Here is a 144,179-nt window from a genome sequence, read left to right on the forward strand (position 1 = left end):
ACGTGGAATTTTGCAAGTTCCCTACAAACCAACTAGTGTAGAACGGTGTAGTGGCTAACAGGAAACAGCCAGTCCAAACCATGTCTAAGAGAAGTCAATAATTATTAGGGGTGGAGAACCAGATAAGAACGGGCTCACCCCGCACCTGTTCCCGGCGAGAAAGTCATGTTATGGAGAAACATTTTGTGCACATATACCAATTCATACAGGTGGTGGTCTGGTAGTGTCTATCTTGTCTCTTCTGTGGCTTTGGATACAATTGTGCAAGTCAGTCGGATTTTGAAAGGTGAACATATGACCATTGAGAGTGACCTATAGCGATGCTGGATGGATAATCCCATATCTGGCATTGAGTTGCCTCAGCGCTGGTCGGTCTAAACGCCAATAGCTCTTTTCTTCTTTCTGCAGTGGCATTGGAGACATCCTAAGATATAAAGATGTGGTGCCTTCCCACGTAAGTAGCTTTTTCTGTTTTGCCTAGTTCATAATGAATAAGACGTGAGTGTAGTAGAGTAAGGCAAAGATTAAGGTTCTTGGAGCATTCTGAGATGGTATTTTAGGTCCAACGCGATGGGCTCTTTGAATGTTAAGTTGCAAGGGCGTAGGGAGGTCCAGAAGTAGAGGAAGCATGTAATATAAGAATTGAGTAGGGTTGTCTTTTTCAATAGTCTCTGGAAGACCAACGATTCGTATATATTGATCCTCCTATTTCTATTTTCCACATGTTCTGCTTGCTTCTGCAAGGATATAACTGTATTTTCAAGAGTCATCACACTTCCTGCAACATCTTCAGCATCACTAACCCTTCTTTCCACTTCATTTAATCTTGATTCAAATGAGAGAACCATTTGTCATCTAGCAATTGCAGTTTAGCTGTTGTAGCTTCCATAAAGGGTTTAAGAGATTTAATTTATCCAGAATAGCCTGCATAACCAGGTCTTGTGTATCATCCTTGGGTATGGGAGAGTCACTTTTTGTCTTTTCGTAGCATTGCTGGTTGTCGTTGATGGCATACCCTTGGAAAGCCTTTTCTTTGAGGCCATACTGAGTCAGGGTGTGAAATACTGGGCATTTACAAAGCTTCTGCTTCAAGGTTAGTTGGTGATGAAAGAGTCACTTAAAAGACGCCTCTTATACTAACGTGAAGGGTGTCACTTGTTAAAAGAAACTCTCTTTAAATAGTTTTGCCAAGGGCACATTAATATTCTAAATTACAGAAAGATGGCCTTTCCCTGAAAAGTTCCACGAGCCTGTGAGCCAAAAGAGTCTTAATTTTGAATAACCATATTTAGGAGTTCATTAGTGCCTTTAAAATAAGAAGGCTGCATCACTCAGTAACATTTCAGGCTGCCATATATGAAGATTAACAGATTCCTTTGTAATAGTATTAAACAAGCTGCATTTAGTTCACCTTAATGTATAGATTTTTAAGTAGCATGTGGCAAATTCCAAGCAATGTGTGCCAGAAGAGCTTTATTTTTCTTCAGTAGCTCTCAAAAACTATTACTAGCTCTAATTGCCTAAAAAATGTTTTCAATTTTTTTTTTTTAATGGGGGGTTCCCCGAAACCCCTGTTTTTTTATTTACAATGTATTTTTACTAGCTAAACCAAAAAACCACAAACTTTTTTTTCAGCATTATTTTATTTGACATTTTTGCATTCAAAAATATGTTTTCAACATTTTAACTGGATACCGGTCTGATCATGCTCTCTTGTCCTCTTATTTGGACCTCCTTGGTTCCCAGGATAAGCCCCCACCCGCACTCCTTCTCTGTCATTCGACCTATGAAGTGAGTGTCATTTGCCGTTTTTGCCGCCACCTTCACTCCCCCTCCTGCCACTGACTCTCACTCTGACACAGTGCTTACTAACCTTCAACTCTCCATCTCCAACACTGTGAACATCCTTGCCCCTGTCATGAGGATCCGCATGAAACCTGCCTCCAAGTGCAAGCCCTGGTATGACTCCGACCTGGCCGCTCTGAAATGCAAATGCAGTTGAGCGGAAGTGGGAGGCTTCAAGTACATCCTCTGACAAACCGGCCTGCCGCCTGCTCCAAAAGCAATACAGACTCTCCATCTGCTCGAAGAAGAGGGCTTATATCCAAGCCAACATCTCTGCGGCCACTAACAACACACTGAACTTCAGGACATTTGTGTTCACTCTACTCCGCATCCTTTTCCCTCACCCACTCTCAGGCCTCCCTTGGCCACCCTCCTACTCTCCTCCTTTTCTCCCATTAGACCTGATGAGGTTTCTAGACAGGTCTCATCAAACAGGTGCTCCCTTGCTCCTCCAGAACTATCAAGGACAATATTGTCTCCCTTTCTCCAGCCTTGGCTGATTTCTGCAATCACTCCTTTGCCACTGAATCCTTCCCCTCACTCCTCAAGCCCTGCCTTGTGCACCCTCTCCTCAAAAAGCCTTCTGCCGACCATTCCTGTCCAGCAAACTACCTCCCCATCTCCTTTACCCCCTTCCTCTTCAAACTTTTGGAGAAACTGGCCATCTCCCAGTTTACCCACCACACTGAATCTGTTGGTTGTCCCCACGACCACCAATCTGGCTTCAGAGCTGCCAGAGGCATGGAAACTGCTCCCCTGAAAACTTGCTTTCTAATCTCGACTCCAGCTCTCCTTCCGTTCTCATCCTTCTTGACCTTTCCTCTGCCTTTGATACGGTCAATCTTGCCACCCTGATAAACCTGGCTCTGGACAGACTGGTTGACCTCCTTCCTCTCTAACTGACCTTCCAGGTTCAACTGGGCCCTTTTCTCTCCACCATCTCACTCTTGACCTGCAGTGTCCCTCAGGGTTCTATCCTCTCACCTTGGCATTTCAACATCTAGCTGGCTCTTCTAGCACATTTGATCTCCACCTGCTCTCTTAACTTCGTGTTATGCGGATGACACACTGCTCTCCTTCAAACTTCCCTCCTCTGCCTCCCCCTCATCCTCTCTCATTCCTAAATGCCTGTCTGCTATTCAGGCATTTTGCACTGCTAACAATCTCTGCCTTAATGCCAGTAGGACAGAGATCCTTCTCATTGGGACCCCTGCTGCCTCTTTCCCTCCCACACTCTGTCCGCCCTCGCTCCCTCCCCTCACCCTCCTGTGAGGCAAATAACCTTGGAGTCATCTTTGACTTCTCCCTCTGCTCACATCACAGATCTTGCCAAGAAGGCCCACTTACAGCTGCACCTCCTCATAGGCCTTCTACCTTTCCTCATCTTCCCTTAGAAACTCAATGTCTCCAGAGCTCTGGTCCTCTCCAGGCTGGATTATTGAATAACCTCTTCCTCAATCTGCCTAACTCCTCCCTCCAGAACAGGACTGCAAGACTTATCATTGGGCTCAAGCCCAGGCATCGCATCTCTCCAGCCCTAAATTCTCTCCACTGGCTCACGGTTGCTGCGAGGATCAAGTACAAGCATCTGCATCATCCACAATGCTTTCTGGGGCCTGAGTCCCCGCTACATCCAACTCTCTCTGCCTAAATACCGCCCTGCTATAACCCTTCGGCAGTGGTCGAAGTGTACGAAAAGAGGTAGTGGAACTATGTTCCCTGCTGGCCTACACCACCCACTCCCCAAACCCCATCATCACGTCCCCTCCCAAACACAATACACATCACCAAACACTTGCACCTGCTGTTTAAGGAAACGTTCAGTGCAGTGCACTGAAAGGGCAAGTTGGAACTTCTTCCTACACTTTTATTTTAAAATGAAACCGTTCCGGAACGGTTTCTTTTTAAATTTAAAGTATAGGAGCTGTAAAGGGTCATTAAAAAAAGTAGAGGAGCACCGCTCCTGACCGCTCCCGCTCACTTCGGCCACTGCCCTTCGGTCCTCTAGCTCTAACTCTCTGCAGATCAGACACTTTTCCAAGCAGAGAGTGGGGGGTAGATCTCTCTCCTCCGCAGGTGCCTCCCTCTGGAATCGTCTACCTGCCCCTCTCAGACTTGAGCCAGATCTCCTTAAGTTCCGGAAGCTTCTCACAATCCTTTTCTCTTCTTCTTCTCTTTCCCCCTCCCCAGCTAATGTCCCCATCTGCCTCTTGACTGGCTGCCAGGTTCCTTCAGAGGCTTACAAGGCACCAGGCCCCCATAACCCAGTCTACCTCTGCACTTGGTCTCTCCTAAACGACCACTGTGCCCCCCCACCTGCACTTGCTCTTCTGGGCCCCTCCCCCTGCACTAGCCTGGCTGGACCTGCACCCTTGTAGCCCTTCCAGCCCCTCACACTTAGTTCATGGCCCTTCCTTCCCCTGCACTCTGCGCTTTACCCTGGCTCTCTCCACCTGGCCACCACCAGGCACTTGTTCTTTCTCACAAGCCCTGACCATCTCTCACCCCACCTCCCCTGCACTTCTCTTTACTGCACCTGCACAATCCGAATGTCACAGTAGGATCGTTTTTGTTTTGTCCTCCGTTCCCCCACCCTATTGTCTTATTGCGCCTCAAAACATATTGTGTATAGGTTCATTATTATAAATACCCAATAAATACAAAATAAAATAAAATCCATTGAAGCTTTAATGTTTTGCGATGACTGAAAAACCTAGCTTCTTTCAACTATGTCTAAAAAAAGATTAAATCCTGTATTCAATATACATAAAATATCATGGATCTGGAAGAAATCTGAAAAATAGAAAAGAATTTGTCATGAATACTGACAAGTGTCATAAAATGTGACTTTTTTAAAACAAATTTGCAGGATTATCATGCCTATGGAATTATTGCCCCTTTTTACTTTGTGGCTATGGCTCTAAAGAGGGATGGTGAAAGAGAGGGAAAGAGCAGTGCTGTTCAGGAAGGGAGATGGGGGTGATCAGTTTTATCCTATTTTTCATACTGTATGAATTTCATATATTTGTATTGCCTACTTAAGTTTCTTCATACCTTTGTAAATTACTCGGTTTGTGGTATATAGTATATATGTTTGAAAACAAAATATATTGGGAATTTCTTTTTGTGGTTTATTACTTATGGACATCCATAACCCGATCAGCCGACTCGACACTCTTAAATGAATAGTGCGCCCAAAAATATGATTGTCCCGAGTGTTTGGGCATGTGGTTTTAAGCAAACTGTGATTGATCGTAAAAACATTTCCTAAGCACCTTACCTTAGTTTTCCGCACTTTAACACAGGCGAAATCAGGCAGCGGGGCGTGGTCATCTTGTGCTAATCTTATCCGTTGCCGCATCGCCATATGTTGAACTGCCCTTGCAGCACTAAATCATATCCTTTGCCCCTGAAGCTGATTTCTCTATTCCTAGCGATATTCTCCACCTATTTCCATGATGTTAGTTTGCAGCGTATCAAACGCGCCCAGTCATCACCTACGTCTTAACGTTAGTTGACGCAGAACCCGGAATATCAACACACACATCCTCTCACAGCGTGTCCCAAATCGGAATAGAAAACACTAAATTTAAAGGAAACGCCAATACTCTGCAATTTATAATGTGCTTTTATTTCACAATAAATGCTCCGAGAACATTCCACAATTTCCTATTCAACCAAATATTTTATTTTGTTGTGTTCGAACATCCAATCTTTATCATGAGGCACACAGTGTTCCTTTCGGTAGAAGAAGCGTATTGGACGCACCTTGACTCGCAAGGCTTCAGCATCATCTTCTTGCTAGACCACCGTAAACTATGTCAGGTTGCTCCTTGTCGGTGGTACCGCAAAACCGCATATCGGTCTGGGGCAATCGTCCCACATCAGCATAATTGTAAGCCAGCCATTTAGGTGCATCTGCCATTGCCTGCTGAAGAACCTGTCACTGGGTATCTGGAAGAGACGACATTCGCAGAAAGGATGGATGTAGCTGTGTAGAAAACATAACAGAAATATATCTCAGTAGCTGTTCTTTATTCTAATTTATCCATTTACTCTTTAATTCTTCACTGGGTGAAACCTAATAATGAACACAAACCAGAAACAATGGAAACACAGAGAAAACATTGTGGAAAGTTGGAGACTACGATGTGCTTGAGAGGTTAGTGCTGTGGAGTATGTTTAGCTTGCAATGAGATGCGGAAGTTGACGGAAGAATTCGAACAACACATAGACTGCATTGTAATGGAATATTAGCAACAAACTTGGCATTGGTGGAACCTGGGGGAACCCAGACGTGGACTCCATGCATTTCGGTGCTGGACTGCCCATGTGCCCGGGACAAAGACAAATACATACAGGTTGTGTTTGTGTGTCGTCACAATATGCTCCAACCAACAACCCATTACAATGTCAGTCAGCAATACCTGTCAGAAAATGAAACCTTGACTCATTCGTCTAAAAAACGTGTGTACAGTAAAACTTACATTATATTTGGTATTTCCATTCTCTTGGCGTAACGCAGAGTGTCTGCTCGGATCAACGGTTTTCATAAAATGAAATTACATGTTCCTTTGTCCAGTTTTGAAATGGTGAACCTTATCATTTTTGCGGGTATTACACACCTCCCGTCATTCAATCCATAGTGAATTCTCCTTTTCTTCCAAGGACGAACTACAATTGAACCTTCTTAGGAGCGCGTATGCTAAGTTTCCTTTTGGTGAAGGAAAGCCACAAATTAAAAATATACTGTACAGGATGCACTGGTGTAAACAGCCGACAAGCAACATCAAACGCAGTGACCTTTACTGCCATGGGAGCGATTAGCCCGGCCGACCTACGTGGCATTTGAAATATGTTCGAAAAACAAACAAATTGTTTGCTGGCATCCACCAACGCCACGCTAGCGTGAATACTTTTTTACTCTTCTATATTGATAGTGATTTAGTTATTTTATGACAACAGCTCATGTTAGTGTCCTCCCCATAGTCACATCTACGTGCGCCCTGTTTTCACGGAGGAATGTGCTTTGCGGATAACGTGAGACACTGACAAGTCATAAATCCAAGTGCCCTTCCATCTCCACTGAACTTCCCGTGCACTAACAAATGTTGGAGGAGAGGTGGTATATCCCGCCCCCTGCACCATTCTCATACCGGGCAAATGACGTATAAGCGGAGGTGGGAGACATCTCCACCCCTCCTGTACCGATTTGCATCACCCATGTTTTATATAAGTGTATTAACGCTGTGTTCATGTGTATACTTTGAACTCTATTTTGTGTCCTTCCAAAAGCCATCTGTTTCGAGGCCCTCTGCCCCTCTGGCGAAATGTTCACTCTCCCTCTCCTAGCGCCGCGCATAGCCAGCCCCCACCACGTCTGTCAGCTCTCACGGAAATGCAGCTATTCATTTTTGCAAGTAGCGAGTATCGAGCCCTGAAAAAATGTGATCATCCAAGAATGTGAGACCAAGGCCTGCTCCAACCTTAGTGCCCCATCCATCCCTGCTGACTGACTCATGCCATCTCCAACCCCTCTCTGCCAGGCCGCGGTCCCCTGAACCCATGATCCCTATTCCCTTTGAACGCATCTGGTCACCAGACCCTACCCCCGCACCACCTCCAATTCACCTAACCTATACCTAATCTAGAGTGGTCATATATTTTGGTAACACTAACACCTATCCCCACTGTGTTTGAAATTGTAAGACTCCAAAGCCTGCATATCAAAGATCAGCCCTTCTCATAAGGCATCCGAAAGCAACCACCCCTAACGCATGCTCCCATAAAAAATATTTGTCAGAATGCCCCTGTTTCACACCAACAGCCCCCTTTCATGCAGTGTTTTGCTTACAGTCATTAGTTCTTGCATGCCAAGTTTGCTATTTAGCTTAGGTCTCATTCCTAACTGGGATTCAGATTTATTCTGTCCATTTGGACATGTGAATGCTACGGCAACTGCAGACCCCGCAGTTGCTTTCATGCTGATATCCATCCGACCCTCTCGTGCCCTGATCAGTGAAGGACCCACAAGAGCTGGCAGAAAGCGGGAAGGGGGAAAACACAGAGTTACACTGTATGGCATCCTCAAACAGGCACTTCTTGCAAAATAAATGCCCAAAGAGGATACATTGCAAAAGACAATCTGGACGCTTAATACTTCTTAATACTTTTAATAGCTTTGAAATTCAAGTTAAATACATTTCCATTTGTCATGTACAAACATTGTGGAACATACACACTGCTGCTAATCATTTATACTGGGAAGTCAACTGTTCAATGAGGTTCTCTTTTGGTGGACAGGGCTGCTATTTTTTGTGGCTATGTATGTGCCCTAGGAACAAAATCAGGATCGATTCCATGAGTATGCATGGCCAAAAGAGTAAAAATTTGATCTTTCACAAAATCGAATTCCAGTTCCAGGTATATCGGCTTGGCAAAACATTTTTTTCTTTGTTTTGCAAAGGCCATTGTGTAATGAAGCATTCCAAAGTTTCCTGCAGTTCTCGATTGTTCTCTGCCTAGATTCTCGTTATGCACAAATACGACTAGTAATATTCGACATTGCATACCGTCTATGCCGAAATGCAACCTCTTGGGCCTGTACTTTAGGCACATATTGTGGAACACCTCCAAATCTCCGGCGTGACAGAATTCTGTGAGCCCCTTCAGGTCTCTTGAAAGAATTTTATCAAACACAATCTTCTCAAGAGCTTTATGTGGAGGTGAAGATGGAACCAACCACTTCTGCTTGCGTTCCTGTTCCTCCGATAAAGGTCCATGTGCACATTGGTGAAAATGTTGGTTTTCTGTCCATGAGTGAACGTTGGAACAGTGGTGCATCAATGAGCGCCATTTTTCAAGTAGAATTTCCACAGACCCATCACAAGTTTTGGAGCTCCATCAAAGATGGTTGCGGAAAGACTGTGACCATTGTAAAATATTTTCAGAACCCTTTTTTTTTTTACCTGCAGCTGTGATTTCTTTTATTGATTGATTTGGCAACATCCATACATCAAATTGATGGTGAATGTTTGGAAACTGCACTCGCATGGCCTTGGCTATTGAAACATGTCTGTCAGTGGCTATGAGGTCTATTTGCATTGCCCTCGATTGAAGATGTTCGAGGGATTTTATGAAACCATGTTTCTCCATGGCCACTGAGGATTTACATTCAGACACCTGCACCACCTCCAAACTCTCAATGCTTTCAGTTTCCATGTCCTGAAAGTGGTATGTGCAGTACTTTGCTGAAAATCAGGGCTGTCACACTGTCCATCGCCATCACCAGCTAGCCTGAACCGTTTGCCAGAGAATGCCCTTTCAATTGACATTTGTTAATTTTTCCAGGCTTGACTAATAGCGGGGAGATACAAATTCTCTTTGATATTTGTAGTACTGCATTTTAGCAAGGACTGAAGTCCCAAAAATTGACAAACTGGCCAACTTACTAAAAGTAGAGCCACTGAAAAGTAGAGCTGCTGAACACAGTAGATTTCCAGCTGGCACTTTGAGCAGCATTGGTTGATCGGACCATGAAAATGTATCATGGAGGTGGGCACAGGTGGCTTGGATTTTCAGGTTAGTGCCTTGTAATACACGAGTCACAATCACCAACAGCTCCCCGCATATTTTCCCTCTCACTGGATGCACACATTTCAGCATCAGTATAATCTCTACCAGGCAGCTGTCGAATACAATGTATTTCTGCTCCTTTATTAGCCAATCGTCCTGCATGATTGTGGGTTGTGACTCAACTGTGGTGGACAAATCGGCCAAACTAGACAAACTGTAGTCGAGATCTTTGGCAAGGTCCTCAGTCAATTGCGAAGAAGCTTCAGTCTGTGTTAGTTCAGCTTGTGTTATTTGCACACGAATTGGAGAAATCATAAACTTGGATTGTTTATTGGGTGAATCTTTTTTTGCGGGTGTAGATTGTGTCAAGTGGTCAGAGAGGAATTCAAAAGCATCTTCATTATATTCAGTTCCATCTTCATCTTGTCGAGTTCTCACATTGTAGCAATGGTCCAACAACACTTTGTTGTCTTCGCCGGTCACATTCAATTCATTTTCTGGCCATTACACATAAGCTTGTAATCTACTCTGCTTATTGACTTGACCACGCTGCGCCTCAAAGAGTAGTTGCTCCATGGTGAAATTTGTTTGGCAAGCAGCATCTTTGGTTTCATTTGTTTAATGTCTTTATACTTCTTTTCCTTCTGGGCCTCTAGGAGATGGGTTGTAAAAAACACGGTCAATGTAAATCACACATACAGTAGATAGCACTTTAAATAAAAAAAACATGTTATGAAGAAAACACCAGCCCAAAACACTTCCAGAAAACAAAACAAAATGTTTTATTTACCCTTGTTTTCTTGATTTTCGGTAAAACCGTGGTCTTATCTGTAACAACCGCACCAGCAAGCTGGTCCACCACCTCTGATCCATGTGCCTCCTCTTCTAATTCCCGACTTTGTATACATTCCTTGAATAGAATATAGATTAAAAAAAGAAGTCAAGCGTTTTTTAAATTAAAATCTTTCATCGCACACATTGCTTACATACATACCCTCGTAAACAGTGTACGTCATTTAGCGAAAATATACATTTAGAATTTCACCTGATTTATGGCAAGTGTATTCTATCAGAGATCACTGTGCAAAACATACTGATTGTAATGTTGCCCTCCAACATTTTGCAATGTATTCTGTATTAGGGAGAAATTGTAACGTTAGAACTGAAATTATAAAAGTTTGAAACACTGCACGCATATAAGAATGTCGGTGTCTAATAGTATCCTATGTAGGATTTACTTTCTTTCATTCAAGGGAACTGTTAGTACTTATACCTCATACTCTGGACCAGCTCTAAAGGATGATGTAATTGTAGTCGAAGTACCAGCATCCCCCTGTAACACACTACTTCTTTTAGTATGGATGAAAACAGCTAAATGGAATGGGATGCAGACAATGGTACATATAAAGAGAAACCCTTAAATGGCACATAGTGTAAACAACCAACAGGATACATAAACAATTTCATATTATTGGAAATTCCAAGCATAATACATTCTCATAATTGAAAAGGGAAATAAAATTACCTGATAGGCGCTAGAAGTTGTTGACGACTCCAGAAAAGAAATGGATGCAGAATCTTGCTCCTTCATTTCCAGTGCATTGTCATGAAGTGGTAAAAGGGAAAATTAGATTTGCATTAGATATGTGGGAAGATCCAAGTCTTGATAATATGAACTTCTGCAAGTCTGTAGGGCTCACCATTGGTATACTGGACGTGTCGGTGGTGTCTGCACTTGCAAGGGTCTGTGCTCCAGTCAGTATTCTCTCCTAAAAAAATTGACATGTCAAGCACGCGATTATGAAAAGATTATGCTTCTTTTGAATGGCCCTATGGCATTGTTTTCTATGGTCATAATTACTTTCTATGATGCTCCATAAACCAGGGACAGATGTGTAGTAAAATGTGGTAAATATGCATTTCATCATCCGGGACTCACCTGAGGTAGCGTGCGCATGAACAGAGTTGGAATAGCATTTGGAAGCAATTTACAAGACGGTCTGAATCAATGCTTTTTTTGTGTACTGCGATTGGTCGTACATATCTGGGGTAAAGTGCAGGCTGCAGATGCGGAATCGATTGGCCCTCGAGTTTCCCAAGACAGCCTGGACTCTACTTTCAACCAGAAATCGACAATGTCGAACCTCTTCTCATATTAAATCAATATTCATCAAGAATTTATGCATGATAGTGCCCATACTTTTGACATGGCTCCTAGAATGGCAACTGAAAACCATACAAGCAGGCATTCTTGAAAAATCTGTATAAAAAAATACACATAATTACAAAAATATTCTACTGAATACATGAGATTGATGGGATTATATCAAAGTTTTCTGTGCAATGTTTGTTTTGGTCAAAGAAGCAAAACCTCTGTAGCGTAGTCAAATATACACCGGGATACCTTTCATACAGAATTGATTGGTGCGACGTAAATCATAACTTGTTACTCATCCGTTCAATGTACTTTCATGCATCAAAAGGAAACATGCTTATAGACATGGTTCGAGAAAGATGCAATTATATCACAATTGACACTGATGAAATTTGCTATATATCGAGATCAGAACACTTTAAACAGTAGACAATGGTAAAGTCATTGAGATGAATGAACATTACACTATTAGGTACATTCCTTTGAAATAGATAGACATGTTGAGATCAGAAAGAGATGATTAGGTGGCCTACCCTTACCTTGACTAACAAACAATTGGATTCAGCAAGCAGGGTAGTTAGTAGCAGGAGAACAGGTAGCACGATCACAAGTTGACTTCCAGTGCTCACAGATGTTCTCAGGATAACTACCAAAGGGTTTATAAAGTATTAGAAAAGTGGGTGTGTATGTGATGCAGAGAAGGGCCGGAAAAAACACTGCTGAATGGAGACACAGTTATGTGGATTTCAGGGACGCGGCCTGCTTCAGGGAAGCCTGCCTGGAGACACTGCGTCTGACTAGGCCATGTGAGCAATGGCCCCTGCGCGGAAGGTACCTTTGAAGTGTACATGATACATGGCACCTTGGCCGTAACCACCCTGCCAGCCCCGTTGGGAGGGTACGGCCACAGGTGCAAACTGCCATTGATAGTGGAGGGGGAGATGGAGGGGCATGAGGCATGCAGAAAAGGGTCGGAACACTTCTGAATGGAGACACACGTATGTGGATTGCAGGTGCGCTGCCTGCTTCAGGGCCGCCTGCCTGGAGTCAGTGGGTCTGGCTAGGCCATGTGAGCAAACCCTCCCCCCTTTCACTTCCACCGGCTCCCTCATTTGGCTTTCACGGGGCTAGGCGCCCATCGTCCGCGCCCTTGCGCTATCCCCTTCTCCAGTTTAACAACGGGTTGGGTGGTCACCAGCAACCCCAACAGTCCTACCACGCCCAGCCACCTTGACGCTATCACCACCTGCCCCCTTCTTGCACACTCGGCCAGAAGGCACTGCTATCACAGACCACTGGGCACGGCACCACCTATGTGCAAGACACCGCCCCCTATCATCTAATAGGCACCATCAGCATGCTCTTGTGCAAGATACCGGCCCCTCCCATCATCGAACTAGGCACGAACCGCATGGCTGCAACTCACCGAGTGCAATCACTTGCTGACTCACGCATGACAGAATTCACTCAGCCTCCGGCCCACCCTGTGTCAATCAACTAGCGGCCAACCGGCAAGCACACTCCGTGTCTCTATAGCACCAGCACCCAGGGGTCTCCAACCGCAACACAAGCAGCCAGCCCCTTAAACAAATGATCCCTTGAGGAGATGAATCCGCATTTTGATTAAACACTGCGCACCAGAAGCTTCTAATTCAGTTCCCCAGCCGGGATCCACGGGCACACCATTTTACTGTGTCTTGTCTACCCACCATCAGGGGGCTAGTAACTGGGCATAAGCCAGTACCTTTACATAATCTATCTCGTATTCCTCCACAGACCAGGCTATTCAGCCAATACCCTGACATCCTAACGCAGGTGGAAAATCAACAGCTCCAACCCGAGCCCTCGGATATAATACCCTTGGTAAGATCCTCCATTTTAACCTCTCCAATAGCCTTCTGAACTGATTAACCAGCCAATATAATTCACACAGGCTCTAACATATCTCTCAACATTTCTTCTCGCCCTCTTCCTTCCTTGGTACTGTATCTCTCCAACTTTGTTTCTAAACTAAAAACGTGCAATGCTGACCTTTTTTTACATGCTGCACTACTAAATGACTAAACGGAATGTACTGTATTCACCACAACTCACGGTGCACCACGCAAACCGAAATCAATTGGTTATTTGTGCTCCCTTCTGTTTTATGACTCAAATTGTTCTCATGAATAAATGTTCCAATTATGATGCAAAAATGTTCAAATATCTATACAATACTATGCCATTTCTCACTTGAGGTCACTGTACTGTATTCCAAACACTCACTGTACCACGTCACTCACTTCACCAAACACAGCTTTGAGAAAGACTTAGGTTGAAACGCGCGTCGGCTGTTCTGTTTCACTTTGGTGACTCACAATGCCAAACCGACTGGTTTTTGGTAATGTACACCAATAAAACACCATGTCCACAAACCTAAAGACTGGACTATTATTAGATGAAAAATAGGTAGCTCAACTACCAACATTGGACACACAGATCCAACCAGCGCCCACACTCAATCAAGGTTTGTCGACCCACCAAGCATCAATTACTCAGGAACCTTGGAGTTGGTTCCCTGACAAACCATGTACTAGGCAGCAGGCAAAAATCTGAGTACAAATACAAGGTGTGCAGAGGACCACCAATCCCGAACCCACAACTCCACGATTTTTGAAACTTCACTTTAAACAGTAGACAATGGTAAAGCATTGAGATGAATGAACATTACACTATTAGGTACATTCGTTCGAAATAGATAGACATGTTGAGATCAGAAAGAGATGATTAGGTGACCTGCCCTTACCTTGACTAACAAACAATTGGATTCAGCAAGCAGGGTAGTTAGTAGCAGGAGAACAGGTAGCACGATCACAAGTTGACTACCAGTGCTCACAGATGTTCTCAGAATAACTACCAAGGGGTTTATAAAGAATTAGAAAAGTGGGTGTGTATGTGATGCAGAGAAGGGCCGGAACACTACTGAATGGAGACACACATGTGGATTTCAGGGACGTGGCGTGCTTTAGGGGAGCCTGCCTGGAGACACTGCGTCTGACTAGGCCATGTGAGCAATGGCCCCTGCGCGGAAGATACCTTCGAAGTGTACATGGTACATGGCACCTTGGCCGTTCCCACCCTGCCAGCCCCCCTGGGAGGGCACGGCCACAGGTGCAAACTGCCATTGATACTGGCGGGGGGATGGAGGGGCATGAGGCATGCAGAAAAGGGCCGGAACACTTCTGATTGGAGACACACTTATGTGGATTGCAGGTGCGCTGCCTGCTTCAGGGCCGCCTGCCTGGAGACACTGGGTCTGGCTAGGGCATGTGAGCAATGGCCCCTGCGCGGAAGATACCTTTGAAGTGTACATGGTGTTTGGCACCTTGGCCGTTCCCACCCTGCCAGCCCCCTTGGGAGGGCACGGCCACAGGAGCAAACTGCCAATGATACTGGAGGGGGGGATGGAGGGGCATGAGGCATGCAGAAAATGGCAGACACTGCTGAATGGAGACACACGTATATGGATTGCAGGTGCGCTGCCTGCTTCAGGGCCGCCTGCCTGGAGACACTGGGTTTGGCTAGGCCATGTGAGCAATGGCCCCTGCGCAGAAGATACCTTTGAAGTGTACATGGTGTTTGGCACCTTGGCCGTTCCCACCCTGCCAGGACAAGTGAGCGTGTCCTTGATTCAATTAAAAATTGAAACAACTAGTCATAAAAGATTATTTTTATTTTATTTGATTTTGTAGCTGATGTTGATGGCACAAATGTACTACAAATTGTATACTTCGGGTTGCAGCACAATGTGGGAAAATCCCCTGTACTGACCATTGTCACTGGGGAATTTGGCTCGAATGGCACCAACGACACAGGCGGGTATTACTCGTCGAACGCAGAATCCAAGCCTCCCATGAAGCCACCATGTAAACGAACGATAGGCCACCAGCCTGTACCACCTGTGGACGGAGAAACATACAAACTGTATTTAAATGAACATGATAAGTGTACAAACCTTAGTTGAAAATGCAATCTTGTATCCTATGGCATAGTTGCCAGTACAAATGTTGCTTCATGGATCAATCAACTTGGGCTTTAAAGTGTAGACACATTAGAACAGTGAACACCCATGCAATCCATACCGTTTGGGGGACAGAGAAAAATTGTTTCTTGGTTGTACATGAAAGACACATAAGATGACCACTATGATTTCCCCAAATCGCGAGAGATGTATTGAATTGCCAGACTATATTCATTTGGCAGTGATAGATCAACATTACTACAATATAGGAGACAAACATGAAATGTTAGTGGCCTAAGTGACATCACATCTAGAGTACACTTACTCGTTACTTGGATTGTGAGGGCGAACTGTTGCGTGAAGTTCGTGCATAAGCCCCATCATATCCTCAACACGGACCCTGCGAGGCAGGCTGCCCTGAAGTCATGCAGCTCGGTAACGCATTGCGCCCATTTCTCGTCTTCCGATATGTAGGCCAAGCATCCAGAGTTTTCTTTGCAGCAGCAGTTCTCCTCCTCAGTTGGCATGACCTTGCACCGATTGCAGGTACACCAGGTGGAGACGTCTTCATTGCGACTAGGCTCTGGCTCAGGATCCAGTGATTAGTCCTCCCAACTTTCCTCCGATGCCCCATCGTTTCTGCATCTTTCTCTTTCAACTAATTCCACCTCGGAATACTCTGGCTCGTACTGGTAGGGCTGTATTGTTGCCATTATCGATAGTAATGCTAGTACTAGTATCTGTTCGCACAGGCTATGAGCAACGAAGATAGCTGAACAGAGCAGAAACGAATCACAGGATATACAAAGAAAGACAGTGAAACGATTGAAAAAGAAACTGATGTTGTCTGATGAGAAGTGGTCCGTTTATACTTTATGCTTATTGAGGAGAGGTTTATACTTTATACTTATTGAGGAAAGAGGCGTCCTGCCATTTCCATGGAGACACGTCATTAGCTGGCGCACAGAGAACGTTGACGCGAGACGTGCATTTGCATTGTGAAATGGGCCGTACGCATCTAGTGATGCCAGCTTCAGTGGCGGGGGATATGATTTAGTGCCGCAGGGGCAGTTCAATTTAGGGCGATGCGGCAACGGATAAGATTAGCACAAGATGGCCGCGCCCCGATGCTTGATTTTGCATGTGTAAAGTGAGGAAAACTATGGTAAGGTGCATAGGAAATGTTTTATCGATCGATCACAGATTGCTTTAAACCGCTTGCCCGAACACTTGGGACAATAAAACTTTTGAGCGCACTATTCCTTTAATGCGCCTGTGACTGTTGTGCAACAGCTTCAATTGGTGTATGCATGCGTATGGTGTGCAGATTTGTCGGTCTTTGTCGCCTCTCATTCACCCAGTCTTATCGTAAGCATTTCAAGTGAACTTTCACCAATAGTGCCCTGTTGCTGCTCTGTGGCCCCAGCAGGGGCATGCCAATGGAACAGACATCACACTTTCGACCAACTATGCCACCTTCCTGCTTATGGACACTAGCAAAGTGGCTTTCTCCACCATTGTATTGTCAGTGATGTAAGGCTCCCAAGTTGTTTTTGTAGACAGCCTAAGTATCTCTCTATTCCATCCAATGTTACAGGAATCCATCAGTGAGGAAACATATCTCTAAATTGAATTTCCTCATTTGGAGGAACCTTATTCAAATACTGATTTTCTCTTTTTTATATATAAAACAAGTAATTCGCATTGTGACCCGCAAAAACATGAATTAAGTCCAACAATTGTCCATTGAGCAATATCCAAACCTCCTCACTACAACTACATTAAAAGTTGTAAAGGTATTAAGAGAACGTTGGGCCTCATTACGAGTTTGCCAGTCCGGAAACTACGGTACCGGTAAGCTTGCCGGTACCGTTGTTTCGGGACCAGCAAACTACAAGTTCTGCAAGCGGGTGCCCTTCAGCCCGCCAGGTCTGACCTGGTGGGCGGAACAGCACCCGTTCGCAGACCTTGACGGATACACCAGCACTGTTGCACACAGTGCTCGTGAATCCGTCCTCCCCGTTCCCATTGAGTCCAATGGGACTTGATGGGAATGGGGAATTTACCGGCACAGCTACCGCCAGACTCATAATGACCCTGGTTGTTTCCTTAAAAACCGAGTTGTATGATCTCAAAAGTTTGAAAAGTTTGTTCCAGCAGTGCACACTTTATTTCTTACACCACTTTCATCTTTAAATATTGTGCAATACATAAGTATGACTGTTTCTACAACTGCCAATATTTTGTTTTAGTTTTTTCAAGAAATCAAACGGCACATCTTTATAAGGCTTAAGGATTGGCACTCCAGTTTGGAGTGGGCTGGGTTTGGTCTTTAGAAAAGTCCACAAATTGTCCACTCGCCCCCCCCCCCTCCCCCCCGACTCCCACACCCCCAGATTTTGTGTGTCTCCTATGCCCCTGGCCTTACCTTCAGTCTACATTACACCTCTTCTGTTTGGGAGAGGAGCAGCAGCAGTAGCCGCACTAGCTGCAGGAGGAGCACCATTAGTAGGTACCAGCTTGAGATGGTGACACAGAAGGCGATTCCCCCACCATATGCAGTCAGCAGCAGCACACCACCAGAGGAGTAGGACCCGATGTTCCCTGAAAGCAGAGCCACACCAGCAGATAAAGGACTTTGTTTCCTTCGGCCCAATGTCAGCTTCAGTGAGAGCATGGCCAGCAGCGCTGCCTGCATTCCACCCACCACCACTGAATCAGACTCCAAGGAGAACACCATCATTGGACAGCAAGAGGAAGAGGATGCACACCACCACTCTCAACCTCCTACTTCGCAGCGCTCAAACATCTGCTGTGAGTCAACGGGTCTGAGGAGTGCTTACAACCACCACCACCAGTACAGAATTCGAAGAGACAAGCAACCACCTCAAAGAACTGACCAGCAGCCACCACAGCCAGTCCAGCAGCCGCCACCACCGACAGAAGCGCAGCTGAGGCCACCACCAGATCCGACTCCGAAGAAGCCACCATCATTGGCCAGGAGGATGAAGCGGAAGATTAAACGTACTTCACAGGGCTTAACCTTCCTTCACCAGTCAAGGGATCTGTCAGCAGAGTCTGCATCACTGACAGTGAGCAGGAAGAGGAGTACTGGTCAGTACCACCACGAGCACAGAAGGCAGCAAACACCACTGGTCGAGCAGCCACCACCAGCACCACCAGACCAACATTTGCCATACCAGTAGTCGCCGCCAGCACCACTGTGCCACACAGCACAAATAAGTCTGGTTTGGTGCTGCTCAACCACCAAGAACTGCAAAGAAGGTAATATTGATTTCTAACTGCCCCCTTGGTCTGTTTTAGTGCCCCGGAGACTGGTTAGGTCACTTTGAACCCTTTTTGCTCACAACTGCATATCCTTTTTCAAGAACATTGTCGCTTTTGCTTGCCTTTCACCCGATTCATTACCCAGAGTGCTGCATCTACCATCTTTGCCTTTTCTGTGTTCTTTCCTCAGGGGTGGATTTGGTGTTTTTCATATTATTTTACAAGGTGTATTTAACTAAAGGGCATATATTTTTTATAGAACCTTGATTGGACATTCTTTTATTTTGGACAGTTATACTTTGCTGTTTGCGTTGCTACTGAACCACATTCACACTCCTTGAGAGTATAGACTTCCCTCTGCCCATGTTACCACAACCTGCGAAGGAGGTATATCTCTTGACTGTGCCTGTTTTACCTTTATGATTGTGCTGGTTCTTGGTTTATAGTAGTTTGAGGGCTGAGTGGGCATTTTAGCCTCTACTGCAGGGCAGGAGCCAATTCATCACACACAGGAATAAAGAGGAGCATCATCTTCTGTGTTTATTATATCTGCCAAAGCAAGTGCAGTGAAAATACAGCGTGTGGAGGTAGCCATTTTATTTTATTTGCTCATCTAATGTGAAAAAGCAACATACAAAGACTATTAGCAGCCGAGCCACCCCAAAACCCCACACACGTCCCTATGAAAGTGGAGCATGTGGAAGCATGATGAGACAACACAACTAAAGAACAAGTTGCTGTTAATTAATAATGCTTACCAATGCAACAATGTGCAATAGCAGTACAAGCGCAGCGTGGTTGTCATTGTGGACCCAGCCACGAAGATGTCAGAGACAGAGGAAGCAAACTGTTACTGAACACACAAGATCAAGCACACATATTTATACTAGCCTGGCTGAGGCAGCCTTGATACCGGTTACCTTTGTGCCCTCAAATGATTGGCACAAAGGTAACGGGTAAAATAAAATCCACCTACTATTGGTTGCTTTTAGGATCCAATAGATGCCTGTGGACAGCATTGAACGGTGCAAAGTTTCTCACCACACGAAACAGCACATCATTGGCTATTCCTCTATGCCCATCTAAAGATTCACGTTTCGGCAGGCACGAAACAGGTCTGGACACGAAATTAGCATGTGAACGGTTAATAATTATTGCATGCGAAAATCGGTCGTTGCCACACAGAATTTTCAAAACATCTGCGTGAAAACCCCATCCAGTGGGTGAAATGCATGAAGAGGTGGAAAAAGATTAAGGGCCTCATTTCGAGTTTGGTGGTATCTCGCCAGCAATAACACAGAGGTACCATCAAACAGTATTACTGTTACCACCTCTTGGTTTGGTGGCATTAACACCAGCAGTATTACTGACAGATTACAAGTGGCAGTTTTGGTGGGGTTAGCCCTCATTGATGGAGTTCATAGGACTGCATGGGGATTTCGACCGTATTACCACTGCAGTAATGCTGCCGAAATGGGCACATTTGGCAGTAAGGTGGAGGAATTACCTGCAGAATTTTGCTGGAGATTTTTCCTCCACCTCAACGCCAAACCTCTAATTTGGCAGTGCGGTAATGCAGCGGTAACAGAGTAACCACAGCATTACTGACGATTCTTCCCGTACCAACAAACTCGTTATGAGGCTCTAAGATACCACAGACAGAAGCTGAACTAGGTGCAAAATCGCTTCTCATGGAAATTTCGCCCAGCGCCAGTAAGTAGCAGAAAGAGAGGAGGCAGTGGATATTGGCTTGGGAGGTGTGAGCAAAAAATGGAGGGTAGATGAGTTTACAGGGGTGAATGCGAAGAAAGGAGATGAGGTTTGTGAAGGAGTAGGATTTGGCAGAGTCCAGTCGCGCGGTTAGAGCAGCAAGGTAATTTTTGTAGTCTAGGTGTTGGTTATTTGCGCCAGCATCGTGGGCCACAATCCAAGGCTGGGGACGGCAAGGTGTGAATGTGCGAGCAGTATAGTGTTGGTCAAATCGAGTCATAAGTGCATAGTGAAAGTGCATAGTGAAAGTCAGAGAAAACATGTTCAATGGAAGAGGCATGAATAGGGGAAAGAGGTAGGAGCGAGGTCCTCACATCATCACGGTAAGGGGAAAGAAGCCAGATCAGTGGGAGGAGTGGGAGGGAGGAGTTATTGGCATATTCAAAAGAGAAAGAGTTGATATTAGACGGTGTAGAGGGGCAGTGTTTGAGGGCCTTACTGATAAGGAACCCCACACTGCCGCCCTTCCCAACAGGTCAGGGAGAGTGGGAGAAGGTAAAAGACTCAGTTTGTAGAGCTGCTGGTGTAGCAGTCATGAAGGGAAATATAGATTTCTGCGATAGTAAGAAGTGGAAGTTGAGGGTGATGAGGGTCAAAGAAGCCGGTTATGTAGGCAGACTTGTTGCAGAGGGATTGTACATTCCAGAAGCCAAGTGAACGAGTGATAGGAGGAGGAACAGAGGAGCAGGTGTTGTGTGGTAGGTGGGTGGATCCTCGGAACACAGGAGTGTCCTATTTGAGGGATGTGGGTGCAGGGGGAGAGGAAGAAGATGGGGAGGCCGGAGAGTGGTGCAGTTACACCAAGTTGAGGCCAAAGGTTATACTGTCAGGAAGAATGGAGCAAAGTCAAGGTGCATGATGAAGGATAGAAGAAATAGGCAAGTAAAGACAATGAAGAAAGTGTGCAACCAGGGAGAGAGGGTGGTTAGGTGGGTAAGTGGAAGGGGAGATGTGCTAGTTTGGGGCTATCAGTAACCAAAAAACAGTAATCAGGCCCAAAACAGCAATGCTCCTTGGTCCTGGTAGGTAACAGAAGATCTGGTGTGAATAATTGTCAATGGGTGGACTGGTCCTGATACGTGGAAGCAGAAGTCACGTAAAGGGTGAGCTCAGTGAAGTCCTGCCTTCAGCAGGGTTCAAGCACTAGGCCTTTTCTGGCCCCAAAAAGCCCAAACGGGAAGCAGCCCTTTGCTGCATTTGGCCCTTAGTTGCAGATGCTCAGGGGAGGCAGTATATCACATTTTCCTCTGGGAGCCAATCACAGTGCTCCAGCTGGCATCCACACTTGCAGGCAGGATCCTTGGTGTTGTAGGCCCAGGGAGCTTTGTTTTGTAGGCATGGTGCGCAGGGTCCTCTGGCAAAGCATAATGTGGCCAAGAAAGAAACAATAATTAAAACAAACCTCCAGTTGCATGTCCCTGTGGGAGCCAGGCAGAGATCTACACATGGTTTTCACACTTGTAGGCAGTGCATGCCCAGGGAGATTCGTTTTGTAGGCAGGACCCTCAGAGGGTGCACATGATCCTCTGGCAAAACAAAATGTGGCCAAAAACGTGTATTCTTCTAAGGCCTATCTCTATATTGGATAGTCCATCATGGAAGTTGTGCACTATATTAATACATCAGAGAAAGTAACTATCGCTGTTGCTTTTTTCTTGGCATCAAACACCTGCATTCCTGCTTCCTTCTCATGTTCAGAGCTCTCAGAAGCAGCGGTAAACTAGCATGTTAGCACTATATAAGTCAACTTCCTGCAAACCACCCAACAGCTTTTGATGGATCACTTCCCCATGGATTAAAGATGGTGGCCATATCAACCGATTAACTGTCCTTCGTAAACAGTGACATGAACAACTTCTTACATTCTCCAACACAATGGGTAAGAACCGTAGTGAAAAGTGAAATCGTCTTGGAGCCCATTGAATATCTTGCTAGCATGGAGTCCACCAGGCATTCTCTGTGCTGTTAAACTCTCAGACATGGGTTTTCATGAGCACCTTTGATATTGTGACCTTGTTTTCCAGTCTACGCCTATTCCTAGAGCACTCTGACTAACATGAATCTGTGCCTTTAGGCACCACAGGACTAAGAAATCAAACTAATTCCCCCTCCCCCCCCGAAAATATTAGAAGAGTAAATTCCATTAGCTACTATAGAAGTGGACCCAAAAAGTATGGAATATTGGCATTTTCTCAGATTCATGTCATGTTTGCGAAATTACATGGTGAAAAACATTGCTGAATTTACATAGTGGAAACCTCACGATTGTTGTGCTTTAACTGTATTTGATAATTATACAACTGAACAGAACACTGTGGGTAATACTACATTAATTTACTTTTTACCCATTAATATCTTATAACAAGGGCCCAGTGGGTGATATTGAAATCCCATTTTAAACTTTACATTGAAAATAATACTACACTGAAAATGCAGTTTAACTTACCACAAAGATACATGATTTAATATTTATTTCTTGCAACATCCTTTCAGAGTTATAATTTCACATATATTTCCTTCACAAAATCATGACTGTGTACTATTTACAGTAATAGAGGGATGTGCTACCTAGCAGCGTTCATCTCCTCTGTACCATTTCTCTAGATCAATTGAAAGGCCATGGATCATTACGAAAAATATTCCTTCTTTACACCAACTGTACAGATCTCCAGAATCGCAACGAAATACATGCTTGACTGTTCTGCTTTGTACTCTATATGTCGAACCAATAGACAAACTTGGTACACTGTGGGATTTTACTTATTTTCAAAAATCTACTTCTATGCAAATTACATTCAGACTAAAATCTAGGAATTTGTGTTGTTATAAATGTTTAGTTTGTTCTTACCACACCAAGAACAAGTTTGTGATATGTATTTACGTTTTAATCACGTATAATATTCAACTATGTAGGAGCAACACTTGTGGGGCCAACTCACACAATGGGCTTCATAATAGGTTTGGCGGTAGCCTTGCCGGTAAAACCGGCAGGCTGCCGTCAAACGTGCGAAAAATTTTGGCACCCGCGAATATTACCGGGTCATTACGGCCGGAGCAGAACTCGTAGTTTGCCGGTCAAGGAACTACGGTACCGGCAAGCTTACCGGTACCGTAGTTTCCGGACCAGCAAACTTGTAACGACCCCCAATGAGTTGTAGAATCAATGAACCAAACAACATAATTTATTTTCAGGAAACAATTTTATAAAATCAAAGAGGAAACATTACAGTGATTAAGAAGCGGAATCATCATATGAACTAACAACATACTAACAATGTAGTTCTACATGTAAAATAAAGAACTACACCGCCAATCATGCTTTATTATAACACACTAGCGTTTCTTAGATCCAGCAGTACTTTTCCTTTTTAGTTTTTTTCCATTTTTAAATATATAATTTTTCATGGTGCACACATTCCGAAAACCCGCTCCAATGTAACATTAAACAATCTAAATCTAATATGTGCCTTTGGAAGTAGCTACAAATACATTAAGTGAGACCAGAATGTACTGCATCTTGATTGCAGTAAAGATCAGAAGAAAAAAGAGTAACATTATGAACTATGCAGCAATCTGGGTGAAATAAGAACATTAGATCCTCTAGCAATGGCAGAGGTGAAGCTGGCTCATTTTGTTGAGACCAGAAAAAAAGTAACATGGTAAATAATCTGTTTGCAAGACATATGTTCACAAAAAGAAAAACATTTACCAGAACTTTCTTCCGAGCCTAAGCAATTCCAATCCATCATCATTAGAATGTTTTCTAGGAATTAGCTTTTCATTACCTTTTATTTGTCAACACAGAATGTTAAAACCACAGGGAAAAGGTTGCAAGTCGATCACAAATGGTCATTAGAATTTGCTAGACTTTTCACAATACAGATAATTTTTCCTTACAATCCTAAGGTATCCACTGTTTAACTGCCATTTCCATCTTGCTATATAATGCATAGAACATGCACCTTGCAATAAATGCATAGTATTTAATATATCATTAACAATATACTGATACACAACTGATGTGAGGTGAAATGGCATTATACAATCCCTGAATTATTTTTCTGTTTCAGTCACCAAAAAGCAACGCATGGATAGCTCTAGATTATCCATAACTACAGGCATTGCTCGAAGCAGCTTCCATTACATTGTTTTAAAGCTAATTGTCCCATTACACAAGTATACCACACTTAAGTAAATCTCTTTGTCCAGCCACCAATAGGAGACCACCATGAACTATATGCCAACCCCTAGCCACAGGTGTGTTCTTGAGGCCTATTAGGGTGGTGCAGGTAGATTCCCTAAGCAAAGCTAGCAAGGGACCAACTTCTTGGCGCACCTGTCCAATTTGTGGAAATTGTCATTAGGAACCAAAAAGTGATAGATGAATTAATCCTAATGAATGCTGCTATTCTTAGCAGCTTTCATCCTATTGTTTGCTAGGTGAGTTACATGCGTCTTCAGTTCTTTCATTAGGAATACTCTTCTATATTCATTACTGTGCAAAGAACAGTATAACAGGATGGAAAGTTACCAACATTACAATTGTGTTTTTTAATTTATTAATGGGACATTTTTAAGCTATACTCGCATCAATAGAACAGACCTTTAATCATTTTGTCAACTCCTCAATTTGAGACTGAGCTAGTTTGTATAGTCATAAAAAAGCAGTGTTACATTTTTACCAAAAACTCAAAAGCTTATATATACTGTTAAATTCCAATAATTTCAAAAGATCTTAGATGCAGCCAACAATCAAGATCTGGACATTTATGAATGATCAATTTACTTTAACAAAAAGTAAGTACTGATTTTCTTGGCTTCTAAAGACAAACTTTGGAAATAGAAACACTATTCAGAGATCCACCTTTTTGTCTCAAAGTAGTTTCTCTGGTGCACATTATAAAGGCTAAAGATCACATAGGAAACCCCATCAGTTAAATATGGTGATTCTGAACATACTATTAGGCAATAGGCCCCTCGCCAGCAGGCCATTACCGCGTCAGGTAATGCCCCTGGGGCCCAAAGTTACAGGCCCGAGCGACATTAGTAACCCGGTCCGTTAGACCAGGGTTCTAATGTTGTTTTTTTCGGTTGCGAGACGTGTTGCATTTTGCAGCTAAAATTTTAAAAAAAAAGTTTTTTAAAATGGCTGCTGCGGACTGGAAAACGTAGTCAGTTTTCCCTTTCCTTGGCGGCCATAGTAAGCAAAGAAAATGGCCACCATGGGATGGGCGAAGGGACTACAGGTAGTCCCTTCTCCCTTTCCATGGCAGCCATTAAAGTAAATAAAAAAAAGGTAAACAAAAAAATGGCTGCCATGGAAAGGGAAAAGAGACTACGTGTAGGCCCTTATCCCTTACCATGGCGGCCACTCCACGAAGGAACACGGAGATGCAGAGGCTTCAGAGCCTTCTCGGTGAGGTAAGGCCCAGGCGAGGTCCAATGAGGTTGCTTTTTACAAGCTCATTGACCTTCGCTGGTTACTAATTATTGTTCGACTGAAGGCACCTTGGAGGTGGAAATGTGCAGGGCTGAAATCAGGGCTGCCGTTTGGAAGCTGTTTGACCTATATTATGAGAAGACAGCAGGTTAAGAGTTACAATAGGTCAGCAGATAGGTCTTTGGTTTGTTCCATTTGATCAATGATTTTCATCAGAGTACATTAATTACAAACATATCGAGGAGGATTGTACCACTTTATGCTGCCTGATTGGTTTCTGTGTAAGGTGTATAAATAAATCCAGAACCCTAGCACATTTTACTTTATGCTGTCTTTGTTTTCCGATTACCTATGGTTCTCGAGAGACATATACAACATATATCCAAAAACAATGAAGGACCTAAATGGCTTGGACAAATAGCTGTTCCTTTCCAGTTTAAGAATAGGTGTCCAATTAAAAATCTGACCATGCTTTTTTTATATAGATTTCCATGTGTTCAAAAAGGAAGTCAGCATTCCGAAAGATTATAAGATTAAACTAAATAGCATCTGTTTTTATGCACCTTAAGTTTCATCCGTTACATTCATATGTGAAATTACATAAAAAGAACTTAAATCAGTACAACAAATTCTATAACTTTACATTAAATAAATTAAATAATAAATCTGCAGCGTGTAGGTTTCCAATATTTGCTTTAAAATCCACATGTTTCCCAGCGGCATAAATAAAGGTGAATTGTTGATGTTCTCATGATATTTAGATTGACCAGAAGTTCTCTACATGTAAAATAAAGAACTACACCGCCAATCATGCTTCATTATAACACACTAGGGTTTTTTTTAGATCCAGCAGTACTTTTCCTTTTTACATTTTTTTTCCATTTTTTAATATATAATTTTTCATGGTGCACACATTCTGAAAACCCGCTCCAATATAACATTAAACAATCTAAATCTAATATGTGCCTTTGGAAGTAGCTACAAATACATTAAGTGAGACCAGAATGTACTGCATCTTGATTGCAGTAAAGATCAGAAGAAAAAAGAGTAACATTATGAACTATGCAGCAATCTGGGTGAAATAAGAACATTAGATCCTCTAGCAACGGCAGAGGTAAAGCTGGCTCAGTTTCCAATAAAGTGAGCATATTATTATTATTATGTTCTTTTTTTGCTTCTGTTTTTTGTGACTTTTTCTTCTTCTACCCATCATAGCAGAAGTAGGATTTCCGTCAAACTGAAATTTGTAGGAGAAAAACCCACAACAATTAAGTTCTGTTTTCTGTTAAATTTGCCACCCAAAACCCCCAAAGGGACCATATCCATTTTAACACTAATAACTTAAGATAAACATAAATTATTGAGTTGATTTAACATACTTTGAAATCAAATACAAACCAAGTCACCACAGTCTCATAAACCACAATTTCCTGCATATGTGAAATGATTAAAAATAAATCAAGTCAAATTAACTTCTTTCAAGCTATATCTGTGTTCCTAGAGCTCCAACCTTAAGCCTAAAACAAGCAGGATAAACAATGAAGAATAAGAGGACAGACCTATCTTTCAAGATTTACAACAGTCTGTTTAAAATACAAATTTATTAAGAAACATAGCATACAATTCATAGCTTTAGCATGGAAAACATGGTTTAGTAGCCATTAGCTTTCGCTACAAGAATATTGCAAAGTGAAGTCAGGTTTTTTTCTAAGGCCTGAATTTTCCACTGATTCTATGGTCTGTGTGATACGAAGGCAATTCTTTCAGTGAACAGTGGACACACAGAAAATCCCCATTTACAATGAAATACATTTAACTGTCATAGGTATCACGTATTATCACGTATCAACCCAGCAGGATTGTGGCTAGTTAACTGATTTACAAAGGTATGAAAGGTGACATCTATTCTTCTCCCACCAAGACGAAAAGTAGGCTTTTCAATGTTTAATTAGACCATTGTGGATTATTGCACATTTCAAAATGTTTTCTGTTTGATACGCTTTTTCTAACAAAAAGAAAACCTCTTAGAGAACAGTTATTTTTCAGTGATATATTTTGATAAACTAGCCTAATATGGTAAAGGCGTTTTACTCAACTCAAAGAAATGTTTACTGGAAATATAATGCTGTAGATGTGTTTGTCAAAATGCGCCTTCTCTCTGTAAAATATGCAAACTATTTATATGGAGGCCTTTGTCACCGGCTGTTTTGCCACAAAAGGAAATGTACAGTGACATCACCTCTCCAAGACCATGCATAGATGCAATTGTGTTACATTGTGTTTAACCTAGATGCACACTCAAGAGTGCAATAACGTATATCTTCAGATACACAATTGTAAATATCAATTATGAAAAATGTATCCTTTGATTTTAATTTTTTCCACTTAAAGAACATGCATGAAAATGAATATAAATCATCTGTAGCGCCGAGCAGTTAGAACATGTACAGTTGACAATTATTACTTTTGAAAACCGGACTTATTAGTATCATTAATTTACAGTTGCTGTAGATTTTGAACAATAAACCTTATAAGACGGCCCTTCGCCAATTTCTGAAATCCGTTTATAATACATCGAACAGTGTTGCAGTGTTAGAATGAACACAATACTACTGTAAGCCTAAATGCAGTTTCTGATAAATAATCTTGATTTATTGTGCATTATTTTAATAGTGTTCTGTTCTTGTGGTCTTGGTTGTTTTACAACAAACGACATCTAACCAAGTACAATATTAAGAAAAATGATATGCAATTTAATAAAAGCAAATGTAAACCGCAATGGAATATTAAGTGCATTTAGCAAACAAACTTATTAACAATTTAAACATTTTAAGATTCTCAAAACATATTAATACATGGTGTCCATTTGTAAGCCGTAAATGTGAGTACAATAGGATATAGAATGTAAATTGTTTTAGTTCTGTAGTCACTTTCTTGCTTCCTCATTCACGCATTTATTTCACTTTTGTATGACTGACTAGACGTATAAATCAAACGTGACAGAAGGTCCTATAAATATACAACATACACGGTTCACATCGCAGTTATGAAATGAATGAGACTCTAATGTTCTTGCTGCAAAGAAATCAAATGGCATAAAATATACACATTCACTTTAGAGCCAAAAGTTGTGCTTTTAAAAGCAGGCAAGTGTTTGCTACCTAAGGTTCAAAATGGGTCATTTAAATAAAACCACAAGTGTAAAAAAACAAAGGCATGAAAAGATGAAGTAAAAAATGTCGAGACTTTCCATACAAATCCTTAACATATATACATATATAAACGTATAGATTACTCAATGGGTTGCTTCATTTTGCTATCGGTTTCCTCATCTTCAGTGTCAGTCGCATGCATTCCTTTTGTACATGTCACAGTGTAGGGGAAAGCCGCACCGGTACAAGTGAAACTGAGGTTTGCAAGCTGCGAAAGAGCTTTAATGCTACCTGGGGGCCTCCCTGGACTGACTTTGTATCCTGCAGCTCTAGTTGTACCCAAAGGTCTACCCGGACTGGTTTTAAATCCAGCTGCTTTGGTTGTCCCTAAAGGTCGACCTGTGCTGGTCCTATATCCTGCCGATTTAGTGGTCCCCGACGGTCTTCCTCGTTTACCAGCTTTGTCAAGATCTTTCTTTTTTTTAACATCGCCCTTTTTCTCTTGATTTATTCCACCGATTGCCTGCAAGTGTCCTTCAATTATTGATTCTTGCCTTTGACAGGAAATAGCTTTATGGCTGTAATTACTTGATTGGATGGTATACAAGTCAAACTGGTCAGCCGTTCGCCTATCGTCTCCAGAAAGACATGAATTCTTTTCATTTCCAAGGTAATCTCCATCACTGCTGGACACAGGGTGCATCATTTTCTATATGCACAAGACAAACGCAAGAAAAGGCTGGTTAACAATAATGGAAATGTTACACGTGCCAATTCAATGAAAAAAACTTTATGCACGCTTCGTACATCTAGTGGTAGTAAATAAAATGGATAACATGTCGCACTGCATTAAATGTTTATTATTTTGGTTGCAGGTGTCCCAGTTGAACAGTGTATTGAACAGTTTAGATTGGTTTTGAAATCGATTTTGAAATATTGGATAAAACGTTAGCATGTACAGTATTTAATCCACCCAAATACTGAAGGGGGAAACTCACAAAACCTGCATTTCTTTACACTCCAATGGCTTACTCTCCAACATTCTCTGGCATCCTGGAAACCTACTTTTTAATGAACAGATTAAAAGAGCCCTACTACATACACTAGCTGAAAGAAAATAAGTCTGCCCACCTGCAAGTCCACATTTGTTCAAAATCCTAGCCTTATTAAGTACAATTGCCAACAAATGGCTACATTTCCCAGAATTAATTATGTCTCACTCATGACAGATCTCGGCATGGGACAACAGCTGATAATCACTCACAGGCTGGATCATGCCTCGCTCAATATAAATGGAGCCGCATACCTAAAACTAGATATGGAACTGCCTTATACTGCCTCACAAATTACATAAGTTCCCAAAGAACTACAGGACAGTGAGGGCACCATGCATCACAAATTTCAGTTGTTCACGATGGACTGTGTCGAATGATGTAATCTCGGATCTAATAAAGACTTCCTCCCACGATCCCTCCACCTCTCAGGACTACATTTCTTAGAATGCACATTTCTTAGAATTTACTCAGTACAGAGGTCCCTCCCAAACAACATGCCCAGGAATCCACTTTACCTTATGGAAGTCCTACCCACAGAGCAGCCTACTCCGTATGAGATACCCCACCCATACACCTAGAAACACATTTACCACAAAAGCTCTTTGTGTCACGTTCCTCTGTGACCACAGCTTCCTATGGCCCCATTGGAGATCTTGTCGGCTTCAGGGGGACTGTATTTAGTGGTTTAGTCTTACCAAGATGGCCACCACCACATCAGGTTTCCTGCAGTACTGGAGGACAGTGAATCACAAAGCTCCAGGTTTCTACCTGAGGTGAGACCCTCCAAGCCCATTGTTGTTACCCATTGCTCCCATCTCTGTGTTCCTCATTCTTGCTCATCATTTTCTGCTTGCTCTCTACATAGTCCTGTGATGAATCTGAGGGCATACTCACTTCTTTGCCCAAAATATATCCTTCCCCGCCCCCCCCCCCCCGGAGGCCAGGGAAAGGCTGTCGCTTTTGCATCCTGACCCTTGGGGTGGATCTGGGAGGGAGGATGACGTGGGAGGAAGAGACTTAAGGAGTGGGGATGAGGCACCATTGAGTGAGACATGGTATCCCCCATTTCCCTTCCATCAAAAATGAAATGTCCCCCAGGTTTTTAAGGGATATTTCCAATCCCTTCCCTATTGTGTTAGAAAACCATCTCCCAATGTATACCATTATGGTACTGAGACGAGGAAGAGACCACATAGGGGTATTAGGTAATAATTTCCCCATACATAATGTCGCCGGGAAAAGCCACTGGCGACATTATTAAATATGGTGACATTATGTATGGGGACGGGTTGCGGGGATGTCCTCTGCTCATCTTGTAAAAATAAAGTAAATAAATAACAAATAAAAAAGAAAGAAATTCAGGGGTTGCAGGGGTGTCTCCCGCATGTTCAATGTAATAATGTATCTGCTAAAAAACTGTACTTTTTGTCAGGAGACATTTTTGCAGGGACATTATTACATGGAACCCACATAGGAATTCACAAACACCACTCTGGTACTGGGACGAGGAAGAGGGATGCCGAGTAACAAGACAGTTGGCCCGCTCAGATGAGGCTAATAGAGGAAGTAAGGAGATCGAGATGGCCTGTGGAGTGCTTGGTGACAGAGGCGCCGGAGGTGAAGGCAGGGAGACGCATGCTGTAGCGCTGAGGTATTGCGGCGGAAGAAGAGTGTGGCTGGTGTTGTCCGAAGCTCTCCGGTGGCAGGGTCAGGCTGCCGACCTCCTGGAGTAACGAGGAGTCCCTCTCCAGTTTCCCGAGGTGTTTGAGACACATGCAGAGTGGCTTGCCGAGCCAAGAACAGCAGCAGCCACAAAGAACCGACCGAAGCGGAGAAAGGCACACGAAGATAGTGTACCCAGTCAGTCAAGTGAGGCTGAATGACTCCGGGACGCTGTGGTGCGAGCTGCGTTGTGAAGGACGGTCAAAGCGCTCGTGAGTGACAGCAGAGGCAATGTGATTGCCGGTCCAAAATTGTAAAACAAGGCTATTGGATAACTACGATAATGTGAAGGTTGATGAAATGAGTGATTTGTGAATACCGAACTGTACTGAAATTGGGAAGGCCACGGAAGAGCCAAAAAAGCAGTACACTTGAATTTGAATGCAAGGTGCAAATTCCCAGCAGGAGAGTGAACAGGGAGTTACGTTGTTTTGATATGAATGAACTACAATTTTGAATACCGAAACAAAGGAAAGCAAAAATTAGTGAATGCCACATGAGTGGAAAGCAGAGAAAAGCGTTCCCTGATACAAAGCAACTGTCAATCATGGAACCTAAAGAAAGCAAGCATTGTTGATGAATATAAAGAACTGCGAGTTGTACAAGCTGAGAAAAAGCAAGCATTGGCAAGAGCCATACGGAAAAGAGGAACTATACAAGTTGAATGTTGACAGTGTGGCAACACTAGGAGAAAGTTTGATAATCCAGCAAGTGAATGGTGGCAAAACACGTGTTCAAAAGGACTGCAAGAATATAAGTTCAATACCACTTTGAGTTGAAGCAGTGGTGGTGTAACCGTGGAAAAGAAACCAATCAGGTGTGTCGATTGCGTGACCTGTAATGGGTGGACCGTGTGGTCTGACAACTGCGCCTAGACCGACTACACCCACTAAAAAGAAACCACTTGACTCATCAATACGTTTATGGTTGAATATCCAGAGAAGCTTGCACGTTGTGAACTTAAAGAGTTAAACTTTGACATTGATGAAAGGACCAAAAAGCCTGAGGAATTGTGTTGTGAAAACAGTGAGAGACTTGAAAGCTTGGGGAAGGGAATCCCTTGTGATTAAAAGTGACGATTTGGAATCGTGGGGAAGGGTGAACCCCTTTCCTACCAAGAGCTGGAAGAAGCTCTGAACTTTAGTTTGAACACTTTTTTTTATTGGATTCTGACATCCCTACACAGTTTGCACAGATACATGTGAGGGCAAGTTTAGGTTTTGGACACAGATGACATTTACTTTGAACTTCCTGACACAGACTATCCTTAGTTTCCGTGAGAATAGGGCAAGATAGGCCTTATCCCAACCTCTGTGATTTAAAAAAAAAAGTTTGTAGCCCAAACCTTCCTCAGTTGTCTGCGTCTACTTCCTGGTGCCTTCACAAATTGTGTCAGAGGAGTGGGATGTGGCTCAACCGATACAAGTTGGGGAAGTTGAGTGACAAAGCATCAGACCCCTCAGTGGCCACAGAAGACTATTGGGTATGAACTTTGTAGATGTCATTTCCCCAGGTGAAAGAAGATTAATACCCACAGACCTGGTTTTGATTCCACCACCATCACATACATACATACATACATACATCAGACAGGCTCCCAAGTCGGGGAGATTTGGGATTGATGTATTAGCAGGGGTGATGGATTCGGACTTTAGGGGAGACATAAAGGTGTTAGTTCAGAATCACGGAAAGGATCCCTTCCAGATCAATCAAGGGGACAAAATTGCACAAGGAGCGATTGAGAGGGCAATGTTTCCTAGCGTAAAGGAAGAAGCCGGAAGAGAGGTGACAGAGCGGGGAAGCTGACAAACCTAATGACTCCCCACAAAAACCTGAGCCCCGAAGAATCATTGAGGAAGAACCTGAAACGCTTCCAACCTAGCCATTGCCCAAAGAAACGACCCCCTGTTAGCAGAAGCCTTTCTACAAATTATTCTGGAGAGTGAGGGCCATGAGAGAGGAGGACCCTTTTTCTTTTTGAATCATGGATTGTTGTAAAGAGGGTACACAACTCCAGATGGCCTGGCTAGAACGCAACTAGTTATGTCTAAAAGCCATATGTAGGTGGTCCTGGAGATAGCTCACCCTCACCTAACTGGCAGTCATTTAGGTCAAACCAAATCTCAGGCCCAAATTTTGAATACATTTCACTGGCCCGGGATTCATGCTGACACTAAGACCTTTATACAATCCTGTGACATATGCCAAAAGACCAGTGCCCATATGCCACGTCCAGTACCATTATAACCTCTACCAATAATTGAAGTCCCATTTTCCCGAATTGGGATGGATATCGTAGGTCCCCTGGAAACATCGAAGTTAGGGTATAAGTACATCCTGATTATAGTAGTCTATGCCACACAATATCCCGAAGCCTTTCCCCTTAGAACCAACACCACTCAGCAGATCCTGAAACACCTACTTATTTTTTTCTCAAGAATAGGGTTTCCTAAAGAAATCCTAACCTATGAAGGCTCTACATTTATGGGGAAGTGAAGCAGCTATTACACATTACCACCCTTAGAACTTCAGTGTACATCCTCAAACCGATGGCCTTGTGGAAAGATTTAATGAGACACTGAAGACAATGTTGCAGAAGATGGTGGAACAGGACGGAAGGAACTGGGATCAAATGGTACAGTGGGCATTATTTGCTATTAGGAAAACCCCTCTGGCTTCTACAGGCTTTTCCCTGTTTAAATTACTTTACGTACAGGAACTTCGAGACATCCTAGAAATGTTAAGGGACACCTGAGCAGAAAGAGAGGAAGTGCCAATCCCACTTTCCTAAACCGCACACAGGCTTAAATAACATATGACTGTGGTAAGAACTTTAATTCAAACCCATATGGCCAAAGCACAAGAAAAGAAAACATCATATAATTAAAAGGCCACCCTACATTATTTTTCTGTAGGACAAAAAATCCTAGGGCCTCATTAAGAGTCTGGTGGTAACCGAGGTGGTAAAACCGCCTGGTTACCGCTGGACTCGTATTACCATTCCGCCTCCGTGATTCCTGGAATTACCGGGGCATTACAACCCTGGTGTCCCGGGAATTCCAGAGGCGAAATGGTGTAAATCCCCATTCCCATTGAGTCCTATGGGACTGAATGGTAATGGGAATCATGGAAACACCGGCACCATCTTGTGATGGTGCCGGTGTTTCCTCGTCCGCCTACAGGCGGGCGGTAGTAAACCCGCCAGGTCAGACCTGGCAGGAACGCTACCTCCTGCCTGCACGACTCGGGATCGGGCGGTCCGGAATTAACAGTGGCGGCGGGTTTACCGCCACTGTTATTTCCGGACCGCCCGACCTGTAATGAGGCCCCAAGTGTTACTATCATCCTTTGAGAACAAACTAATATCTAAATGGCATGGACCATATGAGGTGCTCAAACAAACAGGTCCCTATAATTATAACATTTCCCAACCTGACTGTCAATTGAAAACCCAGGTATACCATATAAATCTCCTTAAAGAGTGGAAAGAAAACACCAGCCTCAACTACCAACATATTAACATGTCTATTGCCCGATGACTCTGATTGAAAATAACGTATCCCTCCTGATATTAGTAACAATCAAAAACAAGACCTCTATGATTTACTCAACCAATTTACTGATGTGTTTAAAGAGGAGCCAAGAAGGGTGAAGGGATTTTACTATCACATCTGCACCCCTCAAGGCAAAGTGGTACATCTAAAACCTTATAGGCTACCCGAGGCAAGGAAAGCGACCATCATCCAAGAAGTCAAGCAAATGCTGGACACCAATATTATTGAACCCTCCACCAGTCCCTGATCTTCCCCCATAGTTTTAGTAGCAAAACAGATGGAAGCTGGACATTTTGTATTGACTTCAGAAAAGTTAATGCAATTTCGTATTTTGATGCTTATCCCATGTTTCGCATAGACAGCTTTAACTTGGCGGTCAATAAGATCGTCTATCTCTCTGCCATAGACTTTAAAAAAGGCTGTTGGCAGGTTGCATTGCACGGTCCTGATAAACTGAAACCAAAAAAGTGATGGGTGGAAGGTTTTGAATTAATCTAAACCACTGGCATTGCTCTGGGCAACCTTCCACACCACCATTATTTTGCCCGTCTGCGCCATTGCAAAAGGGGTCCAGCCATATGCAAATCAGCCAGGTACTACCACCAATAGGAGCAGACTTGCCCGAACTGCTAGGCCTGGTCCCCTCTGCACAGAAACACAAGCAACCCCAGACATGTTTCGGCCTTGTTGGGTCGCATCAGTGAGGTGCAGCTTGGTTCCCTATGGCATATGGTCTTTCCCCTTTTGTAATGGCTTGGCAGACGTAGAACGGTGGTCTGGAGGGTTGCCCCGAGCAATGGCAGCAGTTAAGATTCATTCTAAACGGGGCGGGGGCGTGGCTTTGAGCACCGTCGATGCGACAGCTCCCATGATGGCCTCCGTGCTGGGCCCGCCGATTATATGACAATTCAATAGCTTCGGCATCTCTATTTAAGCATACCTTCCATGAGGCACTATAGGAGGGTCTGAGGACTTGGTCGAGCTAAGATTGGGGTGTTCCGGCCCAGGAGGACTCTGAATTACGTTACCTTGGCCTCGCTGCCCCGGCACCGGACAACTCAAGATGGCGGACGGGGCTTGCCTTGGCACTGCTCCTCTGTGCGAGAACACTCAGGCTGATCCACCCTTCTACGAAGCTCCTGCCCACGGTGTCTTTCCACCGGCCTGAGCCCCAGACGCCGGTGCCTTCCCCTGAGGTCCTTTCAACTCTGGGGGCAGCCCCATTGGAGCCTCCCGACACGGGCGGTTGGACCCCCGCTTCCCGCCCGCTCACCCCAGGGCAGACAGCGTGGCTCCACCACAACAGAGACTGCCGCTGCGCTGAGGGGCGCTGCCCCTGAATTCCCTGGATGCCGCCAAGACGGTGAGTGCTCCCTCGGCCTCCCCCCACCCCTCTGCTGGGCTTTGAGATCCTATCAGCTCCAGGAGACGGAGGGGCCGAGGTCCACAAGCACGGAAGCTGCTTCCGCATCTGGGAGGGGTGCGCTCCCGGCCCGCCAGCTTTCAGCCTTTTTAAATCGCACCTAAACGGAGGGGCTGGCTTGAAGGTGAGCCCCCCCTTCCAGCTATAAGCGGTAACGTTGGTAAGGAGCGTGAGGGTTGCACTCCCACCGTTTTGCCCTGGTGAGGACTCCCTGTGAAGGCTGTTTTCCTCACACCCACGGCCATTTGGAACTTCCTTCTAACTCCTGGGGTGCCCCTGCCCACCCGCCACCCCTCCTCCAGCGCTTGCCAAAGAGGCTCAAAACTATAGCTACGGCCACTGCTCGTATCAAGAGGACACTCCCTCTTCTCAAAGGCTGGGCTAGAAGGACGGCCCGCTCTTCCTAAATACTCCAACGACCTGAACCAGGGCCTCTCTTGCCCTGCTGTGGTGCAACTCCACAGAGAGGAGGTCCTCTTTCCCACTTCCTGGGGCCCCCGGGCCACTCAACGAGCCTTCCCCCTCACCCTCTGCTGCTAGAACCTGGTGTGCTCCTACCGATCAGGAGTCGACAGATGTCTCTTCCCCATCTGGCTGCATCCTAACTTTCCTGGCTACCTGCACCTATACGCTTCAGGATAGCTCTGGGTGAGATCGCCTAGCTCCCATTGAAACCAGGAGCTACTGAAAGCAAGTCTAGGTGGGACCCCCCAACCTACCCTGCACCACGGGAGCAACTAACCCCACCTCCTGCCAGCTGGAGACCATCATGGCCAAGCAATCAAAAGCTAATAAGAACTCAGATATCACCACAATGTTACTTGTGGCTGACAGAGGCAAGAAACAGGACCCCCCCCACCCCAAATTAACTCCACAAAAGTCGCCAGACGTCAAGGGATCCCTTGCAACTAAAGATAACATTCAAGCCTTCATGGCAGACATTAAGTCGGAATTCAGGTCATGCATGGCCGAACTCACCATGAAGCTTGAACATACTAACCAAAGGGTCACAGAAGTGGAACAACGCCTAGGGGAAGTCGAAGACCATTCCCAAGATCACACTGCTGCTTTGGGGGAGATCCAACGCTCAATTTAAACCCTACAAGACAGATGCAAGATCCTCGAATTCAAACAGGAGGACCTCGAGAATAGGGCCCGGCGCAACAACCTCCAGATTCGGGGTATCCCATCCTCTGTCCCAGACAAGGACCTCTCAGAATACGTGGGGAACTTCTTTCAGGCTCTTCTCCCCCAACTACACAAACCCCAGCTGCTGTTGAACCGAACTCACAGGCTGCGCCCTCAGACCCCCCTCCCCCCCCTGACGTAATAACGAGAGTGCATTTCTACACAACGAAGGAAGGCATTTCGGCAATAAATCGCTGCCAGGACGAGCTATCCTTCCAAGGGTCTACCCTCCAAATTTATCAAGACCTCTCACTTCTCACTTTACAGAAAAGGAAATCCCTCCGCCCTTTGACTCTTTACCTCCAAAGCCATCAGATGTGTTACAGATGGCTGTTTCCAACGGCACTCCAGTTTACTTACAAGGGTTCCCTCCGAAGAATCGGCCATCTGGAAGACACCCAGAAGATTTTTCACTCAGATTCCCCAGAAGGCACCCCGACCCTCCCTGCAGCTGACAACGAAGGCGGAGCTCCTTCCTCCCCACTGAAACCCAGAGGGACTCCCTGGTCTAAAGTTCTGAGGTATGGGAGGAGAAAATAACTGACTGCATGCTACCCAAGGACCTTCGCTTCCCCCTACCCCTCGAACTCCCCAACCTCTCCTAGGGAAAATGCCGACCCTACATTCTTTAGCCACGGACCTTCCGGCGGGCCCCCCACAGTTCATGCCCGTTTCCGAGGTACAGATCATCTGAGTCCTTGGAATGATTTAGTTCTCCGGTTGCCTGCCCCAGCCATGTTGGCGGGGTGCATGGCTTTGGCCCAGTTGGCCATGGGGGTTTGGGGGCTGACCCTGGAACGCCAGCCACTCCCTTCGAACAACCTTCTGTTCTCCCGTTGGAGTTTCAGACTAAAAGTTCTGATGCAGAGTGATTTCCAGCTACAGCTCCCTGACGGTGACAGTTGATCCCGACCTGTCCCGGCCTCCTCGCAAGGACACACCTTTCGATGCAGATGCAGCCCCGGATTGCCGAACTCTACGATTTGTCTCCCTTAATGTTAAGGGCCTGAAATCTCCTACCAAACGCAAATCGGTTATTGAATGACTCCTGGATGAAGACGCCGGAGTGGCTTTGCTGCAGGAGACCCACTTGCTTCCGGTGGACTTTGGGCGTCTTCGGTCTAGATGCTTCCCGCTGCAGTTCTTAGCATCCGATGGCACCAAGAAAGGGGGGACTGCGATTCTTTTTGGGAAGGGTCTGAACCCGTAAATTTTAGAAACTGTGCCCTGATGGCCGCTACGTCGCTATCAAATGCCTCTTACTGGGCCAACTATACACATTTGTCTCCACATATGCCTCCAATGTGGGACAGTCCGCCTTCTATGACTCCATGGGCATGACCCTCTCTTCCTTCTCAGGAGGCCAAATGGTGATCAGAGGTGACTTTAACAGGGTCCCGGACCCCACGAACGACAAATCGAATCATCCTTCTCCCAAAGATTTCAATACGGCGCTGGGCCTCCTACGCCTTTTCAGAACTCTAGGAGTAGTGGACTTGTGGAGGGTGCTTCACCCCACAGAGAGCGATTTCTCGTTCTACTCCTATGTTCATAGGACCTTCTCAAGAATCGACCTCCTCCTGACATCACCCCAACTACTAACTTATGTCAAGGATGTTTCTATTGGAACGAGAACCCTATCTGACCATGCTCCAGTGGCTCTGAGTACACCAACCCACTCCACACTTACCATGCCGCTGGGCACTATTCGACCCGATTCTCAATGACATGCCCCTGAGAGACTCAATCACCACCACGATTCGAAACTTCTTCAAAGAAAACCTGAATGAGGACACCTCCCCGGGGAACACCTGGGATGCCATGAAGGTGGTGGTCTGGAGGAAGTTGATTGCCCAAGGAGTGGCATACCACAAAGCTAGGCGACAAACACGCCTGTCGCTTGAAAAGGAACTTCGGGAAGCCGAAAGGACACAAATCTAAAGGTTGGTCCCCGAAAACACAGCGGGCCGTCCGTGTCGCCCACAATAAAATTGAAGCTCACCTGGCCAAAACTAAACAGTTCTATTATGCCAAAAAATAATAAAGCGAATACATTGCTTGTGAGCAAACTGGCTAAAGAGAGGCGGAACACAATTATCGGTCTGCGGGACCACCAAGGCAGTGTGCAATATGCATAACGGGAGAAGCAACAACTGGCTGCGGCTCATCTGGCTCAGGTGATGACCGCACCACCCAGAGACCGAAGTGAATATCTGCAGAAGACTGCACTACCCCACCTAAAGGACTCAGCTTGAGAAAACCTGGACGCTCCAATCACGGGGGAGGAAATAGAGGCCGACATTAAGTCCCTCAAATCTCAAGCTCCTGGTCCCGATGTGTTTTCCACCAGGTTCTATAAAATCTTCCGGCCACCGTTACTTGCTCCCATGGTAGCCCTCTTTAACTCTTTCAGGGAATCGGGTGCTGTCACCCCCTCTATGTCAGAATCCATCACAATCCTGCTACCCAAACCGGGAAAAGACCTCAAAGACCCAGCCTCTTACAGACCCATCGCCTTGCTAAACATCGATGCCAACATCTATTCTAAAATTCTGGCCAACCGTCTGTCACCCATCCTACCCGACATAATCCATCCGGACCAGTCAGGCTTTATCAGAAATAGGACCACTCGGGACAATGTTCGCAGAGCCCTGGATCTGGTCGACCTCACTATTCGCAGCTCCCAACAACTGGTGCTGATGGCTCTGGACGCCACTAAAGCGTTTGATAGGGTGGACTTGGCCTTCAGGTGTCAAACCCTTGAAGCCTTCTGCTTTGGGCCCGCATTCCAGAATATGGTCCTGGCCAACTATCAATCCGCGAAAACTCTGCTTAGGGTCAATGCGTGTTCTCCAATCCGATCTCTCTAACCTGTGGGACCAGGGAGGGGTGCCCGCTGTCCCACTTCTTTTCACTTTTTCTATGGAACCCTTTGCCCAGAGAATTAGAGCCAATGTAAATATCAAAGGCCCCCAGATTGGCCCTACCCAACATAAAATATCCCTCTACGCACCCTGCTACCCCTGGGTCTGGTGCGCATTAGAAATTCAATAAACAATGTCTTGCTCACTCTTTTGGAAGCCACCTCCTCCCTACGGCCCTTGCAGAAATAGCTAGCTATTGGAAGGTTACAGGCTTCTCTATTAATTTCAATAAATCTGTGGCCTTGGGAGTTGGCCTGTCCCCAGGTGACCGTGACGCCCTGGTTTCGTTATGTCCCATTCAGTGGAAGGAGAAGATGTTTCCCTATCTAGGAGTCCAAATCCCTGCAGACCCTAAGTCAGTATACCATGCACATTTTCCCACACTTTTCCTCGACTTGAAGAGGTGGGCATCACAAGAGATCTCTTTGATGGGGCGTATCACGGCTAGCAAAACGAACCTCCCCCTAGATTCCTGTATGCCTGCTCCGCCCTACCCGTAACAATTCCGCCGGCTACCCTTCAGGGGCTCCAGTATAAATACCCGACCTACAGAGCTACCAAATAGTGGCTCAGCTAACCCATACAAATGCCTGGCTGATGATCTCTGGGCACCCTAGATGGGTGGAGATAGAACAATCTCGGCTATCCCTTCCCCCTGTGCTTTCTCCCACATATCCAACCCCCGCTACGGCAGAGCTGGAACGACCTGCTATTGTCTACCAAACACACTGTGAGCGCTTGGAATTGGGCGCTGCGACGCAAAGGGATCTCGAGGGGCCTGGGCCCCTTCTCTCCGGTTTTCAAGAACCCATCTTTCTCCCCCAGAACTAACCCCCACAACTTCAGGAATTAGATCACGGGAGGTCTGGAATCACTGGGCCAACTTTTTGTGGAAGGTCGTCCCCGAACGTTCGAACAATGCAAGGAAACCTTTCAACTTGAGGAATCGGACAGATTTTCTTATATTCAGCTTCGCCACTGGTGCATCCACCATCAAACCCTTCAGGCGGCAACACACACCCACTCCGCCCTCGAACTGACCCTGCATGAACTTCCAGCCCGGGGGAGGATCTCAGCCTTATATAAACGCTTTCTAGGTGACTTCCTTACCTCCAAGACGTGCGCCATGGCGCATTGGGAAGCGTATCTGGGGCACCCATTGACAGACCATAACTGGGTCGACATATGGACACAAACCCACTCATCGTCCTCCTGCATTACAAACAGAGACCAGGTGCAAAGGAAAAGAGGCTGTAGGGCTCCTTAAATAGGGAAAAAGAGGGAACCAGGAAGGCACCAGGTGGGCGGGGCTTGCTAAGTGGGGAAAAAGAGTGGCAACCTGGAAGGCACCAGGTGGGCGGAGCTTAGGCCAGGTGACCTAGATCCACGTGCACCTGCTCCCCATCTGCAAAGGAAAAGAGGCTGGAGGGCTTCTTAAGTAGGGAAAAAGAGGCAACCAGGAAGGCACCAGGTGGGCAGGGCTTGCTAAGTGGGGAAAAAGAGCGGCAACCACGAAGGCAGCAGGTGATGCCTACAATCTATTTGTGGCCTCTCTACATAGTCATGCAGTTATTGGCCATGTCTTGCAGAGCTTGGACCACTAAGTATAAGGAAAATATTCCTAAAATGAGTAAACAAAGTGAACTGTGCCTTGATCAATGCCAGGTCAGCAGTGAAAAACAGGCAATTTACAAGACAACACCAAAGCTGTCTTCAAAACTTCTATGTCTGGGTCATTGCTTAAAGATAATTTCAGCTCTTTAGTCCCTGCCCTCTCCCCCTCTAGATATAAAAACCTCTAAACACTGAAGAAGGCAACAAAAAAAAGCATAGTATAGCAATTATTTTGTAAAAACATTATACAAATGTCAATTCTACCCCGCATTGTCCCAAAAGGCCTTGGAATGTTATAAGCCAAATGTATTAGGTCACCCACAAAAGCACAATACTCCTTAACCGTTAATCGGCAACCAAAAACAGAGATGCCCTTCCTGAATAACTGTCTGGTCAGAAACACAGCCGTGATGAGTGACCTTCCGTCAATTATCATACTGTTTGACTTCGAAAACTGGGCAGAGCAACCATGGCCCTAAAATGTGGACCCTGAATGTCTTACAGCATGGAGTGATCACTTTTTGATTCCTTTTAAATGAAGGATAATCAAGCCTGTAAAGTCTGCTCTGATTTCCCCTCAAACAAACAAAGGACAAATTGAAAGAAATTAGAATTAGACTTGCTGACAGCAACATTAATAGCAAAAGCTAATCTGCACCATGGCACCACACCCTCAAGGTCAGAATCAGGAAATCTATACAAGTATAACAAATAGTCTAGACTTATGTATTAAACATACAGAAACGTGACTTAAAAAATCAAAACAATCATGTAGAAATTAGACTTTATGCCTCTTCTGAGCCTCAAAAGGAGTACTGTAGAATTGTACGTGAATTAAGAACTCCGACAACCTGAAATCTGACATCCTCTCATTCCAGCATCTGTAATGCAATTTAGAAAATCTTTGCACGCACACACACACACACACACACACACACACACACACACACACTTTCCCCGCACCCCCATGAAGCTTCAACAGCCTATCGGGATGCAGTATATGAACCATGCAAATGAGACAGAAACTGGTAAAATTGCATATAACCGCACCTGCCAGCAGGTCCAATTTTACAGCCTGCATAATCAAAGTCAATTTATAGACAGCAAGAAAGAAACCAACTAAAAGCAGAAATGACAAAAATGTTGGTTGTATAAACCCTACCTCAATATTGGTCAAGAGAGATATGGCCAAAGCAACTTGGTCTGTGCCCCAATTCAGTCACTCAATTAAGAAACCTGGATGTCCTTATGGGCTCCAGGCTTTCACTAGAGCCGCAGGCTGGAGTTAGCTTTTACAAATAGTGGTGCTCATTTTCAGCACTTAATGCACAGAACACTCTCTTTGTTACACAAACAGCCTAACATCCGCAGCAATTTTGACCTAGTAATTAATCTCTTGTCTGGATTATGCAAATAGTGTTCATCTGGGGCTCTGTGACAATCTGATGGCTCGCTTCTGAAAGCTGTGGCTCAAATGACAACACAGATAGGATGCAAATGCAGCTCTGAACGCTCTTCATTGTTTGCCTGTTTTAAGGAAGGCATGGTATCAACTGTAAGGTAGACACAAGTGACGACAATTCAAAGGTGTTTATTTAACTTCAAAAAGGGTTTGAAAAACGCCTATCTAATCCTAAAGATGGGAGAAATTTACCACCATCAAACAATAATAACGCAGTCCCTATTGCCAATCCTTACCTCTAAATACAAGTAGTGTGGGAAACAATGTTATGTAAAAGAAAGAAGTGTTCAAGAAATTATATGTCAGGAGGTTCAGACTGCTGGCCTCCCTTCCCCACGTTTTCAGCAAGGGATAAGGCGGTACACTTGAGCTTAGCACAGTCTCTGCCTTCTCTAGCACAAGGGTGCAGTTCAAACATTAGCATCAGGGCCTTCCGTGCCCAAGTCTATTTGCCTTTCAGAGTCTCTTCTTTCAGAGGACCTGGTTATACAAACAATACATTCTTTTCCTCTCAGAATTTCACACATACTCAATTTTTCAGGTGATTCACTATTCACCTTGGATGCCCCTCAGCCGGGCTCAGATCCCCTTTAACAGAATTCTCGTAGGATTTCCATGTGTCCATTTTCTCAGGTGATTCACGGTTCACCCTGGAGCCCCCTCAGCCGGGCTCAGATACGTTTTAACACAATGTTCAATCAGTCTCCCTCTGCCAGGCTTGGACCAATTTAATTCACTTTAACAAAAACTTGCTTTATCCCAAAAGCCTTTCAATTGATCTCCCTCGTTCCGGCTCGGATCAACTTGCTCTATTTTGTCATCAACGTATTCAATTGATCTCCCTCATCTATTTTTAAATCAACTTGCTTGGCATTATCAACATCTTAGACTTTCGATTGTGCATAGGATTTTGCTTGACCCGTTATAGGACCAGTTCGATGCACACTCGTTCACCTTTCTCAACTCTCAGTTGGATACCTTACAGAGACCTTCGAATGAGCATGCACGCGGTGCTGGACCACTCTCAAAGTTATAGTATCTTGGTTTCAAAGTTCAATCACTCATCAGTAGTTCAATTCTACTTGCGTTGGTTATCACATGCGTTTCATACACTGTTCGATTCAGCACCCACCATACAATGTTGCTACTTGCAACCTTGGCTTCAACACAGACCGATCTGGTATCAGTCTTCCCAACTCCTTTCACTGTTGCTGCTTTGTTGTAGGAGCCAAGGACAGTACCACAGCGGCATGTGATTCTCCCAGTCTTAATTATCGACACGGGAGGGCCCGGTTACCTGCAACACACAATGCAGGATTCTTCAACCTGGTTTCCTGGTCTTATGCTTTCTATTCTCAAGGGTTTGACGGCTTCTCGTCGAAAAGGTCAAGGGCATTTCCCTCCTTGCAATCGCCTTCTGTTTTGCCGTCTTTCTCCTCGTGTTACACTGCCATCTTGGAATTGCTGTTTCCTCATGTGCTTTGCCTTGCTCAGAGTGTGCTCTCGTGCTCTGCCTTTTATCCATGTAGGGAAGTGTAATAGGAATATGGTGTGCGATGGTGGGTAATTGCCCAACCATTGTATTGGGACAGGTCAGGTATACGGCTCGGGTGTTAGTCCGTTTTCTCTCACAGCGAGCTGTCCTTGAGAAAGTGTTTGTGTTGTACAGAGGGGGGGGGGCGGAATCACAGGGTTGAGTTCCCAAGTATCCTACCTGGAAGGATGGGGTAAAGGTGTTAACAGGAAGGGGATACAGCCTCTCGCCATCCAGTGTCCCATTCCCTGAAGACCCCTCACTGAGGTTTGTGTGTTTATTTTATTTCGAAAGTGGTCCCGAGCCTGAGGTATCTAGGCGCTTTTAGATGCAGCTAAAAAGTTACAGGCATAGGCATAATAAAAATGTACAATATGTACGCAATAACAGTGTTACAGGCATTGGCAGTGTATGCAAGTGGTAGTTACATTGGTAAATTTACAGAGCCAAGAATACAGTGAAAGCAGGGGTGAAGTGCGGTTCAAATTAAAGTTGGTTCTTACTAAGTAACCAGGAGATGACATTTGAGGAACAGCTGGGTTGACTTTACGGCGGGTGGGAGTGTGTTCCACAGTTAGGCTGCCATGACTGGGAAGTTACTGCCTCCAGATCTTTTAAATTTGTATCTTGGAATCACCAGGCATGACGTGTTGGATGATCTAGTTATCTGTGAGGAGGACCTAAGAGTACATTTTTCAGCGAGGTAAGGTGGGGCTGTACGATTCAGTGCTTTAAAGGTGAGACATAAGGTTTTTAAGTCAATCTTCTACTTTGAGAGCCATTTGTAGTGTCTTCTAGTTGCTGAGATGTGCTCTCTTCTTGCCATATTTAATGCCGCTCTAAGTGCATTATTCTGCATTATTTGTAGTTTGTCAATCACAGACTTAATGCCACCCAAGTTTAGACCGTTACAGTAGTCCAATTTAGACAGTATGAGTGCTCTTGCTAAAATAAGGCAGCTTTCTGTTGATAAAAGTGGTCTGCAGGCCCTTATTAGTTTGCCTGTGTAGGCAGTAGCAGAGGCAGTCATGTTCACCTGTTTGCTTAAGTTAGAGGTGGCGTCCAGATAGAAGCCTAGTGATTTTTCTTATTTGGCCAGTGGGATGTTGTTCCCGTCTATATTGAATGAGACATAATTCAGACTCATCTTGTTTGTTAGCTGGTGAGCCCAGCAAGAGGAGTTCTGTTTTATCATCATTTAGGCAGAGGCCATGGGCGGCCATCCATGCCTGAATGATTGTGTATATTTCGTTCACAAGTCGTACAGCTGTGTCGTAGATGCCTGTTAGAGGTAGCAGGATCTGGGTGTCATCTGCGTAGTTCGTGTAGGTGACAGCCAGTTGGTCCAGTTCGTCAAACAGGGGCTTTGTGAAAATATTATACAAGGTCGGAGAAACACACAAGCCTTGAGGTACTCCGCTGGTAATAGTTATCGGGTCAGCTGCTGCAGAAGGTGAGAAGACTCACATGGTCCTATTATTTAATAAGGATTGAATCCAAGTGATAGCTGTCTGTGAGAAATGGGCCGCAGTAGCGAGTTTATCGCAGAGAACACGGTGGTCAATCAAGTCAAATGCTGCAGATAGGTCCAAAAGGAGCAGAATTGCAAGTCTTCCTTTATCTTTGAGTTCGTCAATCTGGTTTTTTAGGTCGATGAAGGCTGTTTCGGTCCCATGTTGAGGTCTAAAGCCAGACTGCCGAGTCCCCAAGAGCTTATTGGTCTCTAAATCTTCTTGGATTTGCAGGTATACAACCCTGTCCAAGGTTTTTAGCAGAAATGGGACTGTTGTAATTGGTAGGTATAGTTGGATCTAGAGATTGTTTTTTTTTTTTTTATTTGTTTATTTATAACTCAGCACACAGGAGAACATATACGATAACAAATGCTTATCACCTCTCAGCATGCATATGATATAATGTCCCACCATCCCACCCCAGAAATCCCAAGCGATTTTGTTCTTGGCCCTCATTCGGTCGGGCCCAGTGTTGAGTGTTCGCTAGTATCTTGGAGGGCTCTCGCGATCAAGCGTGGTTTGTAGGTCAGGGCTGGGTAGTTCAGGTCATATTCTAGTACTGGTGACCAAATGTTTGTAAATCGGTGGAGCAGGCCCGCTTTTGCTGCCGTGACCTTTTCTGCTATTAGAATGTCCCAAAGTTGACGGGGGCGCTGTTGCGCCAAAGCAAGATGGCCACCTAGGTGTTGTGCGTTCAGGCCCGCAACCCCATTGCATTCGCCTGAAATCAACGGCGCATCCCTATAACCCTATCCTCTGTGCCCCTGGGAAGTTTCGTGGAGAACGCGCCCCCGGCGCTGAGCTGTGCACCCCGGTCCCTGCTGAGACTCCTTCTGCCTGATCTCCCCGTCTGCCGCTCCGTGGACTGCGGCCCTCCCAGCCACTTGGAGGCGTGGCGTTGCGGCCTACTGTGGGGAGGGGCGTCAGGTCCTCCGCGCTGCTGCGGCCGGCAGAGCTGGACTCTGTTCCTCCTGCCCTCTCGTGCCTCAACCTGTTGACCCGCCGCAACTACTGCAGCTACGACCTCCGTTGACATCAGCGACGCCTGTGCTGAGGGATTACCGGCGCGGCTGGCCTGCCGACCACGGCTCGGCGTCTACCTGCACAGCATCTGCCTCCCCTGCCGCCCCCCCCGCAGGCGCTCCGGATCAGGCCTGCTGCCAGGTAGGGGGCACTGGGGGTTGAGTGTGTCTGCCTCCAGCGGGCCTTGGCCCTCCTCATCGGCTGTCGCGTGGGCGCCTCACCGCTCACTGCCCTCCTCCCCTGTTGGACTACGGCCCCTCTGCCGACCCTGTGCTGCACGAGCGAGTGTTTGAACGCCTGGGGCGGGGACCCATAGCGCTGCTACTACCTGCCTGTGTTCTTTGGACTCCTAGACTCAACCTTGCCCATAGTACGCGCCATCATCGCTCCCTGCTACTGGCATCCTAACCATCCGTGCCCTGCTGGGGATTTCAAATTTGGGCCGGGAGGCACACATATAAAACTTCCCCACTGCACGTCTCCACCCCCTGTGGTGTGAATAGCCGGCTGCATCGACCACGCAGTAGCTCAGAGCTGAGTCTGTGCTTGATTACTGGACCTCACCACCCACGGAATCGCTCGTAAGGGTTCGGTAAAGCTGAGGAGACTCGTGGGAACTCACTGCCTCATAGCACTTGTCTAATCCTGGTGGGCCAACCTCGCAACCCGCTGGTTGCACACCGCTGTTTCATAGATCCACACGCTCCTGGCTGGGGTTGGGCCATCCCTTGCCACCAGGAGTACCCTGCTCGTATCGGCCCACAGTGACTGAGAAGATCATACCCTGTCTCTTATTAGCCTGCTTCTCGTGGCCCCTGCCAGTGTTGCTCCGGCCATATCGTATCGCACTATTATAGAACAACTGCGGTCCTTTTGCTTTATCATAGCACAGACCTCCTGTGGTTGCGCCAGGCACCCGGTGGTCCTCACCTGCCCAGACGAGATCATCCTGCGCTGCATCCAGCATCATCTATCATCACTCCCCCCCCCCATTTTTATAACCCTCTCAGGCATTTACCAAAGGGAAACTTGGCACACCTGACAGCTGGTACCTTCAGGGCGCCGGTGAATTATTCCCTACTTGCCATCATGACCAAGTGAGCGGGAACCGGAAAAAAGCAAAGCTCACTAAATAGGTTTGCTAAGACACCCTCCAGGCCACCGACTGAGCCTCCAGAGGAATCGCTCACCGCCTCGGTATCCTCAGCCCCGGATGACTCGCAAATAATGCTGGAATACATGCGCAAAGGCTTCACCACAGAACAGACAGCCGGGTCGCTGAAATCGAAACAAGGGTTGGCACTGCTGAGGATGACCTGGGTTCCCTCCGCGCTGCGGTCACCACTCTTTCCAGCTGGGTCCTGGCAGTGGAGAAGAAAAATGACGATCTCGAATCCCGCTCCAGGCAGAATAACCTCCGCATTGTCGGCGTGCCCGAGGACAACATTAGGGAACCCATGGAGGAATACGTGGAACAAACCCTTTTAACACTTCTGGACCACCCTAAACTGTCAGCAAAATTTGCGGTGGAAAGGGCGCATCGCTCCCTGACCGCAAAACCCAGACCTCGAGCACCTCCCCGCCCCATCATAGCCAGGATCCTGAATTTTCATGATCGAGATGCCCTTTTACGGGCGGCCAGAGCTAAGGGGGAACTTTTCCTTGGGGGGGGCAAGGATACACCTGTATCCGGATTTCGCCGTGGCTGTGCAGCAGGAGCGTAAAACCTTTATAGCTGGAAAAAGAAGACTCCGAGACTTAGGTGTTAAATACTCTATGCTTTTTCCTGCAAAGCTGAGAATCGAACACTCCAATCAAACATTATTTTTCACTATCCCCGAAGAGGCCTCCAAATTCATAGACGAACACATCCCGGGCTGAACTACTTACTGTCTAGATGGGATGTATACCTACTCTGCATACTGTTGTGACTAAGACCCGCTGGGGACCCCTGTTGGCGTCTCCCCCTATGATGGGACCTTTTTGTTGAAGTTTATTGGTTGCTGGTTTGTTCGCGTTGCTCCTTTTATCCTTTGCAATTGTGGCCCTGTGTGCCACGCTGACTCATTGCATCCAGAGGCATTTTGCTCCCTGACAAGACCCCATCTCGGGTAACTATTCTATAACCACTACTAGACCCCCGAGGGTGGGCCCCTGGACCCCTGTCCCGCCCTTACCACTCTGAGTCCACATTATGCTCCCCAGATGGTACATCAAGGCCCATGGCTGCTTCCCCCCGGTTTCACTTACTTTCCTCCCCATTGGCCATGGCCCCTCCATTACTTGTACATGCCTCGAACACTATGGTTAATACTATTGGATTGCATAATCTCCTCACGCTCTCCCCAGTCCGGTGCGCCACTGCCCGGCAGCTAACAGTCCCCCAGGCGTTGATGCCTAGAAGTTCTTGGTTGATATGGGTTAGTTTGGGTCTCGTCCCTCTGATTGGGGGAGGGATGTGGGCGGGAGGAGGGGGGTGGGACGTTATGGTTAAAAAAGTCTTGACGGCCACTAGAGGCGCCCCATGTGCCGAGGCAATGCGTTTCGAGTACACAGACGGGGCGCCACAAGGATCCACTAGCTCCCTGTGGCTGGTGCCCCCGTGGCAGGAATTCAAGCAGTACCCACGCGAGTATGGCTAACACTGACCTGACCTGACCTTCATGAGCTGGAATATCCGGGGGGTTAGGCAATCACAGAAAGATGCGACAGGTACAGCTACACGCTGAACGTCATGGGGTGAAAATCCTATGTCTACAGGAAACCCATGCTCGATCGGAGCAGTGTGAACGGTTTGCGAGGCAATGGGGGCCCCAGAGGTACTATACCAACTATTCTACGCAAAGCCGTGGCACATTAACTCTAATACACAAGAGCCTGAAATTCACATGCCACCACTCGCATATCGACCCTCTGGGCAGATACGTATTGATCACGGGCAAACTGCTCCACCAAGAGGTAGCTATCCTGAATATATATGGTCCTAATACCGACGACCCTGATTTCTACCTACACTTAGCCGCCCTCCTCGAAAGTTACCCCCTGCTCCCAATATAATGGGGGGGCGATTTCAATACCATACTGGATGTCACCCTAGATAGATCAGGCACCAGACCTTGCCGACTTTCCAAGGCAGCCTATACTATCCTCCCAACCCTTCCCCGTCTGGCACTTGTGGATGTATGGCACCTAATGAACCCCGATTCCCGCACATTTTCCTTTTACTCTTCGGTTCACGATTCCCATTCTAGGATAGACAGATGGCTTATAACGGACACACTGGTCAGATGCTTGTCTCACTTGGCTATCCTCCCTAGGACGCTTTCAGACCACTCACCGGTACTCCTTTCCCTGAACTGGGGTCAGGATGCCGGAAAAACTAGGCAGTGGAGGCTGGGACCTTATGCGCTTCTCGACCAGGCCTTCGCAACCGAACTCGAATCCTCCATCGAGGAATTCTTTGAGATCAATACAGACTCAGTAACATTGCACGATGTCCTGTGGGAAACCTTTAAAGCATATGTGAGGGGGATGGCCATATCCAAGTGCTGCGGCATCCTTAAAGGAATCTGTTCTGACATTGCTGCTAGCGAATCGGCCCTGGCTATGCTTGAGTCCCAATATGCCCAGGACCACTCCCCAACCACTCTGGCTGCACTAGGTTCCGAGCTGGACAGGTTTCGCGACCTCGCCCAACGAGAGGTTAAATTCCTAGACTCCCCTAGGCGGTGAGGAAATACGGAGAGGGAGAACGCCCCAGTCGAATGCTCGCCAGGCTATTGCGCCGAGAGTTTGGAGCCCCCCATATCCCGGCGATAGTAAGACCTGACGGTTCGCTCGCCTCCTCCGCACAGGACATCAACTCCCAGTTTCAGCTGTTCTACACCTCCTTGTACTCTGCAGCCGATGGTCCCCAGCTTCCGGAAATTGACTCCTACTTAGAGGGCCTTCCCCTATCAGTACTGTCCACTGAAGCCAGCTTTTTCCTAGAGAGACCGTTTACCTCAGAGGAACTTGACGAGGCCATTGCGTCGTTGGCATCAGGGAAGGCTCCTGGCCCAGACGGGCTCCCCATGGATTTCTATAAACGATATAAGTCTATCCTGCTTCCGCACCTATTGGCCCTGTGGGAGGAGTCATGTGAAAGGGGTATACTCCCTCCATCTCTCCGGGAGGCACAGATAACAGTGCTCCTCAAACCGGGCAGGCCCCCTACTCAGTGCGGCTCATACCGACCGCTGTCATTGATTAACAGCGATGTTAAAATATACGCTAAACTGCTGGCCAGCCACCTAGCCCCATACATGCCTCACATCATCCACCCCGACCAGGCGGGATTTGTCCCGGGCAGGTCTACATCCCTGAATTTGAGGAGGCTCTTCAATGTAATCAGCAGAATCAGCCCGACCACACAGGCGGTTGCAGCCACCCTAGATATGCAGAAGGCATTTGACTCGGTCTCGTGGAGAATACCTATGGCGAGTCCTTGAGAGGTGCAAGTTCGCCCCAACTTTCGTGCCTGGGTAAAGCTGCTCTACACTGCCCCGTCGGCCAGAGTTCGTACCGAGGACAGATGTTCTACTCCCTTCCAGATATCCAGAGGCACACGGCAGGGTTGCCCCTTCTCCCCCTCATATTCGCTATAGCCATGGAACCCTTGGCGGACATGGTACGCCAATCACATTCACATAGGGGACTGCGCACTGTCGGCCAATCCGATGTAGTTTCCCTATATGCAGATGACGCTCTTCTGTACATCCGGTCTCCCGACTCTAACCTCGCCCCCATACTAGCGGATGTGGCTCGCTTTGGGGACATATCTGGCTTAAAAATAAACTGCTCCAAGTCCGCCTTATTCCCACTTACGGACTCCACACATCCTCCCTTGGATTTATGTGGATTCAACTGGTCGTCGTCCAGCATCTCCTACCTGGGGGTGGTGGTTTCCCGCCACACGGCCAAGCTTCGCGAGGATAATTATCAGACTTACTTAACTAGCCTCGAGGGGTTCCAGCTGGTCCAAACTCCCCATTTCACTAGCAGGCAGGATTGGAATACTTAAAATGGTGGTATTACCCCAACTCCTGTAACGATTCACCAATCTCCCTGTGTGGCCTGGGGATGTTTTTTTCAGAACACTGCGCCAGATAAGCAACACCTTCCTATGGCATTCGGGCGCTGTCCGCCTTAAACTGTACACATTGACCGCTCCCAAGGAACTGGGTGGGTTCAACGCTCCAGATTTCATCAGATACTGGGTGGTAGCCCAATCGCAGTTTGCGTCATATTGGTTTAATACCACTGATCCCCCCCCCCACACATTCGGCTGGAAAAACTAGTGACCAGCGTGATAGGCTCCCTGATCCTCAAACCAGCACCCCCTGACCCAGACTCTGCACTGACCAAACTTTGGACAATGGTCGGCACGCTTCACCCATTCCACGGAGACCTGCCATTATGGAACTTTTTTCCCGATGTCCCGCATATCCCACAATCAGTGGTATCTCGCTGGGCAGATGCTGGCTTCCTGACACTCTGAGATGCCTACGAACAGGAGAACTTTATTAAGTGGCTAGATCTTCCCCCCTCCCTTAAACGCTGGCCTTCAGTGTGGCTTCAATACTCCTCATTACGGAAGAATCTCAAATCCAAATTCCCTAATTTCCCCACCTTACCCCCTGACGAGCCTATAGTAGCGGAACTTTGCTCCTACCTCTCCTTTAGGGGCAAGGTGTTAAGACTTTACTCTTTACTGCAGAATAGGGCGGCCCCCTCCTTTACAAAGCTGAGACGCGCATGGGAGGAGGATTTCGGAGTCAAGCTCACTGACGAGAGATGGCCCCGAATGTGTGCCCGCACCCACAATGTATCCTATAACACTAAATTTAAACTAATACAATTCAAGGTGCTACACAGATACCATCATACACCAGTAAGGCTACATCGCATGTTTTGCGGCGTTCCTCCCAGCTGCCCCAGGTGTGGCATGGATCAAGCTTCCTACATTCATATGTTATGGCACTGCCCCCGTCTTACCCAATTCTGGTTAGACATCTGCTCAACACTATCGGATATCCTTGAACACACTATTACCCCCACCCCACTACACTGCCTGTTCCATGACCTCCCACAGCTGCCCCGCGACTCTAAGAAACTAGCAGGTCTCTGCATGCTGTTGGCAGTCCGTTGTATATTTTTGTGTTGGCTCCGCCCCAGGGCGCCTACCTATGCACAGTGGCTCAGGTCAATTACATGGGTTCATGATACTGAGGAATCCTGGAACGCAATGCAACACTCACACTCAAGGCCAACGGACATCTGGAGGAAGTTCCAGGACTATATGTCCGCCATGCCCTCAACCCAAAAACTCTGTCGTGTCCTCCCCTGAAGGCTCCCCATGACTAGCAGGTCTCTGCATGCTGTTGGCAGTCCGCTGTATATTGTTCTGTTGGCTCCGCCCCAGGGCGCCTACCTATGCACAGTGGCTCAGGTCAATTACATGGGTTCATGATACTGAGGAATCCTGGAACGCAATGCAACACTCACACTCAAGGCCAAGAGACATCTGGCGGAAGTTCCGGGACTATATGTCCGCCATGGCCTCACCCACAAACTCTGTCGTGTCCTCCCCTGAAGGCTCCCGATGAATGATGTCTTCCCCTGACACAGTTGTTAATGACCAGTCTGCTGCCTCATTCTCTGTATACTGTAATTGACTTGTGATGTGCTACTCATTATGTATGTTGCTGGTTTCTTTGGCTCATTGCTGGTGCCATGTGGCGCCTTCTGTTGGTTTCTTGTGTGTTGTCAAGATAAATAAAGTTAAAAAAAAAAAAAAGAATGTCCCAAACTTTAACCCACCAGAGGGTCATCAGGGGTCCCTCCACGGACTTCCAGGTGCAGGCCACCGTGATTTTGGCAGCCAATAAAAATTGAGATACTAGCGCTGCACTCCTTCCAGTTCTTGAGTAAGAGTCTGGGAGAGGGATCCCCAGGAGGATTTGTTCGGGCGCTAGCAGTAATGCCACTTGGGTGATGTCCTTTATTGTGGCGAGGCATTGGGTCCAGAACTCCCTTACTTTGGGGCATGTCCACCACATGTGGAAATAGGATCCTGTGTGACCGCTGAAAGTGGTGAAGGCTGAGGGGGGGTGGGTAGTACCAGCGCAGAAGCAATTTCTGGGCGCATTCCCGATTAGTGATGCAGCGGGATGCAGTACACGTTCTTGTCCAGATGTCCACCCATGTCTGGTTCTCTATCATGTGGCCCAGGTCCGACTCCCATTGGGGCATATAGGAAGGCTTAGTGTGGAGGGGGGCCTCTTGCAGCAGTCTATAGAGGGCCGAGATCTTACCTCGGGCTGGCAGGTCATTTACTGTAAGCTCTAGTGGAGTAGGGGCTCGGGTTGCAGCCGCTCGGGTCTGGGGGTGGGAGCACCAGTTAAGAGATTTTTTTTTAAGTAAGGGGATTACCCAGGATTCCTTCAAATTGCTGGGTACGATATCTGTTGAGAAAGAGACATTGATTAATTTGGTTATGAATGGGGCCAGGTCTCTGGCTGCATCTTTAATAATCTGGGGTGAGCAACTATCTCCTTGACACTTTGAGGGTTTCAGAGAGGCGATGACTTTTTGTACCTCTGGTATCGATACTTTTGAAAATGTAAAGCCATGGGACTATTGAGTGATAGGCTTGTTGATGAGAGCATTCTGAATATTCATGCACCAGAGTTTGTCTTTTTGGCATTAGTCTGTGGCGGGGCTGGGGGGTTAGGCGTTTCCATTTCTCTCAGGATGACAAAGAGCTCTTTAGAACTGGACCCAGCTTGGTTGATTCTATTATTAAAGTTATCACGTTTAGTACGGATGATCTCTTCTCTGTATATGGCAGAAAGGTTAGTTAAGTTAGTTTTGTTCTCTGGAGAGGGGGGTGGTCAGTCAAAAAACCGAAAACAAAATCTCGAACTGCAAAAATATCAAATCCAAAATCTCGAAAAACAAAAATCTCGAATTATTTATTTATTTAGTTGTGTGTTTTTGGGGTCAGGTAAGTAAAAAAAAGGGTTAAAATAAAAAAAAATAGAAAAAAAGGGGGCTTGGGGGGGAACCCCCCCATTTCGAGATAAAAACGTATTAAAAAAAAAAATCGAGATTTTTTTTTTCGAGATTTTGAACTCGAGATTTTTTTTTTCGAGATTTTGTATTTCGGTATTATCACTATAAACCGGAGAGGGGGTCTGTTTCCATAGTGTTTTGAGTTTTCTTTTTTTGGGAGCGTAACATTTTTAGCTCAGGGGTAAACCATGAGTTCAAGTGGGATCCTGGTTTGCCTTTGCGCATTTTAAGTGGTGCGACTATGTCTAAGGCTTCGGACATGGTGGAATTGCAGGTATCTACTAATAAGTTGGGATCAGTAGTATTCTGTAAGGAGTTTAATGTGGGGATTACTAATGGCATGATTGCCTCAGCAGTGATATTTCGTTTATTTCTAGTAGGGCACGGTGGTGCTGTAAGGCTAGCTTTGTTAAGGAGTTTGTTGATGGAAAACTCAAAGGTGAGTAGGTAGTGATCGGTCCATGGTTGAAGTATGATCTCATTCACTGTGATTTTGCAATTTAGGTCAGCTACCAAATCAAGGGTTCCCCTTTCTCGTGGGTAGGCTGAGAGATTTTTTGCAGGAATCCATGTTCAGTCAAGGCATTGGCTAGTGAAGTTGCTAGGGGGTCCTTAGGGTCATTGTAGCCTAAATTGAAATCACCTAGTATTAAGATTTGCAAGGTGGTTTTAATGTTGTCCGATTAAAGGTCATCATGTCTTCCTCGAAAGAGCCTTTAGGCCCAGGAGGTCTATAGATTAAGTGGATTGAAGTAGTACTTTTGTGCAAGGTCTGGAGTTTAGCTGAGAGCAATTCACATGAAGGGAGTGCAGGTGAAGTGATTATCCTCATGTCTAAGGTACTTTTAAAGATTGATGTACTTTACTAAGGTACTTTTAAAGATGATGGCAATGACACCTCCTCTGGAGTGTGGTCTAGCCACTCTAATGATAGAGTAGTTGTCTAGCACTGCTAGTAGAAGTGAAGGACCCCCTGCAGCATGCAGCCAGGATTCTGTTACTGCTAGGAAGTCCAGTTTTTTGGCTAGGATTATGTCTGCCATGTCGGTAACATGAGCTATCAAGGACCTAGCATTTATTAAGGCTCCCTTGATCGTGTGTTTAGAATTGTTAGATGTAGAAGTGCTAGGTTTAGGTTGTATCTGATGCTTGTTTTGGCTATTAGCATTTGAATTTTGGGCTGCGATCACCCTAGGAGGGTTACTGTTGGAGTTTGGAATAGGTTTGCAATAGTTGTTTTTGGATGATGACTGGTTAAGAGTTAGTAGTCTAGAGCGCAGTCTGAGGTTTCTGTCGTTGATGCAAGGGCAATTAGCAGGTGTATTGTTGGTCGGACCTGCCGAGCCCTTGTTAGTAGGTGGGTTAGACATGAAAGTGTTAGATGGAGTAGTCTTATAAATTGTTAATGTTACATGACATACCTTGGGTAGGAATGTGGTGGGCATTCAGTATGTCAAGACTTAGCGAAGGTATGAAGGGGGTGGCTCTGATCCTAGGGAGAGTGACTTTGGATGGGGTCATAGTTAGACAAGGGTATTGCCCATTCAGACGGAGTAAAGGTAAAGTAGGCCAATTAGCAGTCCCAATGAAAGTCCACATTAGCAATATTGAGAAAAAGCAGTGCATGTTGTGCCCTTTTAGGGGCAACTGAATCTTAGTAACTAGCAAGCTTAATGCATGTTAGGGTAGGCTAGGATCAGGCTAGATGCAGTGCATAGAATAACAGTGCAAAGGTGTGTGAATGCAGACTAGATACAGTACACAATATTAACATAATGCCAAGATGTGTGGGTGCAGGCTAGATGCAGCACATAATATTAGCACGATGCAAAGGTGGGTTGAAGGCAGGCTAGGTACATTGCAGTACACAATATTAATACAATGCAAAGGTGGGTTGAATGCAGGCTAGATACATTGCAGTACACAATATTAATACAATGCAAAAGGTGGGTTGAATGCAGGCTAGATAGATTGCAGTACACAATATTAATACAATGCAAAAGGTGGGTTGAATGCAGGCTAGATAGATTGCAGTACACAATATTAACACAATGCAAAGGTGGGTGGGCTAAATGCAGCACACAGTGGCAGCACAATGTGGGGTAGGCTGGACACAGCACATAACCTATGGGAGCGTAATAGGAGGTTAGATTGTTTATACCGCAGAGTAGATTAGACACAGATGACTAGTCTGTGTATGGTGCAACCGTGAGTGGGTGGCGTTTAAGGCAGGCAACGCGTGCTTGTAAGCCTTGGTGAGTGTAAATTAGTCTACCAGGAGCTTGGACGGGCATGGGACGGCCCAGTTACATGCAGGTGGCTATTAGTGAGTTTGGTAAGATTTGGATTGCAAGCATAATCCTCCCGCTCTGGTCCACCCCCAGGAACACGACCCAAAAGCGATGGCCGTGTCCTGGCCACCTGGATGACAGATCCCAGGGATTCGCGGATGAGACACCTTCAGGTTTCTCACACTGTGGAAAAGAGAAACATTTGTATACCATTGTATATTGCACAGTTTGCTTTTCACATATTAGAACCAAAATTCATCAGGGATAAATAAACTAATACACTATAAACGGGGATGCTCTCTTAGTTCCCAGAGTGCCCCCCTTTTTCAACAAACCATGAGTGTTTGGTGGAAGATTTACAGTGCAGGCTACCTGCCTCTGGAACAAACTCCCAATATTGCTTAAAGCAGTCCCCAACATTTAGCTTTATACTCAAATGGGTGTTAAGATATCTAGTGGTTCTTTTCAGCGCAGAGAAGTTGGTTATGTACTGTACAAAATCAAAACATAGAAAAAAGAGGATGGAAAAAGAAAAGTATAAAGGCAATATGGGAGAAAAGCATATACGTGGTAGGGAGCAAAGTAGTATAGACACAAAAAGAACAGAACAAGTTGACAGAAGCCCTAGGCATTGGAAATGATCAAATCCTGAAATGTTTAAAGAACTTCAAAAAGAGTTACAATCCACAGTGAAGACAACAGGAACTAGCCAACCCCAACAGGCTAAGTATAGAAAGCACAATACAATTTGTCCTAATGACTGGGAAGATATTTGGGACTGACAAGTTGTTAGGAAAGGTTTGCAGGGTTTTAGCGTGGAGACCGGAGATCGGAAGTCAGCCAGGTCAGGAAATCAAAGGACCAACATTTAGGGAGGGGAAGGGACAAGGCCCTGTCCCAATTGGAACATAACTCGGGTCCCATGGCCTAGAATGGAAACCCAAAACTGGGAGCAAGAAAACAAGAGTTTGGTTACTGCAGTTTTAATACGATACTCTGAAAATACTTTATTGGGGACTTTTATGTGGGTTTGGTTCCTTCCAGTGATTGTCTGCAGCCCTTAAGTTTGTGATGTGCAAATTTGTGTAAATGTTATTTATAAAAATGTATCAAGCACTATCTGACCCGGAGGTACCAGTACGATTGATTCTTTTACACTTATGCAGAAGAAAAAAATAGAGTTTCATAGCTTTAAGGAAATAGAAAGTCTGAACATTTCTCATTTGCAGGTTATTCTAGTACCTCTGGAGATGAAGAGCATGGCAGCTAAATAGTCGGGCATGCTTAAAACCCCAGCTTTATAGAAAGTGCAGCAGATTTGGAAAAATGTGCAACAGTGAATGGGGAGTCAATGAAGAGAAATGAAAGTAGGGGAAATATGCTCAGATTGCTGTACACGGGATGTAAGTTGGGCTGCAGAACATAACGAAAGATGTCAAAGCTCCAATAATGAAGCCGGTAGGCCCAGCAAAATGGCATCCCAACAATGCAGGCGACATCAATTTAATACCTGGATGGCTGTAAGGAAATCAGAGGGAGACAAAAAAAGTAGCTTCTTAAGAAGACCAAGCTGAAAAAAGCTTTTAAAAAACTAGGGAATACGAGAAAAACTAAATATTAGGATTCAGTAGTCGAAGTGCAAAAATAAAAGTAGTGAAACGGTGGACTTTAAAAAAAAAAAAAAAAATTGGGTTGTTGAATGTGCTTTGGTCGGGGGCATTCCCAGATTACACAGAAGAACAGGCTTCTTTTTTGGGATAGGTGAAATTCTGACACCCCTTTTGGCATAAAAGTGGGTCGGACCCTCAGTACTACCTTTTCCTTAAAAAAGGTTGTATACAGCAGTTTGCACAACAAAGCCTGCAATTCGCTTACCCTGCACGAATGATAACACCATAGGTGTGTCTCACATAAAAGGGTCCACATCCTTCTCTCTGCACCAGCTGCAGAACTTGTTCCAGCTGCAGCGATAAAGAGATTTAGTTGCTGGCCTTCTGGCGGAAAGCACAACTTCCATCACGTCTTCCAGGAGGTCCCAATCCTATATCTCAACCTCTCAGAAACCAGGCATGAAGGTTGAGAGTCTTGACCTCTGGATGGAGAACCTGATCCTCCCCACCCCGCCCCCTTGCGTGAGAAGGTCCTCTCTTAGCGGAAGACGCATTGGAGGGCAGATGGACATATCCAGAAGGTCCGGGAACCACGTCCTCCTGGCCCAATCCAGAGCAATCAGGATATTGGCTATCCCGAACTCCCTCCTGATGAAACAAGGAATGACGGGAACTGGAGGAAACGCATACAGGAGTGGAAACTCCCAGTCCACTACAAACGCGTCCCCTAGAGCTCCTCTAGGGGGAAATTCCCTGTAGTATAACAGCTCGCACTTCCGGTTGACACTGGACGCAAACAAATCTACTTGAGGGGTTCCCCAAAGCGTGAAGATCTCTTGAAGGACTTCCTGAGCTAGTTCTCACTCGTGGGAGACCGTGAACTGCCTGCTCAGAGCATCCGCCGCTGTGTTCTCCTATCCGGGTAGGTGAACTGCTGATAGGGAGATTTCTTCTTGAATTGCCCAGAACCACAGCTGCATTGCCTCTCTGCACAGCAGTAGTGATCCTACACCTCCTCTTCTGTTGAGGTAGTACATGGACACTGTTTTGTCGGTCATTATCAGGACATTCCTTCCCCGTACAGAGGGCAGAAGGCCTTCAGCGTTAGTCTGATTGCCCTTAGCGCCAAAAGGTTGATGTGTAGTTTGGACTACGATGGAGACCAATGACAGTCAGATCGTTGGTGTGGGCTCCCCACCCCGTGAGTGAGGCTCCGTAACTACTATCATCTCCGGCCATGGTTGCCAAAAAGGTTCCCCCTTCAGAATGTTGTCCTTGCAGGCCCACCACAGCACGTGCGGCTCTGCTCGGGGCCGGAAGTAGATCTGGCATCTTGCCTGAAAACTGAGACCACTGGGACCTGAGGACCTACGGGGGGGATCTCATTCTCAGGCGAGCCTCTAGCACCAGAAAAATGGAGGAAGCCATGAAGCCGAGCAACCTTAGGAAATTGAAGGCCAGAAGACACTGGGTATTCTGCTATTTGGTGACCATCTGCTGCATGTGTGGAGCCCTCACCTCAGGTGGCAAGGCTTTCCCTGAGGAAGCATCCAGGACCACTCCGATGAATTAGAGCATTTGGGAAGGTATCATGTGAGCCTTCTTGAAATTGAGGGAAAAGCCCAGTATGTGGAGAGAATGGCAGGTGATGCTGAGATGTTCCAGGACCTGTTCGAGAGAATGGGCCCAGATCAGCCAATCGTCCGGGTAGAGGGTAGACGTGAATCCCTCCCCTCCTGAGACTAGCTGCCACTACCGCCATCAACTTGGTGAAAACCCTTGGGGCAGAGGTCATCCCTAATGAACTTGAAACTGATAGTGAGAACAACCAATGGCAAACCTCAGGTACTTCCTGTGCTTGTGATAAATAGGCACTTAGAAGTAAGCATCCTGAAGGTCTAGTGATGCCATCCAATGGAGGGCCTGAAGGATCTGAGAAAGGGTAACCATTTTGAACTTGTCCTTCTTGAGGAACTTGTTTATGTATCTCAAGTCCAAAATGGATCTCAATCCTCTGTCCTTCTTGGAGATCAAAAGGTAAGGGAAGTACCACCCCTTGTTCCTTTCCATTACAGGCACTGGCTTTATAGCACCTTTCTCCAACAGACTCCAAATCTCATACAAGAGGAACAGATCTGGAATTTTGCAGAAGTGGCTTCCCAATGGATGATCCAGATGCCTTCTTAAAAAGAGGATGCAGTAGCCCTGGGCCACTTTTGCAAGGCCCAAGCATCAGAAGTAATGCCCGCCATTCTCCAAAATGCTGACTGAGCCTGCCTCTCACTGCAGTCCTGTGGATTAAGGCCTCAGAGGGGTTTTGAGGCAGCTGAAGCAGCGGCTAAAGGTAAAGCTGCCGTTGCCTGGGCGGACTAAGCACCTTTTCCTCATCCACCACAAGGGCATTTTCTCTCACTCACCTATTTGACTGGCCTGGCCTGGCCTCTCGCTCTTCCCAATAGTAGCGAAAGGACCGACCCCTGCATGCCTGTGCAGTAGGATGAGAAGGTTGAGGCTATCTTATAGAGACACTGAGTGACTTGGCTGCTGCTTCTGAGGTCTGTAATTTGTCAAGGCTTTCATCTGCCTTGTTGCCAAACAGTTGTGTGCCATCAAAGGGCATGTTAAGTAGCCTGGACTGCACATCCGGTGCAAAGCCCCACTTTCTCAACCACGCAAACCTGTGCATTACTGTGCTAGCTGCTATGGCTCTGCTAACACTTTTGGCAGAGACCATACCTGATTGGAGGGATTCGCTTTGAAGGTGATGCCCTCAACAGGCTTGATGCGTGTTTCGAAGGAGTCTTCGAGGGTAGTGGAACAGGCATCTCCTCGATTCAAGGCCTCTTGAGGGTCGATGGCTTTCGGCCTGGGCTTGAGGTCGTGCAAGCCTTAGCCTGCTTGGACTCCTTATTGGCCTTGGCAGGTGTGACAGGGTTGTGACCCTTCATCTTTTCCTTCGAAGAGGCCGGGCTGCCTTTTCGGAAATGTTCATCATTTGGAGACGGAATGTCTCCCATTCAGCCTTCGAGGGTGACCTACCTGGGCATGCGACCTTGTGGTCAGAAGAGGAGTCGGAGGAGGAAGAAGATGAGATCCAAAGTGCCTTTTCTTCAATCTTTTTCTCAACGATGAGGAGGGGTGTCCGGAACCGCTCCTAGATCAAGAATGTTTTTTTGAGCTGCGGCGGATCACCCTCCAAACTACATTCGTCGGATGATCTTCTTTTCAAAGGCGTTGTGGAACGGGACTTCTGAGGGGACTTACCTGCAGCAAGTTTACTCTTTTGTTCCTTTAGTGCCTTCGCTGTCATAGACTGCCAGGAACCGCAGTCTGCTTTCTTGTGGTCAATGCCTAAGCACTTCAGACAAATGCAGTGAGGATCGGTTATTGACATCTTCGACCCACATTCGACGCATTTCTTAAACCCGGTCTTAGGGTGTCGACATTTTATAGGATAATCGTCATAATATTCAACAGAAACGACCGTACCATTACCGGAGCGAAGCCAGCAGAAAAAACCGAACTAAATAAAAGGCGCAGTGCATTCTATATATACTGTCGATGATGTCAGCCTCTAGAGGGGAGGGAGGCCTTCGAGGGACATCGAGCCGCATACGCACAGTGCCTTATACCACAAAAAAAATTCCAAAGTAGCTGCCGCTGGAAGGAGTTATCATAAAATGAGGAATACGTGGGAGGACACAATCCACTCAAAATATCTTCTGGAGTTCTTTAACGGCCATTCACTTAAATACAATTACTTCAAGAGAATTTCAGATAATGGTTCCAAAAATATAAATAACATGGAACTCTGAAGCAATTAGAGGGGCTGGTTACCACTCACAAAGTGCATGGCATTAGAAATAGGACACCCCCCAAATGCCTCTTTTACACGTCCTTGCGCAAATTAATAGGTAGCTCTTTATCAGTGGTGAATGGCAGCAAGTCTCCATAATTTAGCGTTACTGTGTGGAGGATAGAAACTCATTTTATTTTTTTATTTACATTTTTAGAGCTCACACAGCCCGCGGGCATCATGGCGCTGTTACAGGAATTGTTTTGTCTTAGTTGTGTATTTATAACGCACTTAAACACCCAGAGGTTTCTAAGCGCGGACCCGGGGTTCGAACCTGTGTTGCTTTGTGTCGTCTTGCTTTCAAGGCGCACACGTTGCCACTGAGCTATCCTCCCAGGACGCATGGGAGCTTGCATCTGAAAGTCCCGATACAGCTCCAGATGGATACTGCAAAGTGTCCTGTTCAGTTGTAAGGGTCCAGATCCAACGCTGCCAAGGGGGTGGGTGGAGTTCACATACCAGTTGCGCACGTAACGTTGTGATGTTGAGTGATGGGGTGGGTGACATCGAGAGTGGGGACCTCATTGACCGTGGCGCAGATGCATAGGCATAGTGTAGTGTGTTATGATACAGGAGCAGGCATAGCGTGAGAAGTCCCACGGGGGAACACAATGGAGGGGGTGGGTGATTTGTTGTAGTAATGGGGTAGTTAGCAAAGCACTGGCACCAGGTGGGGTAGTAAGGTGCCTTAGGGGTCATTCTGGTAAGGGGGCATTTGACCAACATCGGAACAGTAGAGAAGCCATTTTTGGTAGGCCCATGCTAGCAAAGCATTTCTGCAGACTGCTCATAATTAAAGGGATGCAGGCTTTTGTGACAGCAGTATGTATTTTTTGAACATTCGGCAGAAACAGTGCACAGAAATGTTGCAAGACTGAAGTTTGCCAGGAGAGCGCAGTCCCATCGATGTTGCTCTAAGAGATACTTTCGAGGACAATGAGCTAGGCACCTAGGTGTCTGAGAAGAATTGGCAGGGAAATAGAAATCAAATACAGTTAATTAAAATCTAGCCACAGTGTGGTGTCTTTTTTCAGACTACACTTGGCAGCAATGTAGAAGGGAGCTGGGGGCCACAGAGCTGGGGTAGGGGGGCACACGACAGGGAGCCAATGAGCTGAGAGAGGTTTCAGTGTCCCTAGGATGCAACATTGAAAAGTGTCCTCGTTTATGTCTGCGGGGCACATCATTGGTCAGACTCAGTGAGAATGTCTGACCCCTTGCCATCTCAAGACGTTTCTGTGCAATCAGTATGCAGCAGTTTATTCATTGTATATTGGGCATTGCCAACCAATGATAAACAAGTGCTTTTTGACTGATTAACACAATCACATAATTGCAGGGCGGCGTGGGAAGGTTTGTGATGTCAAGAGGGGTGGCAATGTGATTTTGGGCCAGAAAAAAGGTTCACCCAATAAGGGTCACATAAGGTACATATTCCTATAGGGGCCCGACGTAGTTCCAACAATCAGCCGCTGTGACATGCCCTAAAAATGTAACTAAAATGTTGTATGATAATTCTACAATTTGTGTATAAAATGTTGAGCTGCAGGGGGCGACGGTGACAGCTCTTTCATTCAGTTCAGTTCCACAGGGCTGTCTGGACCGTGTCTCCCAGCTGTTTGGGTCCAATAAATTTGCATTACTTCTTGCTTGGTGTGTGCTCCTTTTTGGATTACTTTTTCTTCTTGGGATTATTTCTGGTGGAAGTCAATTGTCACTTTTTGAAATGCCCTGTGTATTTGTATGATGTCCGTTTGTTATTTATTAGCGCAGTATAAAAGCATAGTAACATAACAGAACAGAACTTCACATTTTCTTGAAGTGAACCAGACTCTTTTTGCTTAAAATATTTCTACAAGGATTTATATTAGTGCTACATTGATTTAGTAAAGTTCTCTAACTAGAGCGTAGATGATTATGGTTGAGTTGCTATATTGCAGACGGGGCTTCCATTTCAGCTTGACCACTTTACTAAATTATGAGTGTGAACTTGGGAAACTCCTTTTTCCTTGCTGTGCGCCTTAGCTGACAAAATGTTGGTAGTGATTCGGTTTACAGTGTTCACTTTTTAGAAAAGCCTGATTTGCATTTAAAGTCTGTATTGTTTATGTTTGTTATTTTTGCTTCTATAGTGCTTTATACCTTTCCTAATCGCTTTATAAACTTAACCAATTGTTAAGTAATAATGATATGATGACAAAAATACGCAGAGACAGATGAGAATAAGAAACAGAGCTAAAAGAACACCAAGACAGAAATTAAAATATTTGAAGGCCCATTAAAACAGTTGCAAGCAACATGATGCAAATTACAAGAAAGAAATCAAGCCATCACCATATATGATAACACATGTAACACTTGTATGAGAGCTAATCCTAAAATGGCTCTAAAGCTTTTCGAGGTCCAACAAAGAAACCATAATCCACAAACCCAAATGACACAAGAGATGAAGGAAAGCTCCAAGTGACAAGAAAAAGTTTAAATGTGTACTCTAAAGTCCAGACATGCCAGCTAGACGTTTTCAGGAAATAAAAGTGGCCAATGTGCAGCGTTTTACTCCATACAGAATAGTGACCATTCATATGTTTATCAAAAAAGATTTACTGTCTATTTTAATGTACCTTCCCATGTTGCACTACAAGGCTATGACAGATGAGGTCACTCCCTGTGTAATAATTGTCTCTATTTTCCCTTTCGCTAACATCAAGAAATGTGCTTTCCCTGGACAATTACCACACAGGGCCTGGAAAATCCTATACCAGCCCATGGGCAGGTTCATTATGTAAGGGGACAAGCTCCTAGAGGTGGGATGAGTGGCAGAGAGGGTTTAAAATAATAGAATATGATTACTACCAACGTGCATCACAGATGCGCATTAGGTTCAGACGCAGTACACAAGATATGATAGAAGGGCACTGGGGTAGAAGGAATCATTCTTATTAGAGATGATGCACCTAGAGGAGGCAAGGTGGCTGTTGAGATAAATTCTATGTCAAGACCGGAGGCAAGCATTATGCTTCTCTTTCTTTAATAGAACTTTAGCAATAGAAGCTCAGCAGCAAGATTTAACAAGACAAATGTTCTTACAAAAATACCAAACTTGCATGTGTGAAAAATCCTTGAAGAAAAGGTTTCCAAATATCCAAAAAGTAACTTGAAACTCCCACAACTCCAGTTCCCAGAAGTCTTTGTCAAGTCCAACCATGGTCACAGAACATGTGACCCAAAGTAACCAATCCAGTCTATACATCGGGGGTCATTACGAGGTTGGAGATAAGGGAAAAGGAAAGGTATGGGAAAAATAATGCCGGTAAAGGATTACCGGCATCGCTTACCGCTCCGGGCTATTCCGACCTGCCAAACCGCTATTAGCGGCACCGTAAATAACAGTGCCTTTAATGTGGCATGGGCGGGGGTACGCGGGCCATCATAGCGGCATGCCGTAAACTGGAGGAGATCACAAGTGAAGCGGACACGCAAATACCGGCATCATGAAGGCGTTAAAAGTGGATTCCGGCATGCCGTAAATACCGGCATCTCTGACCAACCGTAAAATGCCATGTGCAGTGTTCCCAACTGCCACAGATGCACACAATCAGCACAGGTAGAGGCAATGGAGTCTGAGCCTGACCAAAAGGAGCACACCCACACACCACACCCCTTTCCACACCAAGTACAATCCAATAGTAACTGAAGAGAATGGCTTTAGAAAAAGTTGCTCTGTAGGGCGACACCTCACAATCCCTTACATAAATATCAGTACTGGGTTGGCCATATAATGCTGTGTCTTCAAGCATAGGATAAGATCAAGGATGTCGCAGGTTACTGTATCCGGACGGTAATAAAGCCTAACCGTCATCATAAACAGTGTAAAATAGAACCATAAACAGTGTAAAACAGAAGAGACTACAGGACTCAGCGCCATCAAAGATGTGTGTATGTTTAATTATATCACATATTCACACTTCTTGAACAAAAAGCCCATAAACGATAACATGTTTCGGCTCTGCTGAGCCTTTTTCAAATTTGGGCCTTAATGGCTTGCAATAAATCCATAGGACTGTTGTCCCTGTAGTAATAACTGGGTATAATCCCCAATAGAATGTCTGATTCTTACGGACTGAAAAATAACACGCGTTAGAGGACCTCATCCACACCAGATCCTCGGACTGGACTGGAGAGGCGGATTATATTAAATCCAGGCTTCAACGGCCCCTGGACAAGGAGGTCCAAGCAAAGCTCAAGAGAGAAAGCTCCAGGCCGGACATTAAAGGGAAAGTGGCGCTCACTCTGGAGCTGGACACCAAAAAGATCACCTTACTCGGCAAGAATTGTAAAGACCCGAAAAAGGGATAGATAGAGCCTGGAGGTCCTGTCGGGACAAGGTTTTGGACATTATGGGTGCCCTCGCCAAAATACTAGACCTTTCTGAAAAGGCCATGGAAACAGGAAAAGCAACTGACCCCCTTGCCCTGTTGTGATGGGCCCAACGGGCTCTGTGCCTTCTCAGCAATGCAAATTGTGCCATTTCGCCAGAAAGAAGAAAGGGCATCCTGATGAAAATTGATCCGAACCTAGGGGAGCTCTCTACCACTGAATCAGGATCAACCGCCCACAGACTTTTATTCGGCGATCCCTCTGTTAAAAAAATGGCCATGTTTGTTGGTACCTTCACCGCATTAGACAAGGTCCAAGCCTCAATAAAATGTTTTTATGACAAAGGTTTTTTCTCGGGCCAGAAGAGGCAGGGGCTGCTCCTCAGGCCGCTATTCGCTGGACAGAAGGTTCCATCAGACCCGAGACCCTCACTCATACTGGCAGGACAGGGCCAACACCTTCTTCCCCTCCAGAGGAAGATCCAGGGGTCGAGGCTGGAGAAGAGCAGCGAGACAGACAAAGCAACAAACTTCTGGTGGGTCTCAGCTGCGTAGCTCCGGCACCGCAAGTGACGATTGGGGGCAGGACAGTGCGATTAACGCAAGCTTTGAACTACTTATAAGGAGATGCCTGGGTCAGGGATACCGCAAGGGGCTTCCACGTCGACTTCTTTTCAGAACCCACCCAGACACGCCGTCCCCGCCACATAGCTATGTCAAATGCAGACAGCACAGAGCTAGACGAGGACATGCGCTGCCTACAGATGAAGGGCGATATCCGCCTATGCAGGGACCCAGGCGGTTCCTTCAGTCCCATTTTCCTGGTAAGAAGGAAGGAAAAGGTCGGCCCTGTAATAAATCTCAAAGCCCTAAACAACTTTATTCTCTACTGTCCGTTCAAGATGGAGGGAATTCATATGCTCAGGGATATCCTCAGGCCAGGCGACTGGCTTGTCTGACTCGACCTCAAGGACGCTTACGTGGCAGTGCCAATTTGCTCGCAAAAAACATAATGTACTTGAGGTTCACCTGGAAGGGTCTCGACTGGGAATGCACGAGTTTGCCCTTCGGGCTCTCGTTGGCACCCTGGGCTTTCACCAAGCTCATGCGTCAGGTGTTCGCGCACCTGAGGCAGAAGGGCATAAGGCTCATTGTGTATCTAGACGACATTATCATGTCTCAGAGGAAAGCTCAGGCCTCAGAACAGGCCCAGTCAACCCTAGATCTCTGACATGGCCTGGGATTTCTCAATTGTGAAAAGTCTGCTTTAATCCCCTCAAGAAACCTGGACTTCCTAGGCTTCACAGTCGACACCCAAGACTGTCAGCTCCGACTGCCGTCCTGCATAGTGCACGCGTCACGAGATACGCAGTCTACTGGTAAAGGAGGCCATCTCACTGAGAGAGCTGGCAAGAGTGATTGGCCTGCTATCCTCCTCAATTCAGGCCATCGTCCCAGGACCACGACGCTATCGCGAGCTTCAGAGGTTAAAGGGCAAGAAATCTGTGACGGAGTCTCTCCTACTCACAACACCTAACCCTGTCGCCCGAAGCGAGAACCGAGCTACACTGGTGGCGAACCCACATGGAAGCCTGGAATGGCAGGGCGATCTTCGGGTCGGCACCAGACCTTGTGATAGAATCAGACACAAGCCGCACAGGCTGGGAACGAGATGCGGTCCAGTCGCCACGGGTAGGAAGTAGTCCCCTCAGGAGCTGGAAATGCAGATCAACTGCCTAGAGCTCCTTGCAGGCTCCTTCGCAGTTCGTTCTTTTGTCAGTAACAAAGTCAATTGCTGTATACTACTCAAGATGGACAACGTATCCGCAATAAGATACATCAATCATCTGGGTGGCACCAGGTCAAGGCTTCTGGCAGAATTAGCCAAGGATTTTTGGCACTTCTGTCTGCAACATCATATTTTGGTGACAGCGGAATACCTCCCAGGGCTCATAACTGAAGTGGCGGATTGGCATTCGCGCATCCTGACCTATTACAGCAATTAGAAGCTGAGCAGTGACATTTTCCTTTGCCTTCAGCACAGATGGGGCCCCTTGAGCAGAGACCTTTTTGCCCTTCGGCTCAATGCCCAGCTGTCGGTATTCTTCAGCTGGAGACCGGACCCCAGCAGCGGCTGGTGTGGACCCTTGCCAGCAGAAATGGAGCCGGGGGGGCTTACGCTTTCCCCCCTTCGCAATGAACGCGAGGACCCTGGCGAAGGCCGTCAGGAACAGGCAGAGCTATTACTCATAGCCCCAGTCTGGATCTCTCAACCCTGGTATCCAATTCTTCTGGAACTTTCTTTGAATTTTCCAATCCTACTATCCCAGAGTCGGGATCTGCTTTGGGTCCAACCAAGGAGCACCATCCCTTCCTCCAGTGCGGAACTCTGACACTGGCAGCTTGGAGGATTTAAGGGCGAGATGGAGAGTCTCTGGCATTTCGTGCAAAGCAGTCAGTCTCTTTGAAGAGAGCTGGGCTCCCACAACATCCAAGAGATATGCAAACTCTTGGGACGCATGGAAACAGGGTTTCCATCCAGTTTCTGCCCCTTTAGCAGAGGTCTTGAACTTCCTTACCAGACTGGTGGAGCATGGCTTAGACTACAGAACGGTGAAGGACTACTGCTCAGGGATCTCGGCGGGCCACGACCTAGTTGAAGGGTCTCCAGCAAGCAAGCACTAGTGTGCAGGATGTTTAAGGGTGTTCGGCTGTCAGAACAGCTGCCGGCCCGTTACAACAGACTCGGGGACGTGAATACCGACCTCAACTTACTTCTCTCTTGGCCGCCCAATGCAGAATTATTCCACAGAGCTTTCTCTGTCAAGCTTATGACCCTACTGTGCCTAGTGTCTTGCAGGAGAGTCTCTGACGTCAGGGCATTGGACTTAGCAGGCAGGGTTTATTCCCCAGACAGAGTGGTTTGTCATGTCTCCACAAGAACTAAATGCCCTACAAGAGTTATTGCATACCCAGCGTTCAGCGAGCAGCCTAAACTCTGCATGGTCAAGTGCCTAAAATCTTACAAGGAGATTTCCTCCATTCTACAGGCTGACTCCAGGGGTCAGTTACTGATTGCGCTCCGCTAACCTTACAGAGCAGTTTCTGCCCCCATGCTAGCTCACTGGGTACGATGTACCCTTGCGCAAGCCGTGATTGTTATCACTCAGTTCGGTGCTCCCTCAGTCAGCGGCGCCATGACCTCCAAAACCTTCCAGGTGGGAGTCAGACTGGAGGACATCATGAGGATGGCCGACTGGGCAGGGGAATCTGTTTTTAAAGAATTCCATTCGAAACCGGTGAAACAACCGGCAGAGTTAGTGGTGAGTACGCTTTAAACATGCGTAATTCTCACCTCCGGTCTTGACATAGAATGAAGATTTTCCAGCAGAAAAGACTTAATTCTATTAAAGACACTGAGGCCTCAGAGTTCTGCCCTCTGCGACCATGGTTGCCATACATATCATCACGTATTGCAAGTGGGAATGCCAAATAATATTAAAATAACAATGCAAAACGAGGGTCATCTGGGGCAATTATAATATATTTGAACTCAGGATTACTTATTCAGTATTCCAAACACATGTATTCAAATTCAAACATTCATATAAAGTTAAACACATTCCAATAAAAACATTAAATAACATAAACATTATGAAGGATTGTCATATGGTTAATTGTCATGCAAAAAAACCATACAAATCTTTTGAAGTCATACATCTGATATTGCCACACCCAAAAAGTAACAAAACAAATAAATTATCTGTACTCACGGAGAAAAAACTATAGAAGACATAACTATACATACCTAACAATTAAACATTTACATACATGCATACAATACATAACATGGTTACATGTTGATGTAATCCCAACACTTTACTTTCTCATGTGTCTTATGGTTTATAACATAATGAGTGTGCACTCAATGCACCTAAATCACGCAATAATGTTCACCACTCATATGTTCTTTTTGTTGACTCATTCTAGTTCTGGCTAATAGGACACATTAAATTTCCTGGTCCAGCCTTCTTCAGGGCATGGTTTATTCATTTGGTAGAGATGGTGCAATAAGACATGCATTACTCACCGTAATAGCATTTCTGATGATTGTATCTGCTTAGATTCACATGCTGTGCATATAGTCCGACATCTAGTGGTAATTGTGGCGTATTGCATCTTGTCTTTCGAGGATCGAAAGGGGACGTCGACATGGGCGTGCTTGTAACACTATCCCTAACGTGATGTGTAGTGTACCCCAAATCCTTCATGTGTCGAGGTCCCTCTGGTTGTTTTTCTGCTGTGAGGGAGCCTTATGACTAACGTGAGTGAGTACAGATAGAGAGAGAATAGTAAGAGGTCTATGGTCCTTCTACTCCGAGCGGGGAGGAAGGGTGGGCGCATATGAATCTAAGGGTAGCATTACTCACTGTAATGGTATTACAGTGAGTAATGCAGGTCTTCTGATGCTTGTGAATCTGCTTAGAGTCACATGCTGTGCATAGACTAGTGAGCAGTACCCGGAGTTGGAGGTAAGGTGTGAGAAGGGGCAGTAGTAAATAGATGTCTTAGTACCACTTGTCCCACCTAAGAATCAGACCTAGAGTGAGTATCTAGGCAGTAGTGTTTTGTAAAGGTGCGTATAGAACTCCAGGTCGCTGCCTTGCAAATGGATTCGAGAGGAACATTTGCAATGAATGCTATGGAAGCCCCAGTGCCCCAAGTAGAGTGTGCTCGAGGCTTGAAGGGCAGATCTCTCTTAGCAAGAGTGTAGCAGAGTGTGATGCAGTTTACAATCCACATTGAGATCGCTGACTTAGAGACAGGGCCCCCTTCTCTACCAGCCGCCACTGAAACGAAAACCTGATTTGTTTTTCTTAGTGGTCCAGTTTTCTTCCAGATAATATATGACAACCTGCGCACATCAATTGTGTGTAGGCTTCTTTCTGCCACGTTAGTGGGATACTGGAAGAAGGTGGGTAGTTCTATTTCGTTCACATGGAACTTTGAAATGAAGTTAGGCGCAAACCTAGGGTGAGTGCGCAAAGCCACCTTATCTTTGTGAATTGTGACAAATGGGTCTTGAACTGAAAGGGCCTGTAATTCACTGACTCTTCTTATTGAGGTGGCTGCCACTAGGAAGGCAGTTTTGTAAGTGAGAGCCTTAAGGCTAGCCTTATACATAGGATCAAAGGTAGGTCCCATTAGTCTAGTTAATACCACATTGTCATGATTCCTGCCCCTCATTTCCCCAGCCCTCCAAGATGTCAGGCTGGAGCCAGGCCACGATCACCTACATGGCCCTCAAGGGCCTCTCCATCCCTCCAAAGACCCACTTGGAGTCAGACTTGGCGCTTGTGGCACCAGACTCACTCACTCCCATGGGATAACATTGGGGATTGGACTTGTAGTGCTTTGATGGGGACAAGATGGATATTTTGGTTCCCAGAACTGCATTTGCAGTCTAGTCTTTTGGGTGTGGTTCAGCCCAGAGACACCTGGGATACCCAGAGACTATTTAAGCCACGCCCAGGCTGAGAAACATGCTTTGTGTTTTCTGCACCTGCAGCGTGACACTCGCCGTGTTCGGATCGGTCTCCAGTAGGCCTGAATCGTTCTTCTGCGCTCAGCTCCTGCAAGAACAAGAACACTGTTACCTTGCGGCGCTTCTGCCAATCATTCATCGCTTCTTCTGTTCTGCGGGCATCTTCGGCAGTGTCATTCCCATCCCGGCAAGCCGCTTCCTAAGGAAAAGAACAGGAAAAAGGCATTAGTAAGCATTCAGCAAATCTTCGCTTATTTTTAAAGACTGTACTAGCTTCAAACGCTTACCTGAATCCCAGCCGCTCTGGGGAACTCTGTCTCCGGAACTTCTCATCCATCTGCAAGAGGGAAAAGACACTCCAGGTTAGTGTGGAAACATCTAGAGGCGCTACATACCACGCTTACTAACCGCATTTCTTCTTCATAAACGGCATCCACACTGAAAACGTTGCGGCACCTAAAAGACACAGAAAAAGATCTCAGTTCAATACAAATACGAAAGGGACGCATCGCGCTCTCACTCACCTTCAGCGCTACTCATCTCAGCAGCACCTCGCCATCCCCGGACGCCGGCCATCATCTAAGGAAGGAAAGGAACGAAGTTAGAGAACTGTTCAAAAGACTCATTATACTTACCTGTCAGACTCTTGCCAGTGAAGTAACTAGGCAGCAACAAGCCTGCATCAATCAACGCGCCCCTGCGCTGAAAGCAGGACGGAGAGCACACTTTCCAAGAAAACAAGGTGAGCTGTGGATCAAAGGGAAGGGTTGGACCCCGGGGAAGAAGGGGTTCAAGCACACAGAGACAATAGGGAGTTAAACTCTACCAATCCTGTGTTTCAGGCCCAGTCTCCAGTCCAGTAGACTCCAGGGAAGGGTTAGAGGTCGTAAGAGGTCAGAACAGGCTGAGTAACATTCCCGTGGATACCAGGTGAGCGTTACACACATTTAGGTCCCATCCGGGAGCTGGGTTTGAAATTGGGGGATGAAGTCTTTTAACCCCTTCCATAAATTCCTCGATTACTGGGATCTTCCACCACGACATCTTCTTTTGGGATGTAGTGTATGCTGGGGGTGCAGCCAGGTGGCCCTTCAGAGAATTAAATACCAGACCTGAGTCCAGTAGATGAGTTAGGTATAAGACCATGTGGGTCGGAGAGCAGTCAATGGGATTGCTGCTCTTAGAATGACACCAGATAACGAAGCATTTCAATTTATTTGAATAGCAATGTCTGGTGTTAGGCTTTCTTGTCTCTTTAAGAATGTCGATGCATCTCAGAGGAAGTTGGAGGTGCCTGAACTCTATAACCTCAGGAGCCAGGCCGCTAAAACCTGAAGGTGTTTCACGATTCAGTCCCCGCACGATCCCTTATTCAGGTGGCCTGGGAAAGGCCCTCGCCATTGGTTCCTGACCCTGGGGGTGGACAAGCATTACCTGAGTAGGGGGCCCTCTGGGAGTTGGGAGGAGGCACCGGAAGGTGAGACATGGCATCCCCTATTTCCTGACAGTTATTTACCCCATATTCCCTCAACCTTTATGGGATACTACCACTCCAATAACTCCCCTCCTTTCCTTATCAGCCCAACTAATGAGACAAGGAAGAGGAAGACTGAGACTAGGAAGATTACCACTAGTAACATGTACTGGCCTTGTCCCACTAATAAGGTGAGGCAGGGTCAGGCACTCAATCACAATCAAACACCTGAAACTCATGGATCGTTTTCCAAACTATAAAAGGTGGAGCACAGAAAGACACAGAGAGTGAGACAGGGGTCAAGAAGGAAGGCAAGCTGGATGGCGAGACGGAGGAGCAGCTAAGAGAGAGCTGCCGAGAACCAGGCCAGGGAGAACGGGACACTGAGAGGCTGACAGGCTGCGAGTTGATGTAGGAGAAAGCATGGCGAGGGAGCCGTGTCTCCAAGAAGCCAGCAGACTTCAGAAAAAGGGTGTGAGGGGCCGGCTAGTCCCTTTCCTCCATGCACCAGCAAACTGCTTGTCTCCTTCCCTGGGCTGCGAGGCCACCCGGGAGTGTCTGAGGGGCAGGTGGGCAAGACCCAGACCTCTACAAGCTGAAAGCAAAAGGACACGTGAAAGAAATCATAGCTGATGAGTTAAAAGGGAAAGCCTGTTTTGTGATATGCGCGATTGTGAAAGGCTACAGTGTTAAACGCAAGGCTGCGCGTTGAAGGATGAAGACATGGGACTGAAAGCTTGAATGTATTTGACAGGTGAGGGAGCTGGTGAGAAAAAAGTAATGGAGCGGTGCCGTGTGAGAAGGCACGTTGTTAAACGCTTCTTGAAAAATATCAGAACAGTGAATAATGAAAGCGAAATGTGTTGAAAGCCATTGAAGGGAAGGGCATGAGGGAAGAGAGCGTGCAGAGATCCCAAAAGGATAATATGAAAGTGAATGGATATTTTTGTGAAAGAAGGAACAGAATGGCCAAGGGCCCGTTCTACAAAACCAAGTGTAAGAGGCACGGATACTAAGAAACCAACCCTAGGGTCAGAGTGGTCACGCATAGGGGTGAGAATACTGCACAGTTACGAAGGTCTCTGGCAAAGTGATAATAATAAGGACCCTGCTGTCAGAATGGTCACGCATGGGGGTGATAATACTATGCGGTTTGCAAAGGTCTATGACAGGTGAACATTGTGAAAGAGAAGTACAACTGTTGGGGAAGAGAGTTCTCCCTGAGCTCTATGAAGCAGAGCTGTTAGCTGGAATGTGTTTCAGTAATGTTTAAGTGTTTGAAGACAGGCAGTGGTCTCCTGCGAAAGTAATGGAGAAGGAACTTTGTGAATATCTGTTAAGTGTGAAACTGGGTGAGGGAAGCCCAAAAGAATCTATTGAAGAGAACTGTGATGCATATTGAACTGACATTGAAATAGGCGATGGAAGCCTAACAGATATATGGGAAATCTTTGAACTGTGCATACTACCCACCTTGAAGGAACCTTGTAAGAACCCCACTGAAATAAACTTGGGGAAGGGAGTGATGAGCCACTTTCATTGCCATTCTTTTGATACACTCTTATTTTCATACATTTTCCCACACTTAAGTTATTGTAAAACGTGTGGGCAAGTATAGGTTTCAGACAGACTTTTTCCTTTGTTTGACTGACTTGGACCATTTTATTTACTTGATGATCGAGGCTACTCCCATTATAGAAATAGGGCCAGCTAGGACGTCTCCAACCACAGTCAAACTTAATAAAGGTGCTGAAACATGTATCCTTGTGTCTGTGTCCTTACTAGTGATACCATGCCTGCCTCACACAGTATACTGTTAATAGTCTGGTTTTAAGTACCTTAAGAGCTTGGCAATCCCTTTTCATTTTTCTATTGAAGGTTTAGTATTCTCATTGGGATTCTCATGGGTCCCTTGCATAATTATCCTGTAAAGAATGATTGATCTGCTTAATACCAAATGTCAATGTTTAGTGTCATTTATAAATACTTATTTAGGTACCTTAATCCCAATAAATCTTACCTCAATTCTGGTTTTCAACTTTTTTCAGGATGGTGGCGCTCCGCGTGTGTCGGAGCGCCACCAACGTGAAAATGAACGAAATGCAATTAACGTGATGACATAACACGCAAGAAAGCACTGTGACGTGATCATATCAACACGTGTCGCACCATGATTGTTCCATAATACCATAACAGAGTTATGCTCGGAATCTTGAAACCTTTGATCCAGAGTATTACCACAGAATAAACAATGCCATATGACATTACTAGTCTATCCATAATCCATGTATAAAAACAAAAGATGTTAATCATCCCATTGCGGGCTATTTATATTAAAGAACCATATCTTCACCAATTGTTTATTCTTTAAGATGATTAGGGTTTAGACCTAGCTTTCTTGTTATCCTTTTTTACAGTTATTTTATGACTATAGTAGCCTTTGTACGGTTTTAGATGGAGAGATTTCTTATTTCATATCATCACTGGATTGTTGTGTGGTATACAAATCTATTCCTTTAAGGTATCCTTGTAAGAACATCACAACAGTCAGTTCTTACATTGTGGTTTTTGGTCCTTACATTTCAATTCTGGCTTGTATACATGTTATACCACTGTTGCAATTCTGACTTTTGTACATTTTATACCATTATGTATTCCATCATATCACAGTAATCAGAACTCACATTATGATCATATTCATTACCTTTCAATTCCAGATAGCGTACATATTATTTCGCAATTGTACCCTGTTTATCAGTCCATGGCCCTCATTACAACACCGGCGGTAACCAATGGCGCTATTAGCACCATGGTTGCTGCCAGTATTGTAACGAGTCCGCCAATGGTAAATGGGGAAATACCGCCCCATTCCAAGGTTGGCGGGGCAGTAATTCCCCCTTTACCATTGGCCCTTCCCCATTCCCATTTTTGCCCCATAGGGCTCAATGGGACTGGGGAAGGCGGTAATTACAGTACCGCAAATTGAGGTACCGTAATTACCTCCGAAGTCCCTTTGCGGGTCCCTTCTTTAACGACCAGCCGTTAAGTTAGGGAGCCGCAAAGGGACCTCGTAATCAGGCGTTAAGGGTTTAACGGCGCCGACACCTTTTACGGCGCCGTTAAACCCTTAACGCCAGGGTCGTAATGACCCCCCATGTCTTATTACAAACCGGACTGGTTCGTTAGAAAGTGATGCATCTCATTATCTGTGTTTATTCCCTTTGTGATAGTCCAGAGATTACAGATGATCTTTGCTTCTTCCTGACGTAAAATGTTTTGCCGGTCTCCCATTCTTGGATCCATTTTGATGCCAAAAAATGTTACATTGTCCTTTTTGTCTGTAGAGTGTTCTTTATGCCAGTGCTCAGCTAATGCAGTCTTTCATTCTGGCGTAGTTAGGATATGAAGATGTTCCCTGATTCTTGTCCTCAGTTCACGGATTGTGCTTCCTACATATAACTTGTTACAGATACATAATAATTAAATATATATATATATATATATATATATATATATATATATATATATATATATATATATATAAAACAAAGTGTGTCCTACAGTTGATAACATTCATGAATATTAATACCATTCCCATGTTTGGTGATTTGAGTGTGTATGTTATTGAGTGCATATTTACACATACTACAACTTGCACTCACTTTTATGAAATCCTATTACTTCCCATTCGAATGCTGGTTTGGCCTCCCTGCTTCTTATTGCCCATAAATCTTGGGCTCAGATTCATTCCCAGGGTTGGAGCTCTGGTATATACAATGGTTGGTTGTTCTGAAATATAATACTTTAGATCTGGATCTAGATGTAATGTGTGCCAGTTATTTTGAAAGATTCTTCTAATCATTTGGTCGTTGTTAGAATATTGCTTGATCAGTCTAACCCTGTCCATTTTAGGATCGGGTCTCTTCATTTTAGGTGTCAATAGTTCTGTACGTTCTGTTGCTGTGATTTTGTCTCTAGCCTTAATACCGCATTGTTTGGAATATCCTCGAGTTAAGAACCTGTCTTCAATAAGCTCACATTCTTCGTAGAAATATCACTGGCCTTGGAATATCCTCGAGTTAAGAACCTGTCTTCAATAAGCTCACATTCTTCGTAGAAATATCACTGGCCTTGGCCAGTGGCTTGGTTGCTTTTTAAAAGGCTGAAGGCATGTTAGTGTTGTGAAATATAAAGTGGGCACGTGCTCACTGGCTATGGCCGAAGGCCATGTCAATTGGCCTCTTAGTGTTAAGATAAATAGAGAGTTGGCATGGCTGGAAATATGGCTAGTGTGCAGGGAGCGATTTAAAAAATACAGTGGGCACCGCCAAAGGCGCAGAAAAAAATATAAAGTGGTGCTGAACAATATACAGAGGGCACGGCCCAAGGCCATGGCCAGTGGTGCCGAAACACATACAGTGGCCATAGCCAGTGGTGCCCAAAAAAAAAAAAAACTATGGTATAACAAAACCCTTGAAATTCAAGTAAAACACTTTAGTTAAAGTGCAGTTAAGGGGGCTAAACTGAACGCAACAAAACCCTTGAAATTCCGTGCATGGGTAAACTCATGAACGGCTTAACTTGGTGCGTTCCCGACAATATAAGAGAAGGGATTCAAAATGCCCTATAAAATGGCATCATGGGGGATATGGCATTATGGGGGAGATCACCGGGAACGCGACGAGTTAAGCTGTTCAGGAGTTTCCCAATGCGCTGAAATTTAAGCAATTTTCTTGCGTTAAGTTTAGTCACCTTTTGTGATATGCGCGATTGTGAAAGGCTACAGTGTTAAACGCAAGGCTGCGCGTTGAAGGATGAAGACATGGGACTGAAAGCTTGAATGTATTTGACAGGTGAGGGAGCTGGTGAGAAAAAAGTAATGGAGCGGTGCCGTGTGAGAAGGCACGTTGTTAAACGCTTCTTGAAAAATATCAGAACACACACACACACACACACACACACACACACACACACACACACACACACACACACACACACACACACACACACACACACACACACACACACACACACACACACACACACACACACACACACACACACACACACACACACACACACACACACACACACACACACACACACACACACACACACACACACACACACACACACACACACACACACACACACACACACACACACACACACACACACACACACACACACACACACACACACACACACACACACACACACACACACACACACACACACACACACACACACACACACACACACACACACACACACACACACACACACACACACACACACACACACACACACACACACACACCCCCCCCCCCCCCCCCCCCCCCACCCCCCCACCCCACCCCAATCTGGGTACTAACTGGGCACATAGATCCAAAAGGGTAGAGCTAGCTCGAGGACGAATGTTAGACCAGAAGAAACAAAGCGTGCCCCAAAGGTTTCATATAAGGGCAAACAACATTTCTTACAGAAGGCTTAGATCTAGAGTCAGCGGGCCGCGGATGCATTCATGAAGGAAAAGGTCCTTTTATTCTAGGCAGGGATTAGCCCAGGCCTGCAGGGTCCAACCCCTGAAGCTACTTTTCTGGTAGAAACTTGCAAGACAAAAGAATTGAGCTTTCAATTGTTGATGAATGTACAGTGACCATGTGTGTCCTCGGTAAACCTTTCTGGCCCAATTGACATGTACCGACTGTTAGGAAGATGTATCATTTTTATGCTTCATCCCCTCTCCTAGTGAGAGCCCAAACACATTTTGCTGGACATCTGGACCTTTTTCTAAAATCCTGAATGAGTGGAGCCTTTTTCCACTCATTCATTCTTATGGGCTCTGTCTTTTGGTACTCTATTCTTTGTATTCTGCCTGTCCTATGGAGTCTATTTTCCTCAATAACTATTAAAGGCATCTGTATTTTACTATTGCAGCGCACAGCTCCTTATGGGTAGTGTTGCTGGCCTTTGAGATTATTTTCTTTATCCTGGAGTAACTAAAGTTCTCTATACTTAGTTTCTCTACTAAACCTTTATAGTCTGCGAAATTGGCACACACCACCTTCTCTCTGCTCCTGTGACTTTCTAGTCACATAGACAAACTCCTAGTTATGGCTGGTGGCAGTGGACATGTTATACCTACTAATGGGTGACTTTTCTACCGCAGGCTATGTCCGTGCACAATAGGGGAATCCACGTGCTAACTTGGGGCCTTCCTTCTTTTTTCGCCATTACTAGCGTGGTTGTTCTCTGTCAGCCCTTATATCATTCTGGTAGGGGAAGGCCTTTGTGTGTGTTTTGCCTTTGGGGGAACCTTTGGCTGTCCCCGCCTAGGCTCCAGAGTGCCTTGGAAGGCAGGAAGTGGGGAGGAGTTTTCCACCCCCCTGTCCTTTGTCTGCCAGAGTGCCCGAATGGGACCAGCTCCCACTGGGGGCCAGGCTGTTCTGATTGGACAGCCAAGCGCCCCTTTCTGTAAACTACTGAGGAACATTACAGAGGAGTGCTGGAAATGGATAAAAGGCAAGACTCTGGGAGTGAAAAGGAAGTCGACCACTGGAAGCTGAAGTAGCCGAAGAAGAAGACGACCAGAGACGCCTGCAGGCCCTTTGCAACACTGTGATGCAACCACTGCTGTCCTGACCCTGTTTTCTGTGGGACAGAGGAACTCCAAAGAGGACGACTCCTTCCCTTTGACTGGTGGGAACAACCAGTCCCAAGGCAAACTTTCATTTGATCCACCTTCGTGGTCCTGTGAGCTTCCAGAGCTGAGGAACCCCAATACCAGTAGACCTGCTGCCCATTTCGAGTGCATCGTCGTGGAAAGGCTGAATTAATCCCAGTCTATGCTGAGCCCTCAAGGACAGTCCAGAGACACAATCCAACTTGTCTATTCCCCCTCAGCAGAGTGTGGGACTGCAGGAACAGAAGAAGATTGACCAGGCGAATTGCAACCTTAGTTGGGGCTGCAGAAAAGGCCCCAAAACTGCAAAGTAACACGAGAAGTTGATGAAAGCCGTGCCAGAGGTCCTGCCTCGAGACTGCTGCCGAGAGATCCCGTCCATTGTCCTGCCTTTCGTCATCAGACCAAGGAATCCAGAGGTCAGGTCCAGAGATGCAACATCGCAGAGCATCCACCACAAAGGTTTTCTTCAAACCTAAGGTACTGTGTGGAAAAAGGTATTGCTTACCTTATTCCAGAACATTGCTCCAGGGCATTGGAGTGCACATAGAGGTGTCCAGGGCAGCCACCTCCTACCTCTGACTGAAGCCGCTGCTTGTATCCCTTTAGAGAGTCCTTTAACAGGGTCTCCAATGTTGGTTAAGCCTTCTTGTATCTTCTTTACTAGAGACTAGAAAGCATCCACAGGAACTTTTGACTTCTGCTGCTTTTTAAGCCTCTCCGAACTGCCTTTTAGCTAGGGTTGCGTTTAACCTGAAGCTCTGCTAGGATAACACCAACCGTTTTCATTCCCAGAAATCCCTATCTTATATGTATATGCTGACTAAATGTAATTACTGTATTACTTTGAGGGTGCGCGTTAATACCAATAGTACAGTAGGCCTGTCAAACTCCTGTAACAATTGTGTGCGTTCAGGAACTACCAACTAAGAAGTGGCCTTTTGGAAGTATGCCTATGTGTGTTGCCTTATTGTGCTAAGTGTTTAACAGTGACTCTTATGCAAATATAATAATTCTATATTTTAATATAAATTGATGTGCAAGTGTTTCTTTCATGTGCATTAATAACTAACTTCAGTGTGCTTACCTACAGCTCACATCTTGCCCTTAAGATAAGCCTGACTGCTCTGCCACTCTTCCAAGGTCTCTTAGTAGTACAGACTGATACTAAGAGTTGGGGGATCAACAAACCACTGGGATAGCTTACTAAAGTCTTATCTCCAAGTGGGACTTTAAGAAAACTCCTCTAAATATCGACAATCTGCATGGGGAGTCACAGGAAATACAGGAACACCCACAAGAGATGCAACCATGGCTGCCACTGGGGTAGCGTCCTCCTCGCACCAATACCCTTGCTACTTCCTTTGGTATAGGTGGGTGTCAGTACTACATGCTCTGTGCCAGACAGCAGTGAACCCTTGCATACATAGTCGAGCAATGAAAAAGTTGTGGAGAAGAAGCAGTGTTCTATGAATATGTATATCAAAACCACTCATAACACGCTGGAAGACATGAGCGGCACAATTAGTTCCATCAAATCTCGACTGGAGAAGGCAGACCAGCGACTTGCGGAGGCCAGGGTTGGAGCAGTGGAGGGTGAGGTCTTCGCGCTAAAATCCGATATCACTTCATTAACCAAGCAAATTCAAATGGTCAACAAGAAAAATGAGGAGCTTGAATCGAGATCAAGCCGCAACAATATCGGGATTATCAGGGTCTGTGAAAACAATCTTGACAGCTCAGTGGAAGACTTTGTGGAGCAAATTATTCTAACTCTACTCAACCATCCTAAAATGTCGCTGCATTTCACAGTGAGAGAGCCCACAGATCCCTGGTGCTGAAACCCAAGCCCTGCTGCGCCCAATAATTGCACTGATATTGAGCTACCACGACAGAGACGCAATCCTGCGTGCCGCCCGTGAAAAAGGCAAACATCTCTTGAGCTCTAGTAGGCTCCACATCTATCCCGACTTCTCTGTGGCTGTGCAGCAGGAGAGGAAAACGTTTCTGGAGGTGAAGAAGAGGCTCAGAGACTTGGGCAGCAAACATGCCATGCTATACCCAACCAAGCTACGTATTGAATGCAGGGGAAGACATACTTCTTCACACTCTCTGATGAAGCCATGATATTCCTGCATGAATACGCCGCTGGGTCATGACACTCATCACTTACCCATGCATTTATGCTTGGACTTGGCTGGGTGCTCCTCTGCGGCACTGTCTGGCGATCAAGACTTGAGTAATTACAGATGTCCGCAACATAACGAGAAGCCACTAGTTTGTTCACAGTGGTACTCCTACATTATTCTATTGCTAGTACTTACCTCAGGAGTCATATTGTCTCTTAATATTCTATACTTCAGCGGCCGATTACGAGGCCCTCAGCGGCCGATTACGAGGCCTGTGTCACCTCCCATATGCCAGCCTCCTTGTGCAAGGTTGCAGTTTTGTTGGGTTGTTCGGTTTTGGGGACCCAGCTTCCCATGTGGGGGAAGGATGAGGGTGTGGGCAGAGGGGTTTGTAAGTGGGGTTAGAAAGGCACTTGGTTATACTGTAACAGTTCTTTTAATCTGCAGGCAGCGTTTGTAGAATAACCTGAGACACTCTTTCTTGCATTCAAGTTCTGGGCGAGGGGGTGGGGGTGGCTATGCTTTGCACTGGGGTAATGGGTGAGCTTACGTGCTTGAGCTGGAACATCCAGGGTATTGGGAATCCAGTAAAAAGGCGGAAGCTTCTGCTCCACATCGAGCTTCAAAAAGCAAAGCTTTTGTTCTTGCACAAAACTCATGCTGTGGGTGCAGGATGCAAAGAGTTCACCAAAGGTTGGGGGAAGAGCAGGTTTTATACCACGTATTCCATGCAGTCCCGGGGGGTGATGATTCTGCTTCATAGCTCTATCCCATTCAAGCATAAGAAGGTTCACACTGAACGATAAGTTATGGTCTATGGGATGCTAGCGGGAAGAGAACTAATCATGTTTAATGTATATGACCCTAATATAGACAATCCCACATTTTATGTGGAAATTGCGGCCATGCTGGCTCTCTACTCGCTAATACCTATACTGTGGGGTGGCAACTTTAACACCATTCTAGATGTAGACCTAGACGGTTCGGGCTGGAGCTTGAGGATACTTAAAAGGGCTGCCAGGACGATACGGAACGGAATGACTGAGCTGCGTATGATGGATGCGTGGAGAGCCCTTCACTCATGTGACCGGGTGTATTCATTTTACTCTTCAGTGCATGATTCCTTTGCTCGTATTGATCTGTGGCTCTTCTCTGACATCCTCCTTAGTGGGGTTACCAAAGCGCGCATACTGCCCCGGTCATTCTCCGACCACTCCCCCTTTTTAGTTACCCTCCAGCTGGAAGGGCTCCCCAAGGGAATCTGATCATTGCATTCAATGCCATTCCATCGAATGTTTTTCCATCTAAAAAATGTGCATCGAATGCATGTTTTTTGGGGGGGGGGGGGGGGGGGTAAAGGGTTAATTTTTGTTCAGGAGGATTTTAAAGGGTATAAAACTGGGGGTTGGGGGGGTGGTTCCCCCCCCAAAAAAGAAGAAAAAGAATATGCATTTGATTGCATTTAGATGCAAGGAATTCGATGCAATGACCATAAACCCTCCCCAAGTCCTGTCCCAACTGGCGTTTTAAGTCCCCGGCGCTTCGGAGTGTTGTCTTTGAAACCAATCTTCGGGACCATGTCCAGTTATACTTCCAGACAAATGAGGGATCGGTATCCTCTGTGGCTACACTGTGGGAGGTTTTAATGCCTATATTTGTGGGATTGCGATGTCTGACTTTGGGGTTCTCAGGACTATCTGGCGGGATAGCAAAGACAGCGAAGATACCCATTGCCACCTAGAACAACAGCACTCTGCCCAACCCCCCTTGGCCACGCTCTTGCAGGCCAGTGTAGAATTAGACACCTTTAGGAGCCACGCAGAGATGGAATTGAAATTCCTACATGCCCTGGTGACAGCTAGACACTATGGAGAGGGCGAGCGACCGCAGAGGCTGCTGGCTCGTGCAGCCCGGCAGGCGAGTGGAGGATGTTGCATACCACTCATTAAAAACAGTGCCAGTGACCTAGTACATACGCTAACTGATGTCAATAAAGTCTTTGAGTCCTTCTATACAGAATTATGTTCAAATAAAGATACTTGCTTGTCAGCGAACATTGCTGGTTTTCTAGATGGTCTCCCTATCACACACCTGTCCCTGAAGGCAGTGGCTCAACTAGATCTCCCAATCTCCCAGGAGGAAACTGCCCATTCGAAATCGAAGCTTTACCCACTGGAAAACCTCTCGGCATGACAGCCTTAAGCACTTCAAGGACCCCCTGCGCCCCTACCTCCATAAGGTGTGGGTTGAGGCCCTTGAGCTGCAAACGCTCCCCACAACCATGAGAGAGACGGTCATAACTGTTCTCCTGAAGCCGAACAAGCCGGCAGAGGATTGCGGGTCGTACCGCCCTCTGTCGTTGATAAGATTTTCGCTAAGATATTAACTAAGCCCTTGATACCATTCATTCCTTACATAATTAATCCTGACCAGTCGGGTTTTAAACCTGGACGGTCGAAATCGCTTAACTTGCGCTGTCTCTTCAATATTCTTGCACAGATAAACCCAGCAGCTCAGGCAGGGGTGGCCACACTAGACATACCTTGGATTCTACTAGACCTTGGATTCCCGTTCTGGAAAAATGCTAATTTGGCTCTGGTTTCACCTAGGGGGTGCAGCTATTGTATACGTCCCCGTTCTCAAGAGTTAGTTAGAACGGAACGCTTTCAGCCCTGCTATATATTACCAGGGGCACCCGTCAGAGTTGCCCTCTATCCCCCCTGTTATTTGCCATTTACCTCTGGCAGATCTCAATAGATATAAACATAAACACAGAGGCATTCGGATGACTGGCGAACCACAAATTATATCTCTTTATGCAGACAATGCCAAAGTTTATGTGAGGGATCCACAGGTCCACCAGGCCCTGCTAATGCACGATGTCCTCACATTCAGGTAACTGTCGGGTGTTCAGGTAAACTGCACCAAGTCAGAAATGTTCCCTCTAACCGAGACTGTGACCAAACCACATAACCTACTCAGCTTTTCTTGGGTCCCAACCGAGATTAAATACCTGGGGATTGTAGTGGCAAGGTACAGCACAACCTTGCTAACTCAAAATTATACTGAATATACGGCAGGCCTTGTGCCTAGGCTTTGGGCATCGTTGTAACTGTCACTATCTTTTGCAGACAAAATAGCCTTGATCAAGATGATAGTTCTTCCTAAACTCCTCTACTTCTTTTAGAATATACTGTTATGGCTAGGGGCAGACTTCTTTAAAGGAGCTATAAGTCAGTATTCATATGTTTGTTTGGCACTCTGGGGCAGTGTGCCATTAGTGGGGCACTTTGACCTTACCCTGTGCACGAAGGGGGTTTGCTGCCCCCAACTTTCATCTGCATTGGCTAGCAGCGCATGCGCAGTTAGCGATCTATTGGTTTGTGCACAAAGTGCCCCACCCACATTTTAAACTCGGGCAATAATTGGCGCGGGTTGAGATAATAGGTCTCTAATGCTCCCTCTTCAGTTTGCAGACCCATACCCATTTGACCCGGTGAGCGTGATTGCCATGGCCTGGCAGAGGCTTTGGAATCTCCTGGAGGTGGCCCACCCTTACCAGTGTACCTTTCCCTAATGGAACTGTGTACCGGCCCTGCCCAGGTTTGATGCTGCTACAGAGAGGTGGTGGACACAGGGTGGATTTAACTGGCTGGGCAACATGTACCAGGAAGAGAACTTTATATCTGCAGATGATATACCTGTTATTGTGCAACAAAGCTCCTTGCATTGGCTGCGATATATTGGTTTGCGTAGAGCATGAAAAGCAATGTGTGGGCAGAATTCCTGGTTGGACCAGCCAGTGACAACATGTATGTTATGACTGCGCAGGGCACTCAAGGCCTCATCTCCACTTTATACAGCATGAATCAGAGTCGAACCCTGATGCCCCTGACTGCGCCCCGATCTAAATGAGAGAGGGACATGGATCTCGAAATAACTGATGAGACCTGGAGGGATATGTGTGCACAAACCTGCAAGGTCTCTTGCAACTCCTGATTACGCCTCGTACAACTCAAAGTCCTGTACAGATAACACTACACTCCGACCCGACTACAGCTGTTCTCTTAGACACACACAGGCTGCTGCCCCAGATGCAGTGATAATAATGCTGGCTATTTTCATATGGTTGCCCTAGATTAGGTGGGTACTGGGAGGAGGTATGTATCATACTCACTGATCTGATTGACAGGTGGATTTGAGGCCAGTGCCATGCATTGCCTGTTTCATGTGTTTGAATATTTAGTAGGCCACAGGCGTAAACTGGTTAGTTTATGCTTGCTATTGCGGTAGGATGCCTACTACTGCACTGGCTTAAGCACACTGTTCTGTCAACTAAGCAATGGCTGCGAGCCGTTACCTGCGTCAGCGATACTGAGGACCAATGGATATCCCTGCAACAAGTGGGCTATCGCCCAGGAGATATAGGGCAGCCCTTCCGCTCTGACAGTGCAGGAGGACTCCTAAGTAACCTACTCAACTTTCCGGTGCCTGCTCCCCTGCCAAATTGATTGCACCCCAAGAGGCCCTCTGCCTGATGAGAATTTCCCAAACGCTAGAACAAGGGATTGATTGAACACCAGTTATAGCTTGAGAGTCTGTAACGCTATATATTTCTATCAAAACAATGTTTGTTTTAGGTGCTTTCAATAAAAGAGAGAAAACACCCCCTGAATAGTTTTCTTAGGGTGCGTGTGGCCTCAAGTCTCAATGAAATGACCTTCCATAAATAGTTCCATATATTCTTTTTTTTTTTTAAATGTTGTAGTTTTATTAAAAAACTTTTCATTTATCCATAACATACAATACTGAAATTCACAATAATAAGAAAGAAAGACAAAAGAAAAAGAGAAGAAAAAGAAAAAACAGAAAATAAGAAAAAGCAGGGTTTTAGCACACAGATTTTCCCATTGTGCATCCTCTCCAAAGCATCTATGGTCATTTTCTTACTACATTGAAAACTGCTATGAGCAGTAAGGTTAAGTCCTCTTCATCATGATTATATGGTTCCAAAATTGAATTATAACCGTAGTAAGGCTCCTGTTGTTCCCTGACAGTATTAGATTCCATCTGTCCTGGCAAGTGAGTTCATGCCCGGGTTTTGTTATCATTTCTCGAAACCAGTTTCTTTTTTCGGCTAATGCAGGGCAAATCATGATGATATGATGGATAGTTTCGAGCATCTGTTTATTCTCACAGAATCGACAGAATGCTTTCTCATTCAGGATTTGTCTATTATTTGCCATCAATTCCCGGGTCAGTAGTTGATTTAATCGTAGTCTAATAAATGTGTCCCTAATTTGCCTATCTGGAAATTGCTTCAAATACGCAGGTAAAACATTGATAGCGCGATTGTCCAAGTCACAGTGCAAGTTCATCTGATAACTTGATTTCTCTGTTAGAGTAGCTATCCAATCATTTCGCTGTAGTCTTTGTTTGGCACATTGAGGGCGATTCACAAGCATCTCCATTGTTATACTGTTTACTGCCATCACGCTTTCCATTGCATCCTTCCATAATGCTAATGCCGTGTTCGCCACCGTAATGTTTCTTCGTTGGAATAGTTTGTATGCTGGAATTTCATCCTCATTGATCATTTTTCTGAACCGATCGAGTTTTTTCCACTCGACTATTGATCTTAATGATTGTGTTGCGATCTCATGTCTAATTCTTTTAATCGGGAATGAGTTCGATAGTCCAAGGATTTTCCTCCAAAAGAGGCCTTCCAAGATATCCCAGATAGATTGATCAAGATTAATCATAGTCTCGCTCCCGTAGCTCAGGATCACAATCCCTTTTTGGCGGTAAAATATGAGAATTGGTTGCAAAGAGAATTTTCCAAATTTTCTATGTATGAAAAGCCCTTGTCTCGCCAATGAGGCTGTTTTTGTTCTCAGGTGCGTTATCCAAGGAGTTTCTACTGCTGATTGGTTCACTAGGACTCCTAAATATTTAATTTCAGTTACCATGATCAGTTTTTGTTCATTCATTTGTAACTGAAAGGGTTGTTTGTTTCTTTTCTGTCCTTTCTTTGCTGAAAGTGGCATGATTCTTGTTTTTGCAGTGTTTATTTCTAACCCATTTTCCAACATGTAAGTTTCCAAGTCCCGGAGACTTCTTTGTAGCCCTAGCTCAGTTTTGTCTACAATGACAATGTCACCTGCATACATCAAGTGGTAAATCTGCTGGTTATTTAATTAGGGTGGATTTGCCTTCTGAAAGCGAGGGGGCTCAGAAATATCCATGGTGTACAGCTTAAACAACCTTGCTGCAAGGGGACACTCCTGTTTGAGCCCATTTTCTGCTTCAATGGGTGCCGACAATTGTCCTTGTTGTGATAATCTGATTCTTAGAGTGGTATTGGTGTATAGTTGTTTGATAGGTTCCAATAGCGTCGGTGGGAAATTCCACTTCTTTAGTTTTCCCCACAGTGTTGTCCTGTTAACCATATCAAAGGCCATGTGCAGGTCTATGAATGCTGCATATGTCGTGTGGTTGTTGACCAATGCCTCCTGTTTCAATAGATTCAAGATCATCCGGTTTACACGTGTACCAGTACTTTTAGTAAATCCCGTCTGCCTGATATCAAATTGCTCAGTTTCTTTCATCCATAAGTTAAGTTTGTTGAGGAGGAGCATTGCAAAGATATTTCCAATCGGATCCAAGAGAGCAATTGGTCTGTAATTTATTGGCTGTTGTCTATCACCTGCTTTGTATATTGGTATCAGAATAGCTGTTGTCCATGTCATCGGGATTTGTTTTGCTTTCTCAATTGCCCCAAATAAATGGACACAGAATTTGGCCCAATCCTCTGGATGTTTCTTAATGAGTATATTACTTAGGCCATCTGGCCCTGAAGCCATTGATGAATTGAGCTTCTTTATAATTGGTAGTATGTCCTCCAATGTCCAAGAGTTTGTCCAAGGAATCAATTCACTCTGCTCCATTCTGATAGGTGATTTTTCACTGTTCGTTCATAAATGGATTTAAAATGGTTAATCCATGCAGCTTCTTCAATCCCTTAGATTAGTTTGTGTTGGCTGTCCATTTGCAGATTTAATAGGTTCCACAATCCTCTTGTATTGTTATTTTTCAAGAGGGCTAGGATTGCTTCTGCAGTTCCATATATTATAGCCTGTTGTTAAAAGTAAGTATCAATAGTTTGGTCCCTCTTTTGTAGCCCTGTTGGGAAAGGCGCCACCAATTGCTTAGATGTGTGGCCAACACTTCAACAATATTCTCTTATCCGGTTTGAATATGGTGTTTAGAATCTCCAACTTGGCTTTGACAAGTAATAGATCTACTTAAAAACATGAGGGAGGCACTTGGTTTGTTACCAGACTTAGGTGAGAAAGATTATCTTTCAGTACCCAGACATTTGTTTTGATTTATTTCAACCTATTATAAACAGGCTGACGGTGGACACCTTTAAGTTGACTTCTGGTGGGATTTATAGAAATGCTCCCAAATGGTTATTTTCTATTGTCAAATCCATGCTACTGATAAGGCCATATTGGGTAAAAAAAGAAAAATCAAGTCAACCCTATTGTGAGCTTACATTTTCAGTTTTTGACTTTTAAGGCCTCAATCTAACTGACCACTAATGTCAGTTAAATCAGTGATCAATAATTCCCTATTCAGCACAAATAGCCCGCCCTATGCAGTTTATCACAAGCATTCAGTGTTGTTGCAAATATCTTATTCTTCTTTTCTAAAGTCAATTCAATTTTTCATAAAACTCAAGCATGATCTATCTTGGTTGTCTTCTCCAATAGTGAAACGTTTGCATCACGTAGGTAGAAGATATGCAGAGTGCAGGTGTGACGATGAGCACCTACCATATGGGGGACATCTCTGTGGGCAACAAGGAACACAAAAAGCATTTTCCCTTTACACCAAAAAAGGTGCATATTGGTATTACTCCAATGGTTTATTGTGTTAGTCCCTTTCAGTTGATCATTTTATTTTGTTTACGTTTTATGTTTAAAATGCAGAGTATCCCTAGTCCTGTTTCATTTAATCCCTCCACGTTCTGTATAAAATTGATAACTGGGTCAGTGAAGAAAAGGTTTTCTCCATTATGTCATACCCATATGTGACCCATGTTTAGGGAGGAGTGTAAAGTGACCTTGTCTCCAGGCAGCATAGGGTATGAAGGTTAAAGCTTCCAAGATAACTTTTCAGAATTGACAGAAGAGCAAAGGAGCCCCAACGTTATGAACGATTTCGAAACCACCATAAACAAATTGGATGTACATTTAAATCCAGCGACTAGCACTATGGTAAGATAATTTTTTGTATTTGTGGCCAGGAACCTGATGGCAGTGTTGAAGATTGAATTACAATACTAAGACATGATTTGGCAATATCTTGCAACTTAGAGATACACTGGACAAACACATCAGGGATCAGTTCATGGTGGGGTATTACAATGCTAAGATTAGAGAGGAGAAATGGTTTAAAGGATGATCCCAGGTTGACGATGTCATGATGTTAGATAAATGGGCCTCCAAGGTGGTTATGATGGTAGAGGTGCAGAAGAAAAACAGAAAAAAAGGCTGAGAAAATAATTGAGGACTCTTCTGTGTCATGTGAGTCATCAAATGCATGTTGTCATCAATGTGGTACTAAATCCCCTTTTCCTAATGTAATGAATTACTCGGGTGTAAGAGCAATGTATAAGTGTAACAACAACAAACAAAAAAAGGAGAACAAACACCAATTGTTGTTGATTTACTTTCAACGCTGCTGCAGCAAAAAAGAAAAAGTGGTCATACAAGAAAGTGACAACATCGCGCAGGTCACAGAGATGATAATGAATGTGTTAGTGATGAAGGTACTATCTATAAATGTGAAAGAGGAGCATGCACATGATGAAGTGTGTGGGAGACCGAAAGTGGCCATTTGTGTGAATGGAGTGGGAATCTACCGGTAACCTTTCATATAAAAACCTGCCTGTACCATACTTTTGCCCAGTTGAACATAATATGGATACAATAGAGCTTTTAGGTTATTTTAAAGCCGAGTTAATGCTTAAAGAGAGACAGGCTTGTTCAAAACTACATGTGATGGTCAAAGGTGGTTCTTTACCAAGGTGGAACACGCAGAAGAAATTAAGATGACTTTATCCCGATATAAAAGAACAGATGATGATTATGAATGAGAACACTGTTCTGGAGGAAACACTATTTCGAAGTTGAGTGCGTGAAGGGAGTTGTAAACAAAATCATGATCGAACATCTCATTCACGATTGAAAAAGTAAGAAATGTCCGATTGGGAATCTGAGAATACATAAGAAAAGAATGTATTACCTGTTGAGCATTACGATTGTATCAATGAGAAAAGGGCTGGTGTCGATTTCCCTGTTGCAGTGTCACACAAACTTAATGAGGATTTGTGCTTGTGCTGATTTAAGACCCCTGAATGGATGTATATTAGTACACGGTCAGCCTGTGTCATATATGTCATTTATTGTGGCCGATTGATTAAGTCATTTCAAAAAACGTGTTTTGGTGCCTGGGTATTGTCAAATAAAACATCACCTGGCAAGACAGCTGAAAATCTTGATCACATAAGAGCATATTTCAGTTTACGCCTCTTCAGTTTTCCAAAATATGATGAACTTGTAACGTGAAGTTCCTAATGTTCAGTGTTTAAGAAGGTGTGTTTGTAACAGGTTCTTTAATGGAAGATCATGACAAGACACCAGCAAAGTCCAACAAGTGTTATAAGATAAGAGACTCCCCATCGGAAAGGGAAAATGTGAGTTTTGCAAGCGAATGATTAACTATTTGGGACATGAGGTTTCGAGGGAGGGAATTTGTGAAAGTTTTTACCAAACGTGTATACATTTTTTGAAGATAAGGCATCTCATATGTGGTTTGCGATTGGGGAAAATGCAGAGTCTGAGTGGGACCATTAACGTTTACAGGCATTTGTAAATAAAATAAAAAAAATCGAAATGAGGCAGTCCAATACCAAGTTGCCCCTGATAGTGATAAATAAATTATTGGCTACATTGCTGTTCTTTTGCAGTTAAAGCGGGTCACACGTTGTTATTGCTCCTGCCTCCCAAGTGTTCAGTTGTCAACAGTTAAATAACTTGATTATTTAAAAGGAGGCCTTGCCTTGCCACTGGAGCATTTTTTTAATGGACACGCGTTTTCTGGTACGCATAGTTCAGAAGCCACTAAAAGACATTTGAGGCGAAAGGTTACTATGGCTTATCCTGGAACTCTGCGCACTGGGTGTCCAACACTCAGGCCCACGATTTTGTGGTAGTTCATATTGCCGGCAAAAAACTGCTCTGTTTGTCCAGACAACCATTAGGAAAGGTGCCAATTTGTTCTTCCATGCATGTGGAGAAAGTGGGATGGAAGTTGGTGAGCACAGAGAGTGGGCAGATATATGGGAGTGAAGCAAGTAGTGGGGGTGTGATGTAATTACTGGCGAAGAGGTTTCAAGCCAAGCTTTTCAATTCAGAGTTTATAGTTGTCATTAATGTCTAGAATTACAGTTTTCACCAACTTTAGAGAGATACGCGCTTCAAAATACCTGTGTATTATTGTCTGACAAGGAAGATAGTGTGTTACGTCCTACTTACCTGTGGCATAGTACGCAAGATGTGCTTTTGGAACATGCAGGGTCATGAAACCCCAAATTGTGATAGAAGGAACCTTGCTGTGTTATGGCCCCACGTTTTGCATTTGAATAGTGACAGTTAACAGCAGGACCGCCAATGGTTATGGGGTTTCCGTAGTGACCTAAACATATGCATGAAGAATTCAGTCAGCTGATTCTGCTCGTATTTATTTAGTTACGGAAAGCGCTGTAAGGTAGAAAGGGGATGTAATGTTATTAGGTGAGGGTACACGTAGGATGCACACACACTGTGCAACTGATACTTTTAAAACTTTAAGAGCACAGTTTCTTAGCCCATCAACAGGTGGCACAAAGTTCATACAAGATGCTAACAGCAAGAATCCTATGAACAAAGATTACAAGAATTACGACAGGGGCAATACTTTGCCTTTTTATGGAAGGACATACATTCCAGAAAACCCACCTCGGATTTCTTGCTCTTTTTTCTTTTCATCGCATTCTTAGCATCAGAGTAGATTAGTTTTTCAGTAATCGTTGACCAATCAACAAATGTATCAGCACATTCAGTGTGAAACGATGTTGAACATTCCATTCTGTGTGGGTGAGGGGTTGTATATTTTTTCTAAAGAAAGTGAAAAAACAAAAATTACAATGTTTTCATTTAACTTTCACTGGCGATCTTCCCTGAAGTTAAGAGGGTAGTAGGTAGTTTTTTTTATTTTTTTAACTAGGTTCTAATTGTTAATAATGCGCGGAAAGTAGCCGTCGGTGTCCTCAAAAGTGCACGACTCCGGGCACACCACGAGCGTTCTATGCAGATCTGTGTATTGCTTACTACACAACTGAGTTACCAGAAATAAAAAAAAAACACGCAACGTCATCGTTGATAACATAACATCTCTAACTCGGATTATGGGACGCACAGGCAGTATGTGAAATATATATATAAGCACAACATTATTTGCAATGAGCACTACTTTAAGCATTACCGGCGCTTCTCGGTTTCAAAGTAACTTAAATGGTTAATCGCGAAGACGTCCTCTGAGGTACTTAAGACATCCTCACAGATAAGCTTGATAACCTGTGCTTGCACCACCGAAACAATACAGCACGAACAAACCCCTATGCAATAAACAAAGTGAGTTCATCCACAACTGTTTTGAAGGGACTACCTGGAGCTTCTACGTGCCACCGTCTACAAGAGAACATATATGTGTGATACAGAAAACGGCAGTGCTTCAAATGTCTAACACACCATGTTTTATTCAGCCCAGCAGCCATTCAATACATAAATTATGCATGTGTTTTCAAGGGTGGGGACATCAGTTCGCCCTACGCCTTAAATGCATTATTAAAAAACAAAGAACGCCAGTCCAGCGCCACAGGATAACTAACATTCGGGAGCCAGATGGTATTTTAAGCCGAATAACAGTCAATAAAATGCATGTTATATGATCTGTGTGATGTTTTCTATCATTATGACTTAAAAGCAAGCTGCAGGTTATATACTTAGGAGTAGAATAACGCACCCTTTCTTAAAGGGCCTCTGAAATATATATTCTAATGTTCCTGTTATTGGATAGAACACGGAAAAGACAGTTCATGGTCGTCCTGTCAGAGTTGCCACTTAGCAGAAGGATGAATCAAGCCAATTCCGTGCACGCGTTTTTGGGACATATGGGTGGTTTGCTTCATATTTCTTTCACTTCTGTGGGTGAGGGATACAATAAAATCGTAGAAATAATGAAGGCAATCTCCACTCTTATCAATTCCCTATTAGGAAAAGAGGCGAAATGGCGTTTGTTTGTGGAAGTCGCCCTAATTGTGTAAAGGTTTTTTTTTTTTAATTTAAAAATGGACAGTACAAGTACAAACACCCTTAGACAATAGAGAACACATTTACCTCAAAACGGCGGTGCTGCTGCAGGACTTAGGCAGGATCCCCAGCCGACAGACGGTTACGGACTTAACGTTGCCACCCAGCCCTAGCCGGAGTGAAGCTCCGCGGTGGGGTCTATGGCGAGGTTGTAACCGGACAGAGCTTACAGACAGCGCAGTGGTAACCGAGATGGTCGAGGAAACCGGGAAAGAGGCGACAGAGAGCGGCCGCTGGGCTCAGCTAGAGCACAGCGCGGCGGCCATTTTAAGATTGGCGGAGACTCCGGGAGAAGCAGCGCAGCTCAACTACTGGCTGTGCCACCTACTGGCTGTGGCGCCGTCCGTGATGCAGTCCAGGGAAGGGCGGGGTTGAGCACAGATGGGAAAGGACAGGACTCCCTTCTTGCAGGAGGTGATCGACTGTCTGCTGGTACATCTATAACCAAGCTGCTAAATTAAAAAGCCAATCTGCAATCTACAGCCACTGTAATTTTTGTGGATCCACAGTATCTATTTAACCATGACTCTGTTTTTTAAATAATATATAATACACAAATACTTTTTAATAGTACCATATCTTGTCAGATAAGGCACAGTGAGATAGAATTAGGTGTCCAGGATCACAAACTTCAGTCAAATAGTGAAACCAGGCTTTGACCACATATTGTTGGGGGTGTGTCCTGACCCCCAGCGATCCGCGTAGGCCCCCCAGCACACAAGGACTCACACCGCACACGTCCTTCTGGCTCGGGCTTCCTGGTCGCACTGTCGCAGCCGGGAAAGCCCGTTTATTTATGCTGCACGCGGCGGCGTGCAACGTCACGCCACCGCGTGCGCGCCCGTCATCGGGCAGCGCCACACTCCTCCTTTTTCGGGAGGACAACAACAAACATTTAAAGACTACACACTGCAAACCAACTAACACTACAACGATAACCACATCTCAGACCCAGTTCCAAAACACCCCTTTATTGACATCCACCCGGGTCCCTTTATTTAACAGTTCTCACCATCAGGATGCTCAGACAAATGTCCCAATAGGTAGTCGCTGAGGTGAGCGGGTTTCCCTCGCCCAGCCCTCTGGGGGTACCTCCCGCTCACCTCCGGCACGGGTGATCTGTCCATAGGCGTTGTCCGGGCCGGGGACTCAGGCACGGTGTCTCTCCTTGGTCCACAGGAACCACCCTTAAGTTCCGGATCAGGAGGCGGGTCAGGTCTCAGATTCCCTAGCTTCTTGAAGAAGCTCACATTGCGGGTTACCGCAGACCTTCCGTCCGAGGCAGTCACCATGGATCCCTTGACTGCAACGACGTCTAGCGGCTCAGGCTCATACGGAAGGGAGAGCTTTCCATGGGGGTGTCTATTTCGAATGAGGACCTCATCGCCCGGCTCCAGCCGCTGCGGGCGAAGTCCTCGCCGGATGTTTTCCTGCTCGATCCTCACTCGCCAGTCTGCCTTGACCTGTTGGTTGTCGATTACCCCCGGGTCTTTCTCCCCCACCTCCGGTAACAGCACCCGAGGGCACCGTTTGAATAACGCCTCTGCCGGGGCCACTCCGGTGGAGGCATGCGGGGTGGTGCGGTACACCCTCGGGAATTGATAGAGAGCTCTTTGGAGGGATTGCCCCTGGCCCTGGGTGATTCTAAAGGTCTTGTTCAGAGTCCTCATCAGCCGTTCGGCTTAGCGATTTGCCCTTGGCCATATGGGTGTGATCTTCCTGTGTAGCACCCCCTGGCTCTCTATTAGCTCTGAGAATCGCTCGCTCTGGAACAGCACCCCATTGTCCGAGCACAGTGTGTGAGGGAAACCATGGGCAGCAAACACCTTTTCCACGGCCACCACCACATGCTCAAACGCCACGACTCCACGAATTCCACTTCCGGGTATCTTGAGTATTTGTCGACCAGCACCAGGAAGTGGGTGCTCATCGTGGTGGAGCCAAAGTCTGCACGAACAACTTCCCAGGGTCGCGTCCCCCGAGGCATCGCTTCTATGGCAGGCTCACGCTGCAGGGGAGACGCCGCCTGACACCAGACGCAGGCCGCCACAAAGACGTCCACTTTGCGTTCCAGTTCCGGGAACCACACTTTCAGTCTTAGGCGGGCCTTAGTCTCGGCGGCACACTGGTGTCCACGGTGGGCAAGGGTGATCACCTCCCTCACCTTGGATTGGGGCATGACAATGCGATCTCCCCTGAGCAGAAGACCGGATGCCGAATAAGAGAGCTCCTCTCTGACCTTCCACAGCTGCTCCAGTCCGGTTCTGGCCTCCTGAGTGCGCCCCGCCAGGGCCTCCAGCACCGACCTCCAGGAGCCATGCTGCATGGAGTGCCTCAGGATTTGGAAACACTCATCTTCCGCTGCAGCGGCCTCAAGCTCCTCCAGGAGCATTGCATTCGGCGTGGCCGCCTCCACCACCACACGTACATGTTCATCGGCTTCTTCCGCACATGTGTCATGGTCTTCCTTTCCAGGCGCACCCGGGTGTCTTGAGAGATAGTCCGCCGCATTGTTCGCCCCCGGCCGATACACCAGGGTGTCTCCTTATTCCAGGAGAGCGAGCATCCACCGCTCAATCCTTGCCGGCGGCTTGGATGACGACCCGGCCAAGATAGAAAGCAATGGCTTGTGGTCCGTCACCACCGTCACCGGGCGTCCGAGGACGTAGAGTCGGAAGTGCCTGCAGCCCCAGAGCACCACCAGCGCCTCGCGCTCAATCTGTGAATACCGTTGCTCCGCATCCGACAGCGCTTTGCTGGCGTAAGCCACCGGGCGGACACCCCCATCACGGTCAATCTACGTCAACACAGCGCCCAGGCCGAACGGGCTGGCATCGAGAATGAACTCCGACGGCAACGCTGGATCGAAGAAGGCCATGGTATCCTCTGCTGCCATGGCACCCCTGATGTCATCGAATGCTGCTTGTTCAAGCGGACCCCAGTTCCAGGTGGTGTCTTTCCTTGTCAGTGCTCTGAGCGGTTCCGACCTGGATGCAAGATTCTGGATGAACCGTCCACAGTATGTAACCATACCTAGGAAGCTCCGCAGATCGGACACTGATTCCGGAGGCTGCGCCTTTTTAATGTTCTGGACCTTCTTGGGATCCAGTGATACACCCCCTTCTTTAAATACAAAGCCAAAGAACTCTATCGATGGGCTCAGAAACTCGCATTTTTCCTTGTGGAGGGTGAGGCCTAGGGACTGCAACTTCTCAAACGTTTTCGCCAGCCGCCTCAGATGGTCCACCTCCTTCCTTGCAGATCTGCTAGGATGCCTCGGATGATATTTTGGAACACCTCCGCGGCCGAAGACACACCGAAATTCAGTCTTTTGTAACGGTACAGCCCCCGGTGTGTAGTAAAGGTGGTAATATACCTTGACTCGGGGTGGAGAAGAACCTGGTGGTAGCCCGCTCGGAGGTCCAGCTTTGAAAAGAAGCGAGCGCCTTGTAACTCGGCAATGATGTCATCAATCGTCGGGGTGAGGTGCCTCTCCCTCTTGATGGCTTTATTTGGCAGCCTCATGTCGACACAGATTCTGACGGCATCTGGTTGTTTGGGTTTCCGGGCCACTACAATTGGGGACACCCAGGGAGTTGGACCCTCCACCTTCTCAATTATGCCAAGATTTACCAAGTTATCGAGCTCCTTGTCGACATGTTCACGAAGGTGAAATGGTACCCTGCGATGTTTCAGGGTGATGGGCTGCACAGATTCATCAATATGCAGCCTCACTGGGTCACCAGGCATCTGTCCGATCCCACTGAACAGTGCAGCATACTTCTAAAGCAAGTCATTGATGTCCTCCAGATAGACCGAGTATGCAAAGCTGACGATGCCGAGGGCCTCAGCCGCTGCACAGCTCAACAAGGTGTTGGTGCTCACCGGTGTCACGTAGAAGCGTGCAGTGATTTGCGAGCCATCGTGCTCCACCTTTGCCACAAAATCACCATCCAGTGGGATGGGGTCCAGACCACCGAAAGCGAAGATGCGGGCTTTCGGTGCTACCAACTTAGGAGGTATGTCCATAGCGTCATAGTGTCCCTGGGCCATCACATTGAAGGACGCCCCTTTGTCCACCAGGACCGCAACTGGAGACCGATTGACTTCCACCACGCACCTTGGCTGCCTCCTGTTCTTCCCTTTCAGGATCCCCACGCTGGAGACGAAGAAAATGTTCTCTTCCTCCTCTTCGTCTGCCTCTTCCACTTGGGCGTCCTCTTCACTCTGGTCCACCTAAGCGACGTTAGGCGGTCTGCCCTGGCGAAGGAGACTGGACCGGGCCGGGCCTCGCGGCACCATCACAGGCATGGCCGCCTTGCACACCCTCGAGAAGTGATCTGGCAGCCCACACCTTCCGCATGTCCTTCTGGTCGCGGGGCATTCCGTTGGGTGGGGCAGGTCATACCCACACTTTTGGCAGGATTCCCCTGCCCTGCCGGCTCTGTCCCGGGGTCTGCCGCCAGGTCTTCTGGTGCCTCTGCCACCACGCCAAATTGCACACACCTCCTCGGTCTTGATGGAGCGTGACCCAGCCTCCATTCTAGCTGCCCTCGGCTCAGACACTTCATGGCATCTCCCCAGTTCTAGGATGAGTGGCAGCGTGATTCCGGGCTCCCTTAATACTTGGCGCCTGAGCTTGCCCGAGGAGCACGCCTGGATGAGCATGGTCCTGATCATGTCCTCCGCATCACCCCAGGCACAGGCGAGCGACAGGCGCCTCAGGCGCCCATAGAATGTGTCCAAAGTCTCGTCCTCTTTCTGTTTGGCGGACAACATCACGAAGCGTTCATAGTCCGCGTTGGCAAGAGGCGGAAAATGGGCTTGAAGCGCGGTTTTCGCCTGACCGTAGGATCCATCCCCCGGTGGAAGCGATTCAAAGATCTCCTGGACTGTGGGCCCTGCCAAGTACAACATGGTTGCCAGCCTGCTGTCATCAACCACTTGAGCGGCCCGAAAGTACATGTCCAGGCGGTCAACCCACCTCTTCCATCTGGGCCCCAAGCTAGAAGGCGGGCCCGAAACATCAAACTCCAGGATGGGCTGCAAGGCCACATGTGCACCTGCCTGGGCCATGGCAGGAAGGATTGGCTGGGCAACAGGTGCTACCACTGGTTGCACTGGAGGCAATGGGCCTTGAGGCCCTGCTTGAGCGATTGGAGGTTGCTGCACGGGCTGCACTGGAGGCAGTGGGCCTGGAGGCCCTGCTTGAGCAAGTGGAGGCTGCTGCACCGCTACTGGTTGTGCACCGTCCTGATCTTCAGTATCACTCATGAGTTCGAGTGCACAGGCACCGCCAGCATGGAAAATGGAGGCCGGAACTCAAACTCTGATTCACCTCCAGGCACAGGAAAGTTCACCCTGGGGGCGAAGACAGCAAGAGCACACTGTCCCCTTCCACGGGCAATCATAAACAGCCCAGTCTAAGCCACCAGGCCTGATGATTCCAGGAAGCAGAATGAAGAACCACTGCAACACACCTCTGTGATGATGAAGAAGATGAAAAAGCAGTAGGGCCACCAGTCTGATGATGAAGAGGATGAAAAAGGCCCCAGACTTCAGCTGTTCCAAAAATTGAGTCAAGGAAGAATTATGGGCTATGCAGGCCCAGCCATTGTAGCCCTCCTCCTCGCTTGCACTCGACGTAGAAGACCCAAAATTAAAAAAAAAATCAAAATTCGGACATAGGCACGCAGACCAACCGGTTTGCTAGCAGTGTGTCCACGAATTAGGCCTGGATGCCACTCACCACCCAAACCGGAGCTCTGTGAAGTCCACGGCCTGATTATTCAAAATGGCCGCCAGCCGCGTGGGTGAAGCACGGCCTATGGCATGAAACGAAATGTCAGCAAGATTCCGTTCAGGAAGAAAAATTGCATATTCATCACCGCCGGGCCCAGGCATCATTCCCCACTCGTCGCCACTGTTGGGGGTGTGTCCTGACCCCCAGCGATCCCCATAAGCCCCCCAGCACACAAGGACTCACGCCGCACACGTCCTTCTGGCTCGGGCTTCCCGGTGGCACGGTCGCGGCCGGGAACGCCCCGTTTATTTATGCTGCACGCGGCAGCGTGCAACATCACGCCACCGCGTGCGTGCCCCATCATCGGGCCGCGCCACACATATCGTCTCAGCTTTGGTTGGTACAAATATGTGTTAATTGTTGGCCTTCAAGTGCTAAAAATACAGTTTCATGGAGTTGGCTTAACATGTACACAAATCACATTCTGAACAAAAAATACAAATACAAAATTCCTTATAGCAGTATGTAAATTGTGGTGTTGTCCCCTTTAAGAATGTGTGTCGAGTCTGTTGACAGACCATGCATGCCAACATTCTGACGCACCTGGGAGATGTTATAAGGCCGCACAGCTTTGCATCACGATAGCCCCTGCGCCCCCCACAGATAGACTCTCACACAGTTGTTCGGGCCGGGCTCCGCCTGCACTCTGTGGCGCATGCGCAGTACTGACTGCCCCATTTATTCCCTGCAACAGAGTTGCGTCACTCAGTTGCGGGCGCAATGTGACCACGTCATTACATTCCTCCTTTTTCATAACAATTAACATAACATGCACACCAAACTTGTTATCACTCTAAACACATAACAGCAATGCCGTTAACTTCAAAAATACACCACACCAGCCTCTGGTTTCTTCCGGTGCAACATTGACAGCATGTTAATCGTCCACCACATAGTCCTTCAGACGTGACGGACGGCACCTGGACTCCCGGAGGGGATACCTCCTACCTGTGCGCCCTCGGGATTCTTCTTCTATCCCTGGGCCAGGATCTGTTGGCTCTGATGGGCTCCATGCTTGATTAGTGTTTTGGTCAGTCTCACTCCGTACAGGTCTTAGGTCGATTGGATTCCTGCCACTGAGCCTCTTGAAAAAGCTAGAGTTCCTGGTCACCGTCGTCCTTCCATCGGATCCAGTCAACATGGACTCTTTTACTCCTACCACATCCAACGGCTGTGGGTCACACGGCAGCGAGATCTCGGTTTCCAGGTGCTGGTTCCTGACCAGCACCTTGTCGCCAAGGGATATGTCTGGTGGTCGCAGTTTCCTCCTGATGTTCTCCCTCTCATTGTGCATTCTTTTTTTTTTTAACCTTTATTTTTGCTGTCATATGCATTACAACTCACAAGCGAACATAGTTTACATTGTATTAGCTTATTGTTTTCAAGCAAGTAAAAGTACATTATGGCAAAGGAACCCGTGCGTTTGGAGTCAAGTGTTCCGGCAGTTTTGATGATGTTGCAGCAGAGTATAGTTTATTCATTATCTTCCTCTGACTCCCTCCCGTCGGTGTTCAAATATCATCTAAGGGGGCTCCAAATGTCTTTAGATCTGCAGGAGGTAACAATTCCCTTTATATACGTTTCTTCGTACTCTTGTACCCATATAAGGTCTTTCAGCCATTCTTGAACCATAGTAGCTGTTCTTGCTCTCCATGCCTTGAGAATGTTCCTTTTGGCCACTGCGTTGGACATAGCGAATAATCTGCGGTGTTTGATAGAGATTTTGCCAATATCTCCCAACAAGTATTTGAGTGGGGTGGCCGGTATATGCCTGTCCAGTATATCACTCACCGTTTTGGCTACTTCTTCCCAGAATTGTTTTATGGGTGGGCATTCCCAGTACATGTGAATGGAATTAGCTGCTGGGGCATTGCATTTAGGGCAGCACACTTGTCTGGAGGTGTCAAATTGGGCATTTTGTTGGGTGTGATGTGTAAATGGTTCAAGATTTTAAATTGGATTAGTCTAAGATTGGAGTTCATAGAGATGGATTTGGTGTAGTGTACAGTACTTGGACCATTGTGGCTCTTCTATATTAATGTTTAGGTCTCGCTCCCATTTCTCCTTCATATTGTTAGTGGATGGCGTATGTACTTGCACTGCTTTGTATAATGTGGTTATGCCTCCTAGAAATCCCTCGGGTGACATTATTGTGGTCAGGAATGGATGTGAGGTGGGCTCAGTATGGAATTCTGGCCATTTCTTTTTCACTGCTGCTTTAGGCCTGTGATATTGTAGTGTTGTAGTGAGGCCTGCACCTATCTTTTCCTGGACTAACCCTAGCGGTGCAAACTTGCCGTCTTGGTATAGGTCTCCCAACTTCATTTTGTAGTCTGGATCCTACTTTCTTTGTAATGTTGTGTCTGTTGTGGGTGCGAGGTCTGGATAGTGCCATAGGGAAGCGTGAGGCCAGTATGGATCAGTGCAGCCGACTCTTTGGAACAGGTATGTCCAAGCTCTCACCGTGGAATTTAATGGGTCTATTTCTCCCCTGTCTTTTTTACATTTAGCGAATATCATGGATTGCAATTTGATCGGGGAGGCTGTGAATTTCTCTGCTTGTATATGTGCATATCATTTAGTGGATTCAGACCAGTATTTTCCGAAGTGTGCCTGCGCCGTGTAATAGTACAATAGAAATTCTGGAGCTGTCAGCCCTCCCGTTTCATACCTCTCGCACATCTTATGCCATCGGTGTCTCACGCTGCCCCATCCCCATATAAATGTGGAAGCCAGTTTTTGTAGTATGATAAAGAATTATCTGCCTGGCCAGATGGGTATGTTGCTGAACAGATATAATAATTTCGGAACTGCCACCATTTTAAGCAAGGCAATCCAGCCATATATCGATATTGGGAGTTTGTCCCAGACTTTAAGTTTCTGCTCGAGCAGTATTAGGTACGGCTCGTAGTTGTTCGAGTATAGTGTATGTCTGTCAGTGGCCATGATGATGCCCAGATAGCGTGCTGTGTTTGGGGACCAGCGGAATTGAGCAGTGGCCTGGGACTGTTTAGTAGCTTGTGTTAGGGGGATTATTTCTGATTTCAGTCTATTTATTTTGTATACAGAGTATTCTGCAAATTTAGTTATGTCTTCCATTACGGGCATTAAGTCTGTGTCTGGGTTTTGTAAATAAAGCATTGTGTCGTCTGCATATTGTGAAATAAATTGCGTGGGACCCCTTATATGTATTCCCCGCCATGCATGAATGTGTCAGAGTCTAGCCGCCATGCCCTCTATCGTGAGTGCAAAAATGAGGGGGGAGAGTGGGCAACCATGCCTTGTGCCCCTTTCGGAGTGTAAATTCTGCCAATAGTGTATTATTTGTTCTGACCTTTGCCTTGGGGTCTTTGTATAGTAATTGTATGTATTTCTGGAATCCAGGGCCGAATCCCAGTTTTTCAAATAGGGAGTACATGTATTTCACTGAAACAGAGTCAAATGCTTTTTCAGCGTCTAGGGCTACTGCCACTACTTTCGCTTCCGGGTCCATTTGTGAGGTTATTGCGAAGAACCTACACAGGTTTAAGGAAGTGGAGCGGGTGGGGATAAAGCCTGATTGGTCTGGATGTATTAATTTATTCATATAGGGAAGTAGTTGATTAGCCATTGCTTTAGAAAATATCTTTGTGTCCACATTGATCAAGAAGAGGGGAAGGTAGGAGTTAGGGTCTTGTGGGGATTTGTGAGGCTTCAAGAGGACTGTTATTATAGCTTCTTTCATTGTGGCTGGCAGCTCTCCCCTTTCCAGAGCTTCTTCCCATAATTCAGTAAGTTTGGGGGCGAGTTCCTCTTTGAACACTTTGTAGAAGTCTGCCGGAATCCTGTCTGAGCCCGGCGCTTTGCCTGCTTGTAGCTCCTTGATAGCTTGTATTCATTCCTCTGAGGTTAGTGGTAGGTCTAGCGTCTCTCTGTCTATCTGGCTCAGTTTGTGTAGGGGGAACGAGTTCAGGTAGATACAGAGCTCATCTTCCGTTACTTGGTCAGTGTTCATGTACAGTTTCATATAGAACTCTAGGAAGACCTTGTTTACTGCTTGGGCGTTCGTGTGTATGGTTCCCACTGGGTCCACTATGCTTGTGGTGTGCCTTACCCCGTGTTCGGCTTTGATGAGGTTAGCCGTTGTTTGTCCAACTTTGTTACCTTCCCCATACCTTCTGGCCCGTATTGGTTGCGCTATGTAGTACACTACCTGTTCTGCCAGTGCTTTATAATTGGTCATTTGTTCTTGCAGTAGTCGTAGAGTGGTCTTTCCTGGTGTCTGAGAGTGGATGATCTCTAGTCTCCGCAGTTACCCTTCTGCCTGGCTGAGATTGTTTCTTATTTCGCTGAGCGTACCTACTGCCTTTGATATTAAGTGACCTCTCAGCCACACCTTAAAAGTTTCCCATACCGTGATTGAAGCTCGCACCGATCCTGTATTATGGTAAAAGAATTCTATAATCTCTGCCCTTAGTGGTTCTATTATTGAGTCGTCTTTGAGCAATGACGGGGTATCCTCCATGACCGTGAGTTTTGTTGTGTGTCGCCCAATTGTACCTCTAGCAGGACAGGAGAGTGATCTGATAGCGTGCATGGAAGTATTGTGCATTCTTGCATGCATGGTATATATTCGGGCGAGCACAGCCAGTAGTCAATACGGGAGCTAGACCCATGCACGTATGAATGAAACGTGTATTCCTTTTGTCCTGGGTGCATCTAGCTCCATGTGTCTGAAAGGGGTAGCGTTACCATGATCTGACGTATTGCTAGCGCAGCTTTAGTGTGGGTCCTCTGTACAGTAGATGAGCGGTTGATTGCAGGGTCGAGGATTGTGTTGAGATACCCTCCCCATATAATTTTGGCTGCGCCCACAGGTGTGACCTGTGGTAGTACTTGCAGGTAGAATTCTGGAGAGTCCGTGTTTGGGCCGTACGTGTTGATTATTATCACCTCATGCCCCTACAGCACCCCCCATATTATGACGTATCTGTATCCGGGTCTCAGCTTTGGATACCTGGAGTCCCGTGCGTTTGTGCACTAGCGTTAATACGCCCCTGGCTTGCGATGAGTAGTTTGTTGCAAAATGTAGCTGGCCCCAATTGTGCGCAAATGATTCTGTAACCTTTCGGATTGCATGTGTTTCTTGTAGGAGAAGGATATCTACATTACGCCTATTCGCATAGGTTAGTATTTTCCTCGCCTTGATGGGGTTCGCCAGTCCTCTGATGTTCCACGTCATGAGCTTCAGACAATGGGTCTTATTCTTTGCAGTCATATACTATTTGGAAAATGTTAATCCGTATGTTTTGAGCCTCGCTTGAAGTTACTGTGAGCCTTGCTTCTGACACTTTTTGTAGTGAATTAACGTTGAACTCCCCAACATTCCTTTGGCAACAGGCCTGTGCCCACCCTCCCCCCTCCCTCACCATTCCCCCAACTGGACAGTGTATTCCACTGTGTGTTCTGCAACTTTTGCTTCCTTGGGAAGCACTGTTCTGCGTGCAACTTTGCAATATTGGAGGTGGCGTGCCTTTAAGGATGTTGGAGCCCCTATGGTGTATCACTTTCTGTGGGGATCAGTGCATGAGCTAATCTGGTTGTCCATGGCCAGGAAATGCGGTGTAGCGATCAGGTGTTCCGAGCCGTAGTAGGGATGTTCAATTCGACATATGCCATAGCCTCTTCCAGTGTCTCAAAAAAGTGGGATCTGCCCGCATGCTAGATACAGAGTTTCGCCGGAAACAACATAGCGTAGCCAACTCTTCCTTCTGTCTCGTAATATTTTTTTCACATTGTCGAATGAGCATCTGGCCGACTGTACCCCAGTTGAGAAATCTGGGTAAATGTGGACACGGTTGCAGTCGTATGACATGGGGGCCTTTTCCCGTGCCATTCTAAGGATTAGATCTCGATCTCGGTAGTTGAGCAGACGTGCTATGATTGTTCTGGCGGGGGCCCCTGGTTTTGGGAGGGCCAACGCCCTGTGTGCCCTCTCGACTAGTAACTGACTTGAGAATTGGCCGTCAGGGAACAATGTACGAAGGAACTCCTCGAGGAATTGCTCCATGGATACATTGAGTTTGGATTCTGCAATTCTGACCACGCATATATTATTGCGTCTTGATCGGGATTCTAGGTCCTCGCATTTTGCCATGAGGGTTTTGATGTCTTTGTGGATGTCATCTACGCCTTTCTGTGTGTGGTGGATGTGTCTTCCAGAGTGCTCACCCTGTCTTCGGCCTCTGACACCCTGGCATTCTCTTTCCGAATGTCTGAGCGTATGGATGTTATGTTTTCACTGATGTCGTCAAGTTTGTTGTTGATGGCTGCAAACCCCTTTTCCATTGCCGCCATGTATGGGGCCATACCATGTTCGGGTGGGTCTGTCGAGGAGTTCACCGGGGGATGTGATTGGGTTGCATCGGGATCCATAGTGGGGGTGCTAGCAAATGAATCCATAGGGCCTTTCTTTTTGTTCTTTGCACCACCTGTCATCATGGGATTTCGTGTGGTGGACGTGTGGAGTTTGAACTATGTCGGGTGAATATGCGCATTGGTGATGACCCTCTGAGCAGGGTAGGTGTTTTGCATAGTTCTGTGTTGGCCTTCACCACCCCCCAGTGTCGGAAGCTCTGATCAGGTAGTTAGGGGTTACTCAACTGAGGAGCTTTGTGGCTTTCGTGCTTCTGGGTGCCCTGCTAGGTTGTGCTATAACGTTGTTGCATAGTGCTGACCGCACTTCCAGTATGTATGACTCAATGAACAGGTTTAGTACGTATACTGCCTGAGCCCTATTCTGGCAGGCTCCGGAATCTGCTTCCCGCGTGCTTCATGCGCTGTGTTGTAACTCAGTGAGGCCCCTGGTGTTCCCTGACCCGTTCTACCTGGCGGCCCCACCAGCGATGAGCCGCTCCGGAGAGGGGCAGCGTGGCTTTGAGGTGCCGTGCAGCAGCAGAGGAAGGAGGTAAAGTTTGTATCTGGCAGGCGAGTCTCGGCTGGGGCACAGCTCCGTTCTGAGTGTCCGTCCGCCCTGAGCATACGTGTTATATATCATTGATCTGGCACGTACCTCAATGCTGTCTCGGCTGTATCTGGAGATTGCAGTCTGATATTGTCAGGCTTCGGTGTGCCGCGCAGTGATCCAGAAGCTGCAGGGCCGTCCAGTGCTCAGGCCCCGATCAGCTCCGGGTTGCGTTTGTTGTCGGGGAGCGGGCAATCGCGAGCGCTCACCTTACTTTCCGTCTCATGTTCTCAAGGTGGCCGCTGCTACCCGATGTATAGCTCAGCTGTTCTTGAGGCTATGCTGAGTCCCGCGTGTGTGTGTGGCTACTGGATCACACACAGGGACCCCACATGGAGCTGGAGGTGCAGGAGGCTCGCTATCCGGCACAGGATGCAGAGCGCTAGGCTCTAGTCGCCGGGTATCTGCCAATTGGCGTGCAATTCTCCGACCGTTGGCTTCCCCTGCCGATGTTCCAGAGGCAGTTTTACCCGGAGCAGAGGCACGTTTCAGCCCGAAACTTGGACTGGTTGCTCTACGAGGCTTCCGCTCTCCCTTTCCCTGCTTGATGTTGTATAGTTCAGAGGCTAACCACAGGATTTATGAATTCAGGAGATTGTAGGCTGCGGAACGCACGAGTCAGGCGGCCATTTTCTTTGGCGCACAACAGCGCCCACCCTCATTGCGCATTCTTTGCTCTTTGACCACCTGCTCTTCGTCAATCACCCCCAGTTCTCTGTCCTCGCTGCCTGTCAAAAACCCATGTGGGCACCTTCTAAATAGCGCTTCTGCAGGAGCAACTCCTGTGGAGCAGTGTGGATTGGCCCCATATTCCCTCAGGAATTGATAAAGCGCTCAATGCAGGGACTGCCCCTGCCCAGTGGCGATCCTGAACACTTGGTTCAGCGTCTGCATGAAATGCTCAGCCTCCCCCTTTGCTCTGGGCCACAACAGAGATATCTTCCTGTGCTTGACTCTGCACTCCTTCAGAAAACTCACAAAACTCTGCCTTTGAAATGGCAGGCCATTATTGGTGTACACTTCTTCCGGGAACCCATGAGATGCAAAAACCTTCTCCACCACCGGTATGATGTTCTCAAATGTTCTCAAATGATGTTGATTCCACAAACTCCAACTCCGGATATCGACTCCATACGTCAATGGCCACTAGGAAGTGCACGTCTCTCCCGAACGAACCAAAATCAATGTGCACCACTTCCCACGGTCCAGTGCCCCTTGGCATCGACTCAATTTGAGGTTCTCTCAGCACAGGGGCTGCAGCCTGACACCGCACACATTTACTCACAAAATCATCCACCAGCAGTTCCACGTTGGGGAACCACACCTTCAATCAGGACTTGGTCTTGGCTGTTATGACTTACGTAACCAGCGCTGACGGCACAACCATACTCTGGCCTCTCAACAGCAGCCCTAATTCCGTAAATTACAGTTAATTCCTCACCTTCCACAGCTGTTCCAGTAAAGCCTCAGCGTCCTGTGTGTGAGCTAGCTCTTGCACGGAGATGGAGTTCAGAGTTTTGGACTCCACAACCAGCCTAACAAATTCCTCGACTTCCATCTCTCCATTCCCAGACGCTGCTCCAGATTTCCCCGCGTGTCTGGACAGGTAATCAGCGATGTTGTTTGCCCCCAGCCAGTACACCAAACAGACATTGTATTCCAACAAGGCTAGCATGCACCGCTCAATCCGAGCCGGTGGCTTCGATGACGATCTTGCCATGATTGGTAACAACGGCTTGTGGTCGGTCACCACCATCACCGGTCACCCCAACACATAGAGCCTGAAATGCGTGCACCCATAGAGCACCGCCAGTGCCTCCCGTTCATTCTGGGAACACTGCTGCTCTGTGTCCTTCAAGGCTCTGCTTGCGAATGTCACAGGCTGTACGTCGCCCTTCGAGTTCTGCTGGGTCACCACCGCTCCAAGTCCAAAAGGGCTTGCATCCACCTCAATCTTCAACGCTACAGCGGGGTGGAAAAACCCCATAGTGCTGTCAACCGTCAGGGCCTTCTTGATTTCTTCAAATGCATTCTGTTCCAGCGGGTCCCACTGCCATGCACACTCTTTCTTCATCAGATTTCGCAGTGGCTCAGAAATCGTCGCTAGATTCCAAATAAATCACCCACAGTGGGCCTCATTACGATAGTGGCGGTGAGGCAACAACCGTGCCACCACATTACGAGTTCTGGTCGTGGATGCCGCTCTGCACGCCTGGTCAGACTAGGCGTGCAGAGCGGCACCTGCGAGCAGAACATGATGGTAGCAACGGTACCGTTATAAACGGTACCGTTGCTACCATCCTCCCCATTCCCATTGAGCCCTATGGGGGCTCAAATGGGATTGGGGATGTACCGGCTCCGGGTCCCGTGCAAGGGGAATTACCGGGCCCGCCGAGGTCGGAATGGCCCGGTAATTCCCCTTTCGCAGGACCCGGAGCCGGACCCGAGTTTGGGGGTAGCCATGCCGGTATAGACGGCATGGCTACCTCCAACCTCGTAATGAATCCCAGTATGTTACATTACCAAGGAAGCTTCTCATCTCTGTGACAGACTCCAGTGGTTTTGCCTCTTTGATGTCTCTCACTTTCCTGGGATCCGGCGATACGCATCCTTGCTGAAATACAAATCCGAAGAACTCATTCTTTTCCTTGAAGAATTCAGATTTCTCCTTATGGACAGTGAGCCCCAGTGACCGGATCCTCTCCAGTGTCTTCTCTAGCCTCACCATATGCTCAGTCTCTGACCCAGCGAGCACCAAAATGTAATCACTGATGTTATTCACTCCAGCCAGGTCGGCCAACACCCCATGTATAATGTTTTGGAAAACCTCAGCAGCCGACGGTACACCAAAACTGAGTCGCTAGTACCTGTATAAGCCCTTATGAGTTGTGAAAGTTGTGACGTACTGTGACTCGGGGTGCAGGACCACCTGATGATAGCCCGCCCTCAGGTCCAGTTTGGAAAAGACCTTAACCCCCTCTGCGATGATGTCCTCCAGTGTGTGTGTGAGGTGCCCTTCCCGCTTGATAGCCTTGTTGGGCAGGGGCATGTCTACACAGATCCGAACTGACTCTGGCTGTTTCGGCTACTGTGCCACCACTATCGATGATACCCACGGGGTTGGCTCCTCTACTGTCTCAATGATGTCCATCTCCACTAGGCGTTCTATCTTCTTGTCCACCTGGTGCCTAAGATGAAACTGGACCCCGGTGCTTAAGGGCCACCGGGCAGATGGATTCATCAATATGCAGTTTCACTGGATCCCCTACTAGCTTTCCGATGCCCACAAAAACCTCTTCATACTTCTGCAGCAACTCGTGAATGTCCTCCACGTAGACCTCATATGTGAAGATGACAATCTTGAGGGCCTCAGCCACGGCACAGCTCAGCATAGTGTCCTTGCTGACATCAGTGATAAGAAATTTCACCTTGATGGTGTTTGGCCCATGACCCACTCTCGAGACAAATGCCCCTTTTAGCAGCAGCGGCTGTTTAACACAGAAGGTGAAGATTCTTACTTTCGCCCGGGCCATCACACTCACAGATGTCCCAGTGTCTATCAGTATCGGGATCTCTTTACTTTACTTTAATAAATTATGCCGCGCGATCCATGGACCCCAAGGCTTTAGGGCACCTCAAAGATGTACTCACAGAAAAAAAACATAAAAAAGGCAAGAGGAAGCTAAAATCACCAGGGATAGCTAAGGCAGTAAAAACTAACAGACTAAAACATTACTTAAAAAGCTATGTCTTCCCTGATCCTTTTCGGCCTCGAAGAAGAGGATGACGAACTGAATAGAGTAAGAGGTCTAGTCTCCCCCCCTGCTACTGGCTGCAAGGGCGGGACCAGTTATACAATGGAAATCCCTGCACCTGCCAGATAAAAAGGACGGGATACAGATTGCCACAATTATCTACACCATGGAGAAAATAATGACAGCACTTCATGACAAGGCTGCACGACACGAAGAAGCTCGGTGTGACTTCGCCAAGCAGTACATCACAGGCACAGTCACAAATGTCTCGACGCTGAGAGAGAATAGCACCCACTCGGCGCATTCAGGAGTTGGGCACCATATGATCCACCGCCAATCTTCCATGCCTGTCACGGACTCCATTAGAACCTCACAAGCGAAAGATGACCAGTGATAAACATCGCACGACCCACCGCGGTTCACCATAACAATACCACGGACAAGGAAGACTCATGAGCTGGGGAAAGGGGAGGGGGGGAAGGGAACAAGACGTTAAATTTTCTTTCATTGGAATGGAACACGTTGATGTTGTAAAGCAGTGCTGGAATATGTCGAAGAAGTATTCTGATGTAACCATGAATGCACAGTATGTATCTATTGGTATGTTCATTTCTAATGTTAAACTCAATAAACTTCAAGTTTAAAAAAAAAAAACCTATGTCTTCAGTTTCCTTTTAAAAAACATCAGTTGATTTCATTCCCCTGATCTCAGGAGGTAGTACATTACAAATTCTAGGAGCAGCATGCAAAAAGGTCGTTTTACTGGCCTTGATTGTATTGGATTTCAGAATGTACAACAAGTCAGTGTTATTAGACCTTAGGCACCTGAGATGACCCTTTCACCAATCAGGGCCTAAAGATACTCCGGCATCTTATCCTGCCGGCATTTAGATACAATAAGAGCCACGCGGTATATAAGTCTAGCTTCCACTGGGAGCCAGTGAAGGCTACGCCGGGCCTCTGAAATGTGATCTCTGTGCGCAATGTCCGTAACTATTCTCGCTGCCGTGTTCTGTACAACCAGCAGTCTCTTGCATTATTCTTTATCAATTCCTATCAATAAACTGCCACAATAATCTATTTTAGTGCCCACTATTGCTCTGGTAATAGTCTCAGCATTTTGTTGAGTGATAAAAGGGCTCAGGTGTGCAAGGAGTTTAAGATAGTAGGCAGATGAAGACACAATAGAACTGACGTGCTCTTTCATATTAAGGTATTGGTCCAGCACTACACCCAATTTTTTAACCTTTTTTGTGTTGTGATTTTGATTTCCTTTAGGCTAATGCTCTCATAGGCTGGGCCAAGTTTTTTAAACAAGTTTCTTTAGCTCACGACCATGAGCTCGGTCTTGTCCTTATTAAGGGCAAGGTTATTCTGGACCATCCAGTTTTCAACAATAGAATATACCTTATTAAGATAACATTCGTCTTTCTCTAAGTCACCGGATAGTGGTATCAGACATTGTGAATCATCGGCATAATTAGTGAACTCTATGCCATTAAGATCAAGATATTTTAAAAATGGAACAGTAAAAATATTATACACAGAGGGAGAAAGACAAGCTCCCTGAGGTACCCAAAATGTTACAATTGTTGATGGGGATTCAGCCTCTCCGGAGGAAACCCTACATTCCCAATCACTTAGAAATTAAGAAAGCCAAGAGGCCGCTTCATTGGAGAGGTTAGCCACCTCCTTTAACCTAGTGATCAGTATAGAATGATCCACCAGGTCGAAGGCGGCTGAGAGGTCTAAAAGCATGAGGAGAGATGGCAGGCCTCCATCCATACAGTCAACCAATTTTGAGGGCTGATTCAGTTCCATATCCCTGCCTAAAATCTGATTGGTGTGGATGGAGAATGGGAAAAGAGTTCAGTTGGGCAGTCATCTGAAGGTAGGCCACCAGATCAAGAATCTTCAATAAGAAACAGGTATTTGTGATGGGTCTAAAGTTCAATGGGTCATCCTCAAATAGGGCAGGTTTTTTGATAATAGGCTTAATCCAAACCTTTTTTAAATCTGTTGGCACCAGACTTTCGGCAAAGGAGGCATTAATAAACGTACACATTGCATCCAGCAGAATAGCCGGGCAAGATTTAATAATTAAGGCACAGCAGGGATCACCTTTACAAGAGGTTGACTTAAGTTGTTTAATGATCATTAGCAATTCCTCAACCGTTACGGGAGTAAAGGAAAACTCCGGAACTTGAGAATTAATAACTGGTAGCACTTGGTTGGTGACTCCTGGGGTATCTGAATGCATAGCCTTTTTACTAACGATATCTGATCTAATTTTAGCACGCTTATCCTGCGTTGCGTCCTGTATTTCTGTACACCAAGTCCCATCCTTAGGAGTGGTGGATATTTCCTGTCTAAAAGGGCTGGTTTGTTCCTTTAAAATTTTAAAAAACTCCTTGGTTTCATATTGTGCATTAAGAATTCTGTTATTAAAATTATTTCTCTTTGCATTAATAATCGCAAGTTTATAATCTTTTGCAGCTTTTTTATACGTAGCTAATTACGAACGGGAGGATATGTTTTTTTTACAAGCATAAAAACATTTCAGCATGTATGATCTAAGTTTCCCAAGTTCTTCAGAGAAGCAGCAGTTCTTGGTACAACTTGTTTTTGTTTCAATTTCAGGGGGGCTAGGAGGTTGGTAACATTATGAAATGAGGTGATCATAACTTTAGACAATTCTTCAACAGACACTAAGCTATTGATTTTATTAATAGAGGAGCCCAGCAGGGGTTCAAAGCGTTCTCTAGTAAGATTCTTAGCATTTCTATGCAAAGTAGTCTGCTTGGTCCATCCCTTAATTTTTATGGAATGAGTTGAAATGAATGTAAAAAGAACAAAAATGTGGTCGGACCATGGACAGGGGTAGACACGCACAGCTTTAAATGGGACATTCAATGTGGTAACCCAATCTAAATTGGGTCCTTTATTATGTGGGGTTACGGTAACTTTTTGGGTAAACTCCAGATTGGATAACATGCCATCAAGTTCCATGGCTCTACTATCAACCACCTGTCCCATCTCACACCCATCCACCGACACTGCACATCTCGGCTACCTCTTCTTCTTGCCTTTGGGGTGACTGAGACTGGAGATGAAGAACACGTCTTTCTCCTCATCATCTGGGTCAGGATCATGGTTCAGCTGGTCCTCATCTTGATCCACCTGAGCCAACCTCGGGAATCATCTCTGAGCAGACATGCCCATCGTAACAGGGCTTCTTGGTGTGATGACTGGCCCCGGGCTGTGCACATGTGCGCAAAATGATTGACTGCCCCACATCTCCCACACACTCGCCCTTTTGCAGGGCATTCATCCGCATGCAGGAGGTCGTATCCGCACAGTGTGCACTGACCTGGCATTTCTGGTCCCCTGTCCCTTCTCGGGCCCATTCCGTGCCGACCGCCCCTGGCACCTTGCTCGCGCCCTATCGCACAGACATCCTCCAGCCTCACCATCTTCATGACCTCGTCCATTCTAGAAGCCCTCGTGTCCGCCAGCTCATAGGATCGCCTCAATTCTAGAATCTGCACTAGAGTGAGCCCCAGTTCCATCAGGATCTGTCCCTGCAACTTTCCCGAGGCACACCCCTGAATTAACTGATTGTGCACCATCTCTTCCTCACTAATCCAAACGTGCGTGCCGCCAGTTGCCTCAGCCTGCCGTTGAATGAGTCCAGCGACTTCTGTTTGGCCACGCACATTATGAATCTCTCATAATCCAAGTTCAGCAATGGGATGAAATGTCCCTCAGCGAGTCCTTGGCCACTCCATAGGAGTCAACCACAGGTGGAGCCCCTGCGGCCGCCATCTGGTCATCCGCCATGCTGGTACAGTACCCCAGTCAACAACGTCACACTGTGCGCACAGGCACCCCCTCTGTAAACAGTGGGCCGCAACCCAGCTTGACAGCCTAAAGAATCCATGCAGGAGTGTCTGAAAAGACCAAGCAGCAGGTACAATGCTTTCAATAATTCAGGAGGGGGATACGCAGAAAAGAAACTCACAAAACTCTTCTTGCAGGACAGGAGAAAAGAGAAGAGAAGAAATTCCTTCCTTTTTTTGTTGTGTTTTTGTTTTGCAATTGCGCCCTCTCAAGCGCTCCAAAAATTGTCCTGGAGGCGCACGTGCACTTCCCTGGGTGGGAAACCGACCCTCCTTCTTTCTGGCATGTTACAGGGCGTGTCTCACCTTCCCCTCGTGTGCCGACACAGCTGCAGAGTGGATTGATCATTCCCTGATACCTGCGTCAGCTCAGCAGATCCAGCACGTGGGTCCGGGTGAGCGACCTCCTCGTCGCCATTGTTATAAGCTTGCACGGCCTTGCATTACGATAGCCCCAGAACCCTCCACAGATAGACTCTCACGCAGGTGTTCCATCTGGGCTCCGCCTGCACTCTGCGGCACATGCACAGGACTGCCCCATGTATTCCCTGCGACAGAGTTGCATCACTCTGTCGCGAGCGTAACGTGACCATGTCACTACAGGAGGGCGATTTTGTGAGAGAAATCGGGAGACGTAATTTTTCCCATAGGAATGCATTGGCGCTGGAATTATTTTAGGTCGGAGAACGTGAAAAAAAGCAATACTTTCCCCTGAAAAGCCGGGCGGGTTGGCATGTATGTGACAGACTCCCAATAAAAGGAGCCTCAGCCGGCACGTGCAGCAGAACGGTAGCAGACTCCATGAGTGGCACTTCTGTCTCATATCTCATTTGGTGGGCCTGCAGGCTGATGCTGTGTGATCATGTCCCTGATACCCTAGGCTGCAGGTTGACACTGTGTGATCACGGTACTGCAGCCGTCCACTGATCTGGGTGATCCCAGATCAATATGTGTGACCAGGGTGCCCCAGCCCACTATCCCCAGCAGTGTGATCACAGCTCAGTTGAAAGCCCGGGAGTCCCCGGCAACTGATGTCTGCTGTGTGACCACAGCAACTGGAGAAACTGTTTGGTGCCACCAACACTGGTTGTGCCCAAGAGCCAAGCCATAACAATGGCAATGAAGGTGCAAGAACCCCTGCTGTGAGGATGGCTGCGTGGTGAGCCCCCCTACCCCTGCCTCGCTGGTGCGGCAGGGAGCGCCTCGCCTGAGATCTGCCCAGGCTGCAAGGGCAGTGAGTTCTGTAAGCTCCATGCCCAGAGTTGTATAAAGAAGTGAGCTTGCTTCATGAGCGGAGCCAGAAAAGATAAAGACCCCGGTGTTCCCGGGCTGACAAGGCAGTGAATGGTAAAGCGCTCCATGGTTGGAGCTGCCAAAACAAGAAGAAAAAAAAGGCAAAGAGAAAACACAGCAGGTGCCTGCTGTGTGCTCTAGAATGGAGTTTGCAAAGGTAGCGGGCGCCCCTCTCTCGACAGAACAAGGCCTGATAACCTGTTCAGTGGTTATTAACCACTTGAGAGTTCGCAGCCACTGCTTTTACTCACTGTGCCTTTCACAGATGGGAAATATCCATTTGCATATCAGTCTTTGTCCTGCCCAGGGGCAGTCCAGCACCGAAATGCAATGGCAATTCCAACCTGAACGAGAGTACCACCAGCAACCCCATACACGTGTTTCACCCTTGTTGGGGATCATCAGTGAGGTGAAGCTGATGCCTCTCTAAGCACAGTGAGAGGGAGACCACGTCTGGTTGCCCCCAGGAGACCCAGGGTTACCAATCCCAGGTTCCTTGAAATTTAGTTTGCAAAGGTAGCGGGCGCCCCTCTCTCGACAGAACAAGGCCTGATAACCTGTTCAGTGGTTATTAACCACTTGAGAGTTCGCAGCCACTGCTTTTACTCACTGTGCCTTTCACAGATGGGAAATATCCATTTGCATATCAGTCTTTGTCCTGCCCTGGGGCAGTCCAGCACCGAAATGCAATGGCAATTCCAACCTGAACGAGAGTACCACCAGCAACCCCATACACATGTTTCACCCTTGTTGGGGATCATCAGTGAGGTGAAGCTGATGCCTCTCTAAGCACAGTGAGAGGGAGACCACGTCTGGTTGCCCCCAGGAGACCCAGGGTTACCAATCCCAGGTTCCTTGAAATTTAGTTTGCAAAGGTAGCGGGCGCCCCTCTCTCGACAGAACAAGGCCTGATAACCTGTTCAGTGGTTATTAACCACTTGAGAGTTCGCAGCCACTGCTTTTACTCACTGTGCCTTTCACAGATGGGAAATATCCATTTGCATATCAGTCTTTGTCCTGCCCAGGGGCAGTCCAGCACCGAAATGCAATGGCAATTCCAACCTGAACGAGAGTACCACCAGCAACCCCATACACGTGTTTCACCCTTGTTGGGGATCATCAGTGAGGTGAAGCTGATGCCACTCTAAGCACAGTGAGAGGGAGACCACGTCTGGTTGCCCCCAGGAGACCCAGGGTTACCAATCCCAGGTTCCTTGAAATTTAGTTTGCAAATAACCACTGAACAGGTTATCATGTCTGTTCTTGCGAGAGAGGGGCGCCCGCTACCTTTGTAAAACTGCTCTAGAATGGAGCTGTGCGCTCAAGTGTGTGTTGTGTGTGGGTCTAGTGGTTGAGTGCGAGAGAGCGTCATGACATCGTCATGACACCTCTCTAGTAAAAGAGGCTTTGCTGGCACGCACAAGGCAGTGCAACAGAGCCCCAGGAAGTGGCAACTCGTGTCTGTGTTTATTTGCTGGGATTGGGAATCACCTGAGGCCCGTTGACGGTGAACACACCCTAAGACTCACCTGCAGTGGTCACATTCGGCATCCCGCCCAATGTTCATCATGTCGGACGGCGAGGGGGCATGTCGAGGACAGCTCGTGCCACTACCTCACTTTGACGTGGTGGGTGCGCCTGCTAGTCTGGGACCCCGGGGGACAGCCTGGGTAGAGAACCTGGAGCTATACTTTGAGGCGGTGGCAATGAAGGACAAGGCCAAACGCCCAACCCTCCTGTACTCAGCCGGACCGGCCGTCCAGAGGCTATTCAAGACATTAAGACCCGCAAATCAGACCTATGGTGCAGCCATCGCAGCCCTGAACGAATACTTCAGACCCATGGTCAACAGGGACTATGAACGATTCAGGATGAGGTGTGCGAGGCAGGAGGAAGGGGACAGCCTCGATGCCTTTCACGGGAAGCTGTGCGGCATTGCACTATCCTGTGCCCTGGGAAATTTCGACGAGGATGAGATCAGGGCGCAGATCATCTACGGCTGCAGTTCTTTGAAGCTGCGGAAGCAAGTCCTGAGGGACCCAGCGCTGACCCTTGACCAGATACTGGACCTTGGCCGTGCCCAGGAACTGGCAGAGGTGCAGGCCTCAGTCATGGACTCATCCAAACAACACCTCAAGCTGGAGGCCCCCATGCAGCGGGTCAAGCTGGAGGAGGTGTCAGCTGTTGGCAAGTGGCAAGGAGAAAAGCTGATGAGGAGGGGAGACTGGCCAAGGAGAGACCCCAGTGCCACAATATGCCACCAGCGCGGGTGGGATCTTCCACACCCTCAGGACTGCCCTGCGAAAGGACACATCTGTGAGAGGTGCAGGAAGGTGGATCACTTTGCACGGGTGTGCGTCGCCCCGACACCAGCCAGGATGGCGGGGACATCGGGGGGGAGTGAGTCAAAGAGTGGCTGCGGTCCAAGTGGCGGAAGACCAAAGGAGAACGCAGTATGAGGTGGGAGAGGAGGAGGATGAAGAAAATATATTCTTCTTGTCCTGCAGCAGCACCACTGGTCAGTTTGATCCCGGAATTTTCAGAGTTGGAACAGCCCGCTGTCGGGCTCCGTGGTGTGCGGACTGGAACACACTTTGTTTGCAGTGTTGAAAGTTCAAGGTTTTGTTTAGTTAGTAGGTGGTGCTCGGACTGGAATGCACCTTAGGTTTGCCGTGATGATGTAGGATTAGAATGGGTGCGCGGACTAGAATGCACCAAGTTAGACCCAGTATAGGGTCGCTGTTTTGTAGTGGGGGGTGATTTTTCTTTTGTTATAATAAAGGAGGGATGTTGTGTGTGGGTCTAGTGGTTGAGTGCGAGAGAGCGTCATGACATCGTCATGATGCCTCTCTAATAAAAGGGGCTCTGCTGGCACGCACAAGGCAGTGCAGCAGAGCCCCAGGAAGTGGCAACTCATGTCTGTGTTTATTTACTGGGATTGGGAATCGCCACGTGATCGTGGCCTATTCGTGGTGGCCCAGTCTGGCTGCCCCCAAGGCCAAGACCACCAAGTGCTGGGTGCCCACAGTTGAGGCAATCGCTCCGGTGATCCAAATCGTGCAGGGTGTCCCTGCATCAAGCACACTGCATGCCCGCAGTTCCAGGATCCGTGTCGGGTGGTCCCGACACATGGTGTGGCCCGCCCCAGTAACCAAAGGCGGGCCACCACAGTGTGGAGCAGTGCGTCCGCCACATCCACAAAAGGCTCCTGCCTCGGGGAGAGGCGATGTGAGGACCTGCCACCGCAGGGAGGGCTCTCAACAAAGAGGGAGAGAGTGGGTGGCGCAGTGACAGCTGCCACATTATGTAAAGCAAACTCCAGTCCGTCCGCAATTACGCCAAAGTTGAAATTGCAATTTCAGTGGTTTGTGCTGTCACTGGAAATGGTGAGTGAGAAAGTGAAAAACAATCCTCATGACTGTGGGCCTCATTACACGGTAGGCGGTAAGGGTACCCTTACCGCCTTCCTATGAGGTCCCTTTGCGGGTTGGAGAATTTAACGCCTGCTTTTTGCAGTGCCGTAATTAGCACCTTCCCCATTCCCATTATGCCCTATGGGGCAAAAATGGGAATGGGGAAGGGCAATGGGGGAAGGGGGAATTACCGCCCCACCAACCTTGGAATAGGGCGGTAATTCCCCTTTCCACCAAGGCGGTGCCGGTATTTTACCGGCATGGACCAAGGTGCTAATAGGTGCTAATAGCACCTTGGTCCACCGCCGTCCGTGTAATGAGGCCCTGTGACTCCATTAAGGCTCAAACTGCAGTACTGGCGGAAGATCCGAAACGACCAGCAGCAGGTGTAGCAGCATCACAAAGACAAACCGCACAAGCGCAAAATGCTGCTGGCTATTGACCAATGAAAGAAGCTGCTCAAGTATTTGCGTCATACACATTATGCTACCTTTTAGAAAGCGAGTCAACAGCTGGACATACAGTACACCTTCCCACCTGAGCACTACAGACGGGTCACTCACCACTGGCTGGCCAAGAAGGATTCTGCATAGAGGCCTATCAGGAAGCAAAGAAGCTTAGATTCGCTGAGAGAATGGAGCAGAAGAAAACCACAGAGGAAAAACTGCAGAAATCGAAGGGACACCAGTTTAAAATGTATAAGTCCAAACTATTTCTTGGCCCAGTCAAAGCTCCCCAACTCAAATTCTACTTCACATGTGGGTTTTTAGGTTTCAACCATCTATTTCAGATTTGATGTCATGTACCTCAGAACATGATACTTTGGCAAATTCATCCAGCTCTTTTGAAATTCAGAAACCAAAGTCAAGGACATGACAATGTGACCAGACGGTTGTCGTCAAGCATTGCCAATCTGTCTTCAGTATCCCCTGATCTGACCCTCCGGTATGTCAGTGTTCATTCTCACTCTCCTTGAAAAGCGAGATGGAAAAGGCGTGGCATGCCCCTGAAGTGAAATCTGCTGAATTCCCACCTATTGGGTGGGGAGGACCCATGTAATGTGGACGAGACACCCTGCTACCAGTGTCTCGCGCCCCACCATCAAGGACCTGTAGCCAATGTGGCCCGTAGTGTCCCCGGTTGTGGCTTTGCCAGCATATGAAATTTGTTCTCAACCTTCTGGACTAATGAACGAACTGTCATTACGCAAGTCAGTGGTCTCCCCAACCCATGACTGTGTCTATCCTGTGATCACGATAGCCATCGTGTGTCAGGAGCTGGTCATGCCCTCTGCTCCCCACAGACAATGATGTGTTCAATCTTAAGCTGTTGTCCTGCATTGACTTAAATGCTCAAACAGGACTCAGTAAATATGTACATTTGATGCTGTGAGCCCTCATGTTATTGATGTGCCAGTAATTATGGGCATGTGAAGCTGAAATCCCGCGAATGGTGTGCATGCTTAAAGTGGATCCAGTAGCGGGTCACAATGTTGCTCGATGTGGGTAGTTCCCACCTCACCTGTGTTATAAAAGGTCCCTTCTGATGTGTTGGCCAACCCCGCCTATCGAGATGGCTCAAAATGTATGCATCATAAGTGCGTGTTGGTGTGGCCTTACCATCACCCGTGAACTGAGCAAAGAAATGTCTAATAGTGGGATTTGTATGCTTAAAAGTATGTGGTTACTGTTTCACCCCACGGTTCCCAAGTGGACCCAGACGTACTGTTTGTCACTGTTGATTTAAGTGTTCATTGATGTTGTCTTTATTTTGTTTGTTATGAAAAAGGAGAAGTGTGGTGTTGTCCCATTTAAGAATGTGTGTCATGACTTTGTCATGACAGACTCCCAAAAAAAGGAGCCTCAGCCGGCATGTGCATCAGAACGGCAGTAGACACCATGAATGACAGTTCTGTCTCGCATCTCATTTGGTGGGCCTGCAGGCTGATGCTGTGTGATCACAGCCCTGCTACCCTGGCCTGCAGGTTGACGTGGGGTGATCACGGTACTGCACCTCTCACTGTGCCCCCAGGCCACTGTCCGGCTGTGTGATCACAGCTCAGTTGATATTGTTTCTATATTTTTTTTTTAAATGACTTAAAATGCATTTTTGATCCCTCAATACTAGTACAATAAATAAGTGTTTAAATGTCACTATAATATCCTGAGATTTGCACAGATTGCAGTCTCTATTTTCCCTTGAGTACCATATGCTTGACACTGAGGATTTCTTCAGGTTCCAAAAGGTTGAATCAAAACCACATTAAAAACCACCTTTCGAGTGGGTGGCCTGGAGCGCCAGCGATGTGGCAGCTCCTCTAATGTCCTCCGTGTGGGGCCTGCAGCCTTTCCCTTAATTCTCTGGTTCCTGCTGTTCCCCGAGGCACAGATGCCTGCATATTGTACCGTGGGCTAAGGTGGTGGCAGGTTGAGCCCTCGGTGTGCTGGAGCTCCCAGGAGGTGGCTGATAGGTTTGGCGGCAGCGGCCGCCGTGTGACTCCAAGATGGTGGTTGGGCTACGCTGCGGCGACCCTTTAGCGATGGTCCTGGTGCTGAGGTAGAGCCGGGTGCGCCCGGGCCTTGGGACCCCCTCCTTGCGGCCATCCCCGGCGCCCCTCATCGGGTGGTTGAGGTCTCGCCTGGGAACCCCTTTGGTGATTGTGGAAAGAGGCAGCCATGGCCCGCTTTGGAGGATGGTCCTCCCCCGCTGCAGAAGTCTCCCTCTCCGCCGCCGGCGCTATGGGGCTCGCCGAGGTTGCTGTTGGGCTCGGGGTGCCCAGCAGAGCAGCGCCCTTAACACCTGCATCAGCGTTTTGCTCAGCCCGGCGGGCCCCCGGCCCGAAGATTACGCGGCCGTTGCCGCTGGGATCTGCTCCTCAGTGAGGGTCCCCGCCCGGGGTGCTCCCGGCGGGGCCGCTGCATGTGCTGGCAGCCTGGGGGCAACCGCTTTGGCCTCCAGCCTCTCTGGCCTGCCAGCATTCTTCCTGGGTCCCCTCTGAAGTGGGGGCCCCACGTGAGACACTTCGTGCTGCACTTCTGCCTCCATAACCCCCACCCACTCATGCCTCCCCCCGCAGTGCTTGACACGGGTGGGGGCACCGAAATAACAGTTTGCCTCTGCGGGGGGGAAGGCACCAGTCCTCCTGGAGCTCGGCCCCCGGCCTCACCAAATGGGAGAAGCAACCTTGTTTGGGCCTCGGCTGGCTGCCACAGGATGTGCCCTTCACTGAGAACTGCTGCCATCTGGGCCACATCTTGCCGCCAACATCTTATCCTCGTGAGCCTTACCTTGGTGATGACTGGACCCCGGCCCTCTTGGACATAAGGTGGTCTTCAAACTAGCCTCCAGTCTGCTGCTCACATTCCGCAGAGGTATCCTGGGGCCTCCTTCCCTTTGCTCTCTCTGTTCCCCTCTCTTACCGGCTGAAGTCCTAAAGATTTAACAGGGCTCCTAGCATCTTACCCACTTCTTGGACACTTCCCGGACACATCTCAACACCTCCGTGTCTTGCTGTGGAAGCCCCTGGCTGTCGACTGTGCCCTCTGTATGCCCTGGTGGGCCGTCACCGTTTCTGAGAATATGGCCAAGCACCTCAAACCTCCCAAGACCACGGACATTTCCACCATGCTCCTCTCAGCAGATAGAGGAAAGAAATCAGACCCCCCCGAAACTTACGCCTCAAAAAATACCGGAAGACAGAGGGACCCTCGCAACTAAAGAAGACCTTCAAGCCTTCATGTCTGATACTAAGTCAGAATTCAGATCTTGCAAGTCGGAGCTCACCTCAAAATTGGAGCAGACGGACCAGAGGGTCTCGGATGTTGAGCACAGGTTGGGGGAGACCGAGGACCTAGTCTAGGAGCATTCTACTACCCTCGTGGAGGTGCAACGCTCAATTCAGGCCTTGATGGACAAAACCAAGATCCATGAATTCAAACAAGAGGACCTAAAAAATAGAGCCTGCCATAATAACCTGCGGATCCGGGGGGGGGGGTCCCCTCCTCAGTTCCTGATAAGGATTTAGCTGAGTATGTGGGTGGCTTCTTTCAGTCGATGTTGCCGCACTTGGACAAGTCTCAGCTCCTACTAGATCGCACCCACAGACTACGTCCTCGACAACGGATGGATTTGGATCAGCACCTACTAGATCACACCCACAGACTACGTCCTCGACGAGGGATGGATTCGGACTCCCCCCGGATGTGATCACGAGAGTCCACTTCTATACCACCAAGGAAGCCATTTCTGCAATAGGTCGGTCTTGCGGCGAACTAACGTTCCAAGGCTCCCAGCTCCAAATCTTTTAGGACCTCTCTCTCCTGATGGCTGCAGAAGCGTAGAGCCCTTCGACCGCTCAAGCTTTTCCTCCGAGACCACCAGATTCGCTACCGGTGGCTATTTCCAACGGCTCTGCAGTTTTCTCATAATGGAACCTCCCAAATGATTAGCCACCTCGACAATGCGACAGCAATCCTATGCCCCGGCTCTCCTGGAGGCGCAAAGACTCTCTCCCCCGACCTTACACAGAGCGAACCTGGCAGATATCCCCCCAAACCGAGGCAGGCATCCTGGTCAAGAGTGCAAAGAAATCACACAATTAAATAATGATCGGGAGCGTCCCTGAGGAACATACAGCATTGGAACACAAACTGCCAAACGCTGCTGCAGGCCCCGTGCAGCCCATGCCTGACTCCAAGGTGCATGTCACTGTGTTTCCCTTGGAGTGAAATCCAACCCTTCTGGTTGGCTATAGCCCTGTTGGCTGAGGGGAGTTCTGATGAGATGAAATCGGTCCCCCAAGTTCAGGTTCTGGCTTCCCGTTGGAGGTCAATGTTGGAAGACCCCCCCTCCCATTGGAGACTAATTAAAAATGCACCTCTGGACAATGGCTGATTCTGGCTACCCCCAAACCCCAACCGTGGGACCTACGACGACTCCAGAGCTTCCGCCCCCGCACCAGAAACTAAAAGTTCTCACCTTAAATGTTAGAGGCCTAAATTTCCCACCCCCCCACGAAAAGGAAATCCACCTTTCAACGGTTACAGGACGGGGAAGCCTCAGTGGCCTTTTTTGCAAGAGACTCACCTGATCCCAGCAGACTTTTCCCGCCTCCGCAGTAGACTTTTTCCCCTGCAACTTCTGGCTTCTAATGGCACTAAGAAGGGGGGCACGGCAATCCTCTTTGCAAAGGATCTCAGACCGCAAATCCTGGACTCATTGCGCTGCCCGGAGGGCCGCTTCATCGAAGTCAAATGCCTTATCTTCGGCCAACTCTACTCCCTCATCTCAGTTTACGCCCCTAATGACAACCAGGAGGGGTTCTACCGAGACTTAGAAGAAGCTCTCCTCCCATTCATCGAGGGGCAAGTCATCATTGGAGGGAACTTCAATGGAGACCCCCGACCCACTCATGGACAGGTCACACACCCCGTCCACCAGAGACTTAAAGCTGGCAAAGAGCCTTCTTCACCTCTTTCTGACTCTACATGTCGTGGACACTTGGAGGGTAATCTACCCCGATGAAAAAGACTTTACATTCCACTTGTACGTGCATCGAACTTTCTCCCGGATCCATCTGCTGCTGGCCTCCCCCCATATCCTGGCCTTGTCCCCAGGGTCCTCTCTGATCACGCTCAAGTGTCGCTGACTCTGCGAGTATATGACCCCCAATCCTCCTCCCCCGTCACCAATGGAACTTGTATAAACCCCATCTTAAACGACATTGCGGTAAGGGACTCCATTGCTAGGTCGAGTAAAAACATCTTCACGGAAAACCGGAATGAGGACACGTCCCCAGCTAACACCTGGGACGCCATGAAGGCTGTGCTGAGAGGGGAACTGATCGCTCAAGGTGCAGCTTTTCACAAAAGTAGACTTGTAGCCTGCACGGCCCTGGAGAAAGAGATCCTTGAAGCTGAGGCCACCCATAAGCGGAAGGGTTGGTCCCTGAAATCCTATCAGGCTTTACAGGTGGCATGGAAGAGGCTGGAGGCACATTATGCAGAGGCCACGGCGCACTTGCTAACCAAAACTAAACAGTGGTATTACGCCAAAAGCAACAAAGCAAATGTGGACACGCTCGCCAAGGCCAAGAAAAGAAACAACATTTTGGGCCTCCGCGACCCCTATGGCACGGTCCAATTCGCAGAGCAGGACAAGCTGCGACTGGCGGTGGTCCACCTTTCAGAGATAATTACAGCATCTCCAAGAGATCAAACAGAACAACGGGACTACCTGCAGGGTGCTGCTCTTCCTCACCTCAAGGCCATGGCAAGGGAAAGTCTTGAGGCTCCCATCTCAGGTGAGGAAGTCAACGCAGCCATTAAGGGCCTTAAACCCAGAGCCCCGGGCCCAGATGGGTATTCCACTCGATTTTATGAAATCATCTGCCCCCAGCTGGTGGCCCCCTTGACACTTCTCTTTAACTCCTTTGCCACCACAGGAAGTATCACCCCCTCCATGCAGGAGTCAATTACGGTCCTCATTCTTAAGCCCGGAAAAGATCCCACGGACAACAGCTCATATAGGCCCATCTCATTGCTAAACCTCGACGCCAATATATACTCTAAGATCCTGGCAAATCGTTTGGCACTCGTCCTCCCTGATATCATAGACCCGGGCCAGACAGGTTTCATAATTGATAGGTCAACGAGAGACAACATTCGCAGAGCCCTGAATTTAATAGATGTCGGTAACCAGGAATCGCAACAACTCACTCTATTGGCCCTAGATGCAACAAAAGCCTTTGATAGAGTGTACTGGACTTTCCTGCACCTCTCCCTCGAAGCTTTCCACTTTGGCCAAACATTCCAAAAGCTGGTCCTAGCTAATTACCAGTCAACCGAACACTCTCCTGATAGTCAATAGCCTTCTATCTGATACGATCCCTCTCACGTGTGGAACTAGACAAGGGTGCCCCCTATCCCCTCTGCTGTTTGCCCTATCCATGGATCCCTTGGCCCAACGCATCTGCCTTAATCCTCGGATTAAGGGCCCGCAAGTAACCCCTCCCAGCACAAGATTGCCCTTTATGCTGATGATGTGCTATTGACCATCACTGACATCTCGGCTTCTATGAAGCCGGCCCTGGCCGAAATTCAGAGGTTTGGGAGAGTGGCGGGTTTCGCCATCAACTTTGAGAAATCAGTGGCCCTAGTGGTGGGACTAGGTCCAGGGGAAAGAGAATCCCTAGAGAAGCGATGCCCAATTCAATGGAGTGTCAAAATGATCCCTTACCCTGGGGGTGCAGATTCCGTCCATCCAGCAGACGTCTATCAGGCAAACTTTCCCCCCCTCTTCGAAGAGCTGCAAAAAGACCTTAACCGCTGGCTCTCACAAGAGATCTCGCTTCTGGGCCGCATTATGGCTTGCAAGATGAATCTCCTCCCACGGTTCCTCTACACCTGCTCCTCTTTGCCCATTTCGATCCCTCTCCCCCCTCTGTAGCATCTTCAAAGGAAGATGATTAGCTTTATCTGAAGGTGCAAGAAGCTGTGAATTCCCCAGAGTACCATGATAGGCAGTCCCAAACTGGGTGGACTAGGAGTCCCTGACCTCCGTAGATATCAGATAGCAGCACAAGTAGCCCACATTCAGGCATGGGGGATTCCCTCGGGGTGCCCAAATTGGATTGAGATTGAACAATCCCGTCTCCCACTCCCTCTTCACTTTCTCCCATACGTCCCCCCTTCACTGCGACGAACCTGGCCAAAAACACTGGTCTTTACTAAACACTTGGTGAAGGCCTGGGACTGGGCTCAGGAACATTGGGGCACCCCGTTGGGCCTGGGCCCACCCGCCCCAATCTTTCACAACCCAGCCTTTTCGCCAGGCTCCTGCACCCTCGAACTTTCGGAATTGGGTGGCAGGAGGCCTTGAATCGCTAGGGCAACTCTTTGAGGAGGGCCGCCCATGCTCCTTTGAACAATGCAAGGCGACATTCCGGTTAGTGGAAACAGACAGGTTCACCTATACACAACTGCGGCATTGGTGCTCCCATCCCCTGACGCGAACGGCAGCAACTCGAGCTCCCACTCCACTAGAACTCATTGCGAAGGACCTGCCAACCCGGGGGAAGATCTCTGCTCTCTATAAATTACTGCAAGATGACCCCCTCGTCTCCAAGGCCTCTTACATGTCACAATGGGAAGCAGACCTAGGGCACGCCATAGAAGATTAGACCTGGGTAGATATCTGGTCAAGAACCCATGCGTCCTCCTACTGCATCACCAACCGGGAGTGTGCCCACAAGCTGCTCCTTTGATGGTACTACCCCCCACTCCGCCTACACCACTTTAATCAGGCTTTAGACCCCCAATGTTGGCGTTGCTGCGCACTCCTAGGGTCCTATTTCCACATATGGTGGACTTGTCCAAAGGTTAGAGAATGTTGGTCCCAATGCCTCGCCACAATAAAAGACATTACTCAAGTGGCAATCCCTTTGGCTCCTGAAAATGTCCTTCTAGGGGTCCCGGTCCCGGGCTCTTACCCGAGAACGGGCAGGAGGGCAGCACTTATAACCTAATTTTTGCTTGCGGCAAAAATGACTGTAGCCCGTATATGGAAGTCTGCGGAAGGCCCCCTAATGACACTCTGGTGGATTAAGCTTTGGGACATTTTGATAGCCGAGAAGGTTACTGCAGCCAAGGCGGGCACCCTTCACCGCTTTGCGAACATTTGGGCGCCGTTCTTGGACTATGATCGGAACTACCCGGCGTTGACTTATAAACTGTGCCTAATTGCGAGGGCCTGCACTCAAACGACGAACAATTGGCACACAGTCTGGCCCAGTCGATTGAGAGTAAAAGCTGTCCCATGGGGCAACAGGGGAGGGATGGGGGAAATGTTGTTTTCTTATGCTGAGGTTTTGCGTTGCATCTGGTTGTTAATTTATATGATCACCTGTGCGCTGTCTTATAAATACATTAAAAAAAACACCTTTCCTATTTCTATCATACATAATTGAACTGTGTTATAATTAGAAGTACTTTCATGTATTTTATCATTTACGTTTTGCCTTTCAAGTATCTATAATCTGTGCACTAGTCCCACATGAATGCTTTCTTTTTCCTTTGTGCCTTAATTAATGTATCAAATGGAGCCAGTTAATCTCTGGTGTTAAATGTCCTTCAATAACTCCAACAATTTGTGTACTCAGCTGTTCAAAGTGTGACTTCTCCCTGACCCCAAGACAGCCAACACTGTTCCTTCCCCAGCCTTTAAAAGTTTGAGCACCATAAACAATTCTTTAGGTTTTGATAAATCAATGTAGGCCCAATTCCTTTCTTATAATTTGAATGGCTGTGGACTAGGGCAGACCAAGAGCCTACTTCCACAGTCTGCTCCAAGTACAATCACATATATCAAAATCTGTTCTACTTTCGATTTGTAGGCCTTTATAAGGGAGAAAAGGAAATGGCCCCATTAAGTTTGTCTAGGGGCCTTAGAGCCACAATTATTGGAAGAATAATATTCATAAGTTTAAGTACCACTTCGAGATTAGTGCACTTAACAAGGTTAAGTCCCACAATAATGACATTTGTTTACTACATAAAGGATGCAGGCTTCCATTTTCACTTGCAATTATGCGTACTTGTTTGTACATAAAGTGAGGGACTTTCATGTATTCGATATTTATGTATGTTATTAACTATTTATACTGCGCCATCATCACTGTGGTGGTCTTAAGGCTGCTGACATTTTCCAGAAATAGGGTACTTTGTCCCTGCCAGTGTTTCCCCAGCCCATAGTCTGGGATAAGAAGTGAGAACAGTTGAGTGAGAGAGGTGACTGTATTGTAGTTATCATTTATATATTGTAGTTATTTATGTAGCACCTTTTCCCATTTGTATGGCCTCAACGCGATTTGTGGTAGGAACACCCTTGGGGACCAAAGTCTAGGTAGGGGAACATTCAAAGAAAGGCTTAAGTGCATGTGTTCATTTGGCCAAGACTAGGAGTTAGGTCGGCTGGCCAGGCTCCAGTAAACAACCCAAGAAGTCAGGCATATGGGAGAGTGCTGAGGGAGGCCACAACAGAGCGCTAGTGCAAGAGAAACAATGTGTGCCCAGCTAGACCGAAAATTGTCATAGGTTGTTGCTGTATTCTAATGCAAGAGATGTTGAGGCTTCTCTGGTGTAAGGGCAAAATCGTTATGTGTAGTCGTGCTGCATTCTAAAGTTTGTGGATGCAAAGCCGTGCCTGTGGCAGGTGTCCACCTAAGTGGTATGTTTATACATACCTTACACTCAGTTGGATGGAGCTTATCTTTGATCTTCCTGTGTAATCCGGTCATCTGTGTGGAGAAGACGAGCTGCCCTCATATGCTATTTTAGGTATTATAGACAGGCTGCCCTCATAGTCCACTGGCGCTAAAAAGGCCGGCTATCTTATGCCGTCTTCTAAGCTTGGGCTCCTGGGTGCCCTAAACCTAGAGTCAAGGATTTTCTAGCACAATGGGTAAACTACCCTTATAATCTTTCTCTATTTTTTCCAAATTCAATAATAGGCTAACATCGGGTGTCTTCTAGTGCAAAAATAAGGATATCTGTATACATCGTTATGAGTTACAGTGGCTGACTTATGGGTCTTCTAATTGCAATGGATAGTTACCATCATATATCTTCTAAAGCAATGGACTGGGTAACAATATAAGGTGCCGCAAAAGTGTTAACTCCCTGACTGGATGCAGAATATAGCTCACCCCTCAATCCATCTAACCTTAAGGGATCTTCTAAGATAAATACTTGTGCTAGACATTGCATACTCAAACCATGTTCCACTTTGGTAACCAGCCAGAGCGCAGCGTAGAAGAGATGGCATTCACCAAGAAGGATCTGCATGCGGCCCTGGACAAATTTAAGGAGGAGATAACGGAGATGGTCAAAACAGAGGCAGCCAGTATCAGGGAGGAACTCTCGCTGGCGATCACAGCAAATTGCAGAGACATTGATGCACGCGAGTGGAGGGTCACATCACAGGACTAGCCAAAAAAATTCAATTGAGGTGGTGCTATATTAGACTGTACGATGACTTGTCTCAAGCAACACTGGCAATGAGAAGGCTGTCCAAATCACTCATGGAGGTGCTTAATAGGAGGAAGATGAGGTACCAGTGGCTCTTCGCACCAAGGCTTCAGTTACAAATGTAGAATAAAGAAAAGATTGTCTCTCAGGTGGAGGATGGCTTGAGAGCACTAGGCATGTGTCCCAGAGACTCTATGGAGGAGGGGGTGGAGAGGCAGCAGAGGGCAGCCTCGAGGGCAGAGCAAAACAACCTCCAGTGGTAGAGCTAAAAAAAAAGGTAAGAAGGCATAAGTTGGATAGATGGATGGAGATGAGGAGTGACAAGGGTGAACAGGGGGGCAGGTATTGCACAATGTTCGTATATGGGGTCACGTCGAGAACCTGAACGAAGGATCCAGGAATAATTCTGGGTTGGGTACATGTTACTTATCTATGCGGCAGACCGACAAAATATGGTACAAGGGGCTTGTTCTGGCAGGGGAATGTGTCTGGGGAAGTAGGAGCACCTACAATCAAAGAGAGATGTATAGTCTAGACTAATTGAATGTGAGGGGAGTGAACAGCCCGAGCAAGAGAGTGACAGTGCTGCGGGAGATTAGGAAAAGGGGGGCAGAGATAATCTGCCTGCAGAAAACACATCTGATTAAGGGAGATGTGGGGCGTCTCCATAATAGGGAATATCCACTTCAATACCATGGTTTTGCAGGGTGCAAAAGGGCAGGGGTGGTCATTCTTTTCACAAGTCAATAAAGCTGGAAGGGGCCATGGTGAAACCAGATCCTAAGGGGAGATTTGTGATGGCGAAGGAGAGATTGGGAGGCCAAATGTACCCAAATGTACACGTGGGCCTCAGTGTATGCACCTAACCAGGGGCAGGGAAGGTTTCTGCAGGGGTCCCCGGCTGAATTGGGCAGGTTTGGGGAGGTGAACTGGCGATGACAGGGGATTATAATTTAGCTATGGGTCCAAATATGGACCAGTCGGGCAGGGTCAGGGAGAACACAATGGGGACAATGTCCAAACAGTTAAAAGAGAGAATTGAGGAAACGGGTCTTAAGGAGACATAGTGGTTAGATCATCCACAGCATAGGGATTACTAATTTTATTCGCACATCCATAAAACATATGCCCGATAGATTACATCATGGCAATGTAGAGGGTAGTGCAGGCTGCTGCGAGGGTGCACATAGGGAGCATGACGATCTCGGACCACACGCCAGTCACATTGGAGTCGGAAGGTGGTGGCCTACGGGGAGGGCATAAGGGCTGGCGACTGGAAGAATAGCTCCTAAGGGACCAAGGGGTATGGTCGCAAGTGGAGGACGAGATCCACAGGTTCATGGCGGAGGGTGGGGAAAAGAGAGGAGCCATGGAAGAGAAGTGGGATGCATCCAAGAAACGAGGCAAGAACCGCCTAATAGAAGCATCAAAGAGATTAAGTGAAGCTAGGAGGGAGGTGGCGCTAGATCTAGAAAAGGAAATACAGGAGCTGGAGGCTGCCCACAAGAATGGTACAAACAAGTTCGCTAGACAACTGGCCCATGCAAGGGGGCCACTTAAGCAGCTTGTTGGCAGGTCAGTGGAGAGCACTCTATTGATGAGAAGGCAGACATTCTACAAGCACGAGAATAAGGTTGGGAAGGGGCTAGCGAGGCAGTTAAGGGCCAAGGAACAGAGAGCATTCATAGCTAACTTGGAGGATAAAGGGGGAAGGCTGGTGGGGGCAGGGGGAGTTAAGTGCAAGGCCATCCAGGAATTCATTGCTGATATCTATAGGGAGGAACCGTGTGACATGTAGGGGCAGCATGCGTAACTTGCAGGATGGTCAGGACCGTGGCTATCCACTGAACAAACAGAGCAACTGGAGGAGCCAATATCATAGGAGGACGTGCAGTGTGCAATAGCACGGCTAAAACCACCAAAAGTCCACGGGAGGATGGACTGACAGCAGCATTTTACACATTCAGCCAGCAGCTATCCAAAGGGCTAACAGAAGTATTTGATGACTTCTGAGAAAGAGGCAAGATCTCGTCATCCATGGAAATGGCACACATCACTCTCATCCCAAAACTGGGGAAAACCCACAACTCTCCACATACAGGCCGATTGCACTTATCAACATAGACACCAAATTATATACAAGGGTGCTAGCGGCCAGGCTAGAGAGTGTGCTTCCGACCTTAATAGCGCATGACAAGTCAGGGTTCATCCAGGAACGGAACACGTTTGACAACATAAGGCTTCCACACATAATTGACAAAGCCACGAGGGGAGGAAGTTCTATGCCTACCTGTTTACTAATGCTTGCTGCTGAGAAGGCGTTTGATCGCGTTAACTGGGGTTTCATGAGCCAAACGGTGAGCAAGGTGGGGTGCGACCAAACTTTATGAGGATGGTCCAGGCACTACCAGAATCCTCAAGCTAGGGTCAAAGTGAATGGGGGGTTGACAAACCCGTTTTCAATCCATCAAGGAACCAAACAAGGTTGTCTGCTTTCTCCCCTACTCTTTGCGCTAGTAAAGGAGCCCTTTGCGCATTGGATAAGTGAGAACAGGGTGGTGTATGGGGTTAGGTGGGCGAACTTGCATCACAAAATTGGCCTATTTGCCGATTATGTGGTCCTCATGGTCACTAAGCCGGAAATATCACTGCTGGCAATAATGGGTGGGATACAGGCTTTCATTGAGGTACCTGGATTCAAGGTGAGCTATTCAAAGTCACAGATACTAAATCTGTTGTTAGGGAATGAAGAGCAGGAACGTTTAGCAAGCAATACTCCATTGAGATGGGTAGTGGGCCAGGTTAGGTACCTGGGTGTGAATATGACGGCAACTATCAACCAAATAATAAGGGCAAATTATCCATCAGTGATGAGGCAAATTAAAACAGATCTTGCACGATGGAAGGGGCTGTTTGTATAATGGTTAGGAAGGATTGCCATTGTGGAGATGAACATCCTCCCCTGTCTGCAATATCTTTTCCAGGCGATTCCCTTGCCAGTACTGGGGAAGATGATGAAGGAGAACCAGGGGGTTATCATGGGTTTCATATGGAACGGGAAGAAGCCCTTGATAGGGAGGAAGAGTCTATTTAGGAGTAAAAGCATGGGGGGCTGGGCTGCACGCCCAGTAGTGAAATACTTACAGGCAGCCCAGTTGAGAGCCCTAGCAGAGTGGGGGAGAGAGGATAACCAGAAGCACTGGGTAGCCATGGAGCAGGCAGTGGCAGGAGAATATCTTTTGAAAATGTCCTGGATGAGAAAGGAGGATAAGCCAGAAGGCCTTATAGAGAATCCAATCACAAGGAACACCCTGGGGATCTGGGATCGGTTGAACAAGAGGCTCAGACTGGTGCCATGGCCGTTGCCACGGACCCCCATCTTTCGTAATCCTGCATCCCTGCAGGGGTTGGATTACAATAGGTTCAAATGGTGGATTGCGGGAGGGGTAAGAGACATTGGAGATCTCTATGAAGGTACTCATCTCAAATCATTTGAAGATTGCCGTAGGGAGTATATGACTTAGGAAAGGAGGACTTCTATGCCTGTCGGCTGGTAAAACACTGAATCGGTACTCCAAGGACAATGGAAGGGGCCATGAGGGATTTGATAGAATGGGAAAGGCTGCTATCATTTAGCGAGAATAACAGGGGTCTGATTTCGGCCATCTATAAGATCCTTTTAGATAAGGAGGGGCAGGAGACTTGGGCAGTGAGGAATACATGGGAGGCAGGTCTGGGGAGGGTATTCATGGACAGGGAGTGGGGACAAGCTTTAAAGGGGTGGTATATCCGATACACTTCGGAACAGCATCATGAGCTGCAATATTAGTTGCTACATAGGTGGCATTACACTCCACAGAAGCTCCATAAAATGTTCACTTTGCACTCCTCATTGTGTTGGCGGGAATGTGGGAGGGGGGACAACAGAGCATGTCTAGTGATAAAGGAGATGGTCAAAACAGAGGCAGCCAGTATCAGGGAGGAACTCTCGCTGGCGATCACAGCAAATTGCAGAGACATTGATGCACGCGAGTGGAGGGTCACATCACAGGACTGGCCAAAAAAATTCTATTGAGGTGGTGTGATATTAGACTGTACGATGACTTGTCTCAAGCAACGCTGGCGATGAGAAGGCTGTTCAAATCACTCATGGAGGTGCTTAATGGGAGGAAGATGAGGTACCAGTGGCTCTTCCCAACAAGGCTTCAGTTTCAAATGTAGAATAAAGAAAAGATTGTCTCTCAGGTGGAGGATGGCTTGAGAGCACTAGGCATGTGTCCCTGAGACTCTATGGAGGAGGGGGTGGGAGGCAGCAGGGGGGAGCCTCGAGGGCAGAGCAAAACAACCTCCAGTGGTGGAGCTAAAAAAAAAGGGAAGAAGGCGTAAGTTGGATAGATGGATGGAGATGAGGAGTGACAAGGGTGAACATGGGGGGCAGGTATTGCACAATGTTCGTATATGGGGTCACGTTGAGAACCTGAACGAAGGATCCAGGGATAATTGTGGGTTGGGTACATGTTACTTATCTAGGAGGCAGACAGACAAAATATGGTAAAAGGGACTTGTTCTGGCAGGGGAATGTGTCTGGGGAAGTAGGAGCACCTACATTCAAAGAGAGATGTATACTCTAGACTAATTGAATGTGAGAGGAGTGAACAGCCCGAGCAAGAGAGTGACAGTGCTGCGGGAGATTAGGAAAAGGGGGGCATGGATAATCTGCCTGCAGAAAACACATCGGATGAAGGGAGATGTGGGGCGTCTCCATAATAGGGAATATCCATTTCAATACCATGCTTTTGCAGGGTGCAAAAGGGCAGGGGTGGCCATTCTTTTCACAAGTCAATAAAGCTGGAAGGGGCCATTGTGAAACCAGATCCTAAGGGGAGATTTGTGATGGCGAAGGAGAGATTGGGAGGCCAAATGTACACTTGGGCATCAGTGTATGCACCTAACCAGGGGCAGGAAAGGTTTCTGGAGGGGTGCCTGGCTGAATTGGGCAGGTTTGGGGAGGGTTAACTGGCGATGACAGGGGATTATAATTTAGCTATGGATCCAAATATGGACCAGTCGGGCAGGGTCAGGGGTAACACAACGGGGAAAATGTCCAAACAGTTAAACAGAGCATGTCTAGTAGGATGCCCGGAACTCAAGCACTTCTGACAGGAGGTGAAGTCGAAGGTCGGCGGAATGCTGGAATTTGAACTAGAGGTGCACTGCAACATCTGGCACCACTGACAACCCCCGGCCAGAGAGGCAGAGGGGCACCAGCTTCAGTGCCAGGGAAGTTGGTGTCCTGGTGGAGCAAGTCCTGGGGCAGTATGATGCCCTCTATGGAAGTGTGCGCGCTGACAAGGAAGGACGGACTCGGATCTGGACGGACATCGTGACTGCCATCAACGCGGAGGGGGTGGCAGTCCGCGACTTCCAACATGTCAAGAAGCGCTGGGAGGACTTCAGGTCCAGGACCCTGAACAAGGCCCGGCGCCTCTTGAAGGCAGCAGATGCTAAGGGGCGCCGGGGCCACTCGTCGGAAGATCAGATGAGGGTCCTGGAATGCATATCCCCAGCGCTCCACATCCAGGTCCTTGAGAGGCAGACCCGTCTGGAGTCGAGCGGTAAGTGTACATGCATCATGATTGTAAGCTGTGCGTGTGGTGATGTGGCAGTAGTGTGCCGGTTGCACATCTGTTTGTATGGGGCCGAGTATGGGTGAGGGTGTACAGGACCGTGAGGCTAACACATGCAAGGGCTGTCATGTGTGAGACATGGATGGTGCTTGTGTGTGTAGGCTTGCATGCCAAATGCAGTTGTGTGGGCACACATGTTTGGATGAATGTGTATGTAAGTGGGCATGTTCGTGATGTCACGCATGTATGTTGTTTTCAGCTGCATGTATCAGCAGTGTGTAAATGTGCATGTGAGTGTATTTGACAAGGGTGCAACAGTGATGTAACATGGATGCATGTGACAGCGGGATGTGGAAGCCTGATTGGCAGATGTGACATGGATGCCCATCGGAACACTGCGACAGTTGGCTGAGGTGTACACATGCATGCAAGTGTGGTGGTGTGCGTGCATGTGTAGTGCACTCCCTGTGTTGCATGTGATGTCTGGCTCACCTTTGCCTGCTCATGCTGTTGTATGTGTATGGATGGTGCTGGCAGTTGCGATGTGGCTGTGGTATGGCTCATGTGTGCAAGTTGAAATGAAATGTGTGTTGCCGATTGTGATGCCATGTCTGAGGTTTGCCAATGCAACTCATGTGCAACTGTCATGTGTGTATGTGTCCATTGTACAGTGCCCTGATGCCTGTGTTTTATTTCTCCCTGTCTGCAGCGTCAACTGATGAAGAGGGCGGAGAAGGTGCTGTGGAGCACAGCGGCGGGGATCACACCGCCAGCCGGAGACGCAAGGCCCGGCTCCCCTCCCAGGTTGTGATCTCGTCGGGGAGTGAGGAGTCCGGTGCTGTGTCCCAGGCCGCAGCTGCCGGGGGGAGGTCCAAGAGGCAGAGGTCGGAGTTGGACTCCTCGGCAGCAGAAGGGGCAGCTGGGACCCCGCAGGGCCCAACGGGGGAAGATGGCACGGAGTCATCCAGGTTGTTGGGGGGTTTGGTGGAGGAGGAGGCCGTGCAAGCAACAGAGACGGGGTCTGGAGGTGGGGATTCCACTGGTGCTAGTGGTGCAGTGCAGGACCAGGGACAGGAGGCAGCACAGGTCGCCGCGAGGTGCCTGTGTGCAATCCTGTCCCTGATCCTGTCACTGCATCATCTTGCACCAGCAGGGATGCCTACGTCCAGACCCGATTTCAGGCAGGGGATGAGCTCACGACAAGTGGCCTTCCTCTGCCTGCGGATGTGGCTATCCGGGTCCGGGTTGAGCCTGTCCTGACTGGTGTGGCGTTGCGTCAACGGGCCATGCGAGGTGACCTGCAGTCTTTTCATGAGGAGACTGCACGTCATCTCGAATGGCTTGTTGACCGCGTCGGCCTACTGGGACAGGTCACCCAGGCCGGATTCCTCCGTTTGATGGGGCTTGCTACGACCCCCTCCTCAACTGAACCCCCTATGCGCCAGTCGTCCTCCGTGCCATCTTCCCACCCATCAGTCACCTGGGTGCCCTGTGGAGCTGCCTCTGACGGTGCGGCCAGGCTGGTGGAGGAGGCATCCCTGCCACAGTCGGGAGTCGGACGTCCAGCATGGGTGGCCACATCAACAACTGCACCCCAGCCAGCGGAGGATGTGCAGGCAGCAGGAGGCAGTGCACGGGCAGAGGTGCAGCAGCAGCAACATGGTGGAAGCCATGATGGCTCGGGGCCTTCCACATCGGAGGGGCAGGCATCGGCCGGAGGGCAGGAGGACCCAGGACGGGAAGTGTCTTCCGTGTGGCAGCGGTTGGGCCACGCCATAGATGCGGAGCGGCAGCGGGCGGAAGAGGCACGGCTCACGATGGTCAGGGCGGAGAACTCCATGCGGAGGGCCCTGAGGCGTGCCGAGTGCCTCGAGGCAATCTGCAGGGAGTTTGGGGGGAACATGTGGACGGCCCTGCGGACCCTCGGGGCCATGGAGGAGGAGCGCCTCCGGGACATTGAGCAGGAGTTCGATGATGCCCTGGCCCGGAACATCCCGAAGTGAGCCGTCGGACTAGCCCGCTGCCCTTGTAAATAGTTCTATAATTAGTGTTAGGTTTCCTTTGGTTTCGCATTTTTTTTGGACCTTTTGGACAATGGGCCACATTTTTGTATATAGTTATTTTTTTTAGGTAGTGTTATTAGATAGGTTTCATTTCTTCGGTTGGGATCATGGACCCTGGATTGTTTATCTGTACATAGTTGACTTTTGGATTTTCAATTTTTATTATGATTTCGCCATGGAGCAATGGTTTTCGATTTTAATTTTCCATTGGATTTATTTTTGTGGTCTGTGACTTTGGACACCTTTCCTTTGCATTATGATTTGTGGTTTTGCATTATTTCAGGGACCTGCTGGTTTTTGTTTTTTTAAATTTCTATTATTGTTTGTTTATTTTTGATTCAATTTATGTTGCTTTTAATACATATTTTTTATTCAAAGTTCAATGTGTAGTATCATCTCATTGGTTTCATGCATTTCATGATATGGGTTTTGACATTCACTGACACCCATTGTGTGTATGTGAGGGACATGTGTTCATTCCCAAACTTGCAATTGGGCTTCTATCATGTTTTTGCCATTTCTAAGTGGGTGGATGCAATACTCGGGTGGGTGTTTGGCATTTGGAGGCTGACCATAAGGGCCAGGGATCTACATTGTGGTGACATGTTGGCTGGGGGACATGAGTGGGGGCCTGGTGGAGGCTGCCCCTGCACTGCTGGGGGGTGGGGGTGGTGGGAGACATGAGTGGGGGCCTGGTGGAGGCTGCCCCTGGTGGCTGGGGGGTGGGGTGCAGGGAGACATGAGTGGGGGCCTGGCGGAGGCTTCCCCTGCACTGCTGGGGGTTGGGGGTGGTGGTAGACATGGGTGGGGGCCTGGTGGAAGCTGCCCCTGCACTGCTGGGGGGGTGGGGGTGGTGGGAGACATGAGTGGGGGCCTGGTGGAGGCTGCCCCTGCACTGCTGGGGGGTGGGGGGGTGGTAGACATGGGTGGGGGCCTGGTGGAGGCTGCCCCTGCACTGCTGGGGGGTGGGGGTGATGGGAGACATGAGTGGGGGCCTGGTGGAGGCTGCCCCTGCACTGCTGGGGGGTGGGGGTGGTGGTAGACATGGGTGGGGGCCTGGTGGAGGCTGCCCCTGCACTGCTGGGGGGTGGGGGTGGTGGTAGACATGGGTGGGGGCCTGGTGGAGGCTGCCCCTGGTGGCTGGGGGGTGGGGGTGCAGGGAGACATGAGTGGGGGCCTGGTGGAGGCTGCCCCTGCACTGCTGGGGGGTGGGGGTGATAGGGGACATGAGTGGGGGCCTGGTGGAGGCTGCCCCTGGTGGCTGGGGGTGGGGATGATAGGAGACATGAGTGGGGGCCTGGTGGAGGCTGCCCCTGGTGGCTGGGGGGTGGGGGTGATAGGGGACATGAGTGGGGGCCTGGTGGAGGCTGCCCCTGGTGGCTGGGGGGTGGGGGTGGTGGGAGACATGAGTGGGGGCCTGGTGGAGGCTGCCCCTGCACTGCTGGGGGGTGGGGGTGGTGGGAGACATGGGTGGGGGCCTGGTGGAGGCTGCCCCTGGTGGCTGGGGGGTGGGGGTGCAGGGAGACATGAGTGGGGGCCTGGTGGAGGCTGCCCCTGCACTGCTGGGGGGTGGGGGTGATAGGGGACATGAGTGGGGGCCTGGTGGAGGCTGCCCCTGGTGGCTGGGGGGTGGGGGAGGTGGGAGACATGAGTGGGGGCCTTAGTGGAGGCTGCCCCTGCACTGCTGGGGGGTGGGGGTGGTGGGAGACATGAGTGGGGGCCTGGTGGAGGCTGCCCCTGCACTGCTGGGGGGTGGGGGTGGTGGTAGACATGGGTGGGGGCCTGGTGGAGGCTGCCTCTGGTGGCTGGGGGTTGGGGGTGCAGGGAGACATGAGTGGGGGCCTGGTGGAGGCTGCCCCTGCACTGCTGGGGGGTGGGGGTGATAGGGGACATGAGTGGGGGCCTGGTGGAGGCTGCCCCTGGTGGCTGGGGGTGATAGGGGACATGAGTGGGGGCCTGGTGGAGGCTGCCCCTGGTGGCTGGGGGGTGGGGGTGGTGGGAGACATGAATGGGGGCCTGGTGGAGGCTGTCCCTGCACTGCTGGGGGGGTGGGGGTGGTGGGAGGGTTACCAGACATTTGGTCGAAAAAAATTGGTCGACCAGACAAATGGTTGAACCAATTTGGTCAAAAACCAAATGGTCGAATTTTTTTTTTTTATATTTTCACCCCTTTTTTTTATTTTTTTGGGGGGTCCCCCCCCAACCCCCTTTTTTTCTCTAAAAACCCCTTTTTTAAAAAAACGAAAACCCGAAAAATAAATATATAAATAAAAAAAACAAAATTCGACCATTTGGTTTTCGACCAAATTGCGTCGACCAAATGTCATTCGACCAGTTTTTAGTCGACCAAATGACTGGATACCGGTGGGAGACATGGGTGGGGGCCTGGTGGAGGCTGCCCCTGGTGGCTGGGGGGTGGGGGTGCAGGGAGACATGAGTGGGGGCCTGGTGAGGCTGCCCCTGCACTGCTGGGGGGTGGGGGTGGTGGTAGACATGGGTGGGGGCCTGGCGGAGGCTGCCCCTGCACTGCTGGGGGGTGGGGGTGGTGGTAGACATGGGTGGGGGCCTGGTGGAGGCTGCCCCTGGTGGCTGGGGGGTGGGGGTGCAGGGAGACATGAGTGGGGGCCTGGTGGAGGCTGCCCCTGCACTGCTGGGGGGTGGGGGTGATAGGGGACATGAGTGGGGGTCTGGTGGAGGCTGCCCCTGGTGGCTGGGGGGTGGGGGTGATAGGGGACATGAGTGGGGGCCTGGTGGAGGCTGCCCCTGGTGGCTGGGGGGTGGGGGTGGTGGGAGACATGAGTGGGGGCCTGGTGGAGGCTGCCCCTGCACTGCTTGGGGGTGGGGGTGGTGGGAGACATGAGTGGGGGCCTGGTGGAGGCTGCCCCTGCACTGCTGGGGGTGGGGGTGATGGGAGACATGGGTGGGGGCCTGGTGGAGGCTGCCCCTGGTGGCTGGGAGTGCAGGGGGACATGCGTTGGTGGGCAGTAGTGCAAGGTGACATGTGGGTTGGCTGGGGGGCATGGCCATAGTGGATGGGGTGCCTGCAGGACATGTGCAGGGTAGGCCCCTGTGGTGTGGGCCACCTGCAGGGGCCGTGGAGGGTGTAGAGGGAACACATGGGAGGACCCACACGTGCAATTCACGTGTGGTGCTCCCCGCGCACCCCTGTAATACACGTACCCTGATGGAATCGTGTGTGATACTTCCCGCACACCCCTGAAATACACGTACCCTGATGATTTTGCGTGTGATACTTCCCGCGCACCCCTGAAATACACGTACCCTGCTGCTTTTGCGTGTGATACTTCCCGTGCACCCCTGGAATACACGTACCCTGCTGTTTTTGCGTGTGATACTTCCCGCGCACCCCTGGAATACACGTACCCTGATGGAATCGCGTGTGATACTTCCCACGCACCCCTGAGATACACGTACCCTGCTGCTTTTGCGTGTGATACTTCCCGCGCACACCTGAAATTCACATACCCTGCAGTTTTTGCG

The 144,179-nt window shown here is 47.5% G+C and overlaps 1 protein-coding gene across 1 annotated transcript; it reads right to left on the reverse strand.

Moving 5' to 3' along the window:
* Nucleotides 1-27,655: 27,655 nt before the first annotated feature.
* On the reverse strand, nt 27,656-97,148 carry C3PH5orf24 (chromosome 3p C5orf24 homolog). The gene is made up of 3 exons (XM_069652575.1): nt 96,826-97,148; nt 95,386-95,544; nt 27,656-29,934 (listed from the first exon to the last, which is right to left on the reverse strand). Exons 2-3 carry the CDS (start codon nt 95,512-95,514, stop codon nt 29,365-29,367), a joined length of 699 nt encoding a protein of 232 aa, XP_069508676.1. The 5' UTR covers nt 95,515-95,544; nt 96,826-97,148; the 3' UTR covers nt 27,656-29,364.
* Between the last annotated feature and the right edge of the window lie 47,031 nt (nt 97,149-144,179).

The sequence above is a fragment of the Ambystoma mexicanum genome, chromosome 3p (genome assembly GCF_040938575.1).
Source record: "Ambystoma mexicanum isolate Mex_15411 chromosome 3p, UKY_AmexF1_1, whole genome shotgun sequence".
In the NCBI taxonomy this organism is placed as follows: domain Eukaryota; kingdom Metazoa; phylum Chordata; class Amphibia; order Caudata; family Ambystomatidae; genus Ambystoma; species Ambystoma mexicanum.

Excerpts from the sequence above, each read along its gene's own strand:
- C3PH5orf24 (XM_069652575.1), bottom strand. The coding sequence starts at position 95,514 with ATGGAATGTTCAACATCGTTTCACACTGAATGTGCTGATACATTTGTT. Across the intron at positions 29,935-95,385 it reads AAAAGAGCAAGAAATCCGAG|AAAATGATGCACCCTGTGTC; the intron begins GTGGGTTTTCTG and ends TTGTGCATATAG.